Source organism: Rattus norvegicus, chromosome 12 (assembly GCF_021556685.1).
Source record: "Rattus norvegicus strain SHRSP/BbbUtx chromosome 12, alternate assembly SHRSP_T2T, whole genome shotgun sequence".
Taxonomy (NCBI): Eukaryota; Metazoa; Chordata; class Mammalia; order Rodentia; family Muridae; genus Rattus; species Rattus norvegicus.
In genome coordinates, this window is record NC_141545.1 from 14171074 (window position 1) to 14314185 (window position 143112).

At 47.5% G+C, this 143112-nt stretch overlaps 3 protein-coding genes and 1 pseudogene across 4 annotated transcripts; 3 read left to right on the plus strand and 1 right to left on the minus strand.

The window, feature by feature from the left end:
* Positions 1–3698: 3698 nt before the first annotated feature.
* Rpl18a-ps2 (ribosomal protein L18A, pseudogene 2) lies at positions 3699–5192 on the minus strand (annotated as a pseudogene).
* An 8465-nt stretch (positions 5193–13657) lies between these two features.
* Flt3 (Fms related receptor tyrosine kinase 3) lies at positions 13658–88931 on the plus strand. 2 transcript variants are annotated; one of them, XM_087577606.1, is made up of 24 exons: positions 13658–13986; positions 29741–29862; positions 41068–41270; positions 42354–42466; positions 47447–47576; positions 49762–49889; positions 50708–50847; positions 50932–51085; positions 53725–53893; positions 62890–62993; positions 63934–64042; positions 64609–64787; positions 65884–65990; positions 66071–66203; positions 66289–66393; positions 70474–70584; positions 71466–71619; positions 73035–73117; positions 76256–76389; positions 81323–81445; positions 85077–85188; positions 85551–85650; positions 86776–86881; positions 88364–88931. In XM_087577606.1, the coding sequence occupies exons 1-24, from the start codon at positions 13944–13946 to the stop codon at positions 88499–88501; spliced, it is 3000 nt and encodes a 999-aa protein (XP_087433732.1). In that variant the 5' UTR covers positions 13658–13943; the 3' UTR covers positions 88502–88931.
* A 9783-nt stretch (positions 88932–98714) lies between these two features.
* Urad (ureidoimidazoline (2-oxo-4-hydroxy-4-carboxy-5-) decarboxylase) lies at positions 98715–108121 on the plus strand. Its single transcript, NM_001398881.1, is given in 2 exon segments — positions 98715–98976; positions 107296–108121. Coding segments are annotated over 2 exon segments (645 nt in total). The 5' UTR covers positions 98715–98801; the 3' UTR covers positions 107766–108121.
* Positions 108122–116020: 7899 nt separating this feature from the next.
* Positions 116021–122363, plus strand: Cdx2 (caudal type homeo box 2). The gene is given in 3 exon segments (NM_023963.2): positions 116021–116667; positions 119812–119957; positions 121108–122363. Coding segments are annotated over 3 exon segments (933 nt in total). The 5' UTR covers positions 116021–116129; the 3' UTR covers positions 121357–122363.
* Positions 122364–143112: the final 20749 nt, after the last annotated feature.

The following is a 143112-nucleotide window of genomic DNA, read 5'->3' on the forward strand; positions in this document are numbered from 1 at the left end:
GCACAGCTGCATGGTGACAAGAAATGCCAAGGCCCCCCCAGGTGCAGCCCAGAGCAGTAGGTTACTCTCCTGCTGATGTTGTGATGGTGAATGGCCAGAAGCAGAGCCTCGTGTTTCCCTCAGCCACAACCGGGCTAGGCTGGGTTATCAGCTGGGACCTTTTAAAGGTTCCTTTCTTGACTGGTTTGCTCTCATTGTTTTGTTAAGTTTCTTTGTTACATTGTGTGTATGTGTGTGTGTGTCTGTGTGTGTCTGTGTGTGTCTGTGTGTGTCTGTCTGTCTGCATGCATGTCTGTCTGTCTGCATGTCTGTCTGTCTGCATGTCTGTATGCGTGTGTGTGCATACACAGAGGTCGAAGAACAACATGCAGCAGAAGTTGATTCTGTCCTTCTACTGTGTGGGCTCCTAAGATTGGACTCAGATCATCAGCCTTGGTGGCACGGCAGTCCAAGCCCTCTCTTGAGACCTTTTGCATTTTTGAAATATGGCTTCATGGGGCTGGAGAGATGGCTGAGCGGTTAAGAGCACTGACTCCTTTTCCAGAGGTCCTGAGTTCAATTCCCAGGAACCACATGGATGGCTCACAACCATCTGTAATGGGATCTGATGCCCTCTGCTGGTGTGTCTAAAGACAGAGACAGTGTATATACATATACATCAATAAATAAATCTTTTTTTAAAAAAAAAAAAAGAAATGAATTCAACCAATCACTTAGTTCTAAAAGCACAGATCCAAACACAAAACTACAAGTAGCATGAAAAACGGGGCAGCATAGCTTCTTCAAAAATCATTAACCCGGGCTGGGGATTTAGCTCAGTGGTAGAGCGCTTACCTAGGAAGCGCAAGGCCCTGGGTTCGGTCCCCAGCTCCGAAAAAAAGAACCAAAAAAAAAAAAAAAAAAAAATCATTAACCCATCAGGAATGAGAACTAGTGGAAATCTGAGAGAATTTAACAGAATGCTTATAAGTATGTTCAAAGAAAATAAACTCTGAAACAAATCTCAAGAGAATATAAATGATCAATTAAGTAAAATAAGGAAGACGACAGAAACCCAAGAAATTAAAAATACTGATGAAAAACCAAGCCCAGACTCTGCAAATGAAAAACAAAAATCAAAATGTGTCATAGAAGAAACTGGAAAACCCTAATAAAGTGTATCAAGAAGAGGAGAGAATGTCTGGGTTTCAAGACAAGGTACAGGAGGAACTGGAACATTCCAGCAAGAACAAACTTTCCAAAATAACAACCAACGATAAGGCTTTAAGTATGTTTGGAATGCCGTGAAACAGCTGAAATTAAGAATCATGGGATAGGGGCTGGGGATTTAGCTCAGTGGTAGAGCGCTTGCCTAGGAAGCGCAAGGCCCTGGGTTCGGTCCCCAGCTCCGAAAAAAAGAACCAAAAAAAAAAAAAAAAAAGAGAATCATGGGATAGGGACTGGAGAGATGGCTCAGTGGTTTAAGAGCACTGACTGCTCTCCCAGAGGTCCTGAGTTCAAATCCCAACAACCCCATGGTAGCTCACAACCATCTGTAATGGGATCTGATGCCCTCTTCTGGTGTGTCTGAAGACAGCTACAGCTACAGTGTACTCATGTGCATAAAATTAATAAAATCTTTTAAAAGAAAGAGTCAGGGTTGGGGATTTAGCTCAGTGGTAGAGCGCTTGCCTAGCAACCGCAAGGCCCTGGGTTTGGTCCCCAGCTCCGAAAAAAGAAAAAAAGAAAAGAAAAGAAAGAGTCATGGGATAGGGCTGGAGAAATAGGTCAGTGGTTAAGAGCACTAGTTACTCTTTCAAAGGACTCAAGTTCATTTCCCAGCACCTACAAAGCAGCTCACAGTAGTTTGTTCCAGGGTATCTGATACACTCTTTTGGGCTCCATGAACACCAAGCACACACATAACATACAGACAAACATGCAGGCAAAACCCTATACACATAAAAACAAACCATTAAAACAGAGAAGGCAATGCTCTCAATTTAAAAAAAGTGAGCATAAAAGAAGTGAAAACTTCATTCTTAAGGCACAGAAAATATTTCAAGTGAAATCATATCCAAAATTTCCTGAAGTTAGAAAAAGAGACAGCCACCAGGCAGTGATGGTGGATGCCTTTAATTCCAGCACTCAGCCGGCAGAGGCCAGGCGGATCTCTGTGAGTTACAGGTCAGCCTGGTCTACATAGTGAGTTCCAAGACAGTCAGGGCTATATAGAGAAACCCTGTCTTGAAAAGGCAAGAGAAGGGCTGGAGCACTGACTGCTCTTAACCACTGAGCCATCTCTGCTCTTAAGACGTCTTCCAGAGGTCCTGAGTTCAAATCCCAGCAACCACATGGTGGGTCACAACCATCCGTAATGAGATCTGATGCCCCCTTCTGGTGTGCCTGAAGATAGCTACTATATATATATATATATATATATATATATATATATATATAAAATAAATAGATCTATAAAAAAGAAGGGGTTGGGGATTTAGCTCAGTGGCAAGTGCAAGGCGCCCTGGGTTCGGTCCCCAGCGCCGGAAAAAAAAAAAAAAAAGAAAGAAAAAAAAAAGGAAAGAAAAGGCAAGAGAAGAGCTGGATTCCAGCAACCACATGTTGGCTCACAACCATCTGTAATGGGATTCAATGCCCTCTTCTGGTGTGTCTGAACACAGCTACATTACATTAATTACAGTGTGTAATATAAATAAGGTGTAATATAATAAGTGTGTAATAAATAGGGCATGTCCTTATTGGAGTGGGCATGACCTTGTTGGAGGAATTAAGTCACTGTGGGGGCGGGCTTTAAGGTCCTATTACATTACATTAAATAATTTTTTTAAAAAAAGGAGGGGTTGGGAATTTAGCTCAGTGTTAGAGCGCTTGCCTAGCAAGCGCAAGGCCCTGGGTTCGGTCCTCAGCTCTGAAAAAAAAAGGAGAGAGAGGGAGAGGGGCATTTGGAACATCACACTGAACTATAAAAGAACTTCCTCTTGTCAAATTATAATTAGACCACTAAATATAAAGAACAAACAAGTGTATTGAAAATAGCCAGAGAAAAGCACCAAGTCGCATCAGAATAACAGAAGATGAAACTTTAAAAGGACAGATGTTCTGAGAGATAACTGCCAACCTAGATTATTATACCCTGCTATCTGTCATAATCGAAGAAAGGAAAACTTGCCATGATTGAAAACATGCATGTCCTCTAAGCCAGTGGTTTTTGACCTTCCTAAGGCTGTGACCCTTTAATATCCTCATGTTGTGGTGACCCCCAACCATAACACTATTCTTTTTGCTGATTCATAGCTGTATTTGCTACTGTCTTGGGTCGTAGTACAAATACTAGATATGCAGAATATCTGATTTGTGACCCTGTGAATGGATCTTTCGACCCCAAAGTGGTCTCAATGCACATGTTGAGAACAGTTTCTAAGCCCACTCTATGGACGATACTTGAAAGAATTCTTTGGTTCGAAGAAAGATAAACACGACCCCGGAGGCCACAGGTAAAAAATAAACCACTCTTTAATAATAACAACTAAGCTAGGAAGCGCAAGGCCCTGGGTTCGGTCCCCAGCTCCGAAAAAAAGAACCAAAAAAAAAAATAATAATAATAATAACAACTAAGCAATGAAGAAACAAGAAAGCAAATACCACAAAATCAGTGAGCCTGGAAATAGAAAACAGCCACAATCCTGACAATCCAAATGTCAGGAGCCTCGGAGCAAGCGACAGTCCAGGGAGACAGCTGAAGAGAATGAGAAGACGGTGTGCTGGCCAGTGGAAAGGACCAGACTGCGAGAGGCTCGCCGAGACCTGAAAGTTGGAGGCTGGGAACAGACCTCGACAACTGATGATCCCAGAGTCTGAGAGTCTAGGATCAGCTTCTAAAGCCACTCATCTGCCCTTCATCACTCCTGAGTCAGAGGAATTCTGACCTCCTTAGTTATAGCCCATCCGCAAGAGGGGAGTTGAAAAAATGGAGGCAGACCCAGGAGGAGGAGGAGATTCCCAGGGCACATAAGTGACAACACCCAGCTAGGACACTACCTACCCAGGGATAGAGGGTGTGGTGGTTTGGATATGCCTGGCCCATGGAAAGTGGCACTATTAGGAGGTGTGTCCTTATTGGAGTGGGCGTGGCCTTGTTGGAGGAATTAAGTCACTGTGGGGGCGGGCTTTGAGGTCCTATTCTCAAGTTCTGCCCAGTGCGGAGGAGACCTTCCTCTTGGCTGCCCGGGGAAGAGACCCTCCTTCTGCCTGTGGATCAGGATGTATAACTCTCCGCTCCTTTTCCAGCACCATGAGTACCGGAATCCTACCATGCTTTCTGCTTTGATGATAATGAACCTGAACCTGGAAGCTAGCACCAATGAAATGTTTGCCTTTATAAGAGTTGCAGGGGTCGGGGTTGGGGATTTAGCTCAGTGGTAGAGCGCTTGCCTAGGAAGCGCAAGGCCCCGGATTCGGTCCCCAGCTCCGAAAAAAAGAACCAAAAAAAAAAAAAAAGAGTTGCAGGGGTCACGGTGTCTCTCCACAGCAACGGAAACCTTAACTAAGACTGAGAGAGCATATCCACTCTCAGAACTTAAACTCAGCCTCTTAGATTTGACAGTATGCGCCTTGGCATACTGAGCCAACTCAACAGCCATCTCACAAGCTACTCTATTACAGCAACCTCTCCCTCTCCATCGTTTCGGTTTTTTGTTTTGGGTGTTGGGGCTCTTGGCAGTGAAGCATGGCTTCTGCTGGCCGCAACATGTGGTGGGGCAATGGGAATTTGATCCTGGAGTCATGGAACTGCTTGACCGGCCGGCGGTGCTTGCCATCTGCAATCTCCTCCACCTTCACATTCTGGATGGAGTGTGTGGGGCACCGTGTCCCGCACCCATGTCGCGGTAGCACTGTGTGACCACGCCAGTGGCGGTCAGGTCCCAGTACTCTCGGTCCATGTTGTGTGTGCCACTGCGGGAGTCGTAGCACAACCAGATGCCAAAGTTCTTCACACGCAGGGGTGACTTCTCAAACACCTGCCCATGGTATACAATCTCCCCGATGACGTCTTCAGCTGCGACACAGAGTACCAGAAGCGGGACTTGACCACCGCATGGTTGGATGCAAAGGTTCACATTTGGTACAGTGGCAGTGTGTGGCATTTTGGGGTGTGGCAAGCAGCGCCCCACCACATTGTACTCCTGAAGCATGCTCGACCATGGCACTGCATTCTTGTTCGCTGCCATTCACAAAAGGCTCCCTCTCTATCTTGAAGCCTCAAGCTCCCTTTTTTTTTTTTTTTTTTTCAAGACAGAATTTCTCTGTGTAGCCTTAGCTGTTCTGGAACTCACCCTGTAGCCCAGGCTGGCCTCGAACTCAGAGATTCACCTGCCTCTGCCTCCCAAGTGCTGGTATTAAAGGTGTGTGCCACCACCACCTGGCTCCTCCCTTTATATTATTACTTTTAAAATATTATATTGTTTTTATTTTCTTTTAAAAGATTTATTTACTATATGTGAGTACACTGTAGCTGTCTTCAGACACACCAGAAGAGGGCATCGGATCCTATGACAGAGCCACCATGTGGTTGCTGGGATTTGAACTCAGGACCTTTGGTTTTTTGGGTTTTTTTTTTTTTTTTCTGGAGCTGGGGACGGAACTCAGGGCGTTGCGCTTTCTAGGCAAGCGCTCTACCACTGAGCCAAATCCCCAACCCCACTCAGGACCTTTGGAATAGCAGTCAGTGCTCTTAACCGCTGAGCCATCTCTCCAGCCCCCTTGTTTTTATTTTCTTATACATGCCCATCTAACTTTGGCCACACGTTTCTTTATTCTTAAGCAGTCTTTTCATAAATGTATTTTGTGTATATGTTTTGCTTCCATTATGTATTTTTGTATATTGTGTACATACAGAACCCGAAAGGGGTGTTGGGTCTCCGTCAACTAGAGTTACAGGGCATTGTGAGCTACAGCGTGGGTCCTGGGAATCTCACTCCTCGTATGAAGAGCAGCAAGTGCTCCTAACCACTGAGCCATCTCTCTACCCCTCCCCCACGGGCAATTTCTTTTCTTCTTTGTCCCCATTACTTCCCATTTTCTCTTTTCTACTCCCTTAGTAATATTTTCACTTCATCTTACGTGTTTTGTTGTTTTTGTTTTGTTTTGGAACCAGAGAGATGAAATTTGACATTAATACTCAGCTAGGTTTTTAGACTTTAAAGAATGTTTGGAACAATTTGGCTGCAAATATTTACTTTTTCTTGTGTTCTTGAGACAGTCTTACCGTTTACCCGCAGGCCAGTCACTATGTAGACCAAACTGGCTGCTTAGAGATTCACCTATCTGGATGCCCCTGCCTCTGGACCGCCAGGAGTAAAGGTGTGCGTCATCCCATCCAACCCCAAACACCTACCTTTTCAACTCTTAAGTCTTATGAAACCAAATAGGCCTCAAATATTTATAGTAGAAATGTAGCATCCAGACTGAAATGTTAGATTTCTGGTTTTAAAAAAAACAAACCATAAATCACATTCAAAAAGGAAAGGTTCATCTGGTTCATGGTTTCAAATGTTTCACTCTGTGGTTGCTTAGTAACACCCTAGGGCAGCCAGGAGGTAAAAAGAGTCACAAGGGACTGACTTCCAATATGGCCTTCCAGGGTACATGCCCAGTGACTGTCTCTACCAGACTCCACCTTCTAAAGACCCTGCCACCTCCCAATAGCACCATTACCTGGGACCAGGCCTTTGTAGCACATGAGGCAAACTGCAACATTACGGGTGAAAATAATTGTTTATTGATAAAGGACTTTAGTAAATTAACATTGCTACTCATATTCAGAGCATTTCTGGTTTTTCCTTTGTTTTAGCTTGTGTTTGTTTTGTTTTGTTTTGAGACAAGGTTTTGCTATATAGCCCGAGCTGATCTTGCAGCAATCCTCCTGCCTTAGCCTCTGGAATGCTGGAATTACAGGCGTTGGCCACCATTCCCTGCTTCCTTCCTTCATAGACTGTAATGGCTTCCGGTTTTGACTAAAGCTCCATCCATGTCTTTCTTAATTCTTGAGTATATGGATTGAGGAAAGAAGCTATGAAGTTATTAATTGCTGCTTAGCAGATCACCCCAAATGTTAGTAGTCTGAAACAACAACCTTTTTTTTTTTTCTTTTTTTTTTTGGTTCTTTTTTTTTTTCGGAGCTGGGGACCGAACCCAGGGCCTTGCGGTTGCTAGGCAAGCGCTCTACCACTGAGCTAAATCCCCAACCACACAGTCTTTTTTTTCAAGAATTCTTTTTTTTTTTTCCCCCAGGAGCTGAGGACCGAACCCAGGGCTTTGCGCTCGCTAGGCAAGCGCTCTACCACTGAGCTAAATCCCCAACCCCCTGAGCATAGTCTTAAGACCCCTCTAACTCAGGGTCTCCTGCAGATGCAGCCATTTTAAGCTTAACCTGCAGAATCAACTAAACTCAGATGTGTGCATCTCAAAGTCCAGATGTCTCCACGGGAAGTTTGCAGTCTGTGGGAGAGCGGTGGGGCAGAGTGTGTGTCTTTGTAATCTTGGAAATGACACCCCACTGCTTTGCCGTGTTCTCTGTGTTAGGAGTGAATCTTTAGGTCCAGCCTGTGTTCTGAGGACAGTATCACACAAGGTGTGCCAACCAGCAGGCAAAGACCCTTGGGCTCATGACTGTGAGTGGTTTTAACTTTAGCTAATTAAGATGGATTTGGGTCACTTGAGTTTATTGGCATTGATTGAAGCAGAGAAAGTCTTCAGTAAGCAAAACTTTTGTTGTCAATCATAAATTCAGAGATGTGATCTGGTGTCATATACACTGTACGTGTTACATGATCTATGTATTCTTTTTCTTTCTTTCTTTCTTTCTTTCTTTTTTTTTTTTTGGAGTTGGGGACTGAACCTAGGGCCTTGAGCTTGCTAGGCAAGCGCTCTACCACTGAGCTAAATCCCCAACCCCATGATCTATGTATTAAGGGCTAATATATGGGGGTTGGGGATTTAGCTCAGTGGTAGAGCGCTTGCCTAGGAAGCGCAAGGCCCTGGGTTTGGTCCCCAGATCCAAAAAAAACCAAAAAACAAAAAACAAAAAAAAGGGCTAATATATGTAATGTTAAATATCATAAATGATTATATGTGTATACATATATAATTTCTGAACAGCCGAAACCATTTTGCTATGTCTGCTGTAAATGCTGCAATTTTTAGGAGCAGGGAGGTGGGGGAGCCAAGAGCAACGGTGAAAAAGACAGCCCCTGAAGCTTGCTGCAGCCTGGTTTTGCTCAGAGGTGAGCAAGTCTCTGCTCAACAGTGGAATCTTTGCCACGTATGGACAAGGGATAAGTATTCCTTCCCATGGTGTGAATGTGTGCTGCCTTAGTTTCTCCCAATTCCCCTTTCAAATCAAAGCGCCAAGTGAAATCAATCTGCCTTGCTTTGCTTAACTCACTTCCTCTCTCACTGTGAGCCTAACTCATCTGATGAGTCCCCATGGGGCCGTCCCACAGTAGTCACCCTGACTGATATTAGCTCCTTCAAATTTCCCTCTGTCAAATCACATTCTCCCCCTCCTTCCTGTAAACATCTCCGGAAGCTCTCCTTCCAGACCGATCACGCAGATCTAATTAAACTTGAATTAAGGTACAGGCAACACATGGGGCATTTCAGAGGGGATGCTCGCCAGGCACAGGGTGGAAACGGATGGGCAGATGTGATGCGGGAACTATCTACAGCAAGGGCAGCTGGGTTCTTTGAGGGGCAGGGGACAGTGTACCACACAGCGTTGTGATAGGACCTGGAACGGAGAGGTGCTGAGAAATGGAGCAGGTAGATTGGGGAGCATCACGCCAAGTCAGGAAAAGAAAAACTGTATAAAATGATACAGTTTAAAGGGGTGGTTGGCATGGGGCTGGAGAGATGGCTCAGTGGCTAAGAGCACTGACTGCTCTTCCAGAGGTCCTGAGTTCAAATCCCAGCAATCACATGGTGGCTCACAACCATCTGTAATGAGATCTGATGCCCTCTTCTGGTGTGTCTGAACACAGCTACAGTGTGCTTATATAGAATAAATAAATAAATCTTTAAAAAAAAGGGGGGGTTGGCCATAAAGTTATATAATGTCCCAGATTTTAAATGACGACGACGACGACGATGATGAGGATGATGATGATGATGATGATGATGATATTCTAGCATACAAACTGGAGAGGAGGTGGCCTTGTGGCTAAGAGGGAGAACTACTCTTGCATAAGATCTGAGTTTGGTTCCCATACTCCCTGTAACTCCATCTGCATAGGATCCTGAGCCCTCTTATGGTCACCACAGAAACTGGTACTCACGTGTGCACATAACTGCACACACACACACACACACACACACACACACACACACACAGACACTTAAAAACAAAACCTTTAAACAAGCACATAACACTTGGCACACCCTTCATCGGACTATACTAAAGTCAGATCCGTGCTGGAAGATCTGCACTACCGAGGTACAGTCACAGCGTGAAAATCCCGTGATGTGTCTCTTAGCACGGACCTGTGTGTGTTCCTGCGAGCGCAGGGTCATTTGGGTGTGTAGGTGTGTGAGCTGCTGTGTTAGGCCAGAGGTCAGTGTCAGGTGTCATTCCTTGGGTGCCAGCCACCTTTCGCCGTCGCTGTTATTGGGGATTTGTGTTTGGTTTTTAAAAACATTTTTATTTATGTATATGTGACTGCTGTCTGTGTCTCTGTCTCTCTCTGTCTCTCTGTCTCTCTCTGTCTCTGTGTGTGTGTGTGTGTGTGTGTGTGTGTGTGTGTGTGTGTACATACATGTGTGGTGGTCCCAGTCTAGAACTGGGCATCAGATTCCCTAGATATGGTTCTGGGAACCAAACTTCTCTCTCATCTGTCTGTCTTAGTCATGATTACTGTGGCTGTGATGAAACACTGTGACCAAAAGCAAGCTGGGCAGGAAAAGGTTCAGTTCTCCCACTGTCCCATATAATAGTTCATCAGAAGCAATGAGGGCAGGAACCAGGAGGCAGGAGTTGATGCAGAGCCCATGAAGGGGTGCTGCTTACTGGGTTGCTCCCTATGGCTCTATCAACTTGCTTTCTGACAGAACCCAAGACCACCAGCCCAGGGATGGCACCACCCACCATGGGCTGAGTCTTTCCAACACCAATCACTAATAAAGAAAATGCCCTAAAGCCAGATCTTACGGAGACATTTTCTTAATAGGAGTCCCTTCCTCTCTGATGATTCTAGTTTGTGGTCAAGTTGATACAAAACTAACCAGCACACTGTCTGTCTGTCTGTCTATTAAAATATGATCAAATGTAACCCAACCTAACTTCCAACTTGTGGTGCAGCTGAGAATGACCTTGAATTTCTGATCCCCTTGCCTCTGCCTCCTAGGTGCTGGTACAAGCATGTCCACTGCCTCTGTTCATGGGGTCCTGGCTCAAGCCCAGCTTTACCAATTGAACTATAACTCCAGCCCAACGTCTTTCTCTCCCATTCTGTGCATTGTCTTTTTTTTTTTTAAAGATTTATTTATTTATCACATATAAGTACACTGTAGCTGTCTTCAGACACGCCAGAAGAGGGCAGTGTATCTCATTACAGATGGTTGTGAGCCACCACATGGTTGCTGGGAATTGAACTCAGGACCTCTGGAAGAGCAATCAGTGCTCGTAATCACTGAGCCATCTCTCCAATCCTGTCCTTTTTTTTTTTTTTTTTGCTTTATTTTTAAAAACATTTATTTGGTGTGTGTGTGTGTGTGTGTGTGTGTGTGTGTGTGTGAGAGAGAGAGAGAGAGAGAGAGAGAGAGAGAGAGAGAGATTAAAAACATTTATTTGGTGTGTGTGTGTAGAGAGAGAGAAAGAGAGAGAGGATTAAAAACATTTATTTGGTGTGTGTGTGTGTGTGTGTGTGTGAGAGAGAGAGAGAGAGAGAGAGAGAGAGAGAGAGAGAGAGGTACATATATAAATAGTGCATGTGGGTACATACTCCTGTGTCTGTGCTTGAAGATCAGAGGATGACAACAGGTGTCCTGCTCTAACTATCTCCTCCTTATTCCCTTGATAAGGGAATTCCATAGCTAGGGTGATGACCTGCAAGCCCCAGCAACCCTACTGTTTCTATACCTCCTGTTCCCATACAGCATTGAGGTTATAAATACTCTTGAACACTATTGCCATGCCTAACTTTACATGTGGGTGCTGAGGATTTGAACTCAGGTCCCCAGGCTTGTATACCAAGCACTTTTAACGCACGGTGCTACTTTCCCTAGCTCCCATCTTGTTTTTTGAGTCAGGATCTCTCACTGGCCTGGACCTCACCCAGGAGGCTGGCATGCCATGAGGACCCTGGGGAATCTTGGTTTCACCCTCCTCAGCTCTGGGATTACAAGTATTCAACACCATGCCTGGCTTTTTCACATTGGTTCTGGGGACTGAATTTAACATTTTCACCTTATGGGGATGGAGACATGGCTCAGTTGTTAAGAGAACTTATTGCTTTCTTGTAGAGAACTCAAGTGCAGTTCCCACAACTGCCTGTAACTCCAGTTCCAAGAGATCCAGTGCCCTCTTCTGTCCTCTGAGGGTAGGTCCTGATTCAATAAACAAATGGGAGGATGTAACTTTGGGCTTTTTTCTCCCACACCACTTTGTTCCCCATAACAACTCTGAGAATAATTATTAATAAATGCTCAGGCCATAAGCATTGGCTTGTTCTCCAACTAGCTCATAACTCAATTATCTCTCTTATTCTAACCTTAGTTCAGCTACATAGCTGCTTTCTGGGTGACTCTCCAGTGGCTGACTCCCAGAATTCTCTTTCTCCCGGATGTCCCACCTCCTACTTCTTGCCTCAGCTCATTGGCCATGGGCTTCTTTATTCATAGGTGATGCTTATAGGGGATCCTCTACGGGAGCTGGGGGTATAGCTCAGTAGGTTAAGAGTGCTCTGGGTTCTGGAGAACCTCATGCTTCTGTGGCAAGATCTTGACTGACTAAGCCATTTCCCTACCTCATGCTATGTTGTCCAGGCTGACCAATGTTCTACCTGCCTCACCCCCGTGGGATTACAGGTGTATGTCAACAAACTCAGCTCCAGAATTTTTAAAAAAATGTCAATTATTGTAATTACAGATGTACCAGGACTGGGAAAATTTTAGTGTTGGTGTCTCCTCTTTCCATTTCATTAAAGGGGGAAACTTAAGAGCAAAATAAGCAAACAAACAAAAACACAGTTTGAAGAAGTGACCTTCCAGATGAAGGCTGGCTTCTGTGAACTGTCATGGTATGGGCTGGCCCTAAGCTGTGTCTTCTGGTTCCAGATATAGCCGATAACCACAGATGCCCGTCTCAGCAGCCTGAGTATGGAGAGTGAACTCACTACACCTGGAAGGTTTTTTGGTTTATGTTTTTCCTTTTTCTTTTTTCTTTTTTCTTTTTCTCTCTCTCTCTCTTTTTTTTTTTGTTCTTTTTTTCGGAGCTGGGGACCGAACCCAGAGCCTTGCGCTTCCTAGGCAAGCGCTCTACCACTGAGCTAAATCCCCAGCCCCCTTTTTCTCTTTTCTTTTTCTTCTTTTTTCTCTTTCTTTTTTCTTACTGGTGATATAACCCAGGGCCATGCAAGAGCTAAGCTAGCAATCTACCACTGAGCTACACCTCTACCCCCACAAAGATTTCAGATGACAAAACTGCATGAATAATGAATAGGCCGGAGAGATGGCTCTGTGGGAATTGCCCTCCCTGTTAAAGATGAAATGCACTGTCTATTTCTCCATCCAGCCACCTATCAGTAGACAGTCTCACTGCGGTGTGCAGGAATGTTGGGACATTTCTTCATGTTCCTGTTGCGATTCCATAAGTGGAATCCATGGGTCGGTCACATGACCTTAAAATACCAGGCACCAAGCCCATGTCATTTTCCACAGTGGCTGCTCCGTGGACATCACTTTAAATGACTCCCCTAGAGGGAAGACCGATAGTGCCGCGCACTGAGCAGAAGAGAGACGGCGTTCTTACCGTGGTTGTACACTCCCAGGGGTCATGCCTGAGGAGAAAACAATGAGAAGAATGAGGAGCATATGACTGCTATGATGGAGCGACATTACTGACCCTTTGATCCACACCTGCCATTGTGGAGAGAGAACTAGGACACAGGACAAATGGCTCAGGAGGGTTCCTTCATGGGGAAACCAGGGCTGCTATCCCGTGCTTTCAGTATTCAGCTTGAAACATGGAAACTAGTTGTCACCTAGAAACACTATGAGACTAAAACCCAGAACTAGGAGATGACAACTCGAAACATCCTTTGAGAGTCACTGTCTAATTTGTTTAGGTGTCTGTTTAACCTCCCTAATTTATTGACCTTGAAACCGTGTCTGCTTTTCTGGGTCAGCGGTAGATGGGAATCTTGGACATCCTATGAGAAAGGACGGGGGAGACAAAGAGAATCAGTTCACAACGCAGATCTATCAGATGTGGAATAAAACTCAGAGTCACCAGTGTATAGCACCAATTCGGTGCCCATCACGGGGCATCAAAGATCCCTGCTCGCGGAAGGTCTGTGTGTTACTGTTCTTACGCTCCGGAATTTAAAGCCGAGGTCCCTGGACTCAGCCACAGAGTCCAGGCAACTTCCCCTGAGGGACCGCACCCAGTTTCTCCTGCCGCAGTTTGGGTGCCAGGAGCGCAGGCTGAGGACCACGGCGGGCACGTGGGCTCGGCCGCAGCGCTGCGCCAGTTCAGCCCGCTTGGCAGCCCCCGGGCTCGCGCGGCCGCGGCCTCTGGGGAGAGGTTCCTCCCCCTCTGCTCTGCACCAGTCCGAGGGAATCTGTGGTCGGTGACGCGCATTCTTCAGCGAGCCACCTGCAGCCCGGGGAGCGCCGCTGGGACCGCATCACAGGCTGGGCCGGCGGCCTGGGTACCCCGCGCACCGGAGGCCATGCGGGCGTTGGCGCGGCGCAGCGACCGGCTGCCGCTGCTTGGTAAGGCCCCTCGCCCCCTCTCCATCCCGGCTGAGCGCGCATCACTCCCCCATACCCACTGCGAGCTGTCCCCACCGCCGCGTCACTCCCCTAGTTCGTGCCCTCCCGCGCGTGTGAACTTGGCTTCGGTTCGTCCACCCCCGCCCTCATCCTCTGCAGCGCTCCTCCGCAGCCCCCGGGCCGCCGCGCCTGGGCTCGGGCTTGGATGCTCTGCCAGCCTCGGAAAGTCTGCAACAGCGCAGGTAGCCCGGGACTCCCTAACCCGACCCCGACTACTGTAGATTTTCCAGCGGTGCATTCTCACCTCTTTGAGGCATAGGTTGACCAAGCAAACTCTAATGGGAAAACGGCTGGCATCTTCTGCTAGAGTGGTCATCCCTGCTGGCGACCCCCACCTGTGCCAGTTTTCAGTTAGCTCAATGGCTAGTTACTCTGGAAATACTATGCAAAACAGATTTATAAATTAAAATACTAGCTACCCCTTCCCCTCTCCAATCTATTCTTATTTTAGGATTATAAACCCTAGTGACATTTTCAAGGACTCTGAGGACTTCTCTCCCAAATCACCTGCTCAGCACAGTTGTGATCGAAAATGGTAACCAACAATAGAAAAAAAAGTCTCCATCCGACCCAGTTCGGGTCGGTTCTCGCCAGCTTTCTATTTGGGAAGACAAAGGGGTTGGATTGAGTCGGAGTTGGAGACAGAGTTCTGGGAGTCGGGGGAAGATCAGGCCCTGCCCTAGTTTTGCAGCCTTTGAGGCACTCATGGCTTGGTCTCGGCTTGCCCAGTAACCTACTTCCCCTTCATTTCCAACATTTAGGATTCTGGCTTGAACCCTCGGTGACAAATAGAGAAAACATTTGCAACATAAATGAGCAGAAATCGTTTCCAATTTCTTTTAAGAAAGAAGCACCACGAAGTTAAAAAATGTAGGGTATAAAGGGAAGGGATTGGAGGGAGGGGCGCTTTACTTTTTTTTTTTTCTGGAGCTGGGGACCGAACCTAGGGCCTTGCGCTTGCTAGGCAAGTGCTCTACCACTGAGCTAAATCCCCAACCCCAGCGCTTTACTTTTCTTAAAGTAGTTGATAAATAGGACATCTCAAATGCTTATAGTATTACATGGTTTTCTTTTCAGGTTCTAGTAATGCAAAAATAGTTAGCTTGGGCTGTGTATGGCATTCGTGACTTTCCCATAGCAGCGAAGATTTTTCTAAAGGGCTGAGAGGGGTAGGGAAGTAACTCAGTCTCAGAGCCGGATTTGGAACCACGCTCAAACCTCATTGAGCTCCTTCTGAGGAAATGCCTTAATCCCTCTCCAGATTCAAAGTGCAACACATAAACGACAAATATGTAAAATCTTGGCTTCGGTTCGCCCACCCCCGCCCTCATCCCACTGAAGTTGCTATTTATCACTGTGCCTGCAAAACCGTTGCGGGTCAAGACACCGAGTGACTCAGCTTCAAAGTTACCCCCCACTCCTCCAACTCTGTATCACCTTGGCCAGTTTGTGAGATTTACAAAGAGCAAACTATTGTGACACCCCCGCCCCTCTCCTTTCCCTCTTCGGTGCTGGGGATCAAACTCCAGCCCCCCACCCCCCACCTGTGACTTTATCTGTCTCAGGCACTGCTACTTCTAAGAGAGGATTTCGATATTATGATAACTGAGACACTGTCTCCTTTATGATTGCTGAAGAGTTGTGTTCAGAGCAGCGAGACACGTTCTCGTTGCTGTCTTTGTTCTTGTTTGCCTTGGTTCCTTTTCTCTTGCTGTGCAGAGACACCATGACCAAGGCAAGTTTTATAAAAGAAAGACTTTATTGGGGGCTTGCTTACCATTTCAGAGGGTGACTCCATGACTCTTGCAGGGGATGGTGGGGCTGACAGAGACATGGCAGACAGGCATGGTGCTGGGGCTGGAGCTCAGAGCTCACATTTAGACGCACAAGCACGAGACAGAGAAAGCTAATTGGGAATGCCTTGGGCTTTTGAAACCTCAAAGTCAGCCCCTAATGACATACTTACTCCATGAAGGCCACACCTAATCTTTCCCAAACGGTTTTATATCTGTGGCGCAAGCATTCTAATATATGAGTCTATGGGGGCCACTCTCATTCAGAACAGGACGGTACATTCTCCCAACTCCCACCCCCATCCCACTCGCTGGCTTTTAGCCCTATCATATTGCAAAATGCATGTAACCCAACTTCGAAAGTCCCCATAGTCTATCACAGTCTGGACACAGTTTAAAAGTTCAAAGGCTCTTCTGTGACTCCAAGCAGCCTCTTAATCATAACCCCTGTAAAAGCAAAAGCCAAAAAGCAAATTGCACACTCCAAACAAACAAGGGTCCAGAAAATACATTTCCGTTCAGAACGTGGAAATGGGACCATAGTGAGGAAGTCAAAGACTGAAGCCCAGCAGGGCACACTGGAAATCCTGTACGTTCTGTCTGAGGCCAAAGGCTTAGACAGCTCTGCCCTTCCAGCCTCGCTGACTGCAACGTACTTCTCTCCGATGAGCTGGTTCCACTCCTGGTCTGTAGCTGTCCTCTGCAGGTATCTCACAGCTTTGGCATCCCCAACATCCTAGGGTATCCAACACAATCCAGACTTCACCTTCACAGCTCTTAGCATTAGCCTCTGCTGGTCTCCATGCAGGGAGTTCCCTGACAGGCGCCTGATCTCCGAGGCACTCCTTAACTGCAGGGGAAGATTCCACAGTCCCTTTTCTTTTATACTCTTCACAACTAAAAGCAGAACCTGGTGACTGAGGCTGCCTGCTTGGGCAGGAGTTACTTTTGCATAAACTTTTGTCTATTTATTTCTTCTGTTGACATGCTTTCTTGTGTTTTAGGAGCAGAAGAATCCCTACACATTTCAATTTTGCAAGTTGAACACTTAAGTAAATGGGGTCTTGCCCTGAGGGCATCACTCCCCAGATTCCATTTCGCCATAAGCCTTTCTTTAAGCTTCTTATCTCTTTGAGCACAAGACTTGGCTTCAACAGTAAATTTCCTGGTGCTCTTTTTCAACTCAAACATTCTTTTTATTTCTTTTTGCCTCACCCGTGCCCTTTTTCACTGTAGATCTGATTGAGAATGCTCACTCGTAACCACACAACACAGTATTAGGCATTCTTGGAATAACCTGTGCCAAAGAAATCAAACCAGGCATAGTCTTAGGACAAGGGCAAAAAGCGGCCACATTCTTTGCCAAAATATCACAAAGGTGGTCTCAAGGCCAGTTGCTAGTATTTTTCGCCTGTAAAACTTCCTGAGCTGGGCCTCCCTAGTCCACATTACTCTCAACACTATTGTCTTCCTAGTGCCTAGTAGAACAGTGCATTAAGCTCTCTTTACAGTGGTCAAAGTCCCAAAGTCCTCCACACCCCACTCCTGGTACCAATCTGTCTTAGTTACTTTTCTTTTGCTCTAAAGGGATACCATGACCAAGGCAACTTTTATTTTTATTTATTTTTTTATTTTATTTTATGTGAGTACACTGTCACAGTTCTCAGACACACCAGAAGAGGGCATTGACCCCATTACAGATGGTTGTGAGCCATCATGTTGTTGCTGGGAATTGAACTCAGGACCTCTGGAAGAGCAGTCAATGCTCTTAACCGCTGAGCTATCTCTCCAGTCCACCAAGGCAACTTTTAGAAGACAAAAGAAGTTTAGTGAAGCTTACAGTTTCAGAGGATGAGAGTCCATGACCATCATGGTGGAAGCATAGCAATAGGCAGACAGACATGGCCCTGGAGCAACAGCTGAGTGTTCATATCTTGATTCAAAGGAAAGAGAACTAACTGGAAATGGTATATTTTTTTTTTTTTTTGGTTCTTTTTTTTGGAGCTGGGGACCGAACCCAGGGTCTTGCGCTTCCTAGGCAAGCACTCTACCACTGAGCTAAATCCCCAACCCCGGTATATGTTTTTGAAACCCAAAAGCCTACTACCAGTGACACACCTCTTCCAAGGCCACACCTTCTATTCCTTTCCAAATAGTTCTACCAACTGGGACCAACCACTCAAATATACGGGCCCTTTGGATACCAGACCTCTGATAGCCCCTGACTCTAATGCTTTAGCTTTAATTCTTGCCTCATCTGTGTTTACATTGGCTATTAATTTCTTCATAAGGAACTTCTTATCAGCTTGTAGTAAAATTTCCAAGGGTTGATAGGGGGGGACTCCTGCCTGCTGTTAAAGAACAATCTTCATCTTATAAATGAAACAGCACTTGCAGTAACTTTCAGTTGTCAGTTAAGATGTTTTTGTTGCTTTTGAAAGTGCCTGTTCAACTGAAAATAAGAAGGTAAGGAGATAGTAACAATTGGGAAGGTGCGGTTGGAGAAATGGCTTGGTGGTGAAGAGTGCAGGCTGCTCTTGCAGAGGACCAGAGTTCAGTTCCCAGTGCCTATGTCAGGTAGCTCACAACCACTGAAATCTAGCTTCATGGAATCTGATGCCTCTGGGCATATGTGCATACCAGCACTTACATGCACACACACACAGACACACAGACACACAGACACACACAGACACACACACACACACAAACAAACACAGTAAAATAATTTTTTAAAGATTTATTTATCTATTTATTTATTTATTTATTTTATGTATGTGAGTACATAGTCTCTATCCTCAGACCAGAAGACAGCATCAGATCCCATTACAGATGATTGTGAGCCACCATGTGTTTGCTGGGACTTGAACTCAGGACCTCTGGAAGAGCAGTCAGTGCTCTTAACCACTGAGCCATCTCTCCAGCCCATGTTTTTGTTTTTGTTTTGTTTTGTTTTTAAGATGAGTTTACACTTCCTAGGAAAATTTCAGATGAGAAAAGTGAACAGAAGCATAAATAAGGGGAATTTTAAAAAATGTAATCTGTGTCATTGAATGCTTATTTCTGTGCCAAGCACAGAACATTTTTGGACAATGTGGACAAAAAGGAAAGGAATGATGGTGTCTCAGCTTATGTATGAAGAGCTGGGTTTATTGTATTTAACAGATCCACAGTCCTTGCCTTACTCAAGAAAAGCATTTCATAATTCTTTGTGTGTGTGTGTTTGTTTTTGTTTTTGTTTTTTTGTGCAGTTGTGGGGTTTGAGGCAGGGTTTCTCTGTGTAGCTCTGGCTGTCCTGGAACTTGCTCTGTAGACCAGGCTGGCCTCAAACTCTGAGATCTTCCTGTTTCTGTCACCTGAGTGCTGGGAGTAAAGGTGTGTACCACCACTGCCCAGCTCCTTTTGTTCTCTCTCTCTCCCTCTCTCTCTCTCTCTCTCTCTCTCTCTCTGTGTGTGTGTGTGTGTGTGTGTGTGTGTGTGTGTGTGTGTGTGTATGTGTCACAGTGAGCAGGTGGAAGTCAGAGGACAACTTGTAGAAGTCAGTTCTGTGTTTTCACTCTGTGGGTCACAGTGATCAAACTCAGTCAAGTATGTCTACATGTATGTACAGGCGACACATGTGTGCAGTGCATACAGAAGCCAGAAAAGGGCGTCAAATCCCCTAGAACTGTAGTTACAGATGGTTGTAACACACCATGTGGGTGCTGGAAATCAAACCCCACTGCACTGGAAGAGCTCTTAACCACCAAGCCCTCTCTCCAGCCCCATGAGATTTCCTTTTGGTTAGTTCAACTTTCCAGCACTTGTTTTCATATTTTTTTTCAACAATGAGGAAAGAGATAAAGTACTACTGACAAGTATTTTGATCACTAAATACCTATAGATTAAACACAGCATGAGTTCAAATCTTCAGAACCCATTTAAAGGCTGAGGTTGGTGTGTAATATCAGGGAAACAGGGAAGGGAGACAGGAGAAGCCAAGGATCCGTGAGGTTGGCTATGCAACCGAAACCTTACCTCAGACAAGGTGGGGAATGAAAAAACCTGAGGTTGACCTCTGACCCCCAGAAATGCACGCTGGCCCGCACATGCCTGCACTCATGAGTATGAACCACAGGATGTGAACTGTACATAGATCCACATCATGCGAACACACAAGGTAAAAAAAAACAAATTAAATGAAATAAAGACAGCATGCTTCGGTGAAGCTTCAACTAGAAAAAACTAGGAATCCCAAGGGCATTGCCTTATAAAACTTCCTAAATATAGATAGATTGTATACATGCCTGTGGAGAAAGCAGTGTTCCTGCAGTTGAGGTAAAATGAATGATCTATTACAAAGACAAGTAAGATCTTTTGCACGTGGGGAAGAAGCAGTTGGGTTTGGATAGTGTGTGTGTGTGTGTGTGTGTGTGTGTGTGTGTGTGTGTGTGTGTGTGAAAGAGACAGACCTCTAACTTACTAAGTAGCCAAGGATGACTTGAACTTTGATCCTCCCAGCCCAGCCTCTTAAGTGCTAAGACTGTAAGGATACTCTGCAGCCTGGTTGGGAGGCTGTTTAGATTTGGTCTTTCCACTATGGCTGGCTCTAAGCTCCTATATAGCTCAGGCCATGGTACCTAGCAAGAAGCAGTTTGTTAAATGGCTCTTTGAGAAAATGTGTTGACTATAATTTTATCATCAGGGAGTGTTTGTGCTCCACTGAGAACTCCCACCCCGTACCATGTCTCCAGTTTACACGGGCCTCTCCTGCCTTCACTCCCTAACGATAAATGATACTCAGAAATCAGTGTGGCGGGAGCCCCTGACAATGAAAGGCACATTCAATGTCAGAGATTGCCATCAAAAGCAAGAGAGACAAGGAAAGAAGGAAGGAAGGAAGGAAGGAAGGAAGGAAGGAAGGAAGGAAGGAAGGAAGATTGCCTTTTGGCTGACTCAGTATTTCTTTCTTTTTTTTTTTAAAGATTTATTTATTCATTTAGTATATATAAGTACACTGTAGCTGTCTTCAGATACACCAGAAGAGGGCATCAGATCTCATTACAGATGGTTGTGAGCCACCATGTGGTTGCTGGGAATTGAACTCAGGACCTCTGGAAGAGCAGTCAGTGCTCTTAACCACTGAGCTACCTCTCCAGCCCTCACTCAGTATTTCTAAGTATTACCTAGCATGTATTCTTTTGTTTGGTTTTGAGTCAGGGTCTCACTATGCAGTCCTGGCTGACCTGGAGCTCACTCTGTAATACCAGGCTGGCCTCAAATTCACCGACACCCACCTGCCTCTTTCTGCCTTTGAGCACTGGAGTTGAAAACATGTGCCGCCACTCCTAGTTCTCTGTGAAATTTTGATTTGTCAAATAAGCAAAACAAAACAAAAATCATAGCAAACTTTTATTCATAAATTTAAAAACAATTAGTCTACAAACTAAAATATTGCATTTATTCTTTTCCTCCCCTCTTTCTTTTTCTTTTCTTCAAGACAGGGTTTCTCTATGTATCCCCGACTGTCCTAGAATCTGCTATGTTGACCACGTTGGCCTCAGATTCACAGAGATCTGTCTGTCTTTGCCTCCTCTATGCTGGGATTAAAGGCATGCATCACCTCTGCCAAGGTTCTTTGGGACTTATTTATTTATTATATATTTATTTATTTATTATATATGAGTACACCGTAGCTGTGTTCATGCACACCAGAAGAGGGCATCAGATCTCATTACAGATGGTTGTGAGCCATCATGTGGTTGCTGGGATTTGAACTCAGGACCTCTGGAAGAACAGTCAGTGCTCTTAACCGATGAGCCATCTCTCCAGCCCTCTTTGGGACTTTTTGAGGAAGGGTTTTTTTTTCAGGCAGTATATCCCAAGCTGGCCCCAACTCCTCTCACCTCTGCCTCCTCAGTCCTGGGATTACAGGCATGGGTGCTCCCACACCCAGTCCTGGGGACTTACAAAGGTGTCTTGCAGGGAACGGAAATACAAAAGTGGTTTATCATCTGCATAGCGTGGTCCTGCTGCTGTCATTCACTCAGAGCATCTCAGGACTCTCAAGGGAGAGTGAGACCTGAGAAGGGTGTTTAGAGTCTGAGTTATTTTTGTTGGTGGTGGTAATCGGTTGTTTTTTCTTTTTCTTTTTCTTTTTCTTTTTCTTTTTCTTTTTCTTTTTCTTTTTCTTTTTCTTTTTCTTTTTCTTTTTCCTGAGACAAAGAGTCTCACCAACAAGGCTACCATGGTTGAGTTCCTTCTACCTCAGCCTTCCAAGTGTTGGGGGTCACCACACCTGTCCGACTTTGTCTGTCTTTAGACTTTTTTCCCTCACTGTGGCTTCTAAGGAAGCTTTAGCCGTGGTTACAAGGTCAAAAGTTTTTCTTCCTTTAAGAGACAGGGTCTCTTGTGAGGCCTGCGCCTGGGCGGCTTGGTTAGTTTCTCCAGTGGCTGTCTCCTCAGTGCAATGGAAATAACGACGAAAGCTGTTGTAGAAGTCACGGACGGTTGTCAGGTTGACTCATAGCACTTTGTTCTTTAGATGCCAACACATGTGAAGGAAATATAAAAATAATGTAAAGTGCACACACGATGTTCTTTTGCGGCTAGAGGAATTGCATAAGACGCTAAAAGAGGAACTATTGGTAGTTCTGGGGGTTTGTCTAAACAGTAAATTGTGTGTGTGTGTGTGTGTGTGTGTGTGTGTGCCCGAGGGTGTTTTCACTATGTCATTATTATGTTGATTGGGAGCCAAGAATCCTCCACAGAATTATAGTCTACATTAGAGCAGAATATTGCCATTTTTACTCTCCCAAATACTGAGCTTTAATCATAAGGTACCCACCGAATTCCATCCTCAAAATCTGTGATTGCCGGACAGTTGTAGTGCACGCCTTTAGTCCCAGCATTCAGAAGGCAGAGGTGGATGGATCTCCATGAGTTCGAGGCCAGCCTAATCTATGGAGTCAGTTCCAGGACAGCCAGGTCTATCCAGAGAGACCTTGTCTGGAAAACAGAATCCTCTGTGATCAGAGTCAGGCTTCCCAGTGCTATTCCGTTCTTGGTGGAAATGCGTGTGGACATCTCAGGACTTGAGATGCAAACAGGAAACTTTTTGCACTGGTTTCAGTGGCTTTGCACTGAAGTTCCTCATTTTGAACAGGAGCCGGCCCCCTTCAAGGGATCGATCTGCAGTGTCTGACTTAGGTGTGTGCTTTGCAGAAATGGAGACAGAGTCTGAAAATACCCTTAGGGTTTGGAGTCAATCCTTTGGAGGAAGTTTGTATGGCCTCTCTCCCTCTCTCTCTTCCTTCCCGACCGCCAGATCCCTTCTCCCCTCCTTCACTTCTGAGTGCTTTTGAGCAGTGTCTACTTCTAGAACCCATGTTAAATGCTCCCCAGGACTGGGCTGCACCTCAGTATTACAGCATGTGCCTAGCACGCATGCCTAGTTCTGTCGCCACCACCTTCCCAGGTACCATACATCACCTCCAAATTGTCTCACAGCGCTCCTCTCCTCAAAGGATTCACAGGCTAACACTGAGGTGCTAGCAGCTGAGGTGCCAGCTTGGACACAGCTGGAAACTGTGATACAATTTTAGAAGCATCTACAGAATTGTAGCCAGAAACTAAGGTCCGGCTTCTGAGAGGAGAGACCATTTGAACAACGCTGTGAAGCTGTGTGATGGGGGAAGCAGAGGGTGAGGACAGTTCCAGCAAGTAGGAAGGAGTCCCAGCAAGGAGCAAGGTTCAGGGTAGCATACCTGAAGGAAAACCATAATTCCTGTCTTGGTTGCTGGGGCATAGTGACTAAGGGTCTCTAGGATTATAGTGGCTATCCTTCACAGTGTTCTAACTCAGAAAATTAATTTTTTATACTTATTTAGTGTGTGTGTTTGTGTTTGTGTGTGTGTTGCACACACCTGCATGCCTGGGAACACCAAGGCAGGTATGTGGAGGTCAGAGGACAACTTGAAGGAGTTGGTTGTCTCATTTCACCATTTAGGTCCCAGAGACCAAAAACTTGGGTTCTCGGGCTTGCCCACAGAGCCATCATCTTGCTGGCCCCTTCTTGGCCTTTATTATGGAGACCAGGAACCTCTGGCTGGTTTCAGGAAATCTGTTATGTCATTCTCTCCCTCTCTGTCTGTCACCTAAGAACATTGTTTTATTTATTTACTTTTTAGAGAAAGTGTTCATTCTTTTCGTGATTTTTTCCAAGGGATCTGTGAGTCCAAAACCCAGTTAAGAAGCCTGCAGAGAGCTGCGCAGGCTTTAGTGGAGGATGTGTGGTGTCAGTGTGGAGGAGCTAAGGGACCAGCTAAGAAGCAGGGGTCCAGGTCAGAAACACTCAAGACTTTAATCGTGATGACGGTAATACAGAGGCCGAACTGAGGGGAGATTTGAGGATAATCAAGACAGCAAAATGCTAGGGTGTGGCTAATATTTGGATGGAAAATGAGAGTGGGAGAGGACTCAGTTCTGTTCCCAACACCCTCATGGCAGCTCACAACCATCTGTGACTCCAGTCCTAGGGGATCCTATGTGGTCTTTCAGATTCTGCAGGTAGCAGGCATCCTGTGGTATATTCAGGCAAACACGTATGCACACGACAATGTTAAACCCTTTCTTAGTATTATTTAAAAAGAAAGAAAGAAAGGACATGAGATGTCTTGGCATTCTCCTGTCTCATATAATCCAAACCCATAGCTGTCATCGGAGAGCAGAGATAGATAGATAGATAGATAGATAGATAGATAGATAGATAGATAGATAGATAGATCGATCTTGGGTTTTGTGTTTGTTTATTGAGACCCAGCCTCGCTTCTGGAGCTCGCTGGCTTTGCTCTCAGGTAGACCAGACTTGCCTGAGAGTTGAGGCAACTCTCCTGCCTCTGCCTCCTGAGGGCTGTTTTCTCAGGAGGGGCTGACAGGCACGCACTACCACACCTGGATTTACTGAGTTCTGGTGTTGTGTGAAGCAACGTTGTGGTTTATTAAGAAGAGATTTTAATAGAGGCTTAAGCATGAGTCAAGCCGTTATAGAGGGCATGAACACGCAGGAGGAAGTGTGGGCTTCTCAAGAGAGAATCGCTTTAGCCTAGACTTTGATTTTAGACTGATGTCATCCCCCTGGAAATACCCTCCCCGGGGCCATTCTTTTCCTTTCAAAGCATATAATTTTTCGAGCCTCCCCACCATTCGTAATTCCAGTGCTCCCTCAGGACTCCACATGGATTTGCAGCAATGATCTGGGAGTTTTCGCCATGTCTTTGGAATGGATTCTTGGGAAAGAGCGCTCGCGCTGATGATGTCACGTCATGCATCAGCTTTTTGCAGCCAGACGTGATGAGTCATGCTGCGATAGCAATTTCACCTTCTAAAATGTCTGCCTCCCTGAGTTTATTAGAAACAAACCGGACAACGGACATCACTATCCACTCGCAGAGCATCTCCGCCCCACCCCCAATTCCCTTGTGGTCATCGTAAACCCCGGTTCTCTACACCTAGCCCCCGGCAGTCAATAATCTCTTTTCTGTTGCTATTTTTTTCCCCTCTTTTCAAAGATCATGTGTGGAACTGTATAGTATGTGGTCTTTCGACTTTGTTTACAGACATAGAATAATGTCTTTGGCCTTTCGTTACTTAGATGGGGCTGTCCTAGAACTCACGGGATCCACCTGACCCTGCCTCCTGAGTGCTAGCATTAGAGCTGTGTATCACCATGTCTGGACTCTCATAAATTCTTTGAGATTACCTCATGCTGTTACATATCAGTATTTTCCCTTTCTAATGCTAAGTAGTATTCTAATGTGTGGACACCTCGTAGTTTATTTATCTGTTAAGCTGCCTTTTGGACCTTCATTTTCTCCTGGTTTCTGTTGATTATGAGTGGTTTTGTAAAAGTTCAAGCACAGGCGGTTCACAGGAATGCAGTGTTAATTCCTCCAGGGTAAATACACGAGCATGGTCTTGTATAGATGGATTTTAGGCTAGGTGAATGCTCAACTATTGTCTTAACTGAGTTGTGCCATCTGCATCTGCCCCAAGGGCCCATGGGGATTGCAGTTGCTCAACACTCCTGTCTGCATAGGCTGCAGTCAAGTTTTCTGCTTTTGTCCCTGTTTCCCGTCTTAGTCCGGGTCCTGGTTTTATGCTCTGCTGCCGGCTTCCCTCCTCCCCCTCCCAGTTCTGATACAAACTAGCAACATGCTGTGGCTTCGATTTGTGTTTCCCTAAGTGGCTGATGATGTGAAGCAATTCCCACTCACTCATTTCCGTGCTTGGCTACTCTCTTATTCTTGGCTTTGAAGAGTTATTTGTATATTTTGGATACAAACGACTTGTCAGAGTTGTGTTGTGGAACAGTTTCTTTCCCCTGAAATCGAAACATTTCATCCTACAGGGAAGCTCTTTAAGCAGGGAGATAAAATAATTTCAAGACAGCTTCAGGAAGTCCCTAAAACTGACCAAATTCACTGGGTACCTACCCAATTAAGCAATAAAAGGTGCAAAGATGACTCTTGAGATGGCCATGAGCTGCTTGGAAGAAACAGAAGGTAGCAGAGCTGCCTGGAGGAGGTTTAGATCGATGGGGTCACTTGGAGAGGACCCTCTCCAACCTGGTGAGCTGCAGATTGTGTGGTGTGCTCCAGGTCCCCAGCTTGGTGAACTGTCACCCATGCTAGGTTGGCCTTTGGTGATGCATCAGTCTTTGGGCCATGTCTGCTCCTGTAAGTAACCCCTCACCCATATTCCTGTAACTCTAATAAAATTCACTGGTTTGGCAAGCTGGACTTTGGTGGCATCTGGATTTTGCTCTTTCCTGGGCTCCCCTTCTGGGCTAAGTAGATGTGCTTATTTTAGCCCTCCAGGAAAAGTTTTGTCATTCAGGAGGAATTATTGGGAAATAATCCCATTCCGAGACCTTGGATCTGCGCTTCCAAGTAATGGCCGTGTCCCTGTAACCCTGGTGTTGGGAATATAGAGACAGATCGATCCCAGTGGCTTGCTGGCCAGTCTTGCTGAAAGAGAAACTCAGGTTCAGTGAGAGACCCTGCCTCAGGAAATTGGGTTGAAAGTGATGGAGTATGTGGAGGTTTGAATAGGAATGGCCCCATAGACTCGTGGGTTTGAATAGTTGGCCCACAGAGAGTGGTACTAGTAGGAGGTATGACCTTGTTGGAAGACGTGTGTCACTATGGAGGTGGGCTTTGAGATCTCTTGTGCTCAAGCTAGGTCTAGTGTGTCAGTTCTCCTTCTGCCTCAGATCAAGTTGTAGAACATTCAGCTCCTTCTCCAGCAATATGTCTGCCTGCATCCCACCATGTTTCCTGCCATGATAATACCAGACCAATGTCCTGAAACTGTGAGGCAGCCTCAAATAAATGCTGTCCTTTATAAGAGTTGCCTTGGTCACGGTGTCTCTTCACAGTGCTGGAACAGTAACTATAACAGAGTAACACGCACAGTGTCGATCTCTGGCCTCTGTACACACACACACACACACACACACACACACACACACTCACACACACACTCACACACATACACACACAAAGTAAAAAGTCAGCTATTCCCAAAGGAAGCAGGAAAAGAAGACAAGGGAATTAAGAGCAAACAGGACACACAGAAATCAAAGAACAGGATGATAGTCTTAACCTTAATCACACCAATAATTTCCTAAACCAATATCACAACAGAGAGGGCGATTTTGCTGTGTGATGATTTTATTTTCAAGTTCTCTATAATAAAGTTTTAATTAAATCAGTATTTAAAAAGACAAAGTTAGTCAGATTTTGTTAAAAAAAAAAAGAGATGAAATTTAAACTTTGTGCCGCATAAATGAAGTTTCCTATGTATGAGAGTGTAATAGGCTAAACGAAAAAGAATGAATGGTCAGGCGTGGTGACACACATTTTTAATGTTAGAACTGGGAAGCAAAGGCAAGAGAATCTCTGTGAGTTCAAGGCCAGCCTGGTCTACATAGTTCTAGAACAGCCAGGGCTACACAGAGAAACCTGTCTCAAACAAACAAAACAAACAAGAAGAACAAAAAAACAAAAGCACACTCGTATACACACACACACACACACACACACACACACACACACACACACACGAAGAAAAATGAAACAAAACAAAAGAAAAAACAAAAGGAAAATAGCAAATTCAGAATTCCGTAAGGAAATAATCCTGACCAGAGTTAAAACCCAATGAACAAAAGAAGCAAAACAATGACTCCGAGGGGATGTAACCAAGGTCGACGAAAGAATTAGAAAACCGAGGAGCCTCAGAAAGACCAACAGGAAAACAAAGACCAAAGACACAAATGCAGCGTGATGTTAAACTTGCCATGTGTTACAAATCCGTAAAACCGTTTAAAATTCAAAATAAATCTTTTTTTTTTTTTTTCCGGAGCTGGGGACCGAACCCAGGGCCTTGCGTGCTTGCTAGGCAAGCGCTCTACCACTGAGCTAAATCCCCAACCCCTAATCTTAAAGAACCTGACTTGGGCAAACTATCTGAAGAGTCACCACAGTAAAACAAGCAAAAACCAATTAAAGAATATTTTAGGTATGTGAAAGGATACTGGACATTCTCACTTAAAGCAATACTGTGTAGCTCACCCCGTCACTCCAGCTCAAACAAAGAATCAAAAAACGCACTGTGAGTGGAGACACTAGTAGCCAATGAAGAGGGAAAGTCTTGTAGGCAGAAGATGGCACAGTGGGTAAAAGTGTGTACCACAAAAGCTCAGCTGACTTGTGGCCCATACACACACACACACACACACACACACACACACGTGCTAGCACATACACAATAACCATATAATTTTATTTATTTATTTATTTTTTTGGTTCTTTTTTTCGGAGCTGGGGACCGAACCCAGGGCCTTGCACTTCCTAGGCAAGCGCTCTACCACTGAGCTAAATCCCCAACCCCACAATATAATTTTAAATGGCAGAAAGGCGGATGGTCTTGTTCTAGCAGATGTTGCTGAGAATGTGACACAGGCAGAATCCCATGTGTGTCTGGGAGTATCTGTTTGAAACAGGAAACTTTGGAGGATAAAAGCTCACAATTAATTGGAGTGTGTGTGTTGGGGCGCCTGCATAGGTATAGCTTTAACCAAATTCATTATACCCATTTCCTAAGGTAAATGCTCTAATGTATTCAATTTAAGTAAATTAGACCATGAAGTCTTATAGTGGTTGTTTTTTGGTTGCTTTGTTTTGTTTTGTTTTTTTTTTTTTGTTTTTTGTTTGTTTGTTTTTTGAGACAGGGTCTCACTATATATCCTTAGTTGCTCTAGATCATGTTATATAGACCAGGCTGGGTTCAAGTTCACAGAAATCCACTTGTATCTGCCTCTGCTCAGTGGTTAGGGGCACTGACTAAGAGGTCCTGAGTTCAATTTCCAGCAACCACATGGTGGCTCACAACCGTCTGTAATGGGATCTGATGCCCTCTTCTGGTGTGTCTGAAGACAGCTACATATACATAATACATAATACATAAAAAAAATAAGTAAATCAAGAGAGAGAGACAGACAGAGACAGCAACAAAGAGAGAAAGAGAGCGCTCTCCACTACAGGACCCCAGAATTAGCAACATACGTTTCTCAGTATCACCAGCCTCACTTCAAAAGCCAAACAGCTAGCTGTGGCCACCATGTTGGACAACACAGAAGGGGAACATTCTCATCGCCATAGACAGCTCCATGGAAGCCCTGCTCTCCTTTGGAGTTAGACCAGCTTTCATGAAGCTTCACTTCCTATACTCTCTTCCGTCCACCAATTTTCCCTGTTTGCATTCTGTTTCTTTGTTCTGTGGTAAGACGTGTGCTGATTTTCTTCCCGCAGCGTGCCTGTACCAACGTCATCATTTTTGTTTTGCTTTGTTTTGTTTTACAGTTGTTTTGTCAGTAATGATTCTCGAGACCGTTACAAACCAAGATCTGCCTGTGATCAAGTGTGTTTTAATCATTCATAAGAACAATGGCTCGGCGGCGGGAAAGTCATCGTCGCACGTCATGGTAATGTAATATGAACACAAGGCTTCTTCTGTTCTGCCCTGGAGGCTAGCTAGACATCATAGGCTATTGAAACCCGCCATGGCTAAGTGGGCACTTCTAACCCTTTAGTGTACTACGCACTAGAGGGTCATCTACCTTGCTACCATGGCATCAACCACATCCTGGAGGGTTGGAGGTCATGGATTGAGCTCTGGCACTGAGGGTCAGTGTGTTTGTATATGTGTGTGCACGTGGGAAGATCTGTGTCATGTCCTCTTGTGGGTATGAATTTGAAAGGGCACCCATACCCAGTGTGAAGAAGTGGTGAGCTCTTCTCTTTCTCTTTCCCTCCCCCTGTTGCCCTTAACATTTACTTGTTTGTGTGTTTATGTATGGGGGCATCGTGTATGTAAGCTGGTCCTCTCCCTCTGCCACAGGCACCTTTGACCCCTGAGCCATTACACTGCCTGTATTCCCTTTCCTATTGTAATAAATATTAGCGAGAGCGAGAGCGAGGTCACAGCGCAGGGTTCCTTCCCGTCTTAAACATTTACTTTATTATTATTATTATTTTGGTTCTTTTTTTCGGAGCTGAGGTCCGAACCCATGGCCTTGCGCTTCCTAGGCAAGCGCTCTACCACTGAGCTAAATCCCCAACCCGTCTTAAACATTTATGTTCCCGGATAAAACACACACACAGCCTTTATATATTTTTTTCAGCCTTTTTATTTTAATATAAAATACCTGGTCAGCTGCCTACCCTCCATACTGGTAGAATTCACCTCCTCTCCATAACCCACGTTATTACTTACTATGTTTCATCTGGGCTGCTCCAAGACACAACCAGGCAGTCCTCTGAGACGCGTTCTCTTGGCCCTAGGGCGTGGCGGTTCTTCTTGCTCTCTCTCTCTAACGGCAGCTTTCCTTCTCCCGCCTGCATGGTCTTCTCTATCCCATGGTGGCTTCTTCTGTCTTAGCCTCTTTCCTCCTTCCAGTGGTCCCAAGTCCAGGAAGCCTAAACCCCGCCTATGTCTCTTCTCTATGTCTCTATTGGCTGCTGGCATCTTTATTTACCAATCAGAATTAACCGGGGGCAGGTCCCTCAGGCTACTTTCAGACTCCAATTCTCGGAGGCTGGCACTTAGCATTACAATAAACCGTAACGCTGGCGAAACCTCAACATTTTCCTTCTCTAAATATTTGTTTATTGTGATTTGATATGTATGAGTGTTTTGTCTGAATGTATGTATGTATGTATGTGTATCACGTGCATCCTGGTGCCTGCCAAGGTTTAGAAGAGGGTGTCAGGTGCCCTGGAACTGGAGTTACAGGTAGTTGTGAGCCGTCATGTCGGTGCTGGGAATGGAACTTGGGTCCTCTGCAAGAGCAGTCAGTGCTCTGATCGCTGAGCCATTTCTCTAGCCCCTGTTGCTCTCCCCTTAAAAATATCATTGCCGGGGGCTGGGGATTTAGCTCAGTGGTAGAGCGCTTGCCTAGGAAGCGCAAGGCCCTGGGTTCGGTCCCCAGCTCCGGAAAAAAAAAGAACCAAAAAAAAAAAAAAAATATATATATATCATTGCCGAGGGTTGGGGATTTAGCTCAGTGGTAGAGTGCTTGCCTAGCAAGTGCAAGGCCCTGGGTTCGGTCCCCAGCTCCGAAAAAAAAGAAAAAAAATATCATTGCCATTATTATTATTAATTATTATTATGATGTATTTTATGTGTATGGGTGTTTTTGTCTGTATGAATCTCTATATACCATATGTATACATGGTACCCACAGAGGCCAAAAGAAGACATTGAGTCCCCTGTAACTTGAATCCCAGAAGACTACGAGCTGCCTTGTAGGTTTTGGGGACCGAACCCGGGTCCTCTGGAAGAACAGCTTAAGAACATCTTAACCCCTGAGCTGACTCTCCAGTCACCTCTCTTTGATACTAGCCATCTAACATGGCTCTCTTCTACTTCTTCAAGTATATGTTTAGTGAACGCCCTGAAATGAAGGAAGCTTACATGACCCAGAACTGCAAATATTAGACATTTCTATACAGCAAATAAGAACTTATCAGCCAACTCCACAGACATTTCCAGGTTAGGATTCAGTAACTGTTTTCTTTCTCAGAGATAGAAAAATATATAATGCTACAGCTTGCCCACCCCCAACTCTCAGAGATTAGAAATAATCTTGAGTTTTGAAAGCAATATGAAGTGAGTTTCAATAGCAATATTTTATATATATATGTATATATGTGCATGTGAGATATATGTATATATATATGCATACATACATAATACCTCAATTTAAAACACTTTTTTAATGGCAGAAACTTTTTTTTTTTTTGAAACAATGTTTCTCTGTCACCCTGGCTGTCCTGGAACTTACTTTGTAGACCAGGCTGGCCTCAAACTCAGAGATCCACCTGCCTCTGCCTTCCCAGTGCTGAGATTAAAGGTGTGCACCACCATGCTTTCCTGGCAGAAGCATTATTGGTTTTAATTTTTAGAAAACTGGTATTGGCAGTGTAACAATCAGGCCTATCAATAAATAAGGCATTTTAGTATGTCATAGCCGAGAGCAGATGAAGTCCTAAGTGAAAGCGTGTGGTTGACTGGAGCACTGCCAGGTCAGGGACTTTCATGAACGGCAATTCCTTCCCCAGGTCAGCCTCAGGGGAAGGGCAAGGATGAGTAAGGATGTCCACAGAGTCTGCAGAAAGTGTCAACCACAGCTTCTTCCTCCTGGGTGACTGCAGTCTGAAGCTCTCCCCCTCCACTAACCCCTCCCCAAATCAGCTAACCTGCCTCCTTGAGCTGTATATAATATGATAAAGGCCAGGCAGCTGGTGCGTCTCCATCAGACTGCCTGTCCCACCCGACCGCAGCTCTCCCTCATCCATGTCTGTGTCTGCTGTATACTCATTTTCTGGTCACCCCAGGACAGGTTGAGCTTGAAGTTTGCAGGTCACGGCATAGTAGCATTTCAGTGTGGATATAAGAGAATTAGGTGGCACTGGAGTTTCAACTTCTGGTGTCTTTCCAGTGTCAGGAAATAGATTCGCACATGTATGTGTTTTTACCACATATATTTATTTATTGTGTGTGTGGGGGGGGAGCTAGGTATACACATGACCCAGAGGGAGTTGCACAGGTCAGAAGAGAACTCTTGGATTGGGTTTGTGACTTCCAACATATGGATACCAGGGGTCAAATCCAGCTCTTCAGGCCCGGCAACTTAGACTTAGTTACTTAAACTTCAGGGACATCTCCCCAGCCCCAAACGTTGATTTCTTGTTGTTCTTGTTGTTTTGAGACAGGGTTTGTATGCGTAGCCTTCACAGCTGTAGAACTTGGTCTGTAGACCAGGCTGGCCTTGAACTCACAGAGATTCACCTGCCTCTGCCTCCTGAGTGCTGCTGGGATTAAAAGCATATACCACCACACCCAGCTCAAACACTGATTGTGTGTGTGTGTGTGTGGGTGGTGTTATGTGCCTCTGTGTGCAGTTCGTCCAAGTCCATCATGCACACATGGAGATCAGAAGACCACATCTCTCACCCTCCACCATGTGAATCCCTGGGATTGAACTCAGGTCCTAAAGTCCAGTGGTGAGTGTCTTTTCCACTGAGCCATCTCATCAACCCTATGTGCCTCCTTATAAAGACAATTTCTTTCTGTTGTGGCTGTGTTTTGAGACAGGGTTTCTCTGTGTAGCCCTGACTGTCCTGGAACTCACTCTGTAGACCAGACTGGCCTTGAACTTACAGAGAGAGTTTCGCCTGCCTTTGCCTCCTCAGTGCTGGGATTAAAGATGTGTGCTACTATACTTGGCTAAAGTCAATCTTTAAAGCAAATGCCTAACTATTAGTCTTGGCCCCTACTCATGGATCCTGCGTTGCTATTTTAGTATAATATTCCTGGGCACTGTTGAGGATCATGGGAAGACCTAGTAGTTCCTAAAGCTCACTATCAAATTGCTGGGCAAGCGCGGACTACAGAGAACTTGAGCGCTCACCCTCAGCCTCTCATGGAAGTGAGTCTGCTCTGCTGGGACGTTGTCTCAGTGTGCTTCTGTCACACTGACCAAGGCCAGGACTTGAGGGTGGAAGGGGCTGTTAGTTCTCGAGACATCGTTGTGGAAATCTATAGTCCAGTGGTGTTTCGAATGACCAAGCACCTCCCAAGGTAGATGCCTGGCTTATTCTATATTTATTAATTGAAATTTTAATTACAAGGAAGAGCTATGTCTTCTCCCCCATCATGTTTATTTACCGAGTTATCTGTTTAGATTCACGCAGACTCGTGACATTTAGTGTTTGTGTAGATCTTGAGCCCATTCGGAGGGACACTCAACCACCATCACATGACTTTCCCTCCTGCATGTGTCTCTCTCCTCCTAAGTTCACGCTCAGAGCCATGAGGGCTCACTCCAGCCTTCCCTTTTCTTTTTTATACTTCTCTCTGGAAGTGAGAGACCTGCTCGTACCTGTGATATGATTGCTTGCTTGCTAGCTATTTATTTATTTATTTATTCATTCATTCATTCATTCATTCATTCATTCATTCCATCCTGGTTTATAAGCAGTCTCAAAAGTACTGGCCAGTATCCAGTGGGCTCTCGTGGAGCTGTGTATAGGATCTGTGTGCAGTGGTTTTGTCTTTTGCTACATAGTAACCAATGTTTATTGTCACAGTTATCTATGATGCGTACATCTGCTGTCTTCTGCCCTACCCTTTTCCTTATAGCTTTGTGGCTCGTTTCCCACACAATGGGGTTTCTCTTGTTTCTATTCCACTTTGACACCTTTCCATCTTATCCTCTTCACCTAGTTCCTCCCCCACACCCTCACCTTTCACTTTTTTGACACGGGACTTTATTTTATAGCCTAAGTTGGCCTGAAACCATGTAGCTCAGTCTGGCCTCAGACTGGGCAGTCCTCCCAAGTCTTGGAATCGAGGTTGCTACACTTGGCTGCTGGCTGATTGTTTTACTTTTAAATTTTATTTTGGATCCTAGAAGTCAAGAGTTATTAAAAACAAAACAAAACAAAACAAGATATATGCAGGGCTATGAGTTTAGCTTGGTGGTAGAACAGGAGCCTAGAATATGTGAGGCCTGGGGTTCTAATCCCAACACTGAAAAAAAAATACACTTGGAGAGAGAGAGAAGTGTCCGTGGTTAAGGGCACTGGCTGCTTCTGCAGAGGACCTGGTTATGTTCCCAGAACACACATGATGGCTCACAACGATGTGTAACTCCACTTCAGGGAATCTGATGGCCTCTTGGGGATGCCTTTTTGGGCTCTGCAGGTTCCTGTACTCGTGTGATATACATAGATTCACATAGGCACACACACATATATTCATGTATTTTATTTTAGGAATAGATACTCAGAGAAATATCACCTTTGCACCTCTACTACTGAGCCCCACGTCTCTCTTACAGTTAGCACCTTCCGTGTACACAAACAAGTAGATGTGTATGTGTCTCATGCCTGCTTCTTCCTTGTGCATAACCACACACTTGAAGGTGGTGTAAGTGAGCCTTAGCTATAGGGAGACCCCCAAATGAGAGTTGAGAATGGAGTTCGATGCAAAAGCAAGAGGTTTATTGTTCTAGTGCGCTGGGGTCGTCTTCTCTCTCTCTCTCTCTCTCTCTCTCTCTCTCTCTCTCTCTCTTCCTCTCTCTCTCTAATAAAGATTTATTTATTTATTATATACACTGTAGTTGTCCTCAGACACACCAGAAGAAGGAATCGGATCCCATTACAGATGGTCGCGAGCCACCATGTGGTTGCTGGGATTTGAACTCAGGACCTCTGGAAGAGCAGTCAGTGCTCTTAACCACTGAGCCATCTGTCTAGCCCCAGTCTCTCTTTTTATATAATTTTCGAGGGCAGATTATAGCAAGAGCAACTAGGTACATAATGATTGGTGGTCCTGGTGATCTTTATAATAATTGTCTGGGACAGGAGGGGGACTCAAGGACCCCCCCGTAAGGCCCAGTGGGAAGTTCCAAGTTGGGCCTCTCTCAGTGGAGAGCATGGCAGTAGCCCTTTTCCTCTGAGGGGTACAGGCAATCCCTGCAAGTCAGTTCCCAGAGCATGTCCTTATTATTACTATTTTTTATGGCTGCAGCATACTCCACTGCGTGGATATACCACGGTTTGTTTAGTCACTCTCCTCTGTTGGAGCATTTACATTGCTTCCATTATTTTGACATTGCCTACAGCACTGTAGTTGATGTTACTAATTGTTTGGGGGACACATTTCTAATGGTGCTGGCTCAGACAGCAAGTGCATGTATGGGTTTTTTTTTTTCCTTTTCTTTTTTTTGGAGCTGGGGACCAAACCCAGGGCCTTGCACTTGCTAGGCAAGCGCCCTACCACTGAGCTAAATGCCCAACCCCATGTATGGGTTTCTTAGGTGTGTCGCCGAATTCCCCTCCGGAAGCCTGTGTGAACTCCTAAGCAGTGCGTGAGAAGTGTCCCCTTCCTCAAAACCTCACAATCAGAATGCATCGACAGACTTCATGTTTGCAAGTTGCAGTGATGAGAAGCGTTTTCATTCGTGTGGGCTTTCAACATCTTCATGTATATTTGAGGGCTGCTCCCTATATATAGTTTTTGAAAGAATGGGACCATTAAAATTTTGTTTTTTAGATTTATTTTGTGCACATGAATGTCTTGCCTCTATGTATGTCTGTGCACCATGTGTCTTCCTGGTACCCTTGGACCTCAGAAGAGTGTGTTGGATCCTTAGGGATTGGAGTCAGAGACGGCTATGAGCCTCCATGTCAGTGCTGGGAACCAAACCTGGGTCCTTTGTAAGAGCTGCTGGTGCTCTAATCACTGAGCTGTTTTTCTAGTCACTTCTCCTTTCTTTCCTTTTTAGATTAAAAGTGGATCATTTTCGTTTGCTTTATTTTTTTTTTTTTAATGACTCTCTGGCTCTTATGATGGCTGCAGATATGTTGGGCAGTTTGGTAATACCCAGAGGCGCTGCATGGGGGAAGTTCAATGACAGAATGCCTCCCGGGTAACATGGACAAGGGCACCTTTGATCCCCAACATTACAAAAGAGAAAAAAAAGAAAAAAATCTGATACAGAAAATACTTAATCATCGGGGGCTTCTACCCTGCCTTTGATCATTCAGTTCCCAGATAAAACACACACAGCTTTATATTTATGATAAGCCTTTAAAGCATTGGAGCTGGGTGGGTATCAACCCTCTGTGCTACTGGAATTGATAACCCTGAGTTAGAACTCGCCACTTTCCATCTGGGCCTCTCTTGATCCTAATTGGCTGGCCCTCATGGCCATGTTTTATGACTCACTTATCCCATGGTGATTTCTCCTTTCCTCTCCAACTTCTCCCTTCCCCTATGGGCTCCTGCCTCAGATCCCAAGCTCAGCATCTGAAACTCCACCTACCTCTCTTCTGCCCCGCTATAGGCTGTAGGCATCTTTATTGACCAATCAGGGATGACTTGGGGCAAGGTTATGTAGTGTCACTTGATCTGTGTGAGGATCTCCTAGTTCCCAAGGCAACCGGACAGTATGTAGCACAACAATAGGACAGATCAAATCTTAACAATGTCAAATTAAGGAGCAAGGCTTGCACACAAAGGCTGGTAAACCTAAGATTTCACTCAGAGACTCAGACCTACAGAATTCAGCATTATAGTACATAGCAACAGACCAAGCCTCAGCAAAGATCACAGAGCTTGGCTGTGGTATGCATGTAGCCGTGGTTACATAGAGAAGTCCTGTCTCAAAACAAAGGGAAGCTGGTTGTGGTGGTGCCTGACGTTAATCCCAGCAAAGGCAGAGGCTGGCAGATCTCTTAGTGTTGCAGCCAGGATAGTCTACATACAGCACCAGTTCTCAACATGAGTGTCATGACCCCTTTGGGGCCACATATCAGATATCCCGCATATCGGTTATTTACATTACAATTCATAACAGTTACAAAACATTAGTTATGAAGTAGCAATCAAGTAATTTTATGGGATGTGTTCGGTGTCTCCACAATATGAAGAACTGTGGCTGGAGAGATGGCTCAGAGGTTAAGAGCACTGGTTGCTCTTCCAGAGGCCCTGAGTTCAATTCCCAGCAACCACATGGTGGCTCACAACCATTTGTAATGGGGTCTGATGCCCTCTTCTGGTGTGTCTGAAGACAGCTACAGTGCACTCACATAAATAAAATAAATCTTTTTAAAAAATGGACATTGACTATAAATGTGAAGGACGTATTAAAGAGTTGCAGCATTAGGAAGGTTGAAAGCCACTGACATAGAGTTGTAGGCCAGCCAGAAATACACATTGAGACCCCGTCTTGAGGAAAGAAGGAAGAACGGACCACGGTGTCTGTAGCTTCTTCCTGGTGTGCAGACGTGGGAAATACTGAGGGCTGCCTTGCAGGATGCCGGTGGTCCTGAAAGGCTTGCTCGTGGGGTTGGGGATTTAGCTCAGTGGTAGAGCGCTTGCCTAGCAAGCACAAGGCCCTGGGTTCGGTCCCCAGCTCCGAAAAAAAGAAAAAAGAAGAAAAGAAAAAGAAAAGAAAGGCTCGCTCGTGGTCCCCAGTGTTGGTGGTAAATTGCCCTTCACCGTGCCTCATATCCTAGGTCCCCATTCACCCAGTTCACCTCAGGGACACTCTCCGTAGCCATAACATAGTGGGGTGGCAGGAATCTTTCGGTTTCCAAAAGGAGCTGAGTTCAGGGTATGATCCTGGCTGCCTGGAGACATATATACCTGCAAAGGAAACTTTCATTCTCCTGATATAATGGTTGCCTCAGAGGCTTCCTGGCTCCGTCTGCTAACCTAGGCCTAGTCCTGGAAGCCTCTAGCTTCCATACAATCTAATCTAGGCTTAGAATGTGTTCAGCCTCTGAGACTTACTGCTGAACAAGCTCCCCCTTTAGTTCTGTTTGAGCTCTGGCTGGCTGGTCAACTCAGCGGTCCTGGGTCAAACTCCTCTCCTAGAAAACTGCTTCAAACCAGCTTCTTTCAGTTCTGCTTGGCCTCGTACTAACTCTGGCAATCTGTTCTCATCTTCTGGCTCCTTCTCATTCTCTGGCTCATTTCTGACTTCACCTGTGTCTAGCTTGTTCTCTTTGCAACCTGTTTCTCTATACAACTGTCCTGTTAAAACTGCCCTCTCTCTTCTTCCTCTGTCCTGGTCTCTCTTAAGTCACGTCCCTTTCCTCTCTCTCCTCATGAGAGTTGGGCATATCCTATTCTGTCAAATCTTTCTCTGACTCATCACTTTGTCTGCCTCTCAATTAGGCATCACTTTCAACCACGGGTGCGTCCTTCTACAAACTAACTCTACCTTCATGGTCTGGGATTACAGGCGTGTGCTAAGGGTATGTCTATATTCCAGCTAGAAGGATTAAAGTTGTGAGCTAAGGCTGAGCTGCACCACAACTAGAAACAGGTTTTTTTTCCAGTAAACAGCACAATCTCAGGGTTTGCAGTGTGAACAAATATTCTGCAACATAAGCCCCTTGAACTGATAGGTCCCTGTATTTAGCTGTTCTTCCAGCCAAGGATTCACGGGGAGCAGGATTTTTCCCACTCCCTGCCTTCCCACTGAAGTCCCAGGGAGGAATGGACTCTTACCCACACCAGAGGGACCTCCGATTTTCTCGCCTTCTCTTTTGCTTCTACTTGGTCACTTTCATTTGCACTACCGTTCCCTATTCTGGGCCTGTTCAATCCTCCTGTGATTTGCATTTCTTTGCGGGGTCAGTGTGTGCCCAGCATGTGCTATGTTGCTGAACTTACCCACTGGCCATTTGGTTCTATGTGTGCCCAGCATGTACTGTGCGGCTGAGCTTACCTTCCAGCCCTCTGGTTTTTCTGTCCATGCCTCCTTTGTTCCAGTACTGGATTTTGAACTGGGACCCTGTTCAACCATGCAGAACTCCACCACACTACCCACTGAGTTACAGTGCTCAGTACCCATAGCTTTTCCATTTGCATGGTCTCATGTTCTCAGCAGGACAGGGCTCTGGGGCCTTCGGACCAGTCACTGTGCGTTCACGAGCCTTTGTTCTCCTTATCTTTTCCTCGTGGGGATCTAAACAGCGTCCATCATGATTCTGAAATCACTGAAATCAAGTGTACACCTGTGGTGGACATCCCCAGGGTTCAAAGAAGTGCTTCATTCTGGGGTCTAAAGGACAAGCAAGCTGACTCCTATGCTCTGAAACCGGACAGGGCCACCTACACACATCTTTTGCTTATATGAATTGGCTATTCAGTTGTTTTCCCCTTTTCTCTACCATGTCCTCAATTTTAAAAAGCATTTATTTTATTTTATATATGTGTTTTGCCTGTGTTTATGTGTACCGTATGTGTGCGATTTCCTCAGAGGCCAGAAGAGGGCATCAGATACTTTGGAACAGACAGTTGTTAGCTACAACTGAAACAGGCTTTCTGGAAGAGCATCCGGTGGTCTTAACCGCTGAGCCAGCTCTCCAGCACAGTGAGACCTTCTTAGTAGGTACCAGCGTAGTTGGACAGCCGTCCTAGTTAGGGTTTTATTGCTGTGAAGAGGCACCATGACCACAGCAACTCTTATAAAGGACAACATTTAAATGGGCTGGCTTCGGGGCTGGGGATTTAGCTCAGTGGTAGAGCGCTTGCCTAGGAAGCGCAAGGCCCTGGGTTCGGTCCCCAGCTCCAAAAAAAAGAACCACAAAAAAAAAAAAAAAAATGGGCTGGCTTACAGTTTTAAAAGTCCAGTCCGGGGCTGGGGATTTAGCTCAGTGGTAGAGCGCTTACCTAGGAAGCACAAGGCCCTGGGTTCGGTCCCCAGCTCCGAAAAAAAAAAAAAAAGAAAAAAGAAAAAAGAAAAAAAAGAACCAAAAAAAAAAAAAAAAAGTCCAGTCCATTATGAGCCTGATGGGAAGCATGGTGGCACACAGGGAGACATGGTGCTGGAGAAGGAGTTGAGAGTTCTACATCTTGATGAGCAGGCAGCAGAAAGCAACACTGATCCCACATTGGGTGGAGCTTGATTTGAGCTTAGACCTCAAAGTCCCACCCCCACAGTGAGACACTTCCGCCGACAAGGCCACGCCCACTCCATCCTCCTAATAGTGCCACTCCCTGTGAGCCTTTGAGGGCCACTTTCGTTCAGACCACGGTGTATGCCGAATGCGAACAGGTTTAATGCTACGAAAGCGAATTCAACAATGTTCTCTCAACACCACAGGTTCCAGAATCCCCAGAGGACCTCCGGTGTGCCCCGAAGCATCGGAGTGAAGGGGTGGTCTATGAAGCTGTCACTGTGGAGGTGGCCCAGTCTGCGTCCTTCACATTGCAAGTACAGCTCACCACCCCGGGGGATGTTTCTTGCCTCTGGGTCTTTAAGCACAGCTCGCTGGGCTGCCAGCCACACTTTGATTTACAGAACAGGTGAGAGTGGACACAGACCAAACCGGTTTCAGTTCATTTGGACCCCTGCCCTTGTTTGTTTGCTAGGTTTTTTTGGGGGGGAAAGGGGGTTGTTCACTTTTGCTTTTCCCTGAATTCAAGATTCTCCTGCTGCTTCTGTCTAACGGATGCTGAGATTTATAGGCCTGACTGAGACGCCATCCTTGTGTGCTTGCTTTAACTTACCCCCGGTGAAATAATGAACTCACGAAGGATTAGGATATAGACACATGACGCCGTGTATCTGTCAGTCATAGGACGTGCTGCCCCAAAAGGGACAATAGTGGCATCTGTGGGCATCAGTTGATGGTGATGAACCATCCTTCTTTTTCTGTTACCACAGACTAGAGATAATGTCGAGGATGTGTGGTGGGACGGGCAAGTCCAATGCTGCTCTGAAAATATAAAACCCAGGGTGTTGGAGAGATGGCTCAGTGGTTAGACACACGGGCTACTCTTCCAGAGGATTCAGGTTGGGTTCCCAGCACCCACACAACCACTCGCAACCGTGTGTGGCTTCAGCTCCAGGAGATCTGATGGCCTCCCTGAACACAGCATGCAAGAGATACACATGAATATGTGTGGGCAAAACGCTCATGCATGCAATAAGAAGGAATGAATATCTATACACCTAAATAAATATCATAAATATTTAAGATAATTTAATTTTAAAGGTTTATATACATATAAGTATGTATATAAACATATGTGATCTGAAACCTTGATTTGCCCTGACAAAGTAAGTATCTTGTTATCAGATATGAGATACATTTGTACAAAATGTTTATAGTAACTAATAGTACCCCATAACCTTGTAAATGACCCAAAATTGTGGCTTTTCCCACCGCTTGTAGCCCTCTTACCCTGCTGAGCCAAAACTCGCTTTGAGTGTGGGTGTTAGGTACGAGTCACTGCTCAGGCTGAGCCTGGGTGCTGCACAGAGCCGGGTTCTGCACGGGGCAGCCCTTAGCTACAGCTTCCAGGATGGCGGCCTCAGGGAGAAGCTGATGCTATTTCTTCTGAGTATTTGCAAAGTATCCAATCCTCTTTCTCATTCCGCAGAAGAATTGTTTCCATGACCATCTTGAACGTTACAGAGACCCAGGCAGGAGAATACCTACTCCATATTCAGAGTGAAGCCACCAACCACACGGTGCTGTTCACAGTGAATGTAAGAGGTAAGTGTGGCCCGCTCCCGGGTACTTCCTGCATCCCCAGGCAGCGCCTCAGGACCCACTGTGCTCTCACTCACTCACCTGTGGGGTCACCAAAGGCAGGCACTCAGGGACTTCTTTTTTTTTTTTTTTTTAAAGATTTATTCATTTATTATATATAAGTACACTGTAGCTGTCTTCAGACACACCAGAAGAGGGTGTCAGATCTCTTTACAGATAAGGTTGTGAGCCACCATGTGGTTGCTGGGAATTGAACTCAGGACCTCTGGAAGAGCAGTCGGGTGCTCTTAACCGCTGAGCCATCTCTCCAGCCCCACTCAGGGACTTCTTAACACAGACCTGGAAGAACTGGAAAGAGGATTTTGACTTGGAATATTAAAAAAAAAAATCCTGCATTTTTAATTTTCTCCCAGGCTAACCTCAGACTCAGTATGTAGCCTTGAACTCACAATCCTCCTGCCTCATCCTCCCAAGCCTTTCGATTGCACACACTTGGCACCATGCTAACTAAGTGTCCTGAGTTCTGTTTCTGGTTCTAAGACTATCAGCTTTTGAGGGCTGTTGAGTCTTTCTGAGACTCAGTTCCTTTATCCGTAATAAAAGGGGGCGGTGAGAATCCACACCATGGCTCAGCTGTGAAGAATGCTGGCTGCTCTCACAGAGGACCTGGGTGGGATTCCTAGCATGCTCGTGGCAGCCCACAACCGTAGGCCACTTCAGTCTTAGAATACAACACCCCTCTGACCTTTGGGATGTACATGATACAGAGACGTATGCAGGCAACATACCCGTACACATACAAAAATGAAATGAATTTATCTAAAAAAAGATACGTGCCTCGTGGACTTATGGTCTCTGTTGGACCTAATGGGACTTTCTAAAACAGTGACACTGCTCACCATCTCCTATGCCCAGGCAGCACGGACCCTGACACATTGCCACTGTGGTGTCAACCCTCGAGCTTTGGCTAGTGTAAACGAGGAACAATTTTTTTTTTTTAAATTTTAACTCGCGTGAACAAATTAAGATCTGAAATTAGATAACCACATATAGCCCGTGGCCACTGCTGAGGACGACGTTGGTTTGGGCAGAGGCAAACTGTCGGTGTGGTTGGATGCTGGATGTTGGTAACTGCGTGGGCAGCAGAGGTGCCAACAGCTTAGGCTCCGTGGGGTCTGCTCGTTTGGTCTCGTTACCCACAGGCCTCTTGCTTACAGACTTGCACCGCACACCCTGTTTTCCTTCCTGTGACTGCAGAGGTGGCCTGCGCGTACAGAGAGCCGTGTGTCTCTGGGGGTTCAGGCAGTGTCACAGGCTCAAGGTGGACACCACTACCCCTAAAGTTGACTGCCACCCTTTGCCAGGACTTGTCCTTTCCTCTGTGGGTGACTCAGATACACAGAGCTGAGGCACTGTGCAGCCACACGGGGGCCTGTCAGGAGGGACCACAGAGGCCCTCAATTTTGGACTTCTACACGCCCCATCTCAGGCACTCGCAGAGGTTGGCCTGTGTGTGGCTATGAACACAGACACCTGATGTCTTTTCGACTGGCAAAGCTGGGAGGGGGGAACGAGAGCCAGATCTGCACTTGCTCATCGCCCACTCAGAGCCACCTGTGGTCCTACAGTCATAGCTCCTAGCACTGGGGCATGTGCTGGGTTCCCTGAGGGTCACCATCCTGCATGGCAAAGTCAAGTACAGTGCAGTCTCACCCATTTTCTCAGAGAAGTGACTGAAACAGCAACATGGCCCCAGAAGTACATAACTCAAGAGCTGTCTTGTGCTACTCTGGGCTTGGGCCTCCACCTCTGCGCCATTCCTACCTCCTAAGGCCTCTTGTGGGACATTAAGTATGGGGTCTTAGCCCAGTGAGGATACAGAATATCATGGGCTCCTTCTCTCTCTCTCTCTCTCTCTCTCTCTCTCTCTCTCTCTCTCTCTCTCTCTCTTTTGCAACACTGCACAAGCAGTTGTGTGTGCTGGGTAGGGGTCGTCTGTGTTTCTACTTTATTTAATAACGATGGCTTCCATTCCCCTCAAGTTCTACAGCCATAATCCTGGCACTTGGGAAGCTGAGGCAGGAGGATCCAAAGCTTGATGCCAGTCTGAGCTACGTAGTGAGTTCTAGGCCAGCCTGGGCTACATGGCAAGAAAGTCTCAGAAAGAAAGAAAGGAAGAAAAAAAGAAAGAGAGAAAGAAAGAAAGAAAGGAAGGAAGGAAGGAAGGAAGAAAAAAAGAAAGGAGGGAAGGAAGGAAGAAGAGGAAAAGAAAAAAAAGGAAAAAAAAGAGCAAAGAGGGGGCTGGAGAGATGGCTCAGTGGTTAGGAATATTTGCTGCTCTTCCAATGTACCAGGGTTCAGTTCCCAGAACTGATGTGATAGCCGCCAACCAGCCATAAACTGCAGTTACTTGGGATTCGGTACCCTCAAAAAAGAAAGTACAATGTGCATTATGACTTTCCAGCCTTCCCTGGGGGGATGAGCTGTGAAAACGAAAAGTAGGAAAGACTAGGTGACTGCAGTGTGTAGTGGGGGCTGGGCATAAGTTCAGTGATCAAAAGCAGGATCCTGTTACAAATAAATAAATAAATAAATAAATAAATAAATAAATAAATAACAAATCAAACCAAACCCCATCTTTGTTCTAGAAAATTAACAGATTTTCTTCTGAGAGTTACTCTAGTCCTGCCTAGCCCTCTGTAGACCAGGCTAAATCCTTGAATACACAGAGATCAGCTTGTCTCAGCCACCCATGTGTGGGACAAAAGCATGTGCCACCACTCCTGCTGCTCTGTTGCTTTTAATTTTGCAGTTTTTTTTTTCCCCAGATGAAAAACTACAGAGCAGCCATGATAGCAAAGCACTTGGGACTTGATCAGTTGGGGATGGTGGGGCTGGGGGTGGGAACAGGGGTAGGGGTGGGGACGGGGGCAGGGATGAGGACGGAGGTGGCTTGGGGGTGGAAGGGGGGATGGGGGTGGGGACAGGGGCGGGGGTTTAGTATTTTATAGGGATCGGTTGGAGTGATACAGAGAAAGTCCACTCCAGGAACCCTGAGCTAACTCACACAATTACTTTGCATAGTAACTGTGGCCTCAGTTCCTAACTGAAGATGCTTAAAGGACTGTCACAGGGAAACAAACAGCAAGGTTTTCCTTTCTCTAAGATAAGGTCTCAGTGTGTACCCCAGACTGGCTTGGAGCTCATGATCCTCCCACTTCCTACATTTGGGGATCACAGACACGCACCCCGCCTGGCTCCAGTGCTCTATTTAAGAAGGGAGAAAAAACTTGAAGTAGGGCTGTCCAACCTTTGTAAAACCACCACATGACAGTGTGGTCTGCAAATGTCTTGTCCCCATTCAGAACCTTTCTGGGAACATGACACTCAAGGGTACTGGCAAGTTGGACAAACTTCGATGTCCCTAATAAAGTGTAGAATTGGAACAAGGTTTAGAAATTTTTGGAATAAAAGATGAAAACTGCCACAGAATGGGAAAAGAAAGATACTTGCGGTCTACTAGATGACCTGTACTATTAACTACAGGTTAATAGTAATAATATATAAAGAGCATCTATACACAGACAAGGAGCAAAGCTAAAGCAAAATATCTCCTCCTCAGTAGTTGAATAGTTGCTTTTGTATCTGTATTTAATGTGTGTGCATATGTATGTGTGAATATGTATGTATGTGTGTATGTGTGTGTATATGTGTGTATGTATGTGTATGTATGTATATATGTGTATGTGTGTATATGTGTGTATGTGTGTATATGTGTGTATGTGTGTGTATGTGTATGTGTGTGTATGTGTATGTGTGTGTATGTGTGAGTATGGATGTGTGTGTATGTGTGAGTATGGATATGTGTGTGTATATGTGTGTGTATGTGTGTATATGTGTATGTGTGTATATGTATGTGTATATATGTATGTGTATATATGTATGTGTGTATGTGTGTATGTGTGTTTATATGTGTGTGTATGTGTGTATGTGTGTGTATGTGTGTGTATGTGTGTGTGTATGTGTGTGTATATGTGTGTGTTTGTGTTGTGTGTGTATGTGTGTATGTGTATATGTGTGTGTTTGTGTATGTTTGTGTTGTGTGTGTGTATGTGTGAGTATGGATGTGTGTGTGTGTATGTATGGGTATGTGTGTGTATATGTGTGTATGTGTGTGTATGTGTATGTGTGTGTATGTGTGATTATGGATGTGTGTATGTGTATGTGTGTGTATGTGTGATTATGGATGTGTGTATGTGTGTGTGTATGTGTGTGTATGTGTGTGTATATGTGTGTATGTGTATGTGTGTGTGTGAGGATGGATGTGTGTATGTGTGTGTATATGTGTGTGTATGTGTGTGTATATATGTATGTGTGTGTATATGTGTGTGTGCGTGCATGTAAGTTCTAGTCTGAATGGCAGGCTAAGCTCAACCTCTAAATTCTGCTCCAGTTTTAACTCCATCCTACTGTTTCTGCCTTTCTCCACTGTATTCACTTGCACCTAGTTGTAGATGGAATTATGAGAAGAAAGTAAATTTTAAACTTCGTATAAGAGCCGACCTCTGTGTTCTCACACCTTTCCTCTCCTTTTATGTCCCATCTCGTGACTTCACCTTACTAGTTTATCTATGGCCTTACGAACCCTAAGGAACTGACAAGAGATCCTATGTAAGCCTGACGTCACGTGCGGCGTGCTTATGCGCGATGCAATGCCTTTAATTCCAGAGCTTGGGAGGCAGAGGCAGGCTGGTCTCTGTGGGTTTCATACCAGCCTGGTAGAAATTCCAGGCCAGGAGAGGCTGTAGAGCGAGACTCTGTCTCAAAACAAAACAAAACAAAAACCTGACCTCACCTGAGGATGGGGAGGAGCCAGACTCTTCTGTGGTGAGGTAGATTAGCTTTTTAGAAATGCCATTGTAATTTTGAGGGGCTCTGGGGACCATCTGAAGTGTTAAGACGGCCATGTTTGCGGTGCCTTAGATACACAGCTGTACGTGCTAAGAAGACCTTCCTTCAGAAAGATGGAGAACCAGGACGCCCTGCTCTGCGTCTCTGAGGGTGTCCCAGAGCCCACCGTGGAGTGGGTGGTCTGCAGTTCCCACAGGGACAGGTAAGACGTGCTTCAGGGTGACCGTGACCAGCGTTCCTGTCGGAACATCAGCTGTTTTCCACTGTCACTGACTTCACACTGTATGTGAAATCTGATTTCTGTTTTCCCCTTCATTTCAATCACTGCTTGGATTTCACGGTGAGGAATGAGAGCCCTTGGGGTAGCTGGAGGACGCTCACAGTCATTGCACGGCTGAAAAGACTGAACTGTGGGGTTGTTGGGTTCCAGAGCCTCAGGGAGGAGTTGGGGGGCGTCGTAATGTCCTTATGATAAGAAGTTTCTTATGAGTAAATGTTTCACTTGTGATCACTCTGTTTCCTCTCAAGAGGCCGTTTATAGAATTGCTAAGGAGCTGGAATCTAGAGTCTGAGACCTTTGAACCCTTGTTTGTGTACCAGGCTGTGTGGCCTCAGACGAGTTAGTTAAGCTCTCTGTTACTTCATCACAAGAGTGAGGCTAGAAGAAACGCAAACAAAAATAGGCAGGTTTTTAAAGAAAGAAGAACGGGGTTGCCTGGATAACCAAGTGAGCTGAGATGCAAAGCCACAGAGCCAGCTGGGCAGGGTGCTAGGCACAGAGTGTAAGGCATCTTCTGCCTCTACCTGAGTTACAGCTCAGTTCCCAGGAGGCGAGCAGTCCTGCCATCCAAACTAGCCAAATAGACTATATTTGCTGAGAACCAAGTGGGATAAAGCAAGAGAGAGGGGAAAGTCCAAACCAAATCTGTTTCCTTAATACTGTTAAGGTGACCTTGACCTTCAGAAGACCAATCAATGACCTCCACCGTGAGTGCGTGCCATGCATGTGTTCGATGTGCATATTAACTGAGAAGGTTGGAAGAGTACATGAGTGTGACAGTAGTTGTCTCAGGGGTGATAGGAAGTTGGCAACTTCAGATTTGAAAGGAAATTTGAAAGGCTGTGCACATGACTCACTGGAGAAAGACAATGAGAGCAGCTCCCAGAGCTATCACCTACCCTGGGAAAGCCACGTGGGGGCGTTTCCTACCCAGGCAATGCAGAAGAGTGTCACTCTGTACACCCTACCTTCGTCTGGCGGTCTTCCCTGAGAGTCGCACCTCGGCCTTCCTCTCCAGTTCCCTTTGGGAATTCAACCTGCTGCTTCACTCTCCTGCCCTCCTTGTCCTTGGAAGAAGACATGCCAGTCATGTTGAGCTACGTCAAAGACCAGCTAGCTGTGCTCCTTGTCTCATTTTCCTTCTGAGTTCTGTGTTTTCTTTTTGGCCTTTCTTTAAACAAGAACCAGAAGAAAAAGGAGGAGGAGGAGGAGGAGGAGGAGGAGGAAGAGGAGGGTGGGGAGGAGGAGGAGGGAGAGGAGGAGGGGGAGGGGGAGGAGGGAGAGGAAGAGGAGGAGGGGGAGGAGGGAGAGGAAGAGGAGGACGGGGAGGAGGGGGAGGGAGAGGAAGAGGAGGATGGGGAGGAGGGGGAGGGAGAGGAGGAGGGAGAGGAGGGAGAGGAAGAGGAGGAGGGGGAGGAGGGAGAGGAAGAGGAGGATGGGGAGGAGGGGGAGGGAGAGGAAGAGGAGGAGGGGGAGGAGGAGGAGGGAGAGGAAGAGGAGAAGAGGAAGAGGAGGAAAGAAGAAGGAGAAGGAGCAGAGAGGAAGAGGAGGAGGAGGAGGAGGAGGAGGAGGAGGAGGAGGAGGAGGAGGAGGAGGAGGAGGAAAAGAAGTAGCAGCAGTGGTTACCAAGCATTGGTGCATAATGACACACACCTGTAATACCAGCACTCAGGAAGCTGAGGCAGGAGGATCCCTGGGAGTCTGAAGCCAGCCTGGGCAATACAGTGAAGTCAAAGCCAACCTGAACTATATGGAGATAGCCTGTCTATGAAAAAAATTCACCAAGCAAAATACAATCTGAAGTATCAGATAATAAAGTAAGAATGTAACATTATTCTAACTAGAGACAGAGTAGCTAACTGGTCCCTGCAGATCCCAGGCTGGATACAATTGAGTTTACTTTTTCAGCTTCTCTTTTCTTCCATCCCTTAAAATATGCTTTGTAATTTCACCCCCTAAACATGCTGTTCCCCCACCCCCTGTGCTGGTGGCCTTGAGCACAGGTCCTCACATATGCCTCGTAAGGAGTCTACACTGAGCGGTGCTGGCACTCTGTTAGCTGTCATTTTGAAGCATTTCCTGAAGGAAACCTACCTTATAATTGCAGCTGTAGAGAAGAAGGCTCTGCCGTTGTCAAAAAGGAGGAAAAGGTACTTCACGAGCTATTTGAAACAGACATCAGATGCTGTGCGAGAAATGCACTGGGCCGAGAATGCACCAAGCTGTTCACCATAGGTAATGCGGGACTGTCTGCTATGTGTCCTTAGTGACTGTTCCTAAGGGACCGATAGCATCTGCCTGCCTAATCATTCATTCCACTTCAGAAAGTTGATGGAAAGTTATACCAAAGTCCGGATCTTGATTTGGTGGTCCACATTCTGGCTTAAAAGCAAGTAAACACCCAGGTATGGCCCAGCGTGGTGGCCCATGCCTTTAATCCTTCTTTCATAGGACTTGGGTTTGTTTTGATTTGAATTAGTTACTCGGCTCAAACCCTGGAACTCAGAGCACCTGCTCTGACACTGAAAAGTTCCACTTCAGATCTTTCGCACCACTTTAATACGTTTATTTATTGTGTGTGTGCACGTGCACGCGCATCCTCCCACCTCCCACCCCCACCCCCGTGCTACAGTGTGCATGTGGAAGTCGGAGGTCTACTCATGGGTGTCTGTTCTTTCTATCAAAAGGGGCCCCTGGGTCAAATGCAGGTCATCCAGCGTGGCAGTGGCAGGACCTTCTATCCATGGAGTCATCTTGATGGCCTGCTCATACCATTTAAAATGTGACATGACAGAGTCTATAAGGGAGGGTTTTCTGCAACAAAGGGTACTCCATCGCTAGAGGGTGGTTTTTCTTTATTGTTGTTTAGCTTTGTTCTGCTCTGTGGCCCCGGGGCCTTCTCCAGGTCAGCCTCTCCTGCCCTGACCTTCTCAGCTCAGCATTGTTTTATTGTCTGGATTAGTAATGTTGGGGATGCGGACACCATTGCTTTAAGTTGTGAAAATGACATGCTTTTTTGTCTTGGTCTTATCTGGGATGTTCTTATCTTCTAGATCTAAACCAGGCTCCTCAGAGCACACTGCCCCAGTTATTTCTGAAAGTGGGGGAGCCCTTGTGGATAAGGTGCAAGGCCATCCATGTGAACCATGGATTCGGGCTCACCTGGGAGCTGGGAAACAAAGTCCTGGAGGAGGTAATGGTGCCCTGGGTATTTAAGGCGAGCTCCCAGCGTGGGCTGGAAGCCTGGACTGCAGACTCTTGTTTCATTAACACCCAGGGCAGCTACTTTGAGATGAGTTCCTACTCCACCAACAGATCCATGATCCGGATTCTCTTGGCTTTTGTGTCCTCTGTGGGAAGGAACAACACCGGATATTACACCTGTTCTTCCTCAAAGCATCCCAGCCAGACAGCGTTGGTGACCATCCTAGGTAACAGGCCGCTCATAAAATCTGGGTTTTGTTTGCTACTTAATGCTGTCCTGGAGACTGGTTGGCCTTGAAATCACAGAAATCTACCTGTGTCTGCCTCCCCAGTGCTGGGATTAAAAGCATGGGCCACCAAGCTTCTCGCTACTTGTGTATTTCGTTGCTTTTAATGTGGAATGTGGACTACGTGATGGAGATCGAATTTCAGAATCATTTTCCATCAAGACACTGAACAGGAAGGCTGGTGAGATAGCTCGGTCAGAAAAGACAATAGCTGCCAAGCCTGATGGCCCGAGTCCCATCCCTGGGACCCCTGGTAGAGAGGACTGACTGCTGTGAATTGTCCCCTGACCTCTACATGTGGCCTTTATCACACCAAAAACAATACATGAGTGTAATTTTTTAAAATATTAACTTTTATTTTTATGTCCATGGGTATTCTTCTGCATTTATGCCTGTGCCCTAGTGTGTGTGTGTGTGTGTGTGTGTGTGTGTGTGTGTGTGTGTGTGGTGCCTGCAGGGGCCAGAAAAGAGCGTCAGATCCTTTGGGATGGGAGTTACAGGTGGCTATGAGCTGCCACAAGGGTGCTGGGAATTAACCGAAGTTCTCTGGAAGAGCAGCCAGTGCTCTAACTGCTGAGCCATCTGTCCAGCTAAAAATCGTAAAAGAAGCCGAATTAGAATAGCATGGTCAGGGGGGCTGGGGATTTAGCTCAGTGGTAGAGCGCTTGCCTAGCAAGCGCAAGGCCCTGGGTTCGGTCCCCAGCTCCGAAAAAAAGAACCAAAAAAAAAAAAAAAAAAGAAAGAAAAAGAATAGCATGGTCAGGATAAGCTTCCCTCTGCCTTGCTCTCTGTGCTCTGCCCTACCCCTCCTTCTCCTCGGAGGCCATTGGCCACCAGCCCGAGAGGACAAAGGGAGCAGAGACAGAGAGCAGGATCCAGAATGACCTCTGGAGACTGCTGCAGTGAAACGAGTCCACTTTACTGTTTTAGGATAGGGTAGATAAGGACATTTTTAGGGTTACGAATTAAAAGGGCTAACCAGTCCTAACATCATTTGGGTGGGAAGGGCTGATTGGTTATTGTCTTAGTCAGGGTTTCCATTCCTGCACAGACATCATGGCCAAGAAGCAAGTTGGGGAGGAAAGGGTTTATTCAGTTTACACTTCCACATTGCTGTTCATCACCAAAGGAAGTCAGGCCTGGAACTCAAGCAGGGCAGGAAGCAGGAGCTGATGCAGAGGCCATGGAGGGATGTTACTCACTGGTTTGCTTCCCCTGGCTTGCTCAGCTTGCTCTCTTATAGAACCCAAGACCACCAGTCCAGGGACGGCACCACCACAATGGGCGGGGCCCTCCCACCCTTGATCACTAATTGAGAAAATGTCTTACGGCTGGATCTCATGGAGGCATTTCCTCAACTGAGGCTCCTTTCTCTGTGATAACTCCAGCGTGGGTCAAGTTGACACACAAAACCTTGAGTCTTTCGTTGCTTTTAATGTGGAATGTGGACTAGGTGATGGAGATCGAATTTCAGAATCATTTTCCATCAAGAAACCGAACAGGAAGCCTGGTGATATGGCTCAGTCAGAGAAGACAATATCTGCCAAGCCTGGTGGCCTGAGCCCCATCCCTGGGACTCCTTGATTGGAACCCTTCAAGCTGACACACAAAACCAGCCAGCATGGTTATAATGCAGTACTCAATTATGTGGGGGTTGAGTTATGCAGCCTCACACAGAACTCTGTACAAGGAGATTTTCCAGACAAGGCCAGCCACCTGTGTTCAGGGACACTCTCCAGACAGAGACAGAAACAGGGAAGCCCCACTAAGAAAGGGAGTCCCCCAGATAGCCATCTGGTTTAGGTGGACTGCTACCCTCATAGCAAGGCTCCCCTATAGCTCTCCTGTTCAGCCACATTCGGACGCTGCTATCTTTTCTGAGACCATATTGTAAGGGAACCACTGTAGATCTGACTTTGTCCTTCATGGACTGGGCAGTCCTGGCCAACCTTGGAGTCCCAGAACCTGCTACAAGATACCTGCCTAATGAATCCTTGTTCTGGGAAATGTCCCTAGTGAGTCATGACGGTGAGAACTGCGTTCACTCTGGGTAATTGAGAATTGGGATGCCTGTGAGGGTTTCAGAGTAATGGCCACATATAGGTGATGTCACATAGGGTGCAGGCTTTAGGGACGCGAGCAAGTCGAGGAAACATTTATGTTCTTAGCAGAACAATATAGAGGCTCATGGGGAGGTCATGCCCACATCACTTACCCCTGGAGATTATTTAACAAACCCCACATCGTTTGTCCCTGGAGATTATTTAATACGGGGCCTGTCCCTGGGTTCTCAGCAGGAGGGGTATGTCCTCTTAGTTTCTGAGTCACCTTTCCAGCTCTAACATCCGATCCCTGATGAAAATCCTGACTCCAAAAAAGTTAGCTGAGGAGGTTGGGGATTTAGCTCAGTGGTAGAGCGCTTGCCTAGCAAGTGCAAGGCCCTGGGTTCGGTCCCCAGCTCTGAAAAAAAAGAAAAAAGAAAAAAAAAAGTTAGCTGAGGACACACTGTAAAACCCTGTTCCTTCATTTGTGTGTGTGTGTGTGTGTGTGTGTGTAATTTGCAAATTTTCTTTTTACAGAAAAAGGTTTCATAAATGCTACCAGCTCACAAGAAGAGTATGAAATTGACCCGTATGAAAAGTTCTGCTTCTCGGTCAGGTTTAAAGCGTACCCACAAATCCGATGCAAGTGGACCTTCTCTCAAACATCGTTTCCTTGTGAACAAAGTGGCCTGGAGGATGGGTACAGGTGAGAAAGCACAGCCCTGTCCTCGCCCCTCACTGCCCTGGAGAAAGACAGTGTTGTATTTATGGAAGTGAATCCGTGTCCATGCACACCGATGCGCAGACCCTCCCCACCCTTCCCCCACCTCACCCCCACCCCCGTGCCAAGCACCAAACCCAGGGGCCTTGTCCGAGCTGGACAAGCACTCAGTCGCCAAGCTGTAGACTCAGCCCCCTGGGTCTGTGAGTTGATTTATTGTTGAGTCAGAAAACTGAAGACTGGAAGCAAATGGCACCTATTAGGAGAGCCCCCTCATGTTCTCTTCCGGGAGAAAAGCCTGCTGCATGAAAATAGAATCCTGGCAGTTTTCTGTCAAGAGACTGTGGTTTCCTGACTGAGTGCCACACTCTGACAGCGCGGGGCGGCTAAGTGCGGTTGTGAGTGATGGGGGAGTCAAACCTCCCTGCCAACTGAAAACATCTCCCATAGGTGTCCTGATTTATGTTCTCAGGCATAAATGCAGAAGTAGCCCGACCATAAGTGGTAAAGAGAATCTCATTCTCCCGGGGATTTGTGCCACACTATTCAAGAGTGTTCTGGAGGAGAAATTCTCATTCCTTCTCCAAAAAGCAAAAGCCAGATTCCCCTGCTTTCTTCCTATAATGGTGGGGACTCTTCTTTCTTTCTCCCCTTTACGGATTTTAGTTTGGGTCTTGTGTATTGTGTGTGGCAGTCTGTGTGCGTGACTTCAATTCATGGAGGCCAGAGGGTTGGGATCCCCTTGGAGTTGGAGGTACAGTGGCCGTGAGCTGTCCTATGACGTGGGTACTGAGAACCCAACTCGGGTCTTCTGCAAGAACAGCATAGGTTTCTTCTTGGTCGCCGCACCAGATCTGCAGCATGACTCCTCCTAGCTCTTTTTTTTTTTCTTTCTTTTTTTTTCGGAGCTGGGGACCGAACCCAGGGCCTTGCACTTGCTAGGCAAGCGCTCTACCACTGAGCTAAACCCCCAACCTCGACTCCTCCTAGCTCTTACAGCCCAGGTAGACTTTCCTACTCAGGGTAGGCTGTGAGAGCCAGGACATCACTGTCCTCTTTTAAGCCAGTCAGTCTGCGGTCTAGAACAGTCATTTCTCAGCACGTGACCCCTAAGTGTGAGAGTCACCAGGCAATTGTCTTAAAAGGTAGATTCATACCTTGTGGCTAGACATACTGTGTCAAAATTGAGACAAATTGCCCTGATTTTTTTCCCCAAGGTAGGGGCTCGATATATTGCCTGGGATGGACTTGAATCCTTGAGTTCAAGCCATCCTACCTCGGCCTCCTAAGTGGCTACCATGCATTAGATGCGCTGCATTGGAAGAAAACCATTGCTGCTGGCTTGTCTTTTTTTTTTTTCCCCCCGGAGCTGGGGACCGAACCCAGGGCCTTGCGCTTCCTAGGTAAGCGCTCTACCACTGAGCTAAATCCCCAACCCCGCTGCTGGCTTGTCTTACCTGCTGTTTAACTCCATAGCCACCAGCGTCAGTGAGGACTTTACACTGGACCAGTCTAAACTGAGATGTAAAATACACTCGGGGTTATGAAGACTTTGTATTTTAAGAAAGTATGGAAACCCAGTCAAGGTGGCAGGCAAATTCGATCCCAAAGGGATCAGCAGAGGTGAGCGGATCTCTGAGTTCGAAGCCAGCCTGGTCTATAGGAGAAGTTCCAGGACAGCCAGGGCTACACAGAGAAATCCTGTCACAAACAAACAAACAAAAAATGAACAAACAAAATAGGCATGTAAAAGACCTCATTAATAATTTTCACACCGGGGTTGGGGATTTAGCTCAGTGGTAGAGTGCTTGCCTAGCAAGCGCAAGGCCCTGGGTTTGGTCCCCAGCTCTGAAAAAAAGAAAAAAAAATAATAATTTTCACACTGAGGCTCTGTTTAAATGATTGTTTGAGGTGTGCTGAGAAATCAGCAAATGCGCTTAGCTTTTCCCTCTCTTTGCTTCCTGTACATGGTTTGCAGGGGATTTAAAAGGAGACTGGTGTTTGTGGCTCCTGATGAGCTTGTCATCTCTCTGGTCACTGTGACAAGTAAGAGCTGAGCTCTTTCTACTCTCCATGCTGCCCCTGGCATTTCTTTTATGATACTGTGCTGCTCTTTTTATTTTTTATTTTTTAATTCCCATAAGTGATTCGTAATTGGTCTTTGTTTGAGAGAGAATAGTGTGTGTCTGTGTCTGTCAGTGTGCGTGCGTGCGTGCGTGCGTGTGTGCGTGCGTGCGTGTGTGTGTGTGTGTGTGTGTGTGTGTGTGTGTGTGTATGGGATGGATCCCCTCGAACTGGAGTTGTGAGCCACCTCATGTGGGTGCTAGGAATTGAACTCAGGTCTTCTGGAAGAGCAATGCTTGTTTTGAACCCCTGAATTCTCTCTCTACCTCTAAATTTTCCTGGAGGGCGGTGGTGTGTGGTAGGGTGTATGTGTGTGTGCACCCATGTGCAGAGACTGGATCAACATTCTCTGTCGATCTCCACCATTTTAAGTCACATTTCATGCAGTGCTTGTGAGTGTTTTGCTTGCATGTGTATCTATGCATGAATGGTGGGGTGTCTGTCTGGTGGGGTGTCTGTCTGGTGGGGTGTCTGGTGAGGTGTCAGATGGGGTGTCTGTCAAGGTGTCTGGTTGGGTATTGGGTCACTTGGAAATGGAACTGTGGATGGTTGTAAACCACTATGTGGGTACTAGGAACCAAACCTAGGTCCCCTGCAAAAACAAGTGCTCTTAACTTCTGACTCTTCTCTCTAACCCTCTCCGCTATTTTTTCTTTCTTTTTTGAGACAGACTCTCTCATTGAACTTGGATCTTACCATTTTGGCTAGACTGGCTGGCCATCAAGCCAGATCTCTGTGTCTCTTTGTTCTCCATACCCCAGCACTAAGGCTACAGAGCCCGCCACTGCACCCGTCTTTTACCTGGTGGGGATCTGAACATAACAGTATGAGGCTTTATATACTGAGCCACCTCCTCGGCTTCCCCATTTAGATTTGGGGGGAAAGAAGGGGTGGTTTGAGAAAGGGTTTCTCTCTGTATCCTTGACTGTCCTGGAACTTACTATGAAGACCAGGCTGGCCTTGAACTCACTGAGATCTTCCAACTCTCTGCCTCCTGAGTGCCGGGCCTCAAGGTGTGTGCCCCCTTGCCTGGCTCTTCTAAGCTCTTATCCAGAACTTGATTCCAGTAGTAGCAGATAGGGAGGAACCAATGACCACGGAGCCTGTGTTCAGGACAGCTGGGTGCTGGCCCCTCTATGACAGTGTGAGATCTAACACAGCCTTAGAGCCTCCTGTTGCATTCCAGGACTCAGGCAAAGGAGGAGTTAAATCTGTTTTAATCTGTGAACCTTTGGGTAGTGGTGCAGCAACACAGTTAATCCTCACAGTCCAGGGGCAGAGGTAGTTGATATCTGTGAGTTCCGGGCTAGCCTAGGCTACATAGTGAGTTCCAGGCTAGCCTAGGCTACATAGTGAGTTCCAGGCCAGCCTGAACTACACTGTAAAGGGCCATGTGAGTGGGTAAGAAACTGCCATTTTCCTTCTCCCCTACAGGATACATATTGTCACTGTGTGACCTGGTGACACACAGCAGAACCTCTTGGGGTATCACAGGAGCTGTGTCTGCCATGCACCCAGGGGCCGCCCCACTGGGCAGGCTAGCCCCATTTCATCTACAAGCCTGAACCCCAGCGCTTTTCATCCCAGCCTGAGCTGTCCTGTGTCCCTTTCATTTCCAGTCCCCAGGAGCAGCTTCCCAAGTGACATCTCAGCTCTGAGTTTATAGCCTCTATAAAGATGGCCGAGCTGTCACCTCTCTAGCCCCACCCCATGCCTCGTTCAGGAAATGTGTGTGTGAACCTGGAAACGGACTCATTAGTCTGGACATGACTTCTCGGAGAAAGCCGAGCCCATGTTGTCTTCTGTGCACCACGCATGGCATCCAGTGCTTGGCGTGAGATTCTCTGAAGGCTCCCAGAGAATAAGAACCATGGGCAATGCCAGCAAGGAAGCCCGAGGCAAAGCAGTCAACGCTGAGCAGTGTCCCCCCCGCCCCAACCCCATTCTGTGAATCTTCTCTCTGCTGTGGGCTCTGGGTTGAGGTGGGAGGTAACACAACCTCTATTCAACTTTGATGGTGAAAAGTTTCAAATCTGCTAATCTGCCCAAGGAGCCGGCATCCTTAGCTCCCCAGCAGGCACAGCAGCTCTGCTGAGGTGAGTCGGGATGGAGATCATGATTTGAGAGCTGACCTGAGTGGCGGGAAGGTTGTTGGTTTGGTTTGGTTTGTTCTTTCATCTGTGTAGTAGCTGCACTCCCGTGGAAGCCTCGATGTGGTCATGGTGTACACCAGAAGTCTCTCGGCTTCCTCACCTTCGAAGCTTCATTTCTGCAATTCACTTCCTCAAATCGCACCCTGAGGCTCACTGGGGCTTGCCTTTCCGTGTCTGTGTCTGGTTTCCAGCTGCCGGGTGTTCTTTTACTTCTGAAAATATTTGCCCCCGACTTTGGGGCGAATTAGCTAGACTTACTGATTAATATCGAATAGGCATTAGTGACACAGTAGATAAAGGATTTCCCCCCGGAGATATTTCATCCACAAATCTCACTTCTGTCCCCACCGGGCTCTCGCTGAGTGCTCCTAAGTGAAGCAGGGGATGTCTCGTGTGTTTGCAGTCTGGGTGACCCTCTAGGGGCCGGCTCAGGATGAGAGTAGCCACACAGAAGCTTCTGGAAAGGTCCTATGGCAGAGCTGACATTTTCGTTTTTACTGAATGGGGTTTGTGGGTAGGGGAGCCGTGAGCCTGAGTATACGCAAAGAGGAAGGGGAAGATGTTCGTCTCTAGAGCAATACCAAGAGACCAACTGAGTCTTGTCTCCCTTTACTCACACTGTGGGTGACAGTGGCCCTGGCTCTTCTTTTCCTGGGCTACACAGTGAGACCGTGTCTTAAACATATGTAATGAGTGTATTTAATGCAATGGTTATATTATTATATCTTAGTTATCATTTTAATAGCTATATAGTGCTAAAGATTTTTAAAATTGAAACAGGGTCTCACTGTATAGCGCTGGCTGGCCTGGGACTGGAGACATAGATCAGACTGGCCTCAAACTCACAGAAATCCACCTGCCTGGCCCTAGATAGAACATTCTTTATGAATCATAAGCTGATTCCGGAGCCCTTGAGCTAAGGTTAGCCTTTCTCAAGTCCTCCCTCTGGGAGCTAAATACCAGGAAGGAGAAAGAGGCCTGGTGATAGACTGGACCTCTTCCTAATTCTAACGACATTGTGTTGTCTCAGTCTCTAAGATATGCCACTGACAACTCAAATTTCCTGATGCCAAGCGGGAAAGGGAGATGGGGTGAGAAAAGGGGAGAATGAAGCTTGGAAGAAATGAGGCTCTGAATTTCCTGGTACCTGACAGTCCCTCTCGTTGCTGCTGGGGTCATAAGCATGGGAAAAAGCCAGGTATGGTGGTACAGGCCTGTCACCTCAGAACACTGGAGGCTGAAGGCAGAAGGAATTCAGGTCTGAGGCCCGTCAAGGCCACAGAGAGGCAAAAGAAAGCAGTAAGCCTGTCTTGACATTTGGTTCCATGTCCCATCAAGTTATGCGACTCATATCCTACCTGAATAGTGGGTAAAATACCTCGGGGGCTCGCTCTGTAGCAAGCCACACCCTGTGGACATGGCACCATGGAAGAAAGGAGTGATCTCCATCAGCCTTGGGCTTGTGCGTTCCACACAGTGCAAACACCCCTTTTGTGGTCATTAGTTTCTCCACCAAATTGAGTGGAACTTGGAGTATGATCCCTGGCCAATCCTGTCAGTCACTCAGTCTCCTCCTCTTCTTCCTCCTCCTCTTCCTCTTCCTCCTCCTCCTCTTCCTCTTCCTCTTCCTCCTCTTCCTCCTCCTCTTCCTCCTCCTCCTCCTCTTCCTCCTCCTCCTCCTCCTCTTCCTCCTCCTCCTCCTCCTCTTCCTCCTCCTCCTCTTCCTCTTCCTCCTCCTCCTCTTCCTCTTCCTCCTCCTCTTCCTCTTCCTCTTCCTCCTCCTCCTCCTCTTCCTCCTCCTCCTCCTCCTCCTCCTCCTCCTCTCTGTTTGACACAGGTGAGGCTCAGTATGTGATCCACACTAGCCTTGGACTCTCTTTTAAGGATTTATGTATTTTTTTTTATTTTCTGTGTATTAGTGTTCGCCTGAATGTATGTGTTATGTGTACCCTGTGTGGAGGTCAGAAGAGGGCACTGGATGCCCTGATGGAGTTATAGGTAGCTGTGAGCCACCATGTGGGTGCTGCCTCCTGAATGTGGGGCCTCAAGGTGTGAGCCACCTTGCCTGGCTCCTCTGAGGGAGCAGCTAGTGCTCTTAACCTCAGAATCGGCTCTCCAGCCCTTGACCTTGAACTCTTTCTTAACCATCCCATCTCTGCCTCCAGAGATTAGAGGCATGGGCATGTGCCCAGGCCCTCAGCTGCGGGCAGCGTTGTTTGTTTGTTTTGTTTTTTAAACTCTTTTTATCCCCTTTCAAGGCCTTTTTGGCCATTGTCCACAGAAAAATCACACTTTCTGCTTTAGAGGCTCATGGCCTTCCTTGGCCCCCTGAAGCCTGGGAGTTGCTACAGCTTGGTTTTCCCACTCCCTGTCTGGCCTTCGGGGTTCTCCCACAGTCTTTCCATCCACACTTCTTCCCCCCACATTTCTTCCTTGTCCAAAAGGCCAGGATTATAAAATGGGGCATGGGGATGGAGCTCAGGTGGCAGAGCTCCTGCCTCACTGTCATGAAACCAGTCATGATGGCAATCAGAAGCAAGAAGCAGGAGTTCAAAGCCACCTTATAGCATGTTCAAGGCCAGTCTGGGATGCCGGAGACTCTCTCTTTTAAAAAAGAAACTGGGCGCAGAGCACGCGCTTTTAATTCCAGCACTCAGGAGACAGAGGCAGGCAGCTCTCTGGGTTCAAATCCAGCCTGGTTTACAGAGGGAGTTCCAAGACAGTCAGAGCTACACAGAGAAACCCTGTCTCAAAAAAAACCCCTATTATTATTATTATTATTAGCCACGCAGGGCTACAATGAGATCTTGTCTCCTCCCCCCAGCCACACCCCCTGTAGAAAAAGAAGGGGGTAAGAACTGGAAAAAAAATGTACAATTCTCAGCCTTTGATTGCTGAAAGCTTTTGGGACCTTTGGGCGTCCCGGGGGATTGAACTCAGGGATTGAACGCAGTGGATGTGGCTGGCAAGCATTCTAACATGCATCTCACCTGCAGACCCACTGCTGGAAATTCTTGGCAGATGCAGAAAGTGACTTTCAACTCGCAGATGGCCAGGGACATCCAACTAAGGGATAAGAGTGCCCAGGCAGCCCTGACTCAAAGCTCCAGCTGTCCAGGGTGTCTCGGGGACAACTGGGAGCCCTCCTTTTTGCACATGCACACCAGCACCCGCAATTTTGTTTTTCTCAGTATCTCTCCGGTGTGCCCTCTCACGCCTCTCCCACTCTTCCTCTGTAGGAACATTCTCCAAAACCTCAGATTCGAACTTCACTTTTCTAGTGATAATGCTTCCCACACCCTAGCACATCTGCTGTGTCCCCGTCCCTTTATGTGCTTTAGAGACAGCATCATCTCCCCACGTACCACAGCCCAGCCTGGAACCTACAATTTTCCTGCCTCAACCTCTCCAGCGCTGAGACGCAGGTGCGCACCACCAAGCCGGCTTCCCACAAGCGTGTCTTCACCTGTCTGCTTCCAGCATCACGCTGTGAATTTTAGGATAACGGAAACACCCTTTCTTCGGATTTGCTGCTGGAGACTAGATTCTTCCCATAGTCAGGTCTCCATTGGTTGTTGAACGAACGCATGGGTTCCTAGACTGTCACTACCATCTCTAGACTTCCTACCAATGACGTCTACCACTACAATCAGGCCATTCTAAAAGCTGCACATGCTGTTCTCAGGCACTCACACCATCTCCTTCCATTTCCACCTCTAAAGAATCTCGGCCACTTTTCAAGGGCCCTAATCAATGGACCCACTTTTACCTCTTAGCCCTCTTTGCCCAGCGCCTTGTTTCAGTCGGGATGCCCAACTTCTCATCCACATCCTGTGCCTTCCCGCCCTCAGGCTTGTGGTTGCTTCTCCTTGGGTCTCTCCTTTTTTTGCACTCCTAGCAAACGGGACTCCGGCCCTGCCTCTGAGAGAGCTTTCTATGCTGACTCTGCCTCTTTTCGGCAGCCGGCCGTCTTGGATTTAAAGCTTTAACGGTTCCTTTTGTGGGATTTTACAGCCCACCTGGGCAACGGTCTGGTTCAAGATGGGGAGAATAGCCCCCCTCATGCACTGGACCGCTCATCCCCGCTGTGTGGTGCAAGGAGTGATGAAGGGCCTCGGACTGGCGAGGCCTTGTGGGAGCCCAGTGGGTGGATGACTGGTGCAGGCACTCGAAGGGAATTCTGGGATGCCCTGCTTCCTGTCTTTGGCTTCCCTGCCACATTTTGCACTCTCGTTGTGTCGTACCCCCTCACGAGCCCCAAAGCAACAGGGACAACCAACCGCGGGTTGAAGCAGTATGCTCCAATCAAATTATTCTCTCCAAGTTGACTTATCTCGGCTCTCTGTTATGGTGACAGAAGGCAACAGGGAAGGGGGGCAAATTAGAGCAAAGATAATGACAATTTATGGAAAGACTGTAATTAAGCCCATTAATTTGTACTTTTTTTAAAAAAAGATTTATTCATTTCATATATGTGAATACACTACACTATAGCTGTCTTCAGACACAAGAAGGCTTCGGGTCCCATTACAGATGGCTGTGAGCCACCATGTGGGTGCTGGGAATTGAACTCAGGACCTCTGGAAGAGCAGTCCGTGCTCTTAACCGCTGAGCCCTACTTTGTATTTTTTTATACATTGTTCTTCACTGTAGCCTCTCCTGAATGCACCAGGCTGAGTTCATCTTTAATTCTTTCTCAAACAGCATTTCTAAATTTTGCGATCATAAGAACAACCCAGGAGAATACATATTCCATGGAGAAAATGATGACGCCCAGTTCACCAAAATGTTCATACTGAATATAAGAAGTAAGTTGAATCTCATCTTGTCTATTTTATTCCTCCATTAATTTTTAATCAAGAAGAGCCAAACACAGCTTAGAAGTGATGCTATCAAACTACTTTTTTAAGATTATTTGCCTGTGTAAGAATGTTTCGCCTATGTATGTGTCTCTGCACCACATGCATACAGTACCCACAAAGGCCACAAGGGGGCGTCTGCTCCCCCCAACTCAAGTTACACATGGTTGTGAGCCCCAGTGTGGGTGTTGGGAACTGAACCCAGTTCCTCTGCAACCACAGCCAGAGCTCTTACCCTCTGAGACATCTCTCCAGCCTCTGAGTTTGCTTTTGTAAGCTCCATGCTTCCTGTGTGTCGGCTTTAGTTATATATGTCCCTTTCTATATTCGTTCTTTGAGCAAATGTTCCATCCCCGATGTGCTGCGACTTTACTGGCTTGGCGCTATAAAAGGAACACTAAGGAAAGGCTGTCTAGTCCCTGCTATTTTTTTTTAATGATTTTTGTTTCGGTCTATGCAAAAGTAAGAAAAAGGCAATCTATTTCATTAGATATTTTGCAGAAAGTTTTGTATGTGCACTGGTGTTTTACCTACGTGTATGTCTGTGTGAGGGTGTCGGATATTGATGTTACAGGCCGTTGTGAGCTGCCATGTTGATGCTGGGAATTAAACCCGGGTCCTCTGGAAGATATTTTTAAAGCTAAGTGTTATGTTGAGGTGTGCAGGGAGATGGGAGTTCTACACCTCAGCTCCATCTAGGAGGTGACTGCCTGCACCAGTCAAGGTTTTGTGTCAGAGGAGGAAGGGAGCAAACCTTTGAGGCATCCTAAGTAAGAGGCTGTTTAGGGGCACATGGCACCTGGGGTAAGCAACCTCAGCAGAAGTCAGCTCTGAACTGATTCTGCAAATGCCCGTCTTCTACGAGCTTACTGCATGCTGCTTTCTACAGGGAAACCTCAAGTGCTAGCAAATGCCTCAGCCAGCCAGGCATCCTGTTTCTCTGATGGCTACCCGTTACCCAACTGGACCTGGAAGAAGTGTTCGGACAAGTCACCCAAGTAATGAGAACCTTGACGTCCCTTGAAATGGAAGAGCCAAGTTGGACATGGTGGCGCACTCCTGTAATCCCAGCACTCGGGAGGCTGAGGCAGGAGGATCTCAGAGTTTGAGGCCAGCATAGGGGTCCATAGTGAGGTCCTATTCCAAAGAACAAGAAGGGATAAAGGAAGGAAGGGGAGGAGGGAGGGAGGGAGGGAGGGCAAGAGAGGCAAGGGAAAGGAGAAAGGAAAAGAAAGGAAGAAGAGGGGTTAGGGATTTAGCTCAGTGGTAGAGTGCTTGCCTAGCAAGCGCAAGGCCCTGGGTTCGGTCCCCAGCTCCGAAAAAAAGAAAAAAAAAAAAAAGGAAGAAGAGTGAGAACAAGGCATAAGATCCTATCACCTGTTGTTAGTGGTACACCTTAAGAATGACACTGAAAATGCTTACCCTACGGCCACAACTTGGTTTTGGGAGGAGACCATCTGTAGAAACCCTAACTTCCTGTCCTACCATGACCCCGCCCACCTGACTTCCTGTCCTATCATGACCTCTCCCATCTAACATCCCTTTCCACCATTTTTTTTTCCAGCTGCACGGAGGAAATCCCAGAAGGAGTTTGGAATAAAAAGGCTAACAGAAAAGTGTTTGGACAGTGGGTGTCGAGCAGTACCCTGAATATGAGTGAGGCCGGGAGAGGGTTTCTGGTCAAATGCTGTGCATACAATTCTATGGGCACGTCTTGCGAAACCATCCTTTTAAACTCACCAGGTGTGCAGACGTTTGCTGTTGTGATAAACACTCTGTCCCCAGAAAAAACCCCCACGTGAAGTTGGGCACTGTGGCTGGCCTGTGCTGAGGAATTTTTATGAGATGGCCTAGTTCTGAGCGAGCATAGGGTCTTTTTGAGTCAGGCAAGAATCCCTAGGCAGACTCTGTCTGATTTTACTTACGTTTCAGCACCCAGTTATCCTTAGATTTATGACTCACAAGTCACAGTGCTGTGGAGTCCTGGAAATTCATGGTGTGGAGAATAGCTAACACAGACTGATCCGGAATTTCTGTCCTTCTCCACTTCAACAATTCCCTTATTCACCTTTAACCCGCAGAAGTCTAAGTTTTGAGGTTGTGTTTAGAGTCTTTCTAAAATTCCACTACTAGTTTAGGGTCACCAGATAATATTAATCCAAAGAGCAGAGGCACAGCCCACCCCACATTCCAGGGACAAAAGCAAGAGGCTCCGAAGTTCAAGTCTGGCGTGGGCTCTATAGTGAGACCCTGTCTCAGTGCAAAACAGCAAGCGGATAAGCCAAAGCTATGGCTTTGGAGAAATGTCTCAGTGGACTAGAACATCGGCTGCTCTTGCAGGGGACCTGGGTTTGATTCCCAGCACCCACATGGCAGCTTACAACCATATGTAGCCCTAGCTCTAACTCCAGGAGATCTGATACCCTCTTCTGGCCACTGAGGGCTCGGGGCATGCACATGGTACACAGACATACATGCAGACAAACAGTCATACACATAACTTCTCTACACTGAGTCTTGGTAACAGATACCCAGACTTCTTTTTATGTGACTTGGGCTCTGTGAAAGGCGTATATGGGTATCGTTCATGTGACCTCATGGTCCAGGTTTAAAAATGGGTTCAGAGTCATTTCTGATTTTTCTGGAAAGGGAACTCATTGTTTACAGAAACAGAAACCAACTTTCTGTGGGGCACCTGGAATACACAGGATGCCCTTCAAGCCTGAAGATGGTGGTTACTTGAACAGGATGTGAGAGACTCTCACTAGAGAGGGGCTGCCTGTTTAGAAGTGCACGCAGGCGTTTTTGTCTCACCGCCTAGTGACTGCTTCTCTTGCAGGCCCCTTCCTTTTCATCCAAGACAACATCTCCTTCTATGCAACCATCGGGCTTTGCCCGCCTTTCATTGTCGTCCTCACTGTGCTGATCTGTCACAAATACAAAAAGGTAAAAGCCGGAGAAGGCTCACCCCTATCTTGACTCTGCAGTGCCACAGGCTGCTGCTGACTCCCTGTTCACCTCTCAAGCAATTTAGGTACGAAAGCCAGCTGCAGATGATCCAAGTGACCGGCCCCCTGGATAACGAGTACTTCTACATTGACTTCAGGGACTACGAATATGACCTCAAGTGGGAGTTTCCAAGGGAAAACTTAGAGTTTGGTAAGGATTGATGATGGCTCAGAGGTTCTGTGGCGTTTCCTCTCCCTTGCAAATTTTTTAATACATGTTTACTCCACCTTTGCAGGGAAGGTCCTGGGGTCCGGCGCTTTTGGGAGAGTGATGAATGCCACGGCCTACGGGATTAGTAAAACAGGAGTCTCAATTCAGGTGGCGGTGAAGATGCTAAAAGGTACCAAAAGGTGGGGTTATCACAGCAAAGTCTCTCAGAGAAGGAGTACAGCTGCCTCCCCTCCCCTTCTGTCCTCTCCAGTTATTCTGACAGTTCCTGTCTGCTAAGCATGGAGGTTCATGAGAAGCAGGCAGGGGACAATCTCGAGTAAAGAGTGCAAGCTATGAAGGCAGACCCCGCTTCTTCCTCTTTCTCTTTGTTTGTTTGGTATCGGCTTCTGTGTTACAGTTTGACACAGGTTCTGGGTAGAAAACAAGCCACGGACTTCTCACTTCCCACTCCGCTCCATCTCCTCCCATCTGCCGTCCACCCTCAGGCAGGGGCAGCGTCAGCTGATTTAGCCCGGGGCTAAGGATTGAATCCAAGGCTTTGTGCCTGCTAGACACGTCCTCTACTTCACAGATGCACCCCCAGCCCATCATTCTATAACACCCTGCCTTGCTCTATAGCTCAGGCAAGCCTTGAACTCACAACTCTCAACTCTCTAGCCTTTACTTCAAGAATGCTGGGATGTATCGTTCCCTCATCACTGGACCATTTTCTTGCTGAGGTGTTCTCTATAAGGGTAAAGGGAGGGTTGGGGATTTAGCTCAGTGGTAGAGCGCTTGCCTAGGAAGCGCAAGGCCCTGTGTTCGGTCCCCAGCTCCGAAAAAAAGAAAAAGGAAAAAAAAAAAAAAGGGTAAAGGGAGTCCCTCACTCCAAGCACATGTGCGCGCGCATGCACACACACACACACACACACACACACACACACACACACACACACACACACACACAGAGCCATTGAAGTGCCATTGCAGTATGCAGACCAATAAGAGAAATGGCACACGGACGTCATGGACAGAAGTCTCACAGTCTCAGCCTACTAGCCAGGTGAATGATGCTTCTATACATCCTGGGTTACAAAAAGAAACGGAAGCTTGTATTGTTGGAGGTTTAGGATACATACGTTTTCTTCCTTTTTAAAAAAAAAAAAAGAAAAATCTTACTTAATCATTTTTTTTTACACTCCAAATTTTATTCCCCTCCTGGTCTACCCTCATCCCATCCCTCCTCCCTACGCCCCCCACATCCTCCATGCCCCTGTCTCCACGAGGATGTGTGATACATACATTTTCTATAGATCAAATTCAGGATGAATTCCGGTATCTGCAAGGTACAAAGCCCTGAGCAATGTCAGAGCATGGTTACTTGTTAAATCTGGATAGCAGGGGTTGGGGATTTAGCTCAGTGGTAGAGCGCTTGCCTAGCAAGTGCAAGGCCCTGGGTTCGGTCCCCAGCTCCAAAAAAAAAAGAAAAAAAAATCTGGATAGCAAATGCAAAGGTCTCTTTTTACACTGATTCCCTTCCTAAGTACATCTTAGCTCCACAGAATAGGAGTGTAGTTGTAGCATTCCTATTCATATAGCTAAACCGTACTTTGGTCCAATTTTCTAGCACCACCCTCCCCGCCCCATTGCCCTCTTGTTAATTCTTCTTATTGGTCTATTTCCTCTTCCCACATAGCTCCACTTCCACTTCCGGGCCTTTCCCTTTTAATCTATATCCTACATATGAGAGATGATGCACGGTCTGTCTCCCTGAGTTTGGCTTTTTTACTTAACATCACAGTGTCTAGTCCATCCATCTTCCTGCAGATAGCACATCCCGTTCTTCACAGCCAATAAACCACGTCCTGTGGTCCGCGTCTCCATTGTCCGTCCATCTGCTGCAGGCTCCTAGGCTGGCTAGACAACACGACGATTGTAATAGTGTCACCATCAACTTCCTGTGTGCAGTTCCTTGTGTCTCCACTTGCTCCACACCATCACTAAGGGCCAACCTCTATACCCCAGCTTCGTCCTCTGCACCAATAGCTCTCGTAACCGTTTCCCTAAGCCTCGGCTTCATGTGCCCAAATACTTGTGTCTCAGCACCAGGCTGAAGTCCCCAGCCCTGGCCCCCATCTCTACTCCAACCCGGTGATTACTGTCGCATTTCAGTGAGACTGCACATTGCGCACAACCATAGAAACGAGGAAGCAGGTCTCGTTGCTGGTTCTCCCCCAGCCTTTCCCAACAGCTTTCCTGCACAGTGTCTGCTGAGCCCATCCTCATCTCTCTGTGGTCTCCATGGTGGTCCAGTTCTGTCTCTCCTGGACACTGATGGTAGCTTTCAAAGAGCATCTCACCCCTTCTGCTGGGGACTATGTGCTGAGGACAGGCATGGCCACAGTGCAGAACAGATCACACCACCATCTTGCTTGGCACTGCACTTAGCATTGCCGATGGCCTTTTATTGCTCTCAAAATGGTTCCCACAGCCTTGAGGAATCCAGCCACAGCTCAGCCTTTCCACCTCATTCTTTTTTTTTTTTCTTTTGACATCCAAAGCTTTTTTATTAACAAAAAAATATGGAACCTCACTCTTAACACACCTTCTTTCGGTTCCCCAGAGTGCCACCGCGCTTCCCCTCCCACAGGCTTTGTGCAGGTGAATCCTTCCACCTGTTCTTCCCCTTTCGCTGTAGGAAGCCACTCGCCTCTCAGTTGTCAGCTTAGAGATCACTTCCTCAGGGACACCTCCTGTCACGCCGTGGACAAGATCAAGTCCCTGGGAACCGTGGATGTGCTAAGTGGTACAACACACGCTCAGTGTGCTTGAGGCCCTGAGTCTAATCCTAACATTAAAAAGGCAGTCGAGTCTTCTGCAGTGCGTCCTAAGAACACTAGACTTCTCCCGGAATTCTAGAGTCTAGCACAGGGGTGTTTGTTTAGCGATTCGGTTCTGATCTGACCTTCTGCACGAGTCCTGAGCCTTCTGAAAGCAGCATATGGTTTGGCCTGTGCTGTTGTCGCTTAATATTGTGCATTCTGCTGCCTCAGCCTGCAGTGGTCTCCTGCGTCCAATCTCACTGAGGGAGAGACTCACTCAGCATGCTCTGGGATCCAGTGGACCCCTCTCCCTGCTTTTTCAGGCTGTCCGATGTCCCCGCCTAGTGTCTCCCCGCATATCTCCCTCATCTTGTGTGGACATCCCTGGGTTTCTGCGGGAAGTTGGTTACACTTTGCAGACACTAGAATCCCAGACGATCAGGGACCGTCTATAACACAACAGTATTTGCATAGAACCAAGAGTGCCCGGAATAGAGATTCTGAAGAAAGATGGCACCCTTGTCCCCCAAACTCCACGGAGGTAGGGGTGCTCCAGGGAGCTACGCTAGCCTCAGTGGCCAGAGCCCTAGAAGTAACAACCCTTGTGCTTATATCCTAGCAAGGTTGTGGATACAGTTTGCTACACCGTTAGGTCCCTTTCCAGGGAGAGATTACATTGGTTACCTAGTACATGCTCCATCTTCTCTAACTTCCCACATTGGGCATACTTACAAATGGAAGTTTCTAGACCCGAGGAGTAACTTCATGTTGGAGACAATTATGCTTGCTGAAGCTCTTCCTTCTGACCTTCCTATCAGTTGAATAATCTGATTTTCTACTAGGAAAATCATGCTCTATTTATCATGTTGTCTACCTGCTTTGAGAGCTGGGGTAGAAGGAGTTTTATTTTTCTTGGTCGCGGAAAGTCAAGTAGAAATGTATATTCTTGCTGGACATGGCGGCGAATACTTTAATCCCAGCCCTCTGGCAGTAGACGTGGGCAGGTCTCAGTGAATTCAAGGCCAGCCCAATCTACAGCATAAGTTCCAGGCCAGCCAGGGCTATAAAATGAGATCCTATCTAAAAAAAGGAAGAAAATGATATATTCATACAGTTAACATTTAACATAACTCACATTTTAAAACTCTGTCTTAAAACACAAGGCATTGTCTAAATTCATGTATTATTTTTGTGTCAGTTTTTTCTCTTACAGTTTTGAATGTATGTAAGTTGTGATCTGAACTGAGGAGAACCTTGGTTTCTTTTTTTTTTTTTTTTTTTTTTGGTTCTTTTTTTTTTTTGGAGCTGGGGACCGAACCCAGGGCCTTGCGCTTCCTAGGTAAGCGCTCTACTACTGAGCTAAATCCCCAGCCCGAGAACCTTGGTTTCTAAAACAGCGTACCATTCGTTACCTGAGGTCAACACTGTTTCTGCTCCTCCACTAACAGAGAAAGCTGACAGATGTGAAAGAGAGGCGCTCATGGCTGAGCTCAAAATGATGACCCACCTGGGGCACCATGACAACATCGTGAACCTGCTGGGGGCATGCACACTGTCAGGTAATGTCTGCAGACAGAACTCCTGCTCCAAACTACTACAGCCTGAGGCAGCGAGGCCTTCGCACGCTGCCCCCTTTCCTAAGTTAGGTCTGCTCCTCCCATCCAGCCGCATGCTCCCAGAAATAAGACTCAGACCCAAAATATATTTACAGATATATTTAGAGCTAGGCTCTCTTCTGACTAGATCTAATAACCCATTATTTTGATCTACATTCTGCCGTGTGGTTGGTTACTCGTGCTCAGGTCCCATGAGCCTGTCTCATCTCCCCAGCTGAATCTCCTGAGCCTGGCTCTATCCCAGAATCCTTTATGCCTCCCAGATGTCCCACCTCCTATTTCCTGCCTAAGCCATAGGCCATCAGATTTATTATTGACAGGCGCCACGTCCATATGGACATAAGCTATTCTCTCTACACCAGTTCAAGTGGAATTAGACGTTGGCCCCTCCGTAGAGCACATGGTCCTGTTTTTCCCTATTCTACCTATCAGAGTCCTAAGGGCCTGAGAGAAAACCACCACCCTGCACAATCACGTTGTGGAGTCTGAGCTCTTCCCCAGACTGTGAAGCTGGCCTAAATGCAGTAGTAAAATCGGTTTCAGAACTCAGTGTGTGCACATGCGCGCAAACACGCACGCACGCACGCATGCACGCACACTGGTGATGGTGAGGTCATACATTTAGAACTCAGGAGGAAAGCTAGAAGACAGATTCTTGGACACAATGCTGAGGTGAATAGAAAGTCTAAGGTACGAGCTCACAAAAAGTTCCTTCTGAAGGCAAGGACAGCAGGAAAGATGTAGGGCCTGTTGTGCTACCTGTGACTCTGAAAGAGTGGCCTAGGATTTGTCTAAGCCTGTAACTACAATTGTAACGGTTTCAGGGCCAGTGTACTTGATTTTTGAATATTGTTGCCATGGTGACCTGCTCAACTACCTAAGAAGCAAAAGAGAAAAGTTTCACAGGACGTGGACAGAGATTTTTAAGGAACATAATTTCAGTTTTTACCCCACCTTCCAGTCACATTCAAACTCCAGGTAAGAGCACATCAGAGCTTTATGGCTGTACACCCTGGGACAGACAGAATGACCACCGCACACACCCATCCACCCACCCAACCCTGCCTGGCCAGTGCCTGCATGATAATTAGATAGATCCTTTGGTTCATTTTTGGTCACTGGGCTATTAAGTGTACTGAGAGCACTAAGCCATTTTCGAAGGGGAAGGGAGTTAAATACTGGGATAAACTCCTATAAGTGGGAAACACTGAGTCCAGACCGGTTTGTACTAGAGCAGGCCTCTCTGTGACATGCTTGAAAAGGGAATCTGGCGGGGCAGCTGTGGTGGTGCACACATCGATCCCAGAGAGGCAGGCAGGTCTCTATGAGTTCCAGACCAGCCTGGTTTACAGAGCGAGATCCAAAACAGATACGGCTACACAGAGAAACCTTGTTAAAAACAAAACAAAAGGGGCTGGGGATTTAGCTCAGTGGTAGAGCGCTTACCTAGGAAGCGCAAGGCCCTGGGTTCGGTCCCCAGCTCCGAAAAAAAAGAACCCAAAAAAAAAAAAAAAAAAAACCAAACAAACAAAAAAACCCAAAACAACAACAACAACAAAAAATGAAGAACCGAAAGAAAGAAAGAAAGAAAGAAGGAAAGAAAGAAAGGAAGTGAGTAAAATGAAAGACAGAATCTGTCACAGCTATTTGCTTCTCCCTCAGAGGAGGGAAGCGTGGTTCCCGGAAGCTGGCTTGAAAAGACGGCTCTGAGCTGGCGTGCAACTTCCAGCAGCTCACATACATGCACAAGGGCCTGGGTACATCGCCAGCACAGCAGAGTCCTCCAGATCCAACACAGCTCTTAAATAATTTCTTTTTTATTTTATTTTATTTTATTTTATTTATTTACTTTATGTATGTAAGTACACTGTAGCTGTCTTCAGACACACCAGAGGAGGGCATCAATCCCATTACAGATGGTTGTGAGCCACCATGTGGTTGCTGGGAATTGAACTCAGGACCTCTGGAAGAGCAGTCAGTGCTCTTAACCACTGAGCCATCTCTCCAGCCCCCAACACAGCTCTTAAAAGAATAGCAAAACATCGGTTTATATGCTGTGTTACGTGAACTCTGAAAGGGGAAGTGGTCTGGGTTTGGAGCATCAGGATGCCCTGTAACTGTTCGTTTCTTTATAAATCATTTACTGCCCCCTCACTGTTTTGTGTACCCAGCTTGCAGTGTGACAGTGGCTGAATGGCCCCTCTTGTCCAGGTTGGCTCTGCAAACCCCAACACACAGAGGTGTTGTACTGTTGACAAGCTGGCAGTGTGCTTTGGATTTAAAAGCCCGTTTGTAACAGAAATCTGTTCCCCTGATGAATTGTACCTTTTCTAACAAAGTGTCTGCTCAGAAGAACAATGTAAATAACGAAGAAACAAATTTGTTTTTCATAGTATGCCGGGTTCACGAGAAGTTCAGATATACCCGCCCGTGGATCAGGTCTCAGGGTTCAATGGGAATTCAATTCATTCTGAAGGTAATGTTTTACTCTCATTGGCTGTGCTTTGAAATGCATCCAAGAGTCCTGTGCCAGCTATGTTTAAAAACTATGAGTGTGTATGTGTGTGTGTGTGGGATGCCTATATGTGTGTTTGTGTGCGTGGTATGTGTATGTATGTGTGTGAGTGCATGTGGTATGTGTCTATATATGTGTGTGGTTTGTGTTTATATGTTTATGTGTTTGTGTATAGGATGTGTGTGTGTATTTCTATGTGTATATATGTGTGTGTGGTGTGTGCGTTTGTGTGTGTGTGATGTGTATGCATGTGTGTATGTGTGTGGTGTGTATATATGTATATGTGTGTGTTTGTATGTGTGTATATGTGTGTGATATGTGTATGTGTGTGTTTGTATATGTGTGATATATATATTTATGTGTGTTTGTATGTGTATATGTGTGTGTGCTTGTGTGTAGGCACACTCATATCATGGCACTTCATGGAGGTCAGAGAACAACTAGCGAGAGTTGGTCCTGGGGCTAGATGTCAGGTTGTCAGGCCCGATGGCAGCTTTTCTCACTGAGCCCTGTCAGCAGAGCAGAAGCAAGGTGTCTTTGCCTAAGTCAAAGGCAGGCTTTTCCGTGCGAACTTTTCTTGGAAAGTCAAAAGCCAGTAGTTGTGAACTCCATGTCCGTGGTCAATAACAAGCACCTGAAACCATTTTTTTTGTTCAGAATATTCTTTAGACAGTTGTAAGCTGATTGGAGCCAGCGTGTGCCTGGTTAGACAGTAAGTTCTAGAATCAGAGGTTGGTTAAGTTGTGGTTCTTCTCCTTTCAGAACAGTTGGCTCTAGACAAGTTATTGACACGCCCAGAGTCCCCACTTCTCTCTTATAAAACTGGTCCAGCACTGCTTTCCTCACAGGGCTATGAGGACACACAGAAGGGACAAACAGAAGGTGTGGAGTCTACGATGCAGCTCATACAGTGTGGTAGACGTCGGTCAGTCTCTGGTTTTTTTCTAACCTGACAGATTTGCCAAGTGTGAAGGGAAGGAGGGATAACGTTTGGGTGTTTTGCTTACGATGTATATCTGTCACCACCTGAGTGCAATGCCCTCAGAGACCCAGAAAAGGGCACTAGATGCCCTGGGACTGAGATTGTGAGCCACCATGTGAGTTCTGGGAAGTAAACCTCTGGAAGAGCAGCCAGCGCTCTGGAACCACTGAGCCATCTCTCCCACCCCAAGAAGGATTCATAATTAGTATTCATTGTCTTAGCTCAGGTGGCTTTAACAGATTATTAAAGACTGGGTGTCATAAAGTACAGTGCTTCTCACAGTTCTAGAGGCTAATAAATCAAGACAGAGGTACAGGTGACACATGCTTCTCACATGTACATGGTGATCTTGCTGTGTCTCTAGTCCTCACACAGAGGTGAGAGTACAAGCTTTCTTCTCTTTAAAAAACTTATTTTTTTTAATTATTGCCTTTAGTGTGTGTCTTGCAGGGTAGCAACTTACGGGAATCCATTCTCGCCTTTCAACATGTAGGCTCCGGGGCTTGAACTTGGGTCTTTAGTCTCTGTGGAGGCACCTTTCCCTGATGAGCCATCTTGCCCATTGTCCTCTTCCTGTCTTTTAGGCTCCCTTGTCCCATTCTTATAACCTGGCCACTTTACAAACACCCTACTCCTGATACTAACTGTTGAGAGTTTGCCTGTATGTGTGTATGTGTGTATGTGTGTATGTGTGTATGTATGTATGTATGTATGTATGTATGTATGTGTACTGTGTGTACCTGGTACCTTTGGAGACCTGTATGCATGTATGTATATGTATGTATGTATGTATGTATGTATGTATGTATGTATGTATGTGTACCATGTGTACCTGGTACCTTTGGAGACCTGTATGCATATATGTATATGTATGTACGTATGTACGTATGTATGTATGTATGTATGTATGTATGTATGTATGTGTACCATGTGTACCTGGTACCTTTGGAGACCTGTATGCATGTATGTATATGTATGTATGTATGTATGTATGTACGTATGTATGTATGTATGTATGTATGTGTACCATGTGTACCTGGTACCTTTGGAGACCTGTATGCATGTATGTATATGTATGTATGTATGTATGTATGTATGTGCACCATGTGTACCTGTACCTTTGGAGACCTGTATGCATGTATGCATGTGTATGTATGTGTATGTATGTGTATGTGTGTATGTATATGTATGTATGTATGTATGTATACCATGTGTGCCTGGTACCTTTGGAGACCTGTATGCATGTATGTATATGTATGTATGTATGTACGTATGTATGTACGTATGTGTACCGTGTGTACCTGTACCTTTGGAGACCTGTATGCATGTATGTATGGGTATGTATGTATGTATGTGCACCATGTGTGCCTGGTACCTTTGGAAACTAAAGGAGAGAGTCCCATTTCCTGGAGCTAGTGTTACAGACAGTTGTGCACCATCATGGGTGCTGGGAACCAAGCCTGGGTTCTCTGCAAAAACAATCAGTGCTCTTAACCGTGGAGCCATCTCTCCAGCCCCTTGGGAGTCAGACAGCATTTCATTCCAGAAAACAGAATGAGTGTTCAAGGCAACTAAGAAGAGGCTGGTTTACAGAGAGGAAAAGGGGGGCGGAGAGCAGGACAGGAATGGTGGTGCACAACTTTAACTCAAGCACGCAGGCGGCAGAGTAGTAGTCTGTGAGTTCAATGTCAGTCAGGTCTACGTAGCACATTCTGGGACAGCCAGGGTTGCGTGTTGCTTACAAGAACAGGCTGATCATTCGATCATTTTCCCCGGGACTGGAGTCAGGAAATGAGAAAGGTGTCTGAGAGCTTACCCTCAGGCTCCCTCAGGATAAGTTCTGGAAGGATTGAAGCAGAGGTAATTCCATCTAGATGTCCAGGGGCCTGACCTGATCAGGAAGTTTGGTGGTTGCTTCTGATTTCTCCGAAGGTCAAGTAATCCTTTCTCTTTGTATGACCGGACTGTTTGTCTGGGTGACACCATTCAATTGAGCCAGAGATCAAACGAGTCTTATAAATATCCCCACACTGATGTCGCCTTACCTGCTTCCCGTGGGGGTCTGAGAGGGCACCGCCTAGTGTTTGAGGAAAGTGAATTCTGGGTGATTTTTACAGATGAGATTGAGTATGAAAACCAGAAGAGGCTGGAAGAAGAGGAGGAAGAAGATTTGAACGTGCTGACGTTTGAAGACCTCCTTTGTTTTGCGTATCAAGTGGCCAAGGGCATGGAGTTCCTGGAGTTCAAGTCGGTAAGCACCTTTAAAAGAGAAAACTAACAGAAAGTGTAAAAATAGATCCATACAAAGGTATGTGTGCGTGCAACCTTGAACAAAATGTGTGTCTACATTTGTTCCTTGGTCATTTCAACATGCCTCCCCTGACATCTGCCCCCCTGCTACTAACGCTTTTCACACCTGCAATGTAGTCCTGTAGCATAAAGGCCCAGGGCCACTGGTGAGGGCCAATGTCCCATGGAATGCCTAGGGAAGTCCTTGGAAAGCCATATTGAAAGAAGCACGGTGTGGTCATCCCTGCTGACACAGGCATTCAGGTTGTTCCCTGCAGTCAGGGGCGTGAATAGAGGCCCAGTGCTCACCAGCTCTGACTCCCCAGCCAGCCAGCCTGGCCATATACAGCCTAGACTAGCCACAGCGCTGTGAATGCTGTCTGTCTCTTCACAGTAGCCCCGTATCCACAAGCACTGCAACAGGAAGGCTGGGGACCTGCCCTAAACCACAATCTCCCATCTCCCGTGCTGCCTTAGTCGCTGCTGCTTCTCCCCCTGCTGTCCCCGCCATTCCATGTTACCAGAGCTTTATGTCTGCCGAGGTAACGTGGTAGTGAACAGATTGTCAGGGGAAAAAGAATACAACATTTTTAGCTGCTTGTGAGCCCTATTGAAACACAGAGAAAGGCTGGGTTATTGTATCTTACTAAGTTCTCCATAGCAATACTGTACTTCAGAGGAGTAGTGTGTCAATTAGGGCTCTCTAAAGGAACAAAACTGATATAATTAAAAATTATATATATAACTATATATAAATATAAAATTATTTATATTTTTTGTTTTGTACTCTATGTAAAAATATTTTATACATAGACACACACACACACACACACACACACACACACACACACACGTGTGTGTGTGTGCCGGAGTCACAGAGTGGGGAGAGCACAGCACTGGTCATGACTGGAGAGGAAGGCCTGCAGTGAAGGCAAACAGGTCTGAAAACTGGGCGTTCTTCAAAGGGCCATGTCACAGCACGCCTAAGAATAAAAATAAGAAGGCAGTCGGTGGCCTTGACCAAACAGAGTCTCTTCGACTTGTATTTGGGTCACCCCTTTCCACAGGCCCTCTGTAAAGATACGCTGAGTTATCTAACCCGATCATCCATCGTAGCTCAGCAGCATGGCGCACTGCTAACCTCAGATAACCAGCGTTCTGGGGCTCTGGATTTGGGGGTGAATTCCCTGCACCCTTTCACCTGCCATTCCCATCTCTGTACTTCCAAACTCTCCCCTCCACTTTCTTCTTTGTATTTCTGATTCTTTCCTCTCCTTCTCTTCCATTTGCTTCCTTCCTCTCTGTTTTTTCTTGTCTTCAGAGAGGTGATCTCAGCTATTTTCTGCCATTAAAAATTCCTGCCTCCTCAGTCTTTCTCACTTCACATTTCTGGGCTGTGCTCTTCCCTCCCTGGGGTGTGCTCCTCCCTCCCTGAGGTGTGCTCCTCCCTCCCTGAGGTGTGCTCCTCCCTCCCTGGGCTGTGCTCCTCCCTCCCTGGGCTGTGCTCCTCCCTCCCTGGGCTGTGCTCCTCCCTCCCTGGGCTGTGCTCCTCCCTCCCTGGGCTGTGCTCCTCCCTCCCTGGGCTGTGCTCCTCCCTCCCTGAGGTGTGCCCCTCCCTCCCTGAGGTGTGCTCCTCCCTCCCTGGGCTGTGCTCCTCCCTCCCTGGGCTGTGCTCCTCCCTCCCTGAGGTGTGCTCCTCCCTCCCTGGGCTGTGTTCCTCCCTCCCTGGGCTGTGCTCCTCCCTCCCTGGGGTGTGCTCCTCCCTCCCTGGGCTGTGCTCCTCTCTCCCTGGGCTGTGCTCCTCCCTCATTGCTGTTTGCAACCCTTTTTCCTGGAGCTCCCTGCCTACTTTCCTGAGAGTTCATCTCCACACAGACAGTAGTGCTTTATAAAGAAGTGGAGAGCATCTGCCTTGGCCACCTGTCCCAGTTCCTGAGCTGTAAAGCTAGCGTGGGTGGTCCCCTCCTTCCGTGCTCCCACTTGATACTTTCAACTTTAAGGCGGAGCAAGAGCCATATATTCAGTGGGGCCAGTGCTTAGCTCCTTGGACTTCTACCTTCCCTGAGCCATCAACTCAGTTGCAAGTTGAAGAGACTCTGTTTGGTCAAGACCACCGGCTGCCTCTTTATTTTTACTCTTAGGCGTGCTCTGACATGGCCCTTTGAAAAACGCCCAGTTTTTAGACCTGTTTGTCTTCACTGCAGGCCTTCCTCTCTCATCATGCCCACCACTGTGCTCTCCCCACTCTGTGACTCCAGCACACATGTGTGTGGCTCCAGGTGACACTGTCCTGGGGCAGAAACCCAATGAGGATGTGACTTTGGGGCCCACAATTTTATGTTGCTAAAGGAGAGAGACAAGCAGACCCACAAATCAGATCAGTGTCTTGTGATTTATATTGTCACTGAAGTAAGCATGGCTACCCCAAGAAATGTGAATGGTAGATCTGGCCAGTGAGGGACAGGGAGCAAATGACTTCAGGTGAGGACTCATGCAGAAGCTGGGACAAGTTTTTAAAGAGAGAGGAGAGCAGGGTACACAGATGGTTAGGGTGTGCGAGTTTTGCGGGGGAGGTGTTCAGATGGAGGTAACCACGGAGATCTATAGGAGAGCGAAGGGAAGGAGGGACTCGGGGTGCCTATCTGAGGTGCAGAGGAAGCCTTTGGGTTGAGTAGTGGCAGTTGTGCCCTTAGGTCGAATGGATCCTTGTCTTGATGCCAGATGTGGAGGCATGGAAGAGGGTGGATTGCAGAGCTGCGGGGAAAAGGATGAAGAGCAGGAGAGAGAACAAGAGGGCCTCGTGTGATGGTTTGTGTAGGCTTGGCCCAAGGAGTGGAACTATTAGGAGGTGTGGCCCTGTTGGAGTAGGTGTGGCCATGTTGGAGTAGGTGTGGCCTTGTTGGAGTAGGTGTGGCCATGTTGGAGTAGGTGTGGCCCTGTTGGAGTGGGTGTGGCCATGTTGGAGTAGGTGTGGCCTTGTTGGAGTAGGTGTGGCCATGTTGGAGTGGGTGTGGCCTTGTTGGAGTGGGTGTGGCCTTGTTGGAGCAGGTGTGGCCATGTTGGAGTGGGTGTGGCCTTGTTGGAGTAGGTGTGGCCTTGTTGGAGTAGGTGTGGCCTTGTTGGAGTAGGTGGGTCACTGTGGGCGTGGGCTTTAAGACCCTCATCCTAGCTGCCTGGAAGTAAGTCTTTCATCAGCAGCCCTCAGATGAAGATGTAGAACTCTCAGCTCCTCCTGCCCCAGGCCTGCCTGGATGCCGCCATGCTCCCACCTTGATGATAACTGACTGAACCTCTGAACCTGTAGGCCAACCACAGTTAAATGTTGTCCTTATAAGAGTTGCCTTGGTCATGGTGTCTGTTCACAGAAGTAAAACCCTAACTAAGACACTTCGGATGGAATCCAGAGGGAAGGACAGAAGGAAGAGGACTGGTTAAAGCCAGTCCAGGCAGGGTCAAGAAGCAAGTGCTTCTTGCTGGTCAGTGTGAGCCTTCCCAGAGCAGCTGTGGACAGGAGGACATGTTAGGGATGAGGACAGATGTAAAGGAGATCACACGCGCACATACACATACACATACACATACAGAGAGAGAGAGAGAGAGAGAGAGAGAGAAACAAAAGGCAAACACCCAGAGCAGGAGGAGTCACGGCATGGACTTTCTCACTGTTATAAGTTTTGTCCTTTTAAAAACTGAAGGGAGCATAATGGACCCCTGTGGACGCCATGTTCTCTCCAGCAACTTCATACAGAGTTCATTCCCTTCAGACACTCTGGGCTCTACTCTCACAGGCTCCTCCAAACTCATCTTCGTTTTCTGTTTTGTCTGTCTGTCTGCCCCCTGCATCCTGTATGTGCATGTGAGCACAAGCGCGTGCATGCACGCATGAGTGCGTGTGCATGCATGTGTGTGAATGTGGGGCACATAGACCATAGTTGTGTGTACAGAAGTCAGAGGACAAACTTTGGAAGTTAATTCTTCCACTGTGGGATCCAGGAATCGAACTCAGGACATCAAGCTCATGTGGTAAATGTTTTTTTCTTATTGAGCTGTCATCTCTTTGCCCCGCCCCCCAAAACTCACTTCTCCTGAATACTTTCTTTGACATTAATCTATTTATTTACTTAGAGACACACACAACCTCTCTTTGTAGTCCAGGCTGGCCTCAAATTTGGACATCCTCCTGCCTCAGCCTCCCCAGTGCTGAGATTATGGGTCTGCACCACCAAGCCTGTCAGACATGATACAATTTTATTCCTAAAGCTGGTTCTATATCCAGAAGAGATTCTGTTTTCACACTCACGCACAGAAAGCCAGTGCTAGAAGGTTCTCTGGGACTCAGTGAAGGCCCCTTTTGGCACTTCTTTTGCTCATGACTCCAGAGATGCCTCAGATGACTACCACTGAGGTAACTTAGGAATAAGCCAGTGTTCTTGGGATATGTGACAGTCTCTGTCTTAGTCAGGGTGTCTATTCCTGCACAAATATCATGACCAAGAACCAAGTTGGGGAGGAAAGGGTTTATTCAGCTTACACTTCCACATTGCTGTTCATCACCAAAGGAAGTCAGGGACTCAAGCAGGTCAGGAAACAGGAGCTGATGCAGAGGCCACGGAGGGATGTTACTCACTGGCTTGCTTCCCCTGGCTTGCTCAGCTTGCTTTCTTATAGAGCCCAGGACCAGCAGACCAGGGATGGCACCACCCACAATGGGCTGGGCCCTCCCCGCTTGATCACTAGTTAAGAAAATGCCTTACAGCTGGGTCTTATGAGGGCATTTCCTCCAGGGAGGCTCCTTTCCCTGTGATAACTCCAGCGTGTGTCGAGTTGACACACAAAACCAGCCAGTTCAGTCTCTGAAGTCACAGCCAATATCATCCCAGCCTTCTCTCTTCCAGTGTGTTCACAGAGACCTGGCAGCCAGGAACGTACTGGTCACCCACGGGAAGGTGGTGAAGATCTGTGACTTTGGACTGGCCCGAGACATCCTGAGTGACTCCAGCTACGTCGTCAGGGGCAACGTGAGCCGTTTGCTTTTTGTCATGAGCACAGGAAACATCTGACCTCTCTGTAATGCGTGTTTTGATTTATGGCGACACCAAGGGGGGTGGGTGGTGGGGAAAGACTCCCAGGGCTTATTTTATTTAGGCTGAAAAGATTGTTCTGTGCTCACTAAATGCTAAGCAAAATAGCCACACATCTGTGGGGCCAGCCACTCAGAACAGATCCATTAGGGGTTGCCATGCGATCTTCACCTAAAAAAATAATGTTCTTACTCAGGCCGGACCTGTTTCAGCTTCCTTAACTATAAAGTGGCTGTTGAGTTATGTTTCCAATCATGAGAGAAGCTAACATGTTCAACGGGCTTTTTTTTTTCCCCCTCCTGAACAGGCCCCACACAGATATTAACTATAAAATTAAAAGACACAGTAGTTAACCATTAGCGTTTGTTATCCCGGTACTATTAGAAGAATGCAGGAAGACCTAAGTAAGACAGGACTGAAATTTGCTTGTTCAAAGAGAGTGAAAGGGGGCCTGAGAGCCGGCTCCGTGGTTAAGAGCACGTACTGCTTTGCCAGTGGACAAAGTTTGATTCCCAGCACCCACGTCAGGAGGCTCACAAGCAACTTTAACTCCTGCTCCGGGTAATCCAAGCGCTCATGTGCACACACCTACACATAATTTAAAGTAAGTTTAAAGTATGATGAAGTAAAATAAGTGTTGTTTTTTTTCCGGAGCTGGGGACCGAACCCAGGGCCTTGCGCTTGCTAGGCAAGCGCGCTACCACTGAGCCAAATCCCCAACCCCCCAAAATAAGTGTTTTAAAAGGGAAGAAAGGTAGATAGACAGAACATGATAAACGGCAGACAGACAGGCAGACAGGCAGACAGACAATGAGATGTCTCAGCTGGTAAAGGCTCTTGCTGCCAAGCCTGAGGACTTGAGTTGCCCCCAAAACCGCACGGTGGTAAAAGACAGAATCCTTACAAGTTGACCTCTGACCTTCACCTGTGAGCCATGGCATACACCCTCTCCCAGTGTCCACACGCAAACACCTGAATAAAAACATACATTGTCTTCTTTCAGTTTTGCAAGACAGGGTTTCTCTGTGTAGCTCTGGCTGTCCTGGAACTCACTCTGTAGACCAGGCTGGCCTCGAACTCAGATCTGCCAGGCTCTGGCTCCCAGCACTGGAGCTAAGGGTGTGCACCACTACCACGTGTGTATCTCTGGCATAAAATTTTTTTAAAGAAAGAAGGAAGGAAAAGAACAGTAAGGAAGCGCTCAGAAGTACAGCTCTGGCCTGGCCTTCACGAGGCTTTGAGTCAAGCCTCAGAATGAGGAAGAAAAAGAAGGAATTAGGACACCTTGGCGCAAGTCCGTCTGTGGCTGTGCGTTCAATCAGTGCTGGGGGAGGGGGAGGGGGAGGAGGAGTCTCAGTATTATCATCCCTGTTTCTGAGCAACAGCAGCCCAGGCCGCTCCAGTTCCTCCTCTCTGCTCAACACTCTCAGGCGGTTTACATACTCCGTTCTGAAAATATCCACTCTGCGAAGGGGAAATGGAGGCAAAGGCAACTTGCCCACGGTTGCTCTCCGCGCACGGATGTGAGCATGCGCAGCCTGCGTCTGTGTCCCTCCCGGTTGTGTCTTCCTGACTTCCTACAGGATTCTGAATTTACTTCCTAAATTTCTGGAAACAAACCAATAAAATCAATGACAGAGCCCTTTACCCCCAAAATGCGTGCGAGAACTCAGAGTTTCATCTCCGGTGGCTTAGAACCGGTTTCCAGCCAGGGTAGCCGCAGTTATGGTGCGCTGTCTGTTCTGTGGGATGCTGTGGTTTTCAACCCACCGGTGGGTGGGCTCTCCTGTGGGAAGGTGAATTCCATTCAGAACCCTTCTGTTAATGAGTCAGGTGACCCAGACTGAATTCATTCAGCGACTCCATTTGCATAGGATTTAAAAGAGGACTTCCTTCTGGGGCTCAACTTTAGCTGTCAGATTAAACACGGTAAGGTTCCTGCTGGAACCAAATCAGAACAAAACCCTGTGCCCCCACCCCTCCTGGGAACTAACTAACCACTGTGTCCTGATGCAAATCAAAAGATTCTGCAAACTGGCAACCGCCCCCACCACACATACTGCTGGACGCTATTCAAGCCCCAGAGGGCAGCCTACGGTCATTTCTAGACATGACGACTTAAGTCCCTCGCCACATCCTTGAGGATGATACTTCTCCTCAGTCCTGAGAAAAGCTCTGGCAGATGACTCTGAGCATTGCCTTGAACGTGTCTGCCTCCCAGCAGATACAGAGCTCTTCCTTAATGAAAGGCATTGCTACTGCACTGGCCGGTTCCAAGCACAAACCTGTGTCCAAGATGACTTTTAAAGAAGTGTATTTTGCCAGGAGTGGTGGCCCATGCCTTTAAACCCAACACTCAGGAGGCAAAGGCAGGTGGGTTTGTGTGTTTGAGGCCCTGTTCTGCTTCTTTATGTAGCCAGGGCTACAAAGTGAGACCCTCTCCCAAAACAGAAAAATAGATGCTAGATAGGTAGATAGATAGATGACAGACAGATAGGTAGATAGATAGATGACAGACAGATAGGTAGGTAGATAGATAGATAGATAGATGACAGACAGACAGATGATAGATAGATAGATGACAGATAGATAGATGACAGACAGATAGATGACAGATAGGATAGATGACAGGCAGACAGACAGGGGTAGATAGATGGGCAAATTAGACAGATGTTAATATAGATAAAGATTATAATGGATAGATAGATAAGAAACATTTCTGAAAATCTACTTTTTCGTATTAAGTATTAAGAGTGTTCTTAATCAGGGTTGGGGATTTAGCTCAGTGGTAGAGCGCTTGCCTAGCAACCACAAGGCCCTGGGTTCAGTCCCCAGCTCCGAAAAAAAGAAAAGAAAAAAAAAAAAAAGAGTGTTCTTAATCTTGTCATCTAATGCTGGGCATGGTGTCCCATGCCTTTAATCCCAGCACTCAGGAGGCAGAGCCAGGTGGACCTCTGTGAGTTTGAGGCCATCCTGGTCTACAGAGCCAGTTTCAGGACGGCCAGGGCTACATGAAGAACCCCTCCCTTGAAAAACAAAAATAAGTAAATAAGTAAATAAATAAATAAAACAAAAACTCACAAAGGCTGGAGAGATGACTCAATGGTTAAGAGCGCTGGCTGTTCTTCCAGCCGATCCAGGTTCAATCCCCAGTACCTACATGTCTGTTACTCTCGTTCCAGGAGATGCAGCACCTTTGCAGATATACATAAAGGCAAAACACCAAATAAATCGTCTTTTTTTTTTAAAAGTGGCCTCAGGTTTTGAATTTTATCATCTAACAACAAAGAGGAGCTGGAAAGGTGGCTCAGTGGTTAGAGCACTGGCCACTCTTGCTGAGGACCCAGGTTCAGTCCTCGGCACCCATGTAGTAGTTCACAGTCGCTCTAGAGTGTCAGTTCCAAGGGATCTGACGCCCTCTTCTGGCATCCTCCGGCACTGCAAGCATGTGGCACACTTACCATGTGACGAAACGCCCGTGCACATAAAATTAAAAACAAACAAACAAAAAACTTTTAAAAACTCTACAAGCCCGCATGTGGGAACTTCACCAACCTCTCTTACACAGGCACGGCTGCCAGTGAAGTGGATGGCACCTGAGAGCTTGTTTGAAGGGATCTATACAATCAAGAGTGACGTCTGGTCCTACGGCATCCTTCTCTGGGAGATATTTTCATTGGGTAAGTGCAGCACCCTGCAGACCTCCCTGGGCTCCAGCTTTGTGTCTCCCACTCCTCCTGCACCCCGCCTGCACCCCTTTACCTTGCAAGCCAGAGGGCGAGTGAACCACCAGTTGCTCTCCAGGCTTCTGGTTTTGCTTTCTGTGACCACTGTTACTTGCCGACACCTGAGATCTGCCTTTCCCACCCTCTGGAATTGACTAGGAGGCCTGGGCACTTCTGGATCCACTTGCAGCCCTCAGCACAGGGTGGGTCTGGCACTGGGGGATTCTCTTTGCTTGTTTTCAGACAGAATGTATACTATGTAAACAAGTAGGAGGGACAATGTTTGCCAGACCCCACTGAGCGCCTGTGTTTCTCAGGTGTGAACCCTTACCCCGGTATTCCTGTCGATGCTAACTTCTATAAACTGATTCAGAGTGGATTTAAAATGGAGCAGCCGTTCTATGCTACGGAAGAGATGTGAGTAGAACCAGCCTGGGGTTGGATGTCAGACATTTACCGTGCATGACAAAAACAAAAACCTTGCTGGGTGTTTTCGTTTGTGTTCTTTTTGTTTTGTTTTCTTTTTGAACCAAGGTTTCTCTGTGTATCAGTGACTGTCCTGGGATTCCCTCTGTAAATCGGGCTGGCCTCAAACTCAGAGATCCAGCTGTCTCTGCCTCCTAAGAGCTGTTATTAAAGACGTGCACCGCCACATCCGGTTAACACCCACTTTCCTACTGCACTGCTGAGCATTGACTTATTTCTTTATTCATTTATTTTATGTATATGAGTACACTGTCGCTGTCTTCAGACACACCAGCAGAGGGCATCAGATCCCATTACAGATGGTTGTGAGCCACCATGTGGTTGCTGGGATTTGAACTCAGGACCTCTGGAAGAGCAGTCAGTGCTCTTAACCACTGAGTCATCTCTCCACCCCTTGATTGATTTTTAAAAAGCAGAGAAATCTTGAGGCCGGCAGACAGATCTCTGTGGTTTGAGGCCAGCCTGGTCTACAGAGTAAGTTTGGGGCCAGCCGAAGCTGTGTAGTGAGACCTTATCTTGGAAAAATAGGGGTGAGGGGACACTTACCTATAATCCCAATACTCCAGAGGTTAGGCATGAAGCTGTAGGGTAGCCTGTGCTAATAGCAAGACTAGAAGAGAGAGAGAGAGAGAGAGAGAGAGAGAGAGAGAGAGAGAGAGAGAGAGACAGGGAGAGAGACAGACAGAGAGAGAGAGAGGGAGAAGGAGAAGGAGGAGAGGAGGAGGTGAGGGAAAGGGAGGAGAGGAGAAGAGAGGAGAGGAGAGACAAGAAACAAACAAACAATGTCGTTTGCTTCAGGTAGCCTTGCTGCCCTCTTAGGCAGCACTCCAGGACTCCACTCCTCTGCTTGCGTACCTGAGGGTTTGACTTCACCTCACATCTCATTCTCTGGTGTGGTACAAATTCTAGTCTGTGCTTCCCACAGAGCTTCCCACAGTTCCCAGTCTGTCCCACACAGCAGATGCTACCCTGGGTGTGAACTGCGGGTGTTGGGCTCCCTGCCGGTGGCTGAGTTCATTCTCACCTCCCCTCAGCCTCCGCTTTGCTCTCTCACAGATACTTTGTAATGCAATCCTGCTGGGCTTTTGACTCAAGGAAGCGGCCATCCTTCCCCAATCTGACGTCATTTTTAGGCTGTCAGCTCGCAGAGGCAGAAGCAGCGGTATGTAGAGGCATGACTTGATGGGAACCGTTCCCAAGGAGATGCGTGAGTGTCAGCCCTGTACCCAGATCTGGTTGTGGCACACACTGTCTTTCTCACCTCCCACTGGTCACCCTTCCTCAGTTGTGTGGTCCTTGTGTGGGTTTGGGGGCGGAGGCTTTCCTGAGATTCTATCCAACTGATTAATAAGTTAGAAGTTCTTAAGGGTCCAGTGAAGGACTGGACACCTAAATAAACCTTAACTCCTCCAGGAGCCACTGGCCTTTTCTCTTTTTTCTTTTTTTCTTTTCTTTTCTTTTCTTTTTTTTTTTTTTTTTTTTTCAGAGCTGGGGACTGAACCCAGGGCCTCGTGCTTGCTAGGCAAGCGCTCTACCACTGAGCTAAATCCCCAACCCCAATGGCCACTGGCCTTTTCTAAGGCAACGTGACACTTGAGCATGGGCTCCTCTCAGCTGCGTGAGGGTGGGTGTGAATGGGAAGGGCTCTGGCCCAAAGCCCCACGACCCATTCCATGTCTGCTGCCCATTCCTCGAGGATGTGAATGGTAGCAAGTTTCTACTTTGGCCTCAGGGTTCCCATCTGTAAAATAGGTTACAAAAAGGTAAATGATCCTAGAGCAACTGGATCCTGAGGCAACTTGGTGTTGCCTCCCTCCTCCTTAGCACCCCCAACACAGAAGAGGGCTGCTGCAGATGAGCTGGACCGAGGGTAGAGCCTTGAACTCTCAGAGCCCAGAGTCAGGTCCTGTTTCCATCACTATCGTCTCGAGTAGCATAAGCTACTTTCCACTTTCATGTGGACATCTTGCAGGATGACAGTTCTGTAAAGCACATGCCGTCTGCCCTCTGCCATCTGCGCTTTTCCTACTTTTCATTAAAATGAGTGGCTGTTATTTCAGGAAAAAACAAAACCCGTGGGAGGGGCTGGAGAGATGGCTCGGTGGTCAGAGCACTGGCTGCTCTTCCAGAGGACCAGGGTTCATTTCCTAGTGAACCTGGTGGCTCACAAGCACCTATAACTCCAACTCCAGGAGCTCCAACGCCCTCTTCTGGCCTTCGAGGGCACTGTAGTCACATACTGACAAACAGGTACACGCTCATACTCATACAGTAAATAAAACTTGAAAGCAAGCCCCGGAAACTACCCTAATTCATAGTCCTATATTCTTAAGATTATTTTATTTTTCAGTCATGTGTATTACTGTGTATGGGGACCCTCGGAAAACAGAAGAGGGCGTTGAATCCCCCTGGAGTGGGAGTAACAGGCAATCATGAGCCACCTGACACGGGCTCTGGAAACCAAACCCAGGTCCTCGGCAAGAGCAGTAAGGGCTCCCAACCACTGAGCCACCTCTCCCCCCAGCCCCTAAGTTCCTATTTCACGATCTGTATAAGAGCAAGGCTCGTTTAAGTACTGTGCTCTCTTGGCACACAGGGGAGTCCTGCTCAGCCAGTCACCCTTGCCGCCTCTCCCCTTTTCCAGATGTATCAGAACATGGACGGCGATGTCCCACTGGAGCACCCAGCCATCTACCAAAACAGGCGGCCTGCCAGCAGAGAGGCAGGCTCAGAGCCGCCATCACCACAGGTTCAGGAGAAGACTCACAGAGAAAGAAGTTAGTGAGGCCTTGGACCCCGCCACCCCTAGACAGGCTGTAGATCGCAGAGCCAAGGTTAGCTTCACCTCAGAGGAAGCACCCTGCCGGCTGCTGCTTCTTTGCTGGACTTTTCTCTAGATGCTGTCTGCCATTACTCCAGAGTGACTTCTATAAGACCAAACCGCTCCTCGCCCAGGCAGAAGAGACAATAATGAGGCTGACTGGTGAGCCTGCCTGCCCTGGAGACCTTTCCAGGCTGGCTTGAGGGGAAAGCCATGTATCGGAAATACAGTATATTCCTGTAAATACATAAAACAAAAACAAACTCATTTTTGCTAAGGAGAAGCTAAATATGATTTTTTAAAAAAAATCTATGTTTTAAAATAATATGTAACTTTTTCATCTGCTTAGTGATATATTTTATGGACGGAAATAAACTTTCTACTATAGAAATGTTGGTTCTTGGTCCTTTACTGGAACTCTAAGCTCATGACCTCATCCATACGTGAGGTTTCCTGTTTTTCTCTTGAGCAGGTGCATCCTTGGTGGTATTTGGTTTTGAGACAGGATCTTGCCTCAAACCTGAGATCCTCCTGCCTCTGCCTCGAGTCCCGAGGTTAAAAGCATGAGTCATTGTACCTGGCAGAAGGCCAGCTCTTTCACCCGAGTATTAAAGCATCCTGAGTCCGACAGGCTGAGGCCTGCGGGTGCCACCTCTGCTCTGTTCTCTGTAACTCCCTTCCCTACCCATTCGCTATGGATCTTTTGAAACTGAGCAGCCTCCAGCCCATGGGCTTGTAAACTGGCCTTACTTTGTCCCTTTTCATCACAGAATCTCATGTGTCCCAGGCTGGCCTCAGATTGGCTATGTAGCTGAGGGTGACTTTGAACTTCTGGTCCTCCTGTCCCTACCTCCCGAGTGCTGGGATTCCAGGCTGTGCCACCGTGCCCAGCTTCACCAGATTCTCAAGCCTCTATCCCTCTACGGCAGCGGTTTTCAACCTTCCTAACGCTGAGACCCTTTAATACAGTTCCTTATGTTGTGCTGACCCCAACCATCACATGGTTTCACTGCTGCTTCATAACCTTAAACATCTGATGTGCGATCGCTATGGGGGTCACAACCCTCAGGTTGAGAGTGGCTACGCTAATGTGTCTCTTAGCTGCTGTAAGTTCCCTCTTCTTAAGGATTGACCTTTTGAGGGGGGCACTGTGCCTTGTAAGCACCAGGTCTCCTCCGTGCAAGAACTTCTTGTCTATATCATTAGGTTGTCTCTACACAATGTAATTAGCTTTTGTGATAACAATAACGTCCTTTCTCTTTCTTTAAAGCTTTATTTATTTATCTTATGTATATGAGTACACTGTAGCTGTCTTCAGACACCAGAAGAGGGCATCAGATCTCATTACAGATGGTCGTGAGCCACCAGGTGGTTGTTGGGAATTGAACTCAGGACCTCCGGAAGAGCAGCCAGTGCTCTTAACCACTGAGCCACCTCTCCAGCCCACGTCTTCTCTTTCAAGTTGGAACTTGAGCAGTTTGAAGGCAGAGGTGATTTAGGTAAATCCAAACACTCAATTCCAAGGAAGTCATGGGTGTAGACAGATGTTTGGTTACCTTTTAGCCTACCCATGTAGAATTTGCTTGATAATAAGCATTCAGCTAATGTTGTTTTTACTTAGATAAGTGGTACACTCCTTCTCCCATTTAACAAGCATAGGGATACCACTCCAGTTGGACTCCGGTTCAGGATGTGTTTCTCCTGCCATCTTACTTAATATGTTCCTAAAACATACACACACACACACACACACAGACTCACACACACACACAGACTCACACACACACTCACATACTCACACACACACACTCACATACACACACAGACACACACACTCATACACACACAGACACACACACTCACACACACAGACACACACAGACACACACACACTCACACACACACTCACACACACACTCACACACTCACACACACAGACTCACACACACGCTCACACACACACAGACTCACACACACGCTCACACACACAGACTCACACACAGACTCACACACACACTCACACACACACACTCACACACACACTCACACACACTCACACACACTCACACACACACTCACACACAGACTCACACACACTCACACACATACACACACACTCACACACTCACATATTCACACACACACTCACATACTCACACACACAGACACACACACAGACACACACACATTCACACACTCACACACACACTCACACACACACACACACACACACACACAGAGTCTACCACTGCAGGGAGACATGGCAGCTGGAGCTGGAAGCTCACATGCTCAACTAAAGCACAAAGCAGAGAGTGAAATGGAAGTGAGGTTAGGCTATGAGCTCTCAAAGGCTCACCAGGTATAGCGGCGCACACCTTTAACCCATTAGAGCACTTGGGAGACAGAGGCCCACAGCTCCCTATGAAGTTGAGTCCAGCCTGGACCACATAGTGAGTTCCGGGCCAGCCCAGAATACAGAGGGAGACCCTGTCACAAATCACAAACAAAAAACCAAAGCCCTCCCCAGAGGCAGAGGTATTTCCTCCAGCACAGCCACGCCTCGAAAAGATTCCAAAACACTCACCAGAAGAACGCCATCAACTGGTGGCCAAGTGTTCAAACACATGAGCCCGAGGAGGACACTCTTATTCAAACCACCATACACTTCTTTGCTTTAACATAAATGGAACCTACCACACTAGCCCTGTAGTCAAATGTTGGTTTTGTCCCTGGTAATACGTGAAAATTTCCCCAAATCCGCATATGTGTGAATCCTTTGTTATGATCTAGAAGTCGGTAGCTTCTTCAGTCTTCTTGGCCACCTCAGAAGTCAGAATTAATGGCTGTTCAGTTTTTCTCTTGAGGATTTGAAACCGTAGGGGTTGCAGTCTCCAAGCCCTCTGTCACCCTGAGATGGCGCTTGCAGTCTAGTGTTATTCAGTGATTGTATTTACTTATCTTTTTTTTGGGGGGGGGGGGAGAACAGATCATAACATCTACCATCTTACCTTTTTTTAAAAACAGAAGTTAGGGCTGAAGAGTTAACTCAGTGACTATGAGCTCAAGCAGAGGGCCTGTGTTCAGTTCCCAGTACCCACATAGTGGCTCAGAGCCATCCATAACTCCAGTTCCAGGGGACCTAGTGCTCTCTTCTGACTTCTACAGGCACCGGGCACACACATGATATGCAGGTGAAACACTAAGCCGCATAAACGAATGTAAATAAAATAAAATGATATCAGTAAATCAACCTAAAAATGATTCTTAGCTTAAAAAATTAAAATTAAAAACCTGAGCTCATTAGCAGTAAGTGTATCTGTGCTGTTTTGAGTCCGAACGCAAGGTCTCTAGAATGCTTCTCAGCACTTCTGGAACTCCGAATTAGTAGACACTTCAAGTTCCTCAAACCCACAGCCGAGTGAAGCCACCATTCTACTTTATGACGATATGAATCTGACCACCTCTGGAACCTGAGACAGTCAGAATCCTTCAGAGTTTATCGGTTCGTGTCTGGCTTATTTCACTTAGCGCAATGTCCTCCAGACCCACAATCCCCCTCCTCTTTAGGGTTACGTAATCTACTGTGTGCACACAGCAAGTTTTATTTGGACATTGATCGATCTATCAACAGGCCTTGGATTGCTTCAGCCTTTTGTTTACCATTAATATTGCTGCTGAGAATATGGGTATGGAAATACCTCTCTCTCTCTCTCTCTCTCTCTCACACACACACACACACACACACACACAGACACACAACAATTTTATTGTATTCTGATATTCTGAGACAAAGGAGTTTTTGTTTGTTTGTTTGTTTGTTTGTTTTTGCTTGTTTGATTGGTTGGTTTGTTTTCAAGACAGGGCTTCTCCATGTAGCTCTGGCTGTCCTGGAGCTCACTCTGTAAACCAGTCTTGGCTTGAATTTACAGATTTCCCTCCACCTCTGCCTCCTGAGTGCTGAGATTAAAGGTGTGTACCACCACCACCACTACCACCACCACCACCACCACCACTACCACCACCACCACCACCACCACTACCACCACCACCACCACCACCACTACCACCACCACCACCACCACCACTACCACCACCACCACCACCACCACCCCAGGTTTTGTTGTGTACCCTAAGCTGGCCTTGAACTCACAATCCTCCTGCCTCAGCCTCCGAGTACCTGTACTGCTTCTTCACATTGACCTTCAAAGCTGTCTCTGTTTTTTACACCTGAGAATCTAGTGTGGGACCCAAGGCTGGCTCAGCCTCCAGGCACAGCCGAATGGTTTGCCGACAGTCCTTCTCTCTCTGTTAGTCTACCAATGGTCTTTCTTGCTTTCTATGTCTTCACTGTCTTGATGGACTTGGAGGAGACAGCAGAGCTACAAGCATTTGCTACATTTGCTCTTGAGCTGCTTGTCGTGAGACGTGTGTTGTTGATACAGCAAGGCAGAATGATGATGAGAATCTTCTTCCTTCTTTCAAAGCGATTTGGCCCAGGACATATGCACACTGTGTCTGTGACATCCCTCTGCATGGAGCCAAACACACTGTTTATAGCTGGATCCTTGTGTGTAGCGGCATTAAAATCACCAGAGGACTTCATTTCCATGAAAATGGTTATTCTCTTGTGAGTTTTGTAAAAATGATCTTACAGCCTATGTACGCCACCAAATGCTTCATTTAAATAGCATAATACTGGGGCTGAAAAGACAGTTAATAGTTCATACTGCTCTTGCAGAGAACCTGAGTTCAATTCCCAACACCCACAACTGGGACCCCACAACCATCTACAACTCCAGTTATAAGGGATCCGACGCCCTCTACTGGCCTCCATGGGCACTGCGTGCACATGGTGTGCACACACTCGGGCACATAAACACGCAAACATAAAACACATCAATCCTTCTTCTAAAAAGCATAATGTCGACTTGTTCTCCAAGGATGTATTCATGCGATGCAGAATCTGCATCCCTAATCTGAAACACTGAGATCCAGACCCTGAACTCACCAGACACCAGCATGACACATCACACGTGGAAAACTCCATGCCTGGCCTCCTGTGAATGGAAGTTAGAATGAAGTGGGTTAAAATGATCCCGTCAGGTTACCATCAGACTGTGTACATGAGGCACACATGAAACGTAAACAGGGCGTGAGAATTTCATGTGTGAAAATATTCCAATCACAGCAAATGTAGTCTGCTTCCTGTCACTCTACTTAGGAGGTACTCTCCCTGCTTTACCCCACCCTGGCATTGCCCATTTCACTGATGTCCTAAGTAAACACAGCCCTTCACCACCATGGTCACTCATCATCAAACTAAGGGCGTTTGAATATGCTTCTGAGCTGTGTGGGATGGATCTTCCTCGTAGAAAGTGGAGTTAGGTGAGGTGGAAGCTCATGGGCTCTTTGGAAAGTCAGTTGTGCTGGAGAGTGCTTTTCTGAGGCAGACTTATAAAGGAACGCCGCGGTGAAGCAGACACAGGAGAGAGGATGCTCTGCTAAAGCAAGCACGTGAGAGGACACATTGATAAAGGAGTCTTTGCTAATGACGTGCATGTTTTGGTCTGCCTTGCAATGTGTAGTTGAGCTCTATTTGTCGGGACTCTATAGAGAGAAATGCACCAAAAATCTTTTTGGTGGTGTGTTGTGGCCTCTTGCTGCTCCCGAGGACTTTGGCTGATGGGCAGAGGGATGTTAGCTGAGGCAGAGCACGTGCTGAGGCAAGACCTGTGACCGATGCTGAGGTAAGACCAGTGGAGGACACGATGTTTGGAGGATGTATAAATAGAACTCGACTGACAGTAATGGAGGCTGAGCTAGGCTTGCTTGTAGAACTAGCTGTGCAGTGCTTGTTGGTCTCTTGTCTTCACTGATCTTCGATTTGCTGAGAGAGGGCACTTCGCCTGGTGTCCCTCCAGGTACCTCCTGCTGTCTCTGCTAGGTAGTGCCACCACTGCTGATTCCTGTTTGCTATCCCTGCTCTTCCGAATTGGATTGCTAGTGTATCCGTGAGTGTTTTCAGGTGGTTTGAGCTGCTGGCCTGTGAACTGAACAGCCGATTTCCAGACAACGCAGATGGGAGTTGCTCTAAAGAGCCTTTCAAAACAGGTCCACTCCCTCTGTATCCTTTCTTTCCCACTACCTCTGGTGGGTGGTGGGCTAAACGGGAGGTTAACGCATTTAAGAACCATCATCAAAAATGAGGATTGAAAAAAATTAAAGTTAGGATCACCAAACATGCTCCTGTTCACTTTAGTGTGGGTCAAGCTGTGTCCCTGAGGGGACCTCTCTTTTGCTTTCCCTTTCTTCCTTCCTTTCTTTCTTCCTTCCTTCCTTTCTTTCTTTCTTTCTCCCTCCCTCCCTCCCTCCCTTCCTTCCTTCCTTCCTTCCTTCCTTCCTTTTATGTATATGGGTACTCTATCTGCAAGTACACCTTGCGTACAGGAAGAGGTCATTAGATCCCATTACAGATGGCTATGAACCACAATGTGGTTGCTGGGAATTGAACTCAGGACTTCTGGAAGAACAGCCAGTGCTCTTAGCCACTGATCCATCTCTCCAGCCCTTCTTTTCTTTCTTTAAAAACTTATTTATTTATCATATATAAGTACACTGTGGACACACCAGAAGAGGGCATCAGATCCCATTATAGATGGCTGTGAACTAGGGAATTGAACTCAGGACCTCTAGAAGAGCAGTCAGTGCTTTTAACAACTGAGCTATCTCTCCAGCTTCCTTATTTTTTCTTTCTTTCTTTCTTTCTTTCTTTCTTTCTTTCTTTTTGTTTTGTTTTCTATCTTTTTTAAATTTTTTTAAATTTTTTTCCATTTTTATTAAATTGGGTATTTCTTATTTACATTTCAAATGTTATTCCCTTTCCCGGTTTCCAGGCCAACATCCCCCTGACCCCTACCCCCCCCTTCAATATGGGTGTTCCCCTCCCCATCCTCTCCCCATTACCACCCTCCCCACAACAATCCCGATCACTGGGGGTTCAGTCTTGGCAGGACCAAGGGCTTCTCCTTCCACTGGTGCCCTTACTAGTCTATTCATTGCTACCTATGCAGTTGGAGCCCAGGGTCAGTCCATGTATAGTCTTTGGGTAGTGGCTTAGTCCCTGGAAGCTCTGGTTGGTTGGCATTGTTGTTCATATGGGGTCTCAAGTCCCTTCAAGCTCTTTCAGTCCTTTCTCTGATTCCTTCAACAGGGGTCCTGTTCTCAGTTCAGTGGTTTGCTGCTGGCATTCGCCTATGTATTTGCCATATTCTGGCTGTGCCTCTCAGGAGAGATCTACATCCGGTTCCTGTCCCTTATTTTCTTTCTTAAGAAAGGTTTATTGAATATACCACAAGAGGCAGCCTGCTGGGCCATAACTAGATTACTACTTGCCATAATTTACCTTTAAAAAATATTTTTAAGAAATTTCAAATCTGGGGTTAGGGATTTAGCTCAGTGGTAGAGCGCTTGCCTAGCAAGCGCAAGGCCCTGGGTTCGGTCCCCAGCTCCGAAAAAAAGAAAAAAAAAAAAAAAGAGAAAAAAAATTTCAAATCTACTCCTCTCTCTCTTCCCCCTCTAACTCTACTGCCTACCAAGTTCATGACTAACATCTTCTATAGTTATTGTTTTACACACACATGCATAAACATGCACACACACACATACACACAGACACACACATACACATACACACATACATATACATACAAACACATAAACACACATATACACATATACACATACATACACATATACACATACACACACATACACACATACCATACACACATACACACATATACATAAATGCACACGCACACAGACACACCACACACACAGGCACAAACATACACATACATACGCACATACACATACACACATACACACCACACACATGCACACACCCAATTGACCCATTTAGTGTTGTTCTTATGAACATGTGTTTAGGGCTGACCACTTGGGATTGAATAGCCTAACACGGGGCTTCTCCACTGAATGCTGAAGACCTATCACGGGGCTCTCCATCGAGTACTGATTCTCTTTCTCTCAGCAGGCCTTGATTGCCTTTACACATAATCAAAATGCAGAGACTAGGAGACTGTAGTGTGCCCAGCCCCAACTGGAACCTCTACAGTGCAATCCCTACACTCAAGGCACGGAAAGACTTTAAGAGCCGGGTGGGGGGTGGGGATGGAGGAATGGGGGCAGGCCATATGAAGGGGGACAGGGAGGAGGGAGGGGGGATGCGATGCGGATATAAAGTGAATAATTAAAACTGTCTGTAACAGGGGTTGGGGATTTAGCTCAGTGGTAGAGCGCTTGCCTAGGAAGCGCAAGGCCCTGGGTTCGGTCCCCAGCTCCGAAACAAAAAAAAAGAGCCAAAAAAAAAAAAAAAAAAAAAAAAAAAAAAACCTCCTGTCTGTAACATACCTACATGAGGCAAAACACCAGTGCATATAAAAGAATAAATTATTAAAAAATAATAAATACGTTAATGGGGGGTTGGGGGGGTGGCCGAGAGGACCAGAATGCCTGCTGCTAGAGAGTGCCTTCTAGACAGGAAAGTTTCACCCATCTAATCTCAACAACATGGTTGCCTAGACCTGTATAAAGATACCACCGGCTGACATGCCAGTGTGAATAGGTGAAAGTTCACAAGGTTTCACTCCTCTTTAACATCCTTTAGGAGGAGGGTGTGGCCTGCGGACTAGGGCGACCCCTTCTAGCCGTGCTTTATATTGATTGCGCCAGCAGGGGGCGCCCGAGGACTACCGTTTCTAAACAGAGTGTCAAACACCAGGTTTGACCTGTTACTTACTGCCCCTTGGTACCTAGAAAGGCAAACACTGGGCGAAAGGAAAACAAGCCCTCTTTTGGAGATAATTTATCCAGAATGCGATCGTTTCTGGACTCACGGTGACGAGGGTTTTCCATGCTTGGTCCTAGTCCCACACCAACTCCTGAGATCAGAGCCCCTCTCCTTCCTAGGGCAGTGGGCGCCTTTCTTTGTGACACCTCCCCCTACTCTACCCTCTTGCCGTGGTCTTTCTAATCTTTTCTAGGCGGTTCCTCGTGAAGAACACCACCAGTAACAGCCTTAGCTGAACTCTGCTGCAGTGCTAAATCACTCACCAAACCCATTCTAGGGGAGGAAAAGGTTTATTTCAGCTTATAACTTCTAGGCTGTTGTTGAAGAAGAAGTCAAGGATGAGAACCTCGAGGTAGATTGACTCTCTCTTCTTGGGCACCTACCCTCAGGTGTGTACACATACACAATACACCTTTTTTTTTTTTTAAACAAAAGAAGATAGCACATTCCACCAGAGGCACCTCTCCTGGCCTCGTTTACACTAAGTGTACGTTGTGTTAAGCATTTAGGGTTCAAAGAAAGATTAAAACATGGGACCTGGGCTGGAGAGATGGCTCAGGGATTAAGAGCACTGACTGCTCTTCCAGAGGTCCTGAGTTCAAATCCCAGCAACCACATGATGGCTCACAACCATCTGTAATGGGATCTGTGTGTGTAATTGTATACAAAAATAAATAAATCTTCAAAAAAAAACCAAAAAAAAAAAAAAACATGGGACCTATGCTCTAGAGGCACGGCCAACGACAGATGAGAAATCAACTTCCAAATAGGTGGCCCTGTAACCTGTCTGGATTACCAGGAAAACTTCCCCAGGAGCAACTGAATAGAGTCTGGTTCTATTCCCAGCATCTGCATGGTAACTCTCGACTACCTGTAACTCCAACGTAGCCCAAACCTCTTCCAGCCTCTGCGGACCTCAGGTCTGCGTGTGGTACACAGATTACAAGCAAGACATAACAGTCATGTTCACAAGATAAGATGTCGGTGACACCAAGTGGCTGTCTCATTAAATATGGCCATAGCTGGCTCTTACTAGAGCAGTGCCTCTGGTGGAGACGTTCGTTCTGCAGAAGTCTCTGCTCTCTTGATCGCAACCATAAGCCCAGGTGGGATATAGCTCAGTGATTGGGTGCTTCTTCAGCACACGTGAGACCCTGGATTCTGTCTCCAGCGTATTACCCCCTACAACCCCCAAAACACTTAAACCTGTGTTTACTCGCTGCAGGAACATTCTGGATAAGCTCCTCCCAGAGGTATTTAAACCAGAGTCAGCTGCCCTTGCACAAGGTCAGCTGTGTCTTCAGCAAATACAACCCATGAGGAGGAGTTAGCGTCGCTCCTGCAGACTCCCCCCAGGCAGGGCAAACAGTGCCTCCAGTCCAGGTGTCAGACATGGACATGAAGAAGGTCAACTCCTTGGACTTCACTGAATTTGTGAGTGTGTTTAGGAACGTCGTTGAAAGATGTCCTCTGGTCGCAGCTGCCGTCTGGTCCCACCGTCCTTTCTCTGGCTTGGAAGACTTAGAAAATCACTTTTTTGCTTTTATCGATGCTCTCCCAAAATCAGGTAAGATGTGCATGAAGTCGTTTCCAATAGGGTATGTAAAAGTATTTTAGATTACGTTAGCTGACTTACTCAATTATCTACTGGGTTTTTGGAAGGGTCAGGAGATATCCTTTCAACTGCTGGGCTCTTGAAGGTGGACACAAGAATGTGGGGGACAAGATAAGATGGTCGACGGCAGTGGAGGCGGGGGGGGGGTGTGTGTGTGTGCATTGCAGTCTCTGAATTGGAGTCCAGCCTGATCTAGAGTGAGTTCCAGGACAGCCAGGGCTACTGGAGGTCACAGGAATGGGGCGAAGGCCTTGGTGAGTCAGAAGCTAAAGGTCCACTTTGGCAATGCTCTAGATGAAAGAGGGTAGTGAGAATATCCCAGCACCCCAGAGAGGAATGGAGACCCTGAATGGTTTTTATCAAAAGGGGGGGGGCAGCAGTTTGGACCAGACAAGGAAAGATCCCAAGACTCTTCGCAGAAAGAAGAAACGTTGAAGCAAAGCGATGTTTTCTGGGGAGAATGAGCGAGAACTGAGGCGTATTGGTCCGTGGGGCGAAGAGGAGGCAGAAGTTTATACTGGGTGGCACAGAGGCCAGAGGTCCAAAGGTACACAGTCCCTACTCAAAGCCTACTCTGGCTTCAGAGAATAAGTCTGACATGCCCTTGGGGAACAAAGACAGGGGCAGGGGGTCCCCTATCCTTGCAACTTGACTTTAAGCAGGACCTGTGGTCTCCTGACAGAGCAGGCACTCACAGCTGTGTTCAATATGGCTATGATGACATCTTGTGGCTTCTGGATGTCCTCCTATGAGGACTTACCTAAGAAGACCAGAGGGCAAGGTTATGAAATCAAACTGAGGACTGAGGAGGTGGCTCAACAGTTAGGAGCACTGGCTGCCCTTCCAGAGGACCAGAGATCAATTTTAAGCACCCACATAGATACTCAACAAAGAAAGGCCTCCAACTCCAGGATCTGAGCTCGCGCTATGACCCGCCCCTAAACACCAAGGACACATGTGGGGCATAGACATACATGCAACCAAAACACTCAAACATATGAATTTTAAGTGTGTGCGTGTGTGTGAAACCAAAGCCCAGCATAGTGGCCTCGCCTGTGCTCAGGAGGCTAAAATAGAAAGATCCTTATGAGTTGTTTGAGGACATCTACAGTGACAGTCTCGGCAAATAAGCAACTGTACCAACATCAAATTGACAGAAGTGGGGGCTGGAGAGATGGCTCAGTGGTTAGAGCACTGACTGCTCTTCCAGAGGTCCTGAGTTCAATTCCCAGCAACCACATGGTGGCTCACACCAATCTATAAAGAGATCTGATGCCCTCTTCTGATGTATCTGAAGACAGCTACAGTGTACTTATATATAATAAATGAATAAATCTTTTAAAAAAATTGACAGAAGTGTGGGGCACATCGTGACAGTCGCCCACTGCTGAGTTTCTCCAATGGGGCAGAACTGACGAGGCAAGGTAAATGTCAGAGAGTCTCCCTCACCTGTGACTCACAAAACACCCTGGCCAGGTGAATTCACCAGGTGACTCTGGCTTTACAGCCTGAGGCCCACAAGTGAGCTGGAAAAAGAAAAGGCCCATGACAGCCTGTATCCATTTGCTTTCTGTCGCTGGGGTAAAACCTTGACTGAGGCATCTGATAGAGAAATGAGTTTATTTGGACAGACCGATGCAGGGAGATGTGTCCACACGGCAGGGAAGCAGAAGGCGAGGCTCTTGAAGCAGCAGGCTAAGAGCTTACATCTTGAATCACAAGCACAAAGCAGAGGAGGGGGACACTGAAAATAATCTGTTTTTAAACTCTCTGGCCCCCAGTGACATACTCTCTCTACCTGGGCCATGGCTCCTAAACAAGTGTCTTCTCAACCTGAGGGTCATGACCCCCATGGGGGGGCACGTGTCAGAGATCTGCATATTACCTACTTACGTGATTCCTAACAGTAGCAAATTCTAGCTATGAAGCAGCTACAAAACAATGTTCTGGCTGGGGGCCGCCACGACCTGAGGAACTGCTTTAAAGGATTGCAGCGTTAGGAAGGTTGAGAACCATTGGGCTAAACCTTTTCAAATAAGTGCCAGCAACTGGGAAGCTAGTAGTCAACGCATAAGTCTACAGGGAACATTCTCGTTCAAACCCCCCACATCTGATAGCAAAGGGAATGAAGACTTTAATGAGGTTTTGGTTATATGACGTGTGTGTGTTTGCCTGCAATCAACTCAAGATCTTGCTTATGCTGGGCACTGCCACTGAGCTGTATTCAGTCTTTCACACAATGTTTCTAGCGGAGGGGGGGAGGAGGAGGGGAGGAGGAGGCCGCCACCTATACGGTGACCCCTTCTAGCCTAGCCCTGCTTTATGGTGATTACGCCAGCAGGGGGCGCCCGAGCACCACCGTTTCTAAACAGAGTGTCAAACACCAGGTTTGACTTGTAACTGCCCCTTGGTACCTAGAAAGGCAAACACTGGGCGAAAGGAAAACAAGCCCTCTTTTGGAGGTGATATATTTCTTTTGAAGGGGGGAGGAGGGGGCAAGGAGGAGGAGGGGGAAGGAGGAGGAGGGGAGAAGAAGGGGGAGGAGGGGGGAGAAGGGGAAGGAGGAAGAGCGGGAGGAGACCTCAATGTATTTGAAGGGTCATTTTTAAAACGATGAATCCTTAATGGGTAGTGGTGGTATACATTTGGGAGACAGAGGCAGGTGGGATCTCTGAGTTTGAGACCAACCTGTTTTGCAGACTGAGTTCCAGGACAGCCAGGGCTCTACACAGTGAAACCTCATCTATGTGTGTGGGGTGCACACATAGGCTGGTCTCTAGTGAGTTCAAAGTATGGTCTACCGAGTGAGTTCCAAAACAGCCAGGGCTACACAGAAAAACCCTGTCTCACAAAACTAAATAAAAAATAAAAAGGAAAGGAAGGAAGGAGGAAAGAAAGAAAGAAAGAAAGAAATAAAGAAAGAAAGAAAGAAAGAAAGAGTGACCCAAAGACATGCCCACAGGTCAAGCCGGCAGAAGCAATTCTTCAGCTGAAGTTTCCTCTTCACAAATGACTTTCTTTGGTTTGTGTTAATAGATAAAACAGGGGGTTGGGGATTTAGCTCAGTGGTAGAGTGCTTGCCTAGGAAGCGCAAGGCCCTGGGTTCGGTCCCCAGCTCCGAAAAAAAGAACCAAAAAAAAAAAAAATAGATAAAACAGGAACCAGCACGTGTGCATGCACGTGTATATGTGTGTTTTGTGTGTGTGTGAGTTGTGTGTGTGTTGTATGTGTGTGTTTTGTGTGTGATTGTGACTTGTCAATATTCCTGAGAAAGGATTTGTTTGGATTATCTAAACAAACAAACAAACAGACAGACAGACAGACTTTCTAGCCAGACGGGGATGCCTCATACTTTTAATCCAAGCACTTAGAAAACAGAGGCAGGCAGATCTCTGTGAGTTTGAGGCCACCCTGGTATACAGAACGAGTTCTAGGACAGCCTGGGCTACACACGGAAACCCTGTCTTGCAAAACAGAAACAAAAACTTCTTCCTTTCACAGAACGGAAAATTGAATGTTTGGAGTAAAAGGGGAGCTGACCTTCCATTTAGGGTAAGCTATGATGTTTAGTGACCAGTAGATGGCAGTACAGGATTAACATTGGGCTCAAGCACTGCCTAAAACTCCAGCTGGTGATTCTCACAATTCCGGGAAAGGAAGAAAGGTTGAGACTCAGGACTGATTTGTGTCCAAAGTCAAAGACTAGGTTGGAGAAACAAAACAGTAAGTACACCCGGAGGGCCAGCAGTACAAGATGCTGCGTTCCATCTGCAAACCAACAGCAATAAAACCTCTCTCTCCCTCTCCTTCACTCCCCCCTCCCCCCCATTTCTCTATCTTCCTTTCTGGTTCCTTGTCTCTTCAACTGTGTCTCTCTGTCTCTGCTTGTGTCTCTCTCTTCACCCTCTGACTCTCTGTCTTTGTCGCTAGCAAACACACACACACCCACACCCGCACCAGGTAGGTAGGGGTGTGTGTGTGTGCGCGCGCGTGCGTGTGCGTGTCTGCGTGTGTGTGCGCGTGCGTGTTAGTCTGGACTACCCACCCAAGTGAAGATGCTGAGTGTGTCTGTGGAACACAGAAAAGGAACATGGCGGATGCTAAGAACAAAGAGATCTCAGTGCCCTGAAAGCAGATTTCATGACTGCCTTGGGGTGTGGCTCAGGGTAAGAGTGTGTGCGGAACAAGTAGGAGACCCTGAGTGTCCCTGACACAAGAGCACATGTGTGCATACACACTCACACAGACACACACACACACACACACACACGAGAGAGGTGGGGGCCTTGGCTAAGATGCATGAAACCCTGGGTTTGATTCCCAGCACACAGCATAATCCAGAGACAACGGCGCATGCCTGTTCCCCAAGCATTTGGAGGCAGAGGCAAGATGGCCGCCCTCAGCCCTGTAATGGAGTTTGAAACCAGCCTGGAATGACAAAAGACCCTGTCTCTGAAGGAAAATTCAAGGAAACCAAAGAAAATCCATGGGCGAGAACGTGTATTATGTAAATAAAGAAGGGGGAAGATGTGAGTCCCGCCCCCTCGGCTCTATATCTGGACTGAACCAGACAAGAACAGGCGAACGAATATGCTCTCTAAAGGTTGGCAGGAAGACGACAGGGTACGGGCTCAGACTCGACGGCTGCCATTAACAGGTTATGATGAGGGCAGATTGGTTTGTGAGAGGGGTCAGAGATGAGAGAGTGAATCTGATGAAGAAGGGAGGAATTAAGCCACATGGAGGAGAAGGTCAGAGACATAAGGCAAAGAGCTTTAACTGAGGCTTTAATTCTGCCTTTAGAAAGAGCGAGTCTACAGTGAGTCCCCATCAGTTGGGGGATTAAAAAGGCTCTGTGTGTGTGTGTGTGTGTGTGTGTGTGTGTGTGTGTGTGTGTGTGTGTGTGTGTATGCACATGGCACATGTGAGATTGTAGAAGTGTGGTCTAAGAAGAAAACACTCGAAACACCAAAACCAGGAGCTAGAGAGGTGGCTCAGTGGTTAAGGACACTACTGCAGGGGATTCCTGCTCAATTCCCAGCACCCACCCTGTAGCTCTAAACCCAGAAATTCAGAATTCAGTTCATGGGATCTTGCCTACAATGTACTCACACACCTACACCCAGGGCTCACAACCAGTCATTCATGGACACCAGGCATGCCTGTGCGTGTGCTTACACGCACACGCTCATGGATAAACACCCAAAACATTTTAAGTAAAATAAATATTTAAAAGAGCTCCTTTAGGGCTGGAGAGATGGCTCAGTGGTTAAAAGCACCGACTGCTCTTCCAGAGGTCCTGAGTTCAAATCCCAGCAACCACATGGTGGCTCCAACCATCTGTAATGAGATCTGATGCCCTCTTCTGGTGTGTCTGAAGACAGCTATAGTGTACTCGTATAAAATAAAAAAATAAATCTTAAAAATAAAAAGAAGACGACGACGACACAGGCTACCCATTGTGCCAGGACTGGGAGCATGTAATGGGGATGGGGTGGAGGGGGAATGGGGTGGAGGGGGGATGGGGTGGGGGGTAATGGGCACTTGTCTCTTGCTCAGGGGGCACTATTACGTGTGCCCGTCTCCTATGGATTTGTAAGGACTGAAAGTCTTCTGTGTGCTGATGCCTGTGTTCTCAGTGACTAATGTCTACCTGTATCTACTCTTTAGCCAAGACACCCAATGATGTAGCTGGAAAGACCAGACTTCAACAAGATGTTAAGAGGTGGATGAGGGACTGGAGACTGTGCAGCGTTGGGCCACCCAAGTAGGGAGACTCAGGAATGCAGGCTGACCATCCACAGTGTCCAGCCTCCCACTTGGATGAAAGGGCGCAGCTGGGGTACCATGAAGGAGATACCTCGTTGGTGTGGGAACTAGGAAAGGTCCTTGCTGTGGGCCTGTAGGCAGATGGATGCTATCCCTGGCAGTACACAAGACATCAGTGATTTGAAGCAGTGAAGGTGGGGTCTTTGACTGGGCAAATCAGCCTTGTTTCTTCTAGGTAGGGCTACCTGGAGTTCAACTGAAAGATGCGGTACGCGCACGCACGTGCGCACGCGTGCTCGCGGTGTGTGTGTGTGTGTGTGTGTGTGTGTGTAAGTGTGTAAATTTTCGCTAATTTAGCGAGTTTTCTTCTCCCTCTGCCCTTTGCTCTACCCTATTCTAGGCCTCTTTTCTGCCCCCCTCTTGTCCTCTCTGCAAGAGTAGAAAACACATCTCACGGCTGGGCAAACATTAACCCAGGCGATGTTTTCAAGAGGGAAGATAAACCCTAGGAAGAGTGAGAAGTGAGGTGTAAGGGTAGGAAGGTTTGGGGGGTGGCGCTGCTAGGCAGCGCTCTCCAGCTTCAAGCTCCACCCATGCGCGCTGGGAGGCTGTCGAGGGACAGTGAGAGAAAAGACCTACCCATTCCCTAGAATCCCACCCATAGCTACTTCGCTTGGACTGACGGGTGGACAGGTGGACGGGTGGACGCACAGTAAAGCAATTGGATCCCCCCTGGAGGAGGGGAACCAGAGGCTATTTGAAACTCGGAATAAGAGAGGGTAGATTGGGGATGTGCAGTTTTTTAGTAGCGCAGAAATGCCTGACTCCCCCGTAGCAGCCACAGTGTTGGTCCATTCTCGGCAGAACCTGTCCAGAGTGGCATGGCACCGCCAGCCCCTGGCCCTCAGGGTGGGGAATTTAACACACGACTTTCGCACCACGCGGAAAGCCCGGCTACAGTGAGGAAGAGAGAACTACTCTTGATTCTGGGTGGCCTAGAATTAGGGTGCTCATGAAAGGGGAGTCAAAAACAATGGTGTTGGAAGACTGGGATTGGTGCTCTGACTCCCCCTTACATTGTAGGGGTAGACAAGTCACTAAGTGAGTTTAAAGAGAAGTGAGTTTAAAGAGAAGACGACAGGTGTACAATGTGACCTTGGGTCGATGATCTAAGGTTGGTTTTCTGAGCCTTCGCCGAACATTTCGTTTTTAAAATGTATTTTATTTTTATTTATGTGGGTGTGATTGTTTACCACTTGTGTGTGCACCGCCCCGGTGCCCAGGGAGGTCAGAAGAAATTGGGAGGAGAAATGAATTTCCCTGGGGCTGGAGTTCCCTTCGTGAGGCTCTCAGGTCACTTACTAGCCACAAGCTGCCTCATTATGGAGGGCGGGGTGGTGGTGGGAGTTACATTTGAGGGAGATATTTAAAGGGGATTTTCCTCCTTGTGGGTATCGGATACATTTGCTAAAGGACGTCTTAGTTATTTCTCATTTCTCCCACTGCGGAAGACAGACACCCGTTTAGTGCAGAGGGTGGACAGTTACACCTTGTGCTTCCGGTTTTTCCCTGCGCTTCCTACTAACAGGAACTGTTTGTGCGTTTGGCGCCAAGGGGTGGGGAAATGAGTTATTTATATGGTAAATTAGGTGTGAGGGCCACCCTCCTGGCCACATTTGAGATCTTGTCAATACTAGAATTCCATTTCGTTCTTTAGACACAAGGTGCCAGGACACCCGAGAGTCGCCTGATACAGGCATTAGAACCCCGGGTGCCCGTGCCCCAGCTAGGCTTTCAAGTTTGAGGCCTAGAAGGCCAAAAGCTTTTGTCCACTTGGGCTCTTTTGGGTTCTGAAGTCAGGCAGGAGAAAGAGTAACAACACAACGCCAGAAGTGGGTGTGTGTAACTAAACAAAACAAAACAAAACAAAACAAAACAAAACAAAAGGGCGAGCCACAAGGGCCGAAGAATTCCGGTGAAATGAGTTTCTACGCGGTTAATCTACGAGGCTCCTTGGCTGTTTCTTTCCAGAGACCCAGAACTCAGAGTCACAAAATCTGACCATTTATTTGTTAAGTCCCTTGGATATTATCCCCTGGACCCACCCCGCCCCTGCCTTTTCTCCTTTGAGGCAGAACGAAACCCATTCCAGGGCTTTTGGCGGAAGTTTTCAGGCCCTTGCATCCGGCCCCCTTTCAACATCAAAGCCCCCCTGAGAGCAAAGGACTTTGAAAAGATAGGAGTAGCCAGGACCTCTTATCACTCCCCAGCTCTGGCGGAGCAGGTCGTAAATTCCCAGCCTCCCGACTGCCCTCTCTCCTCTTCAGGTTCCCCTTAGGTCTGAAAGACCAACCTGACACTCGCACCCCGCCCTCGGGTCCTGGAGGGGGCCAAGGGGCTCGCATCCCGTTAGTGGAGAGGGACACCACTACCTGGGGACCTGGCTTGGCTTTCTGATCTGCAGTGGGTAACCCTCTGAGGTGTGTCCGTGCTTCTCCGCAGGCCAGGAGGGCATCCTACGCTGTCACCCGGACCTAGCGGGCCGCGATGTGCTTATGGGCAGGCTCTCCGAGGAGTCACGGCGCGAGCAGAGCCATGCTGGCCTCACCAGCCTAAAGACCCACGACCGACTGCGGCTACTGCACCTCAACCAGGAGTACCGCAAGCGCTTCGGCTTCCCGTTCGTGGTGGCGGCACTCCTAAGCGACCGTGCCACGGTGTTCCAGGAGCTAGCCCGCAGGCTGCACTGCCAGCCGGAGTCCGAGCTGCGCACCGCCCTGGACGAAGTGAAGAAGATCATCCACCTGCGCCTGATAGATTTGCTTGACAGCCATTACTTTGGAGTGGAACCACCGCAAGGCCGGGGATTGGAACGCCGGCAGGATGCTTCAGAGAGGGGAGACTCTGCGCCCCAGGCTAGCTCGGACCTGGAAGACGATCCACATACCCACACAAAGGAAGTGGAGAATTGAAGCAATCACACGAGTAATGCATCTTTCGTACACCTATTCACAAGAGCACGCATCGCCCACATCTGTCAGAATCTGGAGCGTTTAGCGCTTTGCCGCCCCCCCCCACCCATTCCCCTGCGATTTATCCAGATCGTTGCTTCAGTTCTCCACTCCGTGCCCTGCCGACACTAGCCTTGGAAGATTCCAAAGCTCCCACCGAGTTACTCGACTCTTTTCCGTTTACTAGGAGAGAGTTGGGGGACTGGCAGTGACTGTAAAAGGCACTGAAAGGCGGGGACGGGGACTTTCGTTCCACTGTGGTCTTTCATTTCCCACTTCATTTGATTCACCTAATAGTTACATGTGAGCAGATGCAACTTTCTCATTCTGTGATGCCTATGAAAAAGTGTGTGTGTGTGTGTGTGTGTGTGTGTGTGTTTGTGTTTGTGTGTGTGTGTGTGTGCGTGCTCGCGCATGCTCCCAAGTTGGAAGGGTTTGACGGTCAAAAGCCGGTGTCACCCTTGTCCCTCCAAGTTGTCAGCCATCGATGGTGGGGCAGAGTGCCCTGACAAGCCATGCAAGGTTAGAATAGCAATATTCATTGGGCAGCCCTGAGTGTTGTAGAGCCCAGGGTGAAGAAGAGGGTGTCCCCATATGCTGATAATATGGGGGTAGGGTGATGCTTATAGAAATCTTTCCAATAGAACAAGACTTGGGAGCTCTTGAACCTGGCACTCCAGTCAGTAGTCAGATTGCTGTGTCTGCTGTAGAAGCAACATCGACAGCAAGGGGGGGGGCATGACAGAACTCCCACTTCTTCCCCGGGGGGTGGGGGGGGAGAGAGAGAGAGAGAGAGAGAGAGAGAGAGAGAGAGAGAGAGTTAATGAGTCCCAAGAACACATTGTTTTCTTGAGAAGAAGCAAACCATACATGGCTTCCCCAACAGAGACAGGTGAGATGGGTGGAAGCAGAGTTGGTTTCCATAGTGAACAGCAAAATAAACCAAAACACCCTCTCTTCCTTTTCCATAAGAGTTGCGCACTTTGGGCTCTGGGAATGGTGGTCCACAGAAATAACCCTCTCTGGGAACACTCAGAATTGAAGTAAAGTTGCCTGTAACCTCTTCTGTCACCTCACCTATGTCCCTGAGCAGTGAGAGCAAAAGAAAGTAGGCATGCGGGACTGGGTGCTTTGGAAGGTGCCAGCTCTCAGCATCCTAGGCCTGAGCCCCGTGTGTGTGGGGGGGGTGGGTGGGAGGGGGGAGTGGGGTGGGGTGTTAACACCAGGTGTCCACAGTGGCCGCACTGCTTGGCTCTGCCTCTCTACCTCTCTACCTTTCTCTTTTCTCTCTTTGTGTGTCTACCACCACCACCACCACCACCACCACCAACCCCCCCCTCTCTCTCTCTCTCTCTCACACACACACACACACACACACACACACACACACACACACGAGGTTGACGGGGGGGGGGGGAGCAGGTCAGAGACTCAAAACCACCCACTATAATTCAAAGCATTCTGTCTAGCCTTGGGATAAACCCAACCCTTAGATAAAAGGGCTCTAAAATTCGGAATCCACCCTCTTTATGTAAATTTGCTAAGCCGAAGATGTAGAGAATCCAAGGAGATGGGAGTTCCAGGGACATTTTTAGAATTCTAGATGTAACCTGTGCCTCTCTGGAACAACCCGGACTATCCAACGACACAATTGCAGTCTACGGTTGAGAGTTTATCCTGGCGGAAAAGGGCACTGGTTGGGCAGTTGCTGTCGTCTTTTTTGGGGGGTGGGGGGACAAGAGTGGGCTACCCGTGGACTCTTCCAAAGACGCAGGAGTGCTGGTAGTCCGAAGGCCAACGTGGGATGCTCGACGCAGAATTCCATCCGAGACCTGGGAATGAAGGGTTTAGGCAATTTAGGGTCCTTTCTAGGTAGCCAAGTGGCAGAGGCCGTTTCTCCGCACAGGCAGGTGACCTGTGTTGCAGAGGGATAGCCGGCTGTTTCCTTCCTCCGTATCTGGGCTCCAACAGTGACAGGCCTGTGCCTGGCGCTAGTCCTCGTTTCTTCCCCTCTGGTGCGCAGCAAGCGGGAGACGAGGCTGCGCCGCAGACACTGCAAAGTGTTCGCTCTTGCGAGCCCAGAAAACAGGAGGGCGCAAGGATAGCTGTTTTGCATTCGGTGGGGAAAATATTAATATTATACTTAAGAATTCGTCAAGAAAAAAAAGATTTTAAATGAAAACCAGTCTCATTTGAGGATAGGTTTTAACTACAATCGGAAACAAGACGGCTCGCCAGTGTGCGCGCTCGCGCTCGCACACTTTAGAGGCATGGGGGGTTGCTTCTCTCCTCACCTCCCCCATTGTCACTGTCCCTTACAAAAACATCCGAGCCCAGCAGGCAAACGCCCCTATAAAAAGGACGGAAGGGGTTGGGGATTTAGCTCAGTGGTAGAGCTGTTGCGTAGCAAGTGCAAGGCCCTGGGTTCGTTCCCCAGCTCCGGAAAAAAAAAAAAAAAAAGGAAAAAGAAAAAAGAGAAAAAGAGAAAAAGAAAAAAAAAGGACGGAAGCACACGGCTCAGCTCAGAAATCAGGAGTCCATCTCTGAGCTTGTGTCCTGCACCTTCTCGTAACTGGGGAGTGTGACTGGGGCTTTTAAAAACGTATTCTGGGGGGTTGGGGATTTAGCTCAGTGGTAGAGCGCTTGCCTAGGAAGCGCAAGGCCCTGGGTTCGGTCCCCAGCTCCGAAAAAAAGAAAAAGAAAAAAGAAAAAAAAACGTATTCTGTGCCTTGGTATTTAAGGACACTAGTATTTAAAGAAGGGAAAAGCAGGGGAAACACACGTTCAATGCATAAACTTTACTCGTTTTAAACTGACACCTTTCCAAGTTGAGTCACAGAATGTCAATTCCAACTTTTTTTTTAATGGAGATTTTCTTTCTTCCCACCCCCAGAAGGTGTTTACTATAAAACAAAAAGTAAATGAAGGCCTTTACAGTCAGTTGGAGAAAAATCTAGAATGGAGCTTCTAAAAAAAAAATGCATCCAATAGATAGACTGAAATGAACAGGTGCTTCAGAGAGAAAGCAGTATGAAATGTGGTCAGAGTTGGAGCAACTGGAGAACCTGGTTGATCTGGCATTATGGTGTGTATAGGGTGGGAATTCTGAGACCCTGAATCATGACACCTGGTTTTGTACTGGGGTTAAGTTTCCAGGGTGGCACCAACAGACTAGATGCAGTCCGTATAGACTGCTGTGTGTCACAAAGATCAGACATATAGTGGCTTGCCTAATGCTGGAGCTTTCCTCGGGTCACAGGGAGGATCTCCAGTTCTCTCTGGTCTTGGTAAAAAGAGCAATTTATGCAGACTCTGAGCCCCCCTCCTTGTCCCACCATTCTACTTCAGGTAAGGCAGTCAGTCAATGACTAGGAATCAATCCAGAGAGACTGGTTTGTCAGTGTTCCCTCCCGCACTGGTCACATAAAATTTACCCTGTAGGCTTTCCTTGGAAGAGATTTTCATATGATAAACAAAGGTCATTCCGGGCCTGAGACAACAGTGAGGGAGCTCCTGTTAGCAGAAGGCTGGGACACAGGTGACTGTGCTGTGGTGAGCCTGCAATACTAGCTCCCCCCACAGGGCTTCCCAGCCAGTGAGACTCCCCTTCAAACCCTTCTGTATTAAAAGCTCTAGTCATTTTTCTTTCTCATCTACCACACAGAAATAGGAGAATCACCCTACTCTGATACTTCTAGTATCCCCACACTAATATTCGACCAAAGGATAAAATTAAGTATTTCCTATTATTTGTTTTGTACCCAATGGGCAAAACCAGATTTCTAAAGCCAAACATGTCTCCCTTTCTCAACAGCTTTTTTTTTTAATCTCTGGGCTATGATAATATATTTTGGACAGGAGACAAAAACAAGCTATGTCCCCTGCATTGGATCTGTTATTTTGTCTTTTTTTTTCCCCCCTCTGGATCTGAGGACCGAACCCAGAGCCTTGCGCTTGCTAGGCAAACGCTCTACCACTGAGCTAAATCCCCAACCCCCCTGCACTGGATCTGAAAGCTTGGTGGTCCCTCCAGGAGAGGCAAAAGGCAGCTCTTTGTCCCACCTAAGCCCTGGCATTTCAACCTCAGAGTAATAACATCTCGGCCCACAAATGCCTTGCACGAATTCAGGAAGCTTTCCTTAGCTAGAGAGGACCAGGCACTCAGTGTGCTTAAGAGGAAAGCAAGCTTCGTTTGCCAAATGAGGCCACATCTGCTTCTGTTGGCAGTTGTAAGCAGTCGCTTGCCCTCCTCACTCCTCTGGGCGGACACTTGGGTCTCCATTGTAGCCCTGATGAGATGGACAGGTGGCAGACCCTGGGGAAACCCTTCAGAAAGAACAGTGCTATTGATTTCCTTCTTAGAGATGTTAGCCAGTGGGTTGCAGCATGGCCGGGTGCTGCTGTTGGGGTGAATTTATGCATTGTTGAGTCTTTCTTTGTGGGAATTGATTGCTGATGGTGTAGAGTGGCTGACCAATTCCCAGGCCCCCATTTAAGCAGAGTTTGAACAGTGTCCCACAGCACTCTCCCTGCCTTCCTGACTGAACTGAGAGAACTCACCAGAAACCCTCTCTAGTTCTTCCTGGTGGTTTTGGTTTTTATGAACGGATTGCATTACTGAGATCAATCTTGTCTTCATGGCACTCAGAAAGAAGACTCAGATGTCGAAGTGGACAGAGGCAACCTGCTCTGAGGTAGGTAGGTAACCCCCTCCCCAGCTGCAGAACCCAAAGTGTGGGGCAGAGGCTTAGTCCTGTTACTGTAGCTGGAACGGAGGGCAGAACCTTTGAGCAGGGAGGGAAGTCCTGTCTATGATCTGAGGGTTTGAGAAGCACCACATCTGCCCAGTGGAGGAGCCTGTCCCTTCCTGTAGCCTCCAGTCCTGTTCTGTCCAGTGCTCCTGTGTCCCTAACCCATCTCCCCCCTCCCCCCACCCCAGTCAGAGCCACAGCCCAAGCCACCAACCTGGATCCTGAAAAGACACCCTCTTCAAAGAATGTATAATGGCTTCTACCCTGTCAGCCACAAAGAGCTGTCCCTTTGATAACCAGGTTGGCTGTCTCTGCAGCCTTCCTGTGGCTTTATTTACCTGGATCCTTTCTCCTGCTTTCTCAACATGGAGAGCTGGTGACAGGGATACTGTGTGGAGAGCAGCCACCTACTACGGAGTTGGGGACATCCAGAGTGGTCCCCTTCTCTTGCAGTCTCAGTTCAAATAACAACAACACCACCTTAAGAACTGGCTGCTAGACACTTCAGCTTAAGAGTATGGGAGCCTGAGGGGACTTTGATGCATCTTGCTGTATGCTAAGCTAGAGGTGTGGGCAAGCAACTTTGTCTAGAGGATGTGCTACAGCCCAGAGGGGATTTCCAGGAGATGGGTGAGGACCACCGACCTCCTAGAACTGTCCCAGTGGAGAGACACAGGGAACTTCTTTCTCACTTGTCACCTACAGAACTCAGGACTGTTCTAACAACCTTTTCCCTTTAGGGGAGTCAGCTGGGCCCTTTCTTGCCTGAGAGTGGAACCCATCCACGGAGGAGGGGGAGGGGCCTTGAAGAGCATGGCAGAGAGAACATCACTCACCAACTCCTTTCTTCTCTCCAAACAGCCAGACTCTGCCACTGCAGTCATGGCCAGACTACTGATGGAGTGCCCAGGTTTTGCAAGGAGGAAAACCAGTTCCTGTCCTGGGTTCGAGGACCCCAATTAATTAGAACTCTGCCTCCCTGTTGTTTGGTCAGCTCAGAGGACCTGGTTTGACCTGGGGGAACACAGTAGGCCTGTCTGTCTCCCAAGCAGTTGGGTGCCCAAGCTGGAGTCCTTTCTCCATGGCAAAGCACAGCTGGGAAACAGGGACAATTAGCCAGCGGCTGGCAGCCTGGGTCATAAAAACTCAGGAAGTGGCTACCACAGGGCTGAGGGAATGGCTGTCCCTAATAAAGTGATTGTTTCAAAGAAACGCCAGAATGCCGGCATTCTGAAGACACAGGCTGGGCCTGGACCTGGGCCTCGGCTCCAGAGCCTAAACCGGGGAAGGGATGTGAAGGGTGGAAGGAGGTATTGAGTCTCAGGAAGGGGAGGGGGCTACTCCTAAGATCAAAAGTCTGCAGTACCTACTACTTAACCTCCCACACTCCTGCCACCCCCTGGGGACTGTGAACACCCTTCCTGATCTTCCCTTCTGTAAAGGGGTTTTGTTTTGTTTTGTTTTGTTTTTCCAGGTTTTATTTCTTGGAAAGTAAGATGACACTCTTGCTGTTCCTGAAAGGTACCCAAGAGGGCTTTAAAGAGGAGCAACAAGGGTCCCTTGGCCTCTTGAGGGCCAGCTCTTGAATATTGAGCTATCCCCAGTCTTAACCCTCTGTACAAAACACACATGGTTAGGAGAATGTTAGGTTCCCACGGCTGTCAGAAATACATGAAAAGTGCCCCCAGGAAGAGCATACAAGTTCAGGGCTCTGGGAAGGGATGCTGTTAGTACCCTTGGGTTCCTGGCTCCATCTGCAACAGTAAACCAGAACTGCCCTGCTTGCACCTGGGCCGTGTAGAACCTCACATCTGAAGTGGCGTCCCTGACATCACCAAGCTGTCTAGTGCAGACAGACTGAAGTCTCAAATAATGAGAAAAGGGCCAAAGTTGGCTTTCTCCCACCCCTCAAGGATCTCCTGCAGGGTACTTTTGGGTCTCCACCTTATCGTTTGCTCAACAGAGTTTTCCCTGGAGGAGTAACAGGACAGTGGGTTGCCTCTTCATTCCTGGGGATGAAAAACCAATTTCTGTAAACAGAGCTTTGGCTTTATAAAGGACAAAGTGCTAATTTAACGTTTAAAAAGATGTATTTATTTTGGGCTGTTTTGTTTGCATGTATGTCTCTGTGGTGACTGGTGAGGTGCGGCAGACGGTGTCAGACCCCCTTGGGCTGGAGTTATAAACAGTTGTGAGCTGTACTGGGTACTGGGAATTGAAAGACTCTGCAAGAGCCGCTAGTGCTCTGAATGGCTGAGCCATCTCTCCAGCCTCAGGAGAAAGTGTTTTTTTTTTTTTTTCTTTTTTTTTCCAGAGCTGGGGACCGAATCCAGGGCCTTGCGCTTGCTAGGCAAGCGCTCTATCACTGAGCTAAATCCCCCAACCCCCGGAGAAAGTGTTTTTAAACCCTGGGGATGACATAAGACAAGAATAACTGGATGGGCGTCAGCACAAATACTTCCCTTGATTAAAAAAAAAAACCAAACTCTTAAAGAAGCTCAGTGAAAACACAATTGTAGTTGGTGGAAGTTTCAAACTGAATACGTCGTCGTGTAATGAGCACTTTGCTCAAGGGAGAGAAATGCACCAGGATCCTTTAGTACTGCCTTCCAAGGTGAGATGTGGTGAAACATATCACGGGTCCCACTATTGGCTTTGAAGAGGTTTTCAGTCGTTTAATGTAATAGTCTTTAAAAATGAATTGCTTTAATTTGAACTCAAATCCTCTCTTCCGTAGCGGTCGAATGGTTTCCTTAGGCATGGAAATAAATGTATTGCTGAGGGTTCTTTGGGATAGCAGACCAGCAGTCTCATCCTGGCTCTCAGAGCGGGAAGGAATAGCCTTCATCGAAGCCCCACAAGTCACCTCCTGGGTTGGTCAGAAGGTTCCTCAAAGCAATGGCTTTTCTTTTTCTCCCTCTTGTCTTTTTTTGACCGCCTCCTGCCTGAGAATGTAGGCTGCGAACAAGGCTGCGCTCGTCTCCAAACCTAGATTCCCACCAACACTAACTTTCTGGGCTCCCCAAGGCTTTTGCAAGTCCCTTGATTTCATTCTTTGAACCTGTGATTGGAGGTTAAAGTGCACCCAGGTTGGAAGGAGGAAGCTCTGAACAATAAAGGATTGAATATTCAGCTGTGATCTGGTCACTGCCCTCTCATGAGCCCCCCCTTTTAAAATGCAAATCGTGTTTCTGGGGGGCTGTGTGCGTAGCGCGCTGCGCCTCGACGTCTCCAGCCATTGGTGTCTGTGTCATTACTAATAGAGTCTTGTAAACACTCGTTAATCACGTAAGGCCGCTGGCCTGGGACTCGGCGAGCCAACCTGTGGCGGGTCATCCCCGCCTCTTCAGCCTACTGGCAAGGAGGTGGGAGGAAATAAGGAAGAGAGGGAGGAGGCAGGACAGAGGGAGGGACTGCCCGGGAGGCAGAAGCTCTGCGAGGAGCCGCGGAGCACCGTAGGCTGAGCAGTAATCAGCTACCTTTATCCCTAGCCCCCTGCGCCCCGCGCCCCTGGCAGCCTTCAACGCTTGTCCCCAGGCAGTATGGTGAGGTCTGCTCTGGGTCCCTCGCCACCATGTACGTGAGCTACCTTCTGGACAAGGACGTGAGCATGTACCCTAGCTCCGTGCGCCACTCCGGCGGCCTCAACCTGGCGCCGCAGAACTTTGTCAGTCCCCCGCAGTACCCGGACTACGGTGGTTACCACGTGGCGGCCGCCGCTGCTGCGGCGGCGAACTTGGACAGCGCTCAGTCCCCAGGGCCATCCTGGCCCACCGCGTACGGCGCCCCTCTCCGCGAGGACTGGAATGGCTACGCACCCGGGGGCGCTGCCGCAGCCAACGCGGTAGCCCACGGCCTCAATGGTGGCTCCCCGGCCGCCGCTATGGGCTACAGCAGCCCCGCCGAATACCACGCACACCATCACCCGCATCATCACCCTCACCATCCGGCCGCTGCGCCGTCCTGCGCCTCCGGATTGCTGCAGACGCTCAACCCCGGCCCTCCAGGGCCCGCAGCCACCGCCGCCGCAGAACAGCTGTCCCCCAGCGGCCAGCGGCGAAACCTTTGTGAATGGATGAGGAAGCCAGCTCAGCCGTCCCTAGGAAGCCAAGGTATGCGGTGCTGGGGCGCGCCCCTGGTCCCGCGCGTGTGGGGGCTGTCTGCCAGCTCCTAGACAAGACAGGAGAAGGGACAAGGGGAGAAATATGGGGGTGGACCCCTGGGGGACTCATCCCAGGAGTGTATATTTGTGCCTCGCACCCCCAGGTTTGTTTAGGGCAGAAGAGTGATTTCTTCCTCTTTCTAACTGTACCTCGTTGGCAACCTCGGGACCCCTTCGGAAGCTCCCGGTAGTGTCGTAGGTCCTGTCGCCCCGCCGCCAGCAGAATCGCGTCCTTTAGTTGGCTGCCACCAGCATTCCTTACACCGCTCCTAGCCGGGAGGGTGGGGGTGATTGGATTCCCTTGGCCGAGCCTACTCAACTTAGCTACCCACTCTTCTTCCTCTATCTGAGTTATCCCCGAAAGGAGTAATGACCCGGGAGTGTGGAGGCTGTGCCAGGATCAGTTTGGCCATTAGGGCCGGCTGATGGCGTTGGTGCTGCTGCGAGCGGTGCGCCCCCGGAGAGAAGGTGGAGCCCTCAGAAACCTCAGGGGAAGGGGGAACTCCAGGATCCCTGACCCTTCTGCCAAGTAAAATCTCCCGTGGAAGTCCTCTTTTGGCATCACAGAGAGTCGGGAACCGGGAGCGGAAACCCTGAGCGGGCTCAGTTTCTTAAGACGTGGGCCATTTTTCTTGAACCTTCCCTTCTAGAATCCCGTGTGTCTGAGAGTGTTGTGCGTTGAGTGGTTCACTAAAGACCCTAGATTTGCCGGTTCGTGGGACTCACTAGCTCTGTTTGCCCTTTCTGATGTCCGGATGTGTATATGGGGTAGAAAGGAAGTGAGCAAAGTGTGACAGGGAGTGGTATTGAGTCCCCTTTTTGTTCCGTGAAGCTTTCTCCAGCTCTTTGAGCTTCCGCTTCTCCGGGTTTGCTTCTTGTTGGTACAGCCGGGCCACATGCCTGGGTTATGGCCACTTTGAGGAGGTTTATAGCCAATTACAGCCGTATAAATCAGAGCGGCACTTGGGGGCCTGACTCTGGACACTTCTGCGTCACTGCACACACCCCGTCAGCGTCCTGGTGGGCAATGCTGTCGGGGAGAAGCCTACAGATTAGCCTCCAGTGGGCTTTGGCATTGTCGTTTCCAAGAAGACTTACTCCCAATCCTGTCCGAAGGAAAGAGAGCGCAGATCGCCGGTAGGGGTCTTAGACTGGCGAAAGAACTTTTGCGTTTAGGGGGTGGGTGGTCCGAGACTAGGGTCCTGGGAGGGGGAGGAGAACCTCAGGAGCCCAGGCCGCGAGGTCAGCAGATGAGAGGTCGCTGTGAAGTCCTGCGCGGAGGTGGCAAGGCCGCTGTCGGCGCCGGGCGCCCTTGTGATGTTAATGTAGGGAAGCTGTGGCCCGCAGTGCCGGAGCCCGACTCCTCTGCAGAGCGTCATCTGTCAAGGGGCAGAGGCGTGTACGCCGCCCGGCCGGCTTTGATGTACACCTTTTCAGCCCAGCCATTGTCTCTTTTAGGGCCCGGAAAGAGGGTGGTGACTTTCGCAGTCAATAATGAATTCTGACAACTCCTTCTCATCCCTCCCCTCTTCCAGCCCCCTTCCTTGGTTCCCAGGGGGTGCGGGGCGCCTGCAAGACCCTTGGGGAACGGACCGCAGAGCTCACGGAATCACCATCTTTGCGTTCCCCAGCCAGCGCGTGGTGCTCTCAAGGCAGCATCCATCCTAAGGCGAGGACCTAAGGCAGGCTTGGGGTTGGGGGGGGGGGGACTGTTCTGCACCTCACTTCCCAGGTCTGATGGTCTCCTTTAGGATTACAAGCTCTTTGCTATTCGTTCTGCACACCCGGGATTAGGATCTGTCGTCTTCTGTGGAGTGGGGCACTCGCAAGTGGGGTACACGCGGTAGCTCCTGGACTGGTTTGGATCCCTTGACTTCCAAAGCAGGCGCGGGGTCGGGGCCGCAGCGCCCATTCAAATGCGCCTGCGGGGCTGTGTTTATGTTAATGCGCCTGGCGGGGAAGGGGATGAAAGCTGAGGCCGCCATTTGCTCAGTAGTGGTAATTCAAACAGAATGCGGTTGTTATTAAGGCATTGAAAGGGCTTTTCTTTGATAAGATCTCCTGTCTTGCATTGTTTGCGGCTGTGTTCCCCTTTCAGCGGCTGGGGGAGCTCTCTCTGATCCCTCCTGTATCTTCCCAGGGCGCTTTTGTTGTGGTTTGCATAGGTTTTTACCTGAACAAAGTCAGCCTGCGGGGCCTTAAACACCTCTGGGTAACTCCCACCCCTTAGATCTCCTTGTTCAACTAGGCACTGAGCGCCAAGACCTGTTCTGCTGTGAGATCTCTCAACTCGGGACGTGGAACAGTTCCTGGCCAGCATTCTGTCCAGAAGCAACCCCGACTAACCGGGTTGAATAGCCAGAGTCCAGCCTGGTCCAGCAGTCCTATTTGTCAAGGTCCTTCAGTAAAACAATCAATCCAAGATTTAATATGTTGACTCAATCCAATGATCACAGGTCACTTGGTCAGGATAGTGGCCGCAGGGGATAAATGGGGAATTAAAAAGAAAAAAGTGCCCTGGGCTAAACCTGGTTGGGCAGGTGTAAAGTGTTCTTACTAGGAGGGTTTTCCTCGTGACAATATGGAGCCTGGCTCAGAATTCCGGGGCAGGACTTATTGTGTCTAGGGGGGTGATGCTGGTGGCTGTTCTGGATCTGCTAGCCCCTGTATCCATCTTTCCACGGTATTGAATCAAAAGGTAACTACCAGTTTATCCTGACACCACATCCTAGGTATTTTCAAAGTGGTCTGCCATTTCTAGTAAGTCTGAGAATGTGGGTATTGATGTTTCTGGGGACTCTGGCCACTTTCCCCACCCCCGTTTCTTCTAATCCTAAATATACTAGATTTGGTTTATGGAAAGGAGGGGGCTGCGTGAGAGGTTTCCGTTTCCGCTTAGTTGTACCCCCAGACTTACACCCTCCCACTCCCCCCTCCCCAGGATCCTGCGGGTGGGTATTGTCAGCCTGGGTAGTAGCCGATCTCCTTCCCCCATCCGTAGATGAAGAGAAATGACTCCTGGGTTAGGGAGGTTTGTCATTACCTATGACTGATGGATTGTAGTTCTTAGCCAAAACTTCTCCTTCCTCCACAGTGAAAACCAGGACGAAAGACAAATACCGGGTGGTGTACACAGACCATCAGCGGCTGGAGCTGGAGAAGGAATTTCACTATAGTCGATACATCACCATCAGGAGGAAAGCTGAGTTGGCCGCCACACTCGGGCTCTCGGAGAGGCAGGTGGGAATCACCTTCCCTGGGTCTGGCTATTATGGCCTGGGGCGATCCTCGTGGGTAGCACTGGAAAACCCACCTGGTCCAGGGAGCCGTCGCCTTTTGAGAGCCCTTGGGGTCTCCGTTGTTTTTCCTGCTCTTTCTGTGCTTTCTATTTCGATGGATCTGGAGAGTGGCAAGGGAAAAGCCAAGTCGACGCTGCCGCTGCCGCGCGGTGGGGCTTCACTTGGCCGGATAAAGAGCGAGCTGTGGGGGCTGGGGATTTGGCTCAGTGGCAGAGCACTTGCCTAGGAAGCGCAAGGCCCTGGGTTCGGTCCCCAGCTCCGAAAAAAAGAACCAAAAAAAAAAAAAAAAAAAAAAAAGAGCGAGCTGTGGAAGGGTGGTTCTCAACATGTGGGTCTCGACCCCCTCGGCTCCCCAATAGCAGAATTACAGTTATGAAGTAGCAATGACAATGATTTATGGTTGGGGAGTCACCACAACGTGAGGAACTGTCCTAGAAGAAAAGCACAAAGGTCCAGTCTACTCATACACACTAAAGAGGCAGTGCTCTTGCAGAGAACCAGAATTCCGTTTCCAGCACCTACATCAGGTGCCTCACGGTGCTGTGTAACTCCAGTTGCAGGGGCCCTTCCAGTGCCTCTGGCTTCTGGCGATGCATGCAGATATATACAGACACATACACATATCACAAATTAAAAAAACAAACCCTTGAACTTTTTTTTTTTAAGAAAGCAAAAGAAGCCCTAGTCAGCACCTGAACACTTTCTGTAGTCCAGGGAAAAGGAAAAATAAAAAATAAAAAACAGGACAAATTCATAGCCGGAAAGTTTTGGATGAAATTTGGTCTGTGCCATGGTGAAGACCATCGCAGTGCGCCCATGAGCTGTGAGGACCAAAGGGTGACACATGGGGCACACCTGAGCTGGCCAGCCGATTCGTGTAGGGAATGACTTTCAGCATGGTTCCATTCCTTGGTTTTGAGGTTCTGTTTCCAGTCAAGTTTAGAAAGCAACTTGGGGAGGTGGCATGGAGAGGAGGCTGAACTGGCTTTGGGAACACTTCTAGCACCGAGTTGACGCTCGGTGGAGGGAGGGCGATCTGGGTGACACATTTCCCGGTTAATATCTTCTACCTTCTATTTTGTCATTTTTAGGTTAAAATTTGGTTTCAGAACCGCAGAGCCAAGGAAAGGAAAATCAACAAAAAGAAGTTGCAACAGCAGCAGCAGCAGCAGCCTCCCGCACCGCCGCCACCACAGCCTTCCCAGCCTCAGTCCGGTGCATTGCGGAGCGTGCCGGAGCCCTTGAGTCCTGTGACCTCCTTGCAAGGCTCGGTGCCTGGTTCTGTTCCTGGGGTTCTGGGGCCAGCTGGAGGGGTTTTAAACTCCACTGTCACCCAGTGACCCCTCCTGTGGCCTGAAGTGGCGGTGGCTCAGCAATCCCAGGCTGAGCCATGAGGAGCACGGACACTGTGAGAAACCTCAGAAGAGACCCCTCTTCTCCTACCCACAAACAACACCTACAGATGGAGATCGAGGACAGAGGGCAGAAGACGAGTGGGATTGTGGACCTCAGGAGAAGATATGGTTTAGATTTTTTTTTTTAAATTTTTCCCGTTCTGACTTTTCCTGTCAGCAAAGGAAGTGATTCCTGGGGCTTCTTCATTCATGCTCCTTGCCAGGACTGGCTACAGGCACCAAGCTTTCAGCTTCTTTTGCCTCAGCTCTTTGCCTCCAAAAAAAAAGAGACTGTATTTCTGTTTGGAGCTGAGGAGAGATAGAGTGTGAGGCCGGAGTTGGGGGTTGGGGCGGGCGGGGCAAGCAACACTTGAGCCAAGATGGCTGTTTCCTGCTGACTGCTTTCTGAGAACCAGCTGGCCATCCTGCCTCAGGGGCAGGGACTGTTGAAACTACTGAGCCAGAGGCAGCTAAGACAGAAAGCTGGATTGACCGAAGTCTGCAGAACCTTCCCCCCCTCAGGTGGTCTGTGCTTTCTTCTCTGTCCACAGATCAGGAAGGGGTGGTGGGTTCAGGGACCATCGTGTGAGAGGAGGGGGGGTGGTTAGCCAACTCCAGGCCCCTGCGACAAGGGCTTGTTTAGAAAGCCTGTCACCAGAGCTGCTGTAGGCTGAATGTATGTCTGTGTCGTAAATGCCAGAGCCAACCTGGACTTCCTGTCCCTTCCCTCGTCTTTGGCTGAAGAAGACCGGAATTGCTGCTGTTCGAGTCACTGGTCTGTGTAACAAGCCAAACAAGCCTTTTAAAAAGCCTTCTGGATCCATGGGTAGAGAGAGAGAGTGAGAGACGTTGTATGGTGAAGGGAAGTGGGGAGGGGGATATCTGAACACAGTTGACTTTTATTTTGTAAAAAGACAAAAGATATAAAAGGAGCTTTACAGATTTCAGATCCTGAATTTTATCTTCTTTGGATTTCGACTGAAATTATTTCTTCTTCTAGGAAATGAAATATCTTCTCTGGTTGCAAGCTAGAAGTGTAGGGGTGGTGGTGGCAAGGGAGACGTAGAGAAGGTTGTCTAAGCAGCTTTTTTTTCCCCCCAAAAGCTTCAGAAGCTGAAGGAGCAAGTCCTGAGTCTTTCCCCGCCCCCATGCCTCAGTCCAGCATTGGGCTGTGGAATGTGTGGTTTTCCTGGGGGTGCCTTTGGGCAAAAAGCTCGTCACAACGGTTTGCTGCTTCCCAGCTGCTGCAGAATCATTCGTGGGGGTGGGGTGAGAGGGCTTTAGCTCCCTTCTCTAGGCAAACATAAGGCAACTCCCTCCATTAGCGACCCCCAGCCCAGCCGCTCTCGAGCTCAGGTATGACCCTTAGCCAATCGAGTTGAGCGCAGCATTGACTACTAACATTTTCCCGTTCTTTCTAGACAGCACTTGGATGACTTGTATAGTCTTCTGAATTCCTAGGCATTTCCTTGGCCCCTCTCTGCCTACACTCCTTTCTAACTACCCGGAATGATACTATCTTCCCACCCCACCCCCACCGCGCACACAGGAATTCAAGATCAGAATAAGATCCAAGTGGTGACTGCATATCTGGTGGATCTGCTGCCTGAGTGTCTGGATCCTCGGGCAGGGCCAGAAAGGAAAGCTTTACCCCTCCACTTAGGACTAAGCCGTGTCCTAAGGTACAGGACTCACAAGGAAGGAGGAGGCAGGCAGAGCAGGGAGACTCATCCACCACCCCACCACCCGGCAGCACCTCCCCAATTTCTCCACTCTTCAAGGGGGCGAATTTGCTGTAAGATTGGGAAAGGTGTCTTCAGTAGGAAAGGAAGGGCGTTGGCCACCCAGGGGGAAGCTGCGTGGGCGTCTGCGGGGCGGGGGCTCCCCAGGTTCAGAGCCAGGTGATCCTCGGTGCCCCCAGGTGCTTCCCGCCCCAGCGAGAATCGCCGCCCTGCGTGCTGGCCGCGCCCACAAGCCAGCTCCTCGCCGGCGGCGCGGTTGCTATGCGTTGCTGTGAAACGCCTGTCAATAAACTCTGTTTGGACAGTGGAGCAAGAGCACAAGGGTTGTTTGCTTAGTGGTTAGAGGTTCAAAAGTCGGCATTGTCCCGCTGCACGCGATTACAAGGTCTCCCCCCCCCCGTCCTCCCGCCTTCCCGGGTGCTCGTCCCCCTCTTAGCGCAGAGATGATCTGGGGGGCGCTCTCTGAAACGCAACCGAGCTCGCCAAAGCAGACCCTCCCCCTCTCCCGAGAGAAAAGGCCCTCCCGGGCCAGTGACGCTACAGAAAGCCTCAGACCCAGAGACACTGTGTCATCGCTAAAGCCAGCTGGAGGAAACGTGGGATGTGGCGCGAACTGGCAGCGCAGCCTCAGTTTAGAGAGACTTGTGCCTGGAGCTTGAGGTTGTTTTAGAGCGAATAATTGAGAGGCTCCAGAATGCTCCAGTTCTGGGTCCTTGAGACATCCAGCTCTGGGCTTAGGTCGCTAGGAGGCGCGTGTGTTCTGGGAAGAGTTGGGGTGCTCTGCGCTCTTTCCTTGGAGAAACTTGGAAAGGGCTCCACATCACGTCTACCCAGACAGAAAAATTCCAGCTAGTGGCTCTCCACCTCAGCTGCTGTCACACCGAGGCGCCCGAGATCTCCCAGAATAATCCTGGACTTGTAGAAAGAGAGTTTAGGATTAAAGGTGTAGGGGTGGGACACAACTCACTAACAGAGCTTAGTATGTGTGAAGGTTCAGCCTCCAGAGCTCACAGCCCAAACTAAGCTACTTCAGACTAAGCCACCTGCGGGAGATTCCTGGATCTGTTGACTTTAAGAAAACCTGGAGTAGAGACTCCTCACCATTCTAAAAGAGCCCCTTTACACCGTTTATCTTTTTTTTTTTTCTTTTGAAATTTACAGTAGCCTGGAGAGATGCTCAGTGGTTAAGAGCATTGACTGCCCTTCCAGAGGATAGGGGTTCGATTCCCAGCACCCACAAGACAACTCACAGCCTTCTGTAACTCCCTCCACTAGTGCCGGGGGGGGGGGGATCTGCCACCCTCTTCTGGCCTCCCCAGACATGGTGTACAGGCACACAGACATGCTGGCAGAACACATATGGAAAAAAAGATAAGCTCGGGAATAAAACACCAGTGTGGGACATGGATGGAAAGGCTCAGGCTGTGCCCAGCTATGTTTTTCTCTCCCCCCACCCCGCCCTTGAACACTGTGGCATTGTTATTATACTCATTTAATAAAGTTAAAGTTTGAAAGGTGAATGAAAGCAAAGATGTGCTTCTAGAATTTACTCAGATGCTTACATTAGTCAAGAAAAGGAATTTTAAATAGCAACTGAAACAACATATAGCCAGTCATTTTCTTGCTGTTGTGATTCATTGCCACCAAGGGAGAAAAAAGACAACAGGAGGCCACTAAAGGTCAGAAGCAAATTTTGGGGGCTGTAATTTGCATCACAGGTTGCTCTTCCAGGGTCAGTCGACCTTGGGGGAGGTCACAGCTCTCCTATCTGTATAATGGGAGGCAGATGGGGTAGGTGCCTGTCTCTTCACAGCACACACTACAATTAGGCCTTCCTAAGGACCACGCTGCTTTTTATCTTGAAGCATCTTCTGCAAAGTGCTCCAGGGCCCTTGCGGAGGAGACCCTTGTGAATAGGATAACTTCTCAAATCCTGATACGATCGCCCCTTTCCTGGAATTTCTTTCTTTCTTTTTTTTTTTTTCGAAATCCTTTAGCTCTGGTTGCTTTGACACAACAGCCTCCTGTCTGTCCAGTCCAGTCTCCACCCACAGGTTCTGCATACCCTCTGGGGTGGCAGGGCCCTGACTTGAATTCCAGATGTGAAGACAAGCAAGTTAACCGATCTGATCACTTCCCCATTCCTCCTCGAAGTATCCGAACGAATCTGGTTTCTAGGCGGGTAAAGAGCGGTTGAAGGCGCCCCTGAAGCTTCCTCACAATTGATCAGTACTTTTCGGGTGTTTTGTTTGGCTATTTAGCTCAAAAGGGGTGTGTGTGTGTGTGTGTGTGTGTGTGTGTGTGTGTGTGTGTGAAACTGATCCTTTACTTTTGAAATTGTCAGCCCCTTATTCATCCCACACAGTTCCAAGAGCCAGCTGTGGTTCTGACTGAGCTAAGGTTCAGCTCCTGTGTCTTTAAGACCAGTTGTGACTGTAAAAGACCAGCCAGGTGTTCCTGAGGACAGCTGGAGTTGCAGCTGAGTGACCCCAGGGCCAGACAATCACTAGCTCCGGCGTCTCAATGTTTGTTTGTTTGTTTGCCTTAGCTACAAATCGGAGAAGACACCTATTTCTTATTTCAGATTTCTAAGGAGGTCATAGAGTTGGATGTAGAAAACAGCTTAGAACTTATTGCTGTTACTTTGAGATAGGCTTTTACTATGTAGCTTTGCCTGTCCTGGAACTCGCTGTGTCGACCAGGCTGGCCTCGAACTTACAGAGATCCAACACTGCCTCTGGAGTGTTGGCCTGTGCCGCCACACCCCAATTCTGAAACTTTTAACTTATTTGTTTTTATTTTATGTAGATTGCTATTTTGCCTCCGAGTATGTCTGGGTGAGGCTATCAGGTCTCCTGAAACTGGACCCAGTTGTGAGCCACCATGTGGGTGCTGAGAATTGAACCCAATCCTTTGGAAGAACAGTCAGTGCTCTTAACTGCTGAGCCATCTCTCCAGGCCCCCAGTTCTAAGATTCTTAAGAGAAATGAATTAAGCTCATTTTGGTGGTTCACATTTTTTTTTTTAATCCTAGCACACAGGAGGCAGAGGCAGGCAGATCTCTGTAAGTTTGAAGTCAGCCTGGTCTACAGAGTGAATTCGAGGACAGCCAGGGCTACACAGTGAGAACCTGTCTTTACTTTTGTTTGTTTGAAACCGGTTCTCACTGTGTGTAGCTCTTGCTGTCCCGGAACTCACCATGTAAACCAGGCTGGGACTCAAACTTACAGAGTTCCCTGCCCCTGCGCCTGAGTGCTGGGATTAAAGGTGTGCACCTCTACACTCGGGCCGAGGCCCTGTCTTACGAGGAAAGAAAAAGAAAGAAGGAAGGAAAGGAAAAGAAAAAGCAGACTTAGACCAGCATATACCAGACATTCTTTTGGGAGGAATCCAAGCAGAAAGGGTGGGAGCTGGTGTATGGGTGACCTTCTGTCTTCTTTGTCTCTACTCCTCAAACACGAGCATCTCCAAGCTGGAACTTGTGACTGGCCACAGCAGGCATTGATACTATCAACGAAGTTACCAAGCCCCGGAGTGAAACGACCAGTTTATTTTATTTCCTGCAAACTGCAGAACAGCTGATGTTTGAAATGTTCCCCGACATGAAGTAGCTCCTCGGTCATCTCTCCACGCACATACGCTTGTTCACACAGACCATAACGTTCACCTCATTCATCGGGTTTATGTTCAATATTTTATTGGTATAGGATACCAGGCCGTTCATGGATGTCTGTTTTAGCTTCTTTACTCTTTTCTCCAGGCAAGCCGGTTGTTGCAAACCTTGCGACGTTAGCGGCCTACTGTCACAGCACCTTCCACCTACAGCTGGATAGTATAAACTTTCATAAAAAAGGCTTGAGGACTGGAGAGGTTAAGTGGTTAAGAGCACTGGCTGCTCTTCCAAAGGATCTGGGTTCGATTCCCAGGACCCACACGGTAGCTCACAATTCTCTGTAATTCGGGTTCCAGGGGGATCTGGCACCCTTCCCAGACATGTCTGAGGGCCGAACATCAGTGCGCATAAAATAAAAATAAATAATTAGGAAAGGCCACTTGATTAAAAAAAAAATCCTCTCTAATTCCAGGAAAGCAAAGAGAAAATAGGAGTTAGTCACTGTCACATAACATAGTGCCGTGTTATGTGGCATCTAGATTATTCTAATTTATTGATCAGTAGAAACATCCAAAGAAAGATTAATCACCTCCGCCACAGATTTAGGAGTTGTTAAAAGTGACGTGAGCCACATGGCTTTAATCCCAACACCCGGGAGACAGGGATAGGTGGATTTCTGTAAATTTGAAGACCAGTTTTGTGTCTATCTACTGAGCTTCAGGCCAGCCTGGGCTACACCGTTGAGACCCTGTCTCAAAGTCACATTAGACAGACAGGAAGTAGTCTGGAGTAGTAGGTAGCTGAGGCTGGGCTTGAACTCCTAATCCTTCTGCCTGCCCCCCTTAAGTGGGCTTCAACAACAGAGTTCGCCCGCAACCTTCAGTTTATTCCTTCTTCACTCTATCCCGGAGAAAACCATTTGGATGAGCCTGACTTATTTTATTTATTTATTTTCTACAGAATTCCTAATCGTCCGAAATATACCCGGGGAGGCACTGACTGCACATCAGAATACGTGTGTGCAACCAAGCCACTACCGAAAACACGGGTCTTCAAACTTAGAGGCAAGTACCTCTACCGACTCAGTCACCTCGCCAGCCCCGCTGTTCTTGCTTTTAATTTGAAACGCCAAGGCAGCAGCCCTGCGACTCTCCTCCAGGCAGCAGGAAGGAGTCACACCAGCTTCCTGCAAGCACAGCCCAGGTGCGGGCGCCTTCCCCAAGGTCACTGAGCAGTCCGCCTCCCAAGGCACACAGGTGAGTCGCTTTTCTCTGGAAGGGGGACAGAAGGAGGCGCTCTAGCTCCGGGAATCCCTCGGTGTGCCCGGGAGCGGTCACTAAATCTCTCTAAGCGGGGCGACGCGCATATGGCTGCAGGAACTCAAAGTCTGCCAGATTAGCTTCCCAAATGCTGGGATTAACTAAAAGGCATGAGCCACCACGTTCAGCTGTTTATTTTATTCATAAAATATGCTAATTTAAAATAAATATGTATGTGCTTTTGCTTGCATGGGTTAACATGGTTAGAAGAGAATAGCTGATCTCCTGTAACTGGAGATGGTTGTGAGCCCGTGGGTACTAGGACTAGGATTTAGTCCTCTGCCGTCCCAGATTCCCTCTTTTTTTCCTGGGGGGGGGGGTCCGGGTGAGGGTAGGGTTGAGATAGGGCTTCTCTGCGTTTCCCTGGCGGTTCTAGAACTCGCTCAGTAGACCATGCTGGCCTCGAATTCATAGAGATTCTCCTGCCTTTGCTTCATGAGTGCTGGGAATAAAGGCCTGGGCCACCACTGCCCGGCAAGACTCCCTCAATTTTAAACAACACAAGCCTCCAAATCCAGAACAGCAGGCAACTGGCCGCCCGGCGCTCACATGCCTGGAGCTAGGAGCACCTGGAGTGGCCAGACCCTGCCCAGGGCCCCAGGCTGCCAGGCTGATTTGTGCAGCTGCTGCAAAGCTGTCCCCACCAGCCAATTACCTATCCCAGTGTGAGACTCTTGCCGCCACACGCACGCGAGGATCCGGTAGGGGGCGCTGGCTGCTCAGATTGAGCTCAGGGCACAAGGTAGGGTAGTCTGGGCACAGCACGAGTGGGTGGCACCCAGGACTGGGCAGCAACACTCTACCCCTGCCTCTGCTTCTTGGCTTGGTGGCCAAGGGCACCAGGCTAGGGGATGTCTTTTGGCACAAGGTGTGAAGGGAGCTGCACGTTTCTGCCTTTCCGGGTTGCATTCCCTCAACTCTTATTTAACAACTGAAGGCGAGGTGTGCAAGCAGTGTGTACCAGGGCCGAGTCCAATCTCATCTCAGCCAGAGGGATGCCTCTGGCTTGCCTTTCATTGTCACCAAGTCCTGCGCGGTAGCCTGCAGCTACTTCTTCGAGCCCAGGAATTTAGCCAGTCTGAGTAATGTTGCAATAGCCCCACCTTCCCACCCCTCAACTCCAGGCATTTTCCTGGCTTCTGGTAATCTGGTTTCTCCTCTTGGCTTAAATTAGTAGGTTTGAGGACTGGTGTCAACGTGGGCCCATGTTGGGGTGTGGAGAAGGATGGGTGACTCAGTCTGGTGTCACAGATAAATAATTTACTCAAGGCCCTCTCTTTGGGCAGGCTCCTTCCCCGCACCCTGCTTTTGACTTCCTGCTTTGTGAAATCCAGGGAAGAAAAAGGCCGGGTTTTAATATAAGTTAATGTTTACAGTGGTGGAGACACATGCTTTTCCAACACCTAACCTTGCGCCGTCCTCCCCCCCCCCTCCCCCCGCTTCCTCTGAGTAAGCCTCGCTCCTTTGTCAAGTCTTTCAGAAATGGAGCTAAGACTTGGACATGAGGGTACATTTCTGAAGCTCCGGAGTCTAAAGTAAGAAGACCAGTTGGGCCACGTTTCTTCCGAAACCACATTCTTTTCCGGTTTCCAGCAGAGCCGAAAGTGGCAAAGGTCGAGCTTGTACACAGTAGCTGATCCAGGAGCAGCGCCCCCTTTCCGGCTAGCCTTACCCCGACCCCTTAGAGGGTTAGAGAACACAATCTTAGAGATAAGCGGAGGCAGACTCAGTGGGGGAGAGGAAGGGGCCAGCAAGGAAGCCTGCAGTAGCAAAGAGGCAAATTCAACAGTCAGAAAAGATTTTAAAGGGGGGTGAGGGGGAGACACGGTACAAAGAACACCCCTATGGAAGCCTGGCTGAGGTTGAGGTTCGGGGAACGCACACTAACAGCTCCCTCAGACATTTCCTGCCAACGCCAACACATTTAAATGGCGCAAGGGTGAAACATAGGAAAAAATGGGAATAAATTCTTTTATTGTTGTGTACATTCTAGCCGGTTGGGTTATTGATGTTGCTCTGGTTTAAGCAATCGCAACCGAGATTTATCTGTGTGGGAGCTGGAGAGATGGCTCAGCGGTTAAGAGCACTGGCTGCTCTTGCAGAGGTCCTGAGTTCGGTTCCCAGCACCCACACAGGGGTCATGGCTCAGTCATTCAGATGGTGCACAAACGTCGATATACACAGGGAAAAACACAACCAAAAACCAAAAACAAACAAAATACCCAACTCTCGATCAATCAATCAATCAGTTTTAAGTAAAGAAAATTGTGTGCGTGTTTGTGTGTGTGTGTGTACTTACAAATACATGAAGTAGTCTTTCTTTTCTAGTATTAAAAATGTAAAAATGGAAACTAAGCCACATTTTACTTTGTAACCTATTTTTTAAATCATGTAATGGAGTGCCACGGTTATTTCCTAAGTCATTTTGCATATGCCTAACAGATATTTCTAAGATTCATTTTATGTATAAATGTATATGTGTATATGTATATGTATATGGCTGTGCATGTGTGTGTCTTATGTGTGCCTGGTGTCCATAGAGGTCAGGAAAATGACATCATATCCTGTAGAACTACAGTTATATATGGCTGTGACCTACCACGTGGGTCCTGGGAACCAAATCTCGGTCCTCCGAAAGAACAGGGCTCTTAACTGCTGAGCCATTTCTCTAGTTTCCCAGCAGATTTTTTTGGGGTGTCTACTCCATTAAAAAATATGTATCGTGATTTTTCAAATTTTTCTTATTTATATGTATCTGTCTGGGTGAGTGCATGTGGGTGCCGATGGAGACTAGCAGAGGTCGTGGGGTCCTCTGGAGCCAGAGTTTTAAGTGGTTGTGAGGCGCCCTAGTGGGTGCTGGGAACTGGACTCTGGTCATCTAGAAGAGCAGCGAGTGTTCTCAACTTATGAGTCACTGAAGTGGGAATTTCTGGATTCTTTGGAGACTCAGTTTTCTCATGAGATTTTTTTTTTTTTTTTTGGATGGTGTCTTATGAGAGGATGTTTTTCTGGAAGCTGCCGGGTGTAAGAGTATGTGATGTTTTGCTGGCATGGCCGCTGGAGAGGACATCTGATGCTCAGAAAGAGGTATAACCCAACAGACAGCAGGCGACGCTCTGGCATTGGTTCACCTTGCTTTCTTCGATGATTTTCACCTCTCAGGACTTCCTAGAGAGAAACACACTAAAGAACTTCCGGTCATATTCCAGCTTCTTCTTGAGGCTTCAACTAGCTCATGCCAATCAACGGAGCCTTGTAGTTTCTTCCGGATCGAGCCACTGCTGACTCAAGGGGACTGAACTTTGGACAACAGAGATTGGAATCTCCCTAAAGACCTACTTCTTTTTTTTTTTCCCCTCCATCTTTATTAAATTGGGTATTTATTTCTTTTTTTTTTTTTTTTTTTTTTTTTTTGGTTCTTTTTTTCGGAGCTGGGGACCGAACCCAGGGCCTTGCGCTTCCTAGGTAAGCGCTCTACCACTGAGCTAAATCCCCAGCCCCTGGGTATTTATTTCTTATTTTAATTGTTATTACCTTTCCCGGTTTCCAGGCAAACATCCCCCTAGCCCCTCCCCCTCCCCCTCCCCCTCCCCCTTCCCCTTCCCTCCCCCTCCCCCTTCCCCTCCCCTCCCTTCCCCCTCCCCCTCCCCCTCCCCTCCCCCTCCCCCTCCCCCCTCCCCCCTCCCCTCCCCCTCCCCCTCCCCTCCCTTCCCCCTCCCCCTCCCCTCCCTTCCCCCTCCCCTCCCCCTCCCCCTCCCTTCCCCCCTCCCTTCCCCCTCCCCCTCCCCTTCTATATGGGTGTTCCCCTCCCCATACTCCTCCCATTACTGCCCTCCCCACAACAATCACGTTCACTGTGGGTTCAGTCTTGGCAGGACCCAGGGCTTCCCCTTCCACTGGTGCTCTTACTAGGATATTCATTGCTACCTATGCAGTTGGAGCCCAGGGTCAGTCCATGTATAGTCTTTGGGTAGTGGCTTAGTCCCTGGAAGCTCAGACCTACTTCTAAACAGGTCCATGTCCCCTTGTTCTATCAGCCATCTTCCCCCACTACCTTTGGTCAGTGGGCTGTAAGGGAGGTTGAAGCATTTTAAAACCTTCATTAAATTAGGTTTTGAAAACTACAAGCCTGCAAACCATCTCTTCAGCTCCCACTCCCAATGTTTATATATCAATGCCAGAATTTTACTTTCCGTTATTCAGTCATTTCTTCCTTTCTTAGATTTTTTTTTTTACATGTGAGTACACTGTAACTGTCTTCAGACACACCAGAAGGGAGCATCGGATCCCATTACAGATGGTTGTGAGCCACCGTGTGGTTGCTGGGAATTGAACTCAGGACCTCTGGAAGAGCAGTCAGTGCTCTTAACCACTGAGCCATCTCTCCAGCTGCAGTCATTTCTTTTAAATACTTACTATATACAGGGTGCTGGGAAACACAGCAGATGAGAATTTGTACTTGAGGGTAATGGAGTGTTTAATTCCTGTGGGAGACACTTAACCATTTTTTTTTTTTATTAACTTGAGTATTTCTTATATACATTTCGAATGTTATTCCCTTTCCCGGTTTCCGGGCAAACATCCCCCTCCCCCCTCCCCTTCCTTATGGGTGTTCCCCTCCCAACCCTCCCCCCATTGCCGCCCTCCCCCCATAGACTAGTTCACTGGGGGTTCAGTCTTAGCAGGACCCAGGGCTTCCCCTTCCACTGGTGCTCTTACTAGGATATTCATTGCTACCTATGGGGTCAGAGTCCAGGGTCAGTCCATGTATAGTCTTTAGGTAGTGGCTTAGTCCCTGGAGACACTTAACCATTTAAACTTAGGAGTCAACAGACACTTGGGCTGTTGGATTTAACAATTGTAAGTTATACAAACGCGTAATAGGTAAACATCTGTCATCTATCTATCTATCTATCTGTATATCTATCTATCATCTATATGCTTTCATACTTTTTGTTTCTTTTAAGGCTTATTTATTTATGTATATGAGTGTTCTGTTTGCATATGTGCCTATGGGACAGAAGAGCACATCAGATCCCATTACAGATGGTTGTGAGCCACCATGTGGTTGCTGGGAATTGAACTCTGGAAGAGCAGCCATTGCTCTCAACTGTTAAGCCATCTCTCCAGCCTTGCTTGTTTGTTTTTTGAGGCAGGGTCTGACTGTGTAACTTTGGCTGGTCTGAACTCAGTTTGTACCAGTGAGTACTGGTTTCTCAGACTCACAGACATCCACCTGCCCCTGCCTTCTGAGTTATGGGATAAGGGCTTGTGTCACCATGCCCAGTTGGCTCCTACTTTTGCATTTGGACAGGCTGGAGAGACGGCTTAGCAGTTAAAAGTGTTTTACGATCATGAGGATGGGATTTTGGATCCCCAAATTTAAGTAGCAAGACTGCGTGTGATTGTCCCAGGCAGGCCCGTGATCTGTTCTCGTCAGTCTGGGAGCAGGCAAGGCGACTGGAGCTTGTTAACTCCCAGACAAGTGGAGGAAACTTCAAGGCCCAGGTTTAGGGAGAGATCCTGCCTCAAAGGACAACATCTTCTGATCTGTGCCTGTGCACCGTCAAACATACAGACATTATTTAATTAACTAATTAGCGACACAGAGGAAAGATAACAGAAGACTAGATGTGCAGCTTTGGTAACTGTGTGTCATGATGACTCAAAGAGATCCATTTCTTAATTCTTAGAACCTGTGAATGTTGCCTTAAAGCAAATAAACCATCAAAACCTGGCCATCGTGGTTGCGCACGCCTTTAGTCCCAGCACGTGGGAGGCAGAGGCAGGTGGATCTCGGTGAGTTCCAGCCTAGCCTGGTCTACAGAGTGAGTCTCAGGACAGCCGGGGTGAAGTAGTGAGACGATGTCCCAGAAAAACAAAGCCCAAACCAGCAACCTAAGCAGAAGCCCCTCCACTGAGAGCCGATCAGGGGAAGGTATGATCGCCATTAGGCCTGACACCCTGAGCTTGATTCCTGGATACTGGAAGGAGAGAGCAGACTCCTGTAAGTTTCCTTTGACATCCATACATGCACTGCGAGGGGAGAGCACTCATGTACGAATATACACAAATTGACAACAGGTGTGATTTAAAAAAAAAAAAACTTTTTAAAATCCTCTCAGCTGAAATAAACATACATACAGTTGGGGTTGGGGATTTAGCTCAGTGGTAGAGCGCTTGCCTAGGAAGCGCAAGGCCCTGGGTTCGGTCCCCAGCTCCGAAAAAAAGAACCAAAAAAAAAAAAAAATACATACAGGAATAACTGAGTTTTAAGTATCCTAGGCTAAGTGTTGAGCTCAGAGGTAAAAGTGCTTGTCTCGAATGCTTGAGTTTCTAGATGTGATTACTGTAACACAAACACACACACACACACAATCAGACAGAGACAATCAGGGATACAGAGAGGTCAGAGACAAAGACAGAGACAGAGTGTGTGTGTGTGTGTGTGTGTGTGTGTGTGTGTTTGTGTAAGATTCTGTTGTTATAAGCCTCCACGGTCATATGAGTTCTTTAAAGCATCCACCGGGAACACACAGAGAAGTTATCTATGACTCTGTGACAGTGAATGCTGTCAAACTTAGTGTTCTACCACTGTGTCCCAATGTTTGCCCACTCTACAGGACAGGCCTTCCTACAGACAGCACAATAGGGACAGCCAGCCCCATTCCACAGAGCCTGGAGCCTAGGCCACTTAGAAGGACCTGAAGGGCCAGACTGTAGCCTCTGGAGGTTTCCTAAAGCCGACTCACGTTTTCAGAGATTAAGCTGAGTCAAAGGCTAAGTCCATTCAGGTCTATTTATTTACATTGTCCTTCCTCCCCCCACCCTCCAACAGCGTTTTACTATGTAGCTGTGGCTACCCTGGAACTCACTCTGTAGACCAGGCTGGCCTCAGATTCATAAAGATCTGCCTGCCTCTCTGCCTCTCAAGTGCTGGGATTGAAGGTCGCAGCACCATACCTGGTTCTGTTTTTCCATATTAATTTCATATATGAGGGTGTTTTGTTTTGCTGGCATGAATATCCGAGGATCCAAGGTTGTCAGGAAAGGGTACTCTGTCAGAGTCCCCAACTTACAGGGTTGTGAACCACCATGTGGATTCTGGGAACTGAACGCAGGTCCTTTGGAAGTCAGTGCCTTCACCACTGAGCCATCTCTCCAGCCCCAGTCCAGTAGTTTAGAGCTTGGAAAGTTAGTGTCTCAGAAAACAGGATGTGAGGTGGATGGAATACTAGGGCCTCCGTTTGAAAGTAATTTTCACCCCCAAGTCCTAGTTGATTGAAGCAGCACAGGTCCGAAGGTTTTACACAAGTGGTTGATATTGTCAAACTCTTCCCACGTTGGGTGGGGCCTCTGTCTCTCTCTGACTGTCTCTGTCTCTGTCTTACTGTCTCTGTCTGTCTCTGTTTCTCTGTCTGTCTCTGTCTCTATCTGACTGTCTCTGTCTGTTTGTCTCTCTCTCTCTCTTTCCCTCCCCTCCTTTTCCCTCTGCCACCTCCCTTCTCAGAGAGAGAACCTTGCTACATAGCCCAGCCTGGCCTCAAACCCATGATTCTCTTCCTGTGTGTGCCACCAAGCTTGATAAAGTTCTTTTTAAATCAGAACATTTATCAAATAAGCTGGGGAGTGGTGTTTTTTGATGTTTAGCACTGGGGAGGCAGAGACAGGCAGATCTCTGTGAGTTCAAGGCCAGTCTGGCCTACAGGGTGAATTCCAGGACATCCAGGGCTACACAGAGAAATCCCGTCTCAAAACAAAACAAAACAAAACAAAATTATCAAATAGAGAGTTAAACTTGTTTCTCCTTTTAATAAGCCCAACACACGAGGATATATGATAGAGGATTAATTACCACTAAAATATATCTGTTCTAACACAGGGAAAATGCTAGAGCATAGTTACTGATGGGGTGCCTATCAGCATTTGTGAGGCTCCTCATTCCACCCTCTTTTTTAAAGATTTATTTTTTTATTTTTTTTTTTTTTGGTTCTTTTTTTCGGAGCTGGGGACCGAACCCAGGGCCTTGTGCTTCCTAGGTAAGTGCTCTACCACTGAGCTAAATCCCCAACCCCAAGATTTATTTATTATATGTGAGTACACTGTTCCTGTCTTCAGACACCAGAAGAGGGTGTTGGATCTCATTACAGATGGTTGTGAGCCACCATGTGGTTGCTGGGATTTGAACTCAGGACCTCTGGAAGATCAGTCAGCGCTCTTAACCACTGAGCCATCTCTCCAGCCCCTTCTCATTCCATCCTTTAGCATCTCAAATTACAATCAGCAACAGGGGGCAGGGAGATGGCAGAGTGTGTAAGGTGCCTTCAACGAATCCGGGGCAACCGGAGTTCAATCCCTGGGACCCCTCACTAGTAGAAGGAGAAAATCAGCCTCTCCAAGTTGTCCTCTTGTCCTCTGATTTCACATGTGGCACACAATCCTCCCTCAAAGCAAGCAAGAAAGAAATGTAGTCAAACAAACAAACAAACCAACAAACAAACAAAAAACCAGGACTGGAGAGATGGCTCAGTGGTTAGAGCACTGACTGTTAGGGGGTTGGGGATTTAGCTCAGTGGTAGAGCGCTTGCCTAGGAAGCGCAAGGCCCTGGGTTCGGTCCCCAGCTCCGAAAAAAAGAAAAGAAAAGAAAAAAAAAGAACACTGACTGTTCTTCAAGAGGTCCTGAGTTCAAATCCCAGTGACCACATGGTGGCTCACAACCATCTGTAATGGGACCCAATGACCTCTTCTGGTGTCTGAAGACAGGGACAGTGTACTCATGGGCATAAAATAAATATATAGTTCTTTAAAAAGAGATAGCGAGGAAGATGTTAACTCCAAAATCCTCTAAGCATATTTTGTGCGCTACTGTTTATCCTTAATCCTGCCTCCCGTGAAAAACCTGTCTGAACCGTCACCCACCAACCCAATTTAAAAAAAAAAAAAAAAACAAACGTATTTGCACATTTTCATCATATAAAAGTTTGGTAATCTCAGTTCCACTGCACTATCTTTGTTTTCTTTGGTCTACACTTTTTGTGTTGGACAATATATGGTGCTCACAATTGAACCCTTTACTTTGGGCAGTCTATGCACACACTCTGTTAACCAAGCTCCCAGTTCACACCCTGGCTGTCCTGGAACTCACTCTGTAGACCAGGCTGGCCTCAAACTCACAAGAGATCCATCTGCTTCTGCCTCCCAAGTGCTGGGATTAAAGGTGTGCTCTACTATGCTATGCTTAAGTTTTTAAATTTTACTCTAAGCGGATGAGTGTTTTTCCTGCATGCATGTATGTGCGCCTTGTGTTTGCAGTACCTGTGGAGGCCAGAAGAGGGCATCAGATCCCCTGGAACTGGAGTTACAGACTGGAGTGAGCCTCTATGACTTGAAATCTGTTTGAAAAGTATTCTCTCTCCACCTCTCACCTCCAGTCTCATTTTTTCTTTCCAAAGAGAATATAGGCTGTTCTCCAGTACAGGTCTGTACCAACTAGGCATGGACATAAACAGACTAAACAGGTAACGGAGGCTTACCCATCGGAGCTTCTTTCTTTTTTCTTTTTTTCTTTCCTTCTTTCTTCTTTTTTCTTTTTTTCAGAGCTGGGGACCGAACCTAGGGCCTTGCGCTTGCTAGGCAAGTGCTCTACCACTGAGCTAAATCCCCAACCCAGCTTCTTTTTTTTTTTTTTTTTTTTTTTTTTTTAGATTTATTTATTTATTATATATAAGTACACTGTAGCTGTCTTCAGATACACCAGAAGAGGGCATCAGATCTCTTTACAGATGGTTGTGAGCCACCATGTGGTTGCTGGGAATTGAACTCATGACCTCTGGAAGAGCAGTCGGGTGCTCTTAACCGCTGAGCCATCTTTCCAGCCCCCCAACCCAGCTTCTTTCTTTTGAAAAACAAAATAAACGAACCCAGTAAAAGGTCTCCCTCTCCAGCCTGGCCTGAAATGTGCTATGTAGAGCAACCTAGCCTTGAACTCATAGAGGTCCTCCTGCTTCTGCCTTCAGAGCACTGAGATGAAAGGTATACACCAGCATGCCCAGTGCCATACAAGTTTTAAGAACCGCTCGCTCTGGCTGGGGGGCGTGGTGGTGCAAGCCTGAAATCCTAGTATGCTGGCAGCAGAGGCAGGTGTATTCCTATGAGTTCTATGGGGCACATAAAGAGACTTTGCAACACTGACAGGCCAGTCCAAGTGACTCAGTATATGTAATGTACTCTGATACTTCTCATTCTATCTTTTTTCGCAACAAGTGCTCTTTTTTTTTTTTTTTTTTTTTTTGGTTCTTTTTTTCGGAGCTGGGGACCGAACCCAGGGCCTTGCGCTTCCTAGGTAAGCGCTCTACCACTGAGCTAAATCCCCAGCCCCGCTCATTCTATCTTTTTTAAAAATGTCCTGGCCTTTTTTTTTTTTTTTTTAAGATTTATTTACTTTTTGTATATGAGCACACTGTAGCTGCCCTCAAACACACCACAAGAGGGCATCAGATCCCATTACAGATGGTTGTGAGCCACCATGTGTTTGCTGGGATTTGAACTTAGGACCTCTGGAAGAGCAGTCAGTGCTCTTAACCGCTGAGCCATCTCTCCAGCCCTCATTCCATATAATTAGGTTATTTTTTAGTGTGTGTGTGTGTGTGTGTGTGTGTGTGTGTGTGTGTGTGTTGTGCTGGAGATGGAATTCATGGCCTTGGCTATTCTAGGTAAGGCCTGTACCACTCATCGAGCTACATCTCCAGCTCCTATTTTATTTAAGTGGAAATATCTATCAACAAACTACTAAATTGACTTCATTAGTTGCAGGTCATTGTTTGAACAATACCAACTCAGAAGAGATGGGGAGTGTGGTAATGCGACTACAGGTAACACTTATTATCTCAGAAAGCACTTTTCAAATACATTATATATTTTTAAAGTCCTTTAAAAAGGTATTTGTGTATATAGGTGTTTACGGTCTGTGCATCCCCGGGCACCACGTTGTAGTGCCTGGGGAGGCCAGATGAGGGCGCTGGATCCTGAGACTGGAGTTCTAGATGATTGTGAGCCACCATGAAGCTGCTGGGAATCAAACTCAGGTCTTCCACAAGAGCAGCCATTGCTCTTAACTGCCGAGCCATCTCTTCAGCCCCTCCATACATGATTTTATTGAACACTCACAGTGACCCTGTGGAGTATTATACCTCAACTAATAGGACAAAGGCTCAAAGATATTGACTTTTTTTCTGATTGAAAAAAGTCTCAGCCTTCCTTCATGCCCTGTGTTAGAAAGGATACAGAGTTGAGTTCTGACTGAACACTAGTTTAAGGTCTGTGCTCTCTGATAGCTAAGACAAACAGTGGGCTACAGTGTCTCACTGTTTGCTGAAAGCAAGCGTACGCCTTTGAATAAACTTCCTCCTGGCATTAAATTCCAGGACATCGGCTCTCTACACAGGGGATATTATACAATAATGAATATTGTTTCCACCAGTGGCGTTTTCATAAAACGCCAAATTGTCAGAATAAGTTTTATTTTTTAACCGTTTGCCTGTGTGTGTGTGTGTGTGTGTGTGTGTGTGTGTGTGGTGTGTGTACACATTTGAATACAGGTCTGTGAGGAGACCAGAAGAGAGCATCAGATTCCCTGGAACTAGAGTTCTAATTATATAGAGTTACAGAGTCACAGAGGTCACTCAGTGTGGATGCTGGAACAGAACTCAGGTCCTCTGGAAGAGTGGTACATGTTCCTAACCACTGAGCCACCTCTCCAGTCCTTTTTTCTTCTTTTTTTTTTTCTTTTTTTTTTTTTTTTCCGGAGCTGGGGACCGAACCCAGGGCCTTGCGCTTGCTAGGCAAGTGCTCTACCACTGAGCTAAATCCCAACCCCCTCTCCAGTCCTACAGGACAATTTTTTTTTGTTTGTTTGTTTGGTGTTTTTTTTTTTGTTATCATTTATTCATTAATTTTATGTGCATGGCTGTTTTGGCTGCAGCTGTGTCTGCGTGAGGATGTTGGAGCCTTTGCAACTGGAGTTACAGATGGCTGTGAGCTGTCAGGACAAATTTTTTAATAAAGTCCTTAGGTCCCAGCCTTGGAGACTGCGGCTGTCTCCAGGGGCCACTTCACACTTCTTTAAAAACATTTGAAATTACACGTATGTCAGCATTTTATCTATTCATTTATTTATGTGTATGCTACAGTTGGCAAGGGCCTTTGTCTGCTGAGCCATCTAGGGGCCCAGAATCAGTACTGGTAATCCCTCGCCATCAATACTCTGCCTTTAATTCCTCTCTCCTTTTGAACAGTTCTAGACTCTCACGCATGCTAGACAGCCACTCTATCCCTGAGCCATACCCACAGCCCTCGCCCTAGCCTGAGGTAGGAGGATGCATGCAAGCTCACCACGAACCTATATTACAGGGCTGGGGAGACGGCTCAGTGGTTAAGAGCACTGACTGCTCTTCCAGAGGTCCTGAGTTCAATTCCCAGCAACCACATGGTGGCTCACAACCATCTGTAATGGGATCCAATGCCCTCTTCTGGTGTGTCTGAAGACTGTGACAGTGTACTCATATAAATAAAATAAATAAATCTTAAAAAAGCAAAAAACCAAAAAAACCCTATATTACGCAGAGAGCCTTTAATCCCAAAATACAACATAAAACAAAACTACAGCCCCCCCCCCCAAGGCTTAAGCCAAGATGAGGGCATTCTTTCCAGAGAGTTCTTTCCAGAGAATATCCCCCAGTTTACTCAGCTGGTTAGCAGTCCCTCAGTCTTTGTGGTTGGAGAACTGCTGCCTTGTGCTCCTGCCTGACTGTCTCTTTAAGGTCCCTAATGTCATCCACTAAAAACCCGCTTTGCTCTGTAAAGGCACACGCACATTCACAGATGTCAGGGTTTTTATCACCATCTTTCAATCTTTCAGGGACAACAATTCTGTCTCCCTCCTGTGTGTTCATTACCTCTCGCTACTTAAAAAGCAGGTAGTATGGTGGCTGGAGTATCCTGTGGGAGTGGACAGACAATGCAGGGCTAGTGGGTGGACACCCGAGGCAGCCCTTGCAACATCTGAGCTCTCTGTCCGACTTAACTTTCAGATTTCTGTGTAGGAGAGAAGTGAATTGCATCCGTGTAAGTCACTGCTATGTAAGGTCCCTAATCACACCCAACTCTGATGGATATAGTAACAGCTAAGGAAATGACTTCTAAATGGGGACTGGGGACAATCTCTGAGTCTTGGGGTCCTAAGAATTACAATGCAAATCCCACTTCATCGAAACTCTTCTAATTAGATAATGCATGCATGTCCTGTGTGGCAAACTTGGGGGTTGACAAGTACCAGAGCCGTGGGATGTGACTTAGTCCTCTGTTTGTAGCCATTCCTTTGCTTGTGTCTGGCCAGGACTGACTTTACAATCCACACACTCCTGCCAGGGCTCTGGACAAGACTCAGCTGTGTCCATCAGAGAAGGGACACAAGGCCCTTAAAAAGGCTGCATTTCATTGCTAAATGTTGCCTCTCCCTGGGGTCTGTGAACAAAACTCTGCCACAGATCTAGTAGGAGAGGTGAAGGCGCAGCTTTTGGAGAGACCTGATGTATCGGAAAAGCCCTACTCCCCATCAAATGCGCTTGTCTCGTAAGCTATTTCACAACAACCACAGAAGATGAGAAGAGGCCTAATTCCAGGGGCCACAGACAGGGTCAAAAGGATTAAGGTATTTGCCCTACTTCAGAAGGGCAATAAACACTGGACAGGGCTCCGGAATCCAACCCCTGTCCAGGGTTCTGAGGGAAACCTTTTCATTTTTTGTTTTTGGTCAAGGATCTTTCACTTTCTCTTCTTCTGAGTCTGGGGATAAAGGGTAGCTTGAAAGATGGCTGTGCCTCATTTTTGCTTGTGTCCCTGTGGAGGGGCTCCCTGATTGGGGATGGGGAAGGGGCTCCCTGTTTGGGGATGGGAGAAGGAGCTAACTGATTGGGGATGAGGGATGGGGCTTACTGATTGGGGTTGAGGGAGGATCTCACTGATTGGGGTTGGGGAGGGACTCACTGATTGGGGTTGGGGGAGGGGCTCACTGATTGGGGTTGGGGGAGGGGCTCACTGATTGGGGAAAGAGACATCATCATTTGTTGCATTTCCCTTTTAAAAAACGTTCTCTTGCAACGTTAAGTCCAAATAAAGTACGCTGCATTTGTTATAATGAATCCAATAATCACAGGATCTTCCCATTCTCAATTTTTGGTGATACATTTCGTATATTTTTTTTCTGAATTAGAAACGGTTCCATGTAATGTAGAGCACATTGCCACACTGATTTAGCTGGGCGAAACTTCTGAGTGATTTGGAGCATGGGCAGACAGGAGATATGATACTTTCAAGCCCTATTGCCCTACAAATCAGCTCTAGTAGAGAATTCAAAACGGAAAAAGAAAAAGATTTACTCAGAAAAAACCAAGGCCCACTCACAGGATATAGCAAAATATGTCGTACATATGGCTCTATATAACCAACCATACATTTGAAGAATTTAGTGGGTCACAAATACAGACAAGAGTCTTGGGCGCGTGCTCAGGAAATAGACTTTATTGTAATGCTGGTCAGTGAACCCAGGGTCTGGTACAAGCTAGGCAAACACTGAAGCCCCAGTTCCAAAAAGGTATATATTTCCACTTCCTCTGTCTTTAGGAAAAGACCCTAGGCAATTCAATCCCTTGAAGTTGAATTGTAGAATACAGCCTACAGTTGGAATTATGTGTATTTGCGAAGTCATGGCATCTCATTTATAGACCAAAACGTGAGTGGATTTTTGCAAATGGAGCCCAGGTCATTGTGCATGCTAGGTAAGAGTTCTGTGGCCACTTCCTGTAGCCAGGTAGGCCTTCCAGTGAATGAAGGGGGACACGAACCCACCTACAAAACCTTCAACCCAAAATTTGTCCTGCCTACAAGATATGCAGGGATAAACTGAGCAGAGATTGGGGGAATGGCCAACCAATGACTGGTCCAACCTGAGACCCCCCTCCATGGGAGAAA

Coding starts and splice junctions, on each gene's coding strand:
- Flt3 (XM_087577606.1), top strand. CDS start 13,944: ATGCGGGCGTTGGCGCGGCGCAGCGACCGGCTGCCGCTGCTTG. Junction 49,890..50,707: donor CACCAAGCTGTTCACCATAG/GTAATGCGGGAC, acceptor CTTATCTTCTAG/ATCTAAACCAGGCTCCTCAG. Junction 66,394..70,473: donor GGCGGTGAAGATGCTAAAAG/GTACCAAAAGGT, acceptor CTCCACTAACAG/AGAAAGCTGACAGATGTGAA.